Source organism: Cyprinus carpio, chromosome B9, assembly GCF_018340385.1.
Source record: "Cyprinus carpio isolate SPL01 chromosome B9, ASM1834038v1, whole genome shotgun sequence".
Classification (NCBI taxonomy): domain Eukaryota; kingdom Metazoa; phylum Chordata; class Actinopteri; order Cypriniformes; family Cyprinidae; genus Cyprinus; species Cyprinus carpio.
Genome location: NC_056605.1, coordinates 21793473 through 21935646, shown reverse-complemented (window position 1 = coordinate 21935646; position 142174 = coordinate 21793473). Strand labels below are relative to the sequence as shown.

At 37.5% G+C, this 142174-nt stretch overlaps 11 protein-coding genes across 27 annotated transcripts in view; 7 read left to right on the top strand and 4 right to left on the bottom strand.

Moving 5' to 3' along the window:
• gpa33b (glycoprotein A33 (transmembrane), paralog b) overlaps positions 1 to 3860 on the top strand; it is a 4685-nt gene extending 825 nt beyond the window's left edge. Inside the window, exons 2-7 of the mRNA XM_042731571.1 lie at positions 1 to 136; positions 1331 to 1544; positions 1642 to 1806; positions 1894 to 2010; positions 2353 to 2476; positions 2592 to 3860. The exon at positions 1 to 136 is cut by the window's left edge and continues 31 nt beyond it. Of these exons, the coding sequence (XP_042587505.1) occupies positions 1 to 136; positions 1331 to 1544; positions 1642 to 1806; positions 1894 to 2010; positions 2353 to 2476; positions 2592 to 3180 (1345 nt within the window). The 3' untranslated portion in view covers positions 3181 to 3860. The remainder of the gene's footprint in view (positions 137 to 1330; positions 1545 to 1641; positions 1807 to 1893; positions 2011 to 2352; positions 2477 to 2591) is intronic.
• A 245-nt stretch (positions 3861 to 4105) lies between these two features.
• LOC109095470 (immunoglobulin-like domain-containing receptor 2) lies at positions 4106 to 23551 on the top strand. 4 transcript variants are annotated; one of them, XM_042731562.1, is made up of 10 exons: positions 4106 to 4302; positions 7160 to 7489; positions 8965 to 9084; positions 13774 to 13830; positions 16617 to 16763; positions 16852 to 17043; positions 19582 to 19695; positions 20286 to 20484; positions 20936 to 21599; positions 23002 to 23551. In XM_042731562.1, the coding sequence occupies exons 1-10, from the start codon at positions 4257 to 4259 to the stop codon at positions 23035 to 23037; spliced, it is 1905 nt and encodes a 634-aa protein (XP_042587496.1). In that variant the 5' UTR covers positions 4106 to 4256; the 3' UTR covers positions 23038 to 23551. The 4 variants fall into 4 exon arrangements, with proteins under 4 accessions (XP_042587496.1, XP_042587497.1, XP_042587499.1 ...); XM_042731563.1 differs by lacking the exon at positions 13774 to 13830; XM_042731565.1 differs by lacking the exon at positions 19582 to 19695.
• A 969-nt stretch (positions 23552 to 24520) lies between these two features.
• On the top strand, positions 24521 to 28424 carry LOC109095485 (immunoglobulin-like domain-containing receptor 1). 5 transcript variants are annotated; one of them, XM_042731568.1, is made up of 8 exons: positions 24521 to 24616; positions 24728 to 24843; positions 25352 to 25522; positions 25616 to 25765; positions 26088 to 26207; positions 26290 to 26436; positions 27091 to 27216; positions 27307 to 28424. In XM_042731568.1, the coding sequence occupies exons 2-8, from the start codon at positions 24786 to 24788 to the stop codon at positions 28194 to 28196; spliced, it is 1662 nt and encodes a 553-aa protein (XP_042587502.1). In that variant the 5' UTR covers positions 24521 to 24616; positions 24728 to 24785; the 3' UTR covers positions 28197 to 28424. The 5 variants fall into 5 exon arrangements, with proteins under 5 accessions (XP_042587502.1, XP_042587501.1, XP_042587503.1 ...); XM_042731567.1 differs by having other exon boundaries at positions 24522 to 24616; positions 24736 to 24843; XM_042731569.1 differs by having other exon boundaries at positions 24554 to 24586.
• A 1269-nt stretch (positions 28425 to 29693) lies between these two features.
• Positions 29694 to 37904, top strand: LOC109094983 (NADP-dependent malic enzyme-like). Its single transcript, XM_042731561.1, has 15 exons — positions 29694 to 29876; positions 30436 to 30620; positions 31303 to 31436; positions 31564 to 31713; positions 31882 to 31957; positions 32026 to 32187; positions 32541 to 32644; positions 32921 to 33030; positions 33147 to 33244; positions 33380 to 33493; positions 33702 to 33807; positions 34695 to 34837; positions 34963 to 35136; positions 35263 to 35361; positions 36943 to 37904. The coding sequence occupies exons 2-15, from the start codon at positions 30441 to 30443 to the stop codon at positions 37102 to 37104; spliced, it is 1812 nt and encodes a 603-aa protein (XP_042587495.1). The 5' UTR covers positions 29694 to 29876; positions 30436 to 30440; the 3' UTR covers positions 37105 to 37904.
• Positions 37905 to 52156: 14252 nt separating this feature from the next.
• Positions 52157 to 61915, top strand: LOC109095468 (NXPE family member 3). Of its 2 annotated transcripts, XR_006155636.1 has the most exons (7): positions 52157 to 52619; positions 55184 to 55342; positions 56117 to 56886; positions 57087 to 57154; positions 58545 to 58745; positions 59100 to 60957; positions 61013 to 61915. XR_006155636.1 is itself a non-coding variant. In XM_019109194.2 (6 exons), exons 2-6 carry the CDS (start codon positions 55250 to 55252, stop codon positions 59663 to 59665), a joined length of 1698 nt encoding a protein of 565 aa, XP_018964739.2. In that variant the 5' UTR covers positions 52157 to 52619; positions 55184 to 55249; the 3' UTR covers positions 59666 to 61915. The 2 variants fall into 2 exon arrangements, 1 of the variants encoding a protein (XP_018964739.2); XM_019109194.2 differs by having other exon boundaries at positions 59100 to 61915.
• Positions 61916 to 64928: 3013 nt separating this feature from the next.
• On the bottom strand, positions 64929 to 70799 carry mpc2b (mitochondrial pyruvate carrier 2b). The gene is made up of 5 exons (XM_042731559.1): positions 70451 to 70799; positions 68833 to 68873; positions 68585 to 68669; positions 68390 to 68501; positions 64929 to 65382 (listed from the first exon to the last, which is right to left on the bottom strand). Exons 1-5 carry the CDS (start codon positions 70548 to 70550, stop codon positions 65337 to 65339), a joined length of 384 nt encoding a protein of 127 aa, XP_042587493.1. The 5' UTR covers positions 70551 to 70799; the 3' UTR covers positions 64929 to 65336.
• Positions 70800 to 71887: 1088 nt separating this feature from the next.
• Positions 71888 to 100739, top strand: LOC109094982 (DDB1- and CUL4-associated factor 6-like). Of its 7 annotated transcripts, XM_042731556.1 has the most exons (22): positions 71888 to 72346; positions 76807 to 76868; positions 79460 to 79552; positions 80152 to 80337; positions 80463 to 80576; positions 81778 to 81913; positions 82202 to 82413; positions 86359 to 86452; positions 87233 to 87349; positions 90338 to 90430; positions 90536 to 90721; positions 91964 to 92137; positions 93837 to 93896; positions 95327 to 95579; positions 96717 to 96826; positions 96916 to 97252; positions 97417 to 97458; positions 98451 to 98589; positions 98736 to 98892; positions 98983 to 99071; positions 99321 to 99426; positions 100122 to 100739. In XM_042731556.1, exons 1-22 carry the CDS (start codon positions 72259 to 72261, stop codon positions 100178 to 100180), a joined length of 2907 nt encoding a protein of 968 aa, XP_042587490.1. In that variant the 5' UTR covers positions 71888 to 72258; the 3' UTR covers positions 100181 to 100739. The 7 variants fall into 7 exon arrangements, with proteins under 7 accessions (XP_042587490.1, XP_042587487.1, XP_042587486.1 ...); XM_042731553.1 differs by having other exon boundaries at positions 71890 to 72346; positions 90338 to 90721; positions 96916 to 97228; XM_042731552.1 differs by having other exon boundaries at positions 71891 to 72346; positions 90338 to 90721.
• Positions 100740 to 101087: 348 nt separating this feature from the next.
• Positions 101088 to 108422, bottom strand: LOC109095465 (G-protein coupled receptor 161). The gene is made up of 6 exons (XM_019109188.2): positions 107842 to 108422; positions 106538 to 106946; positions 104891 to 105609; positions 104693 to 104800; positions 103193 to 103312; positions 101088 to 102244 (listed from the first exon to the last, which is right to left on the bottom strand). The coding sequence occupies exons 2-6, from the start codon at positions 106897 to 106899 to the stop codon at positions 101961 to 101963; spliced, it is 1593 nt and encodes a 530-aa protein (XP_018964733.2). The 5' UTR covers positions 106900 to 106946; positions 107842 to 108422; the 3' UTR covers positions 101088 to 101960.
• Positions 108423 to 108527: 105 nt separating this feature from the next.
• On the bottom strand, positions 108528 to 121450 carry LOC109095464 (venom prothrombin activator oscutarin-C non-catalytic subunit-like). The gene is made up of 25 exons (XM_042731551.1): positions 121246 to 121450; positions 120222 to 120304; positions 119973 to 120095; positions 119346 to 119558; positions 117995 to 118156; positions 117692 to 117913; positions 117365 to 117530; positions 117102 to 117282; positions 116885 to 116981; positions 115971 to 116176; positions 115246 to 115396; positions 114952 to 115164; positions 112473 to 114831; positions 112183 to 112351; positions 111843 to 112079; positions 111487 to 111703; positions 111088 to 111267; positions 110893 to 111009; positions 110731 to 110802; positions 110570 to 110655; positions 110322 to 110477; positions 109347 to 109491; positions 109095 to 109246; positions 108822 to 109004; positions 108528 to 108715 (listed from the first exon to the last, which is right to left on the bottom strand). The coding sequence occupies exons 1-25, from the start codon at positions 121386 to 121388 to the stop codon at positions 108569 to 108571; spliced, it is 6180 nt and encodes a 2059-aa protein (XP_042587485.1). The 5' UTR covers positions 121389 to 121450; the 3' UTR covers positions 108528 to 108568.
• A 1358-nt stretch (positions 121451 to 122808) lies between these two features.
• slc35a5 (solute carrier family 35 member A5) lies at positions 122809 to 127843 on the top strand. 3 transcript variants are annotated; one of them, XM_019109185.2, is made up of 7 exons: positions 122809 to 122949; positions 123620 to 123794; positions 123913 to 124011; positions 124910 to 125043; positions 125674 to 125741; positions 125810 to 126578; positions 127307 to 127843. In XM_019109185.2, exons 1-7 carry the CDS (start codon positions 122887 to 122889, stop codon positions 127373 to 127375), a joined length of 1377 nt encoding a protein of 458 aa, XP_018964730.1. In that variant the 5' UTR covers positions 122809 to 122886; the 3' UTR covers positions 127376 to 127843. The 3 variants fall into 3 exon arrangements, with proteins under 3 accessions (XP_018964730.1, XP_042587482.1, XP_042587483.1); XM_042731548.1 differs by having other exon boundaries at positions 122917 to 122953; XM_042731549.1 differs by lacking the exon at positions 122809 to 122949 and adding an exon at positions 123085 to 123516.
• A 279-nt stretch (positions 127844 to 128122) lies between these two features.
• LOC109095462 (coiled-coil domain-containing protein 80) lies at positions 128123 to 137954 on the bottom strand. The gene is made up of 7 exons (XM_019109184.2): positions 136168 to 137954; positions 135921 to 136077; positions 132680 to 132816; positions 131772 to 131923; positions 131575 to 131678; positions 130251 to 130334; positions 128123 to 128820 (listed from the first exon to the last, which is right to left on the bottom strand). The coding sequence occupies exons 1-7, from the start codon at positions 137785 to 137787 to the stop codon at positions 128507 to 128509; spliced, it is 2568 nt and encodes an 855-aa protein (XP_018964729.2). The 5' UTR covers positions 137788 to 137954; the 3' UTR covers positions 128123 to 128506.
• Between the last annotated feature and the right edge of the window lie 4220 nt (positions 137955 to 142174).

Below are 142174 nucleotides of genomic sequence, written 5' to 3'. Positions count from 1 at the left end.
GATGAGTCAAGCTTCCATTGAGGCTGCCAGGGGTGATGATGTCACCTTCACATGTAATTTTAAACCTAAATTTCAAAAAAATGAACTTATCCTTATAACATGGACGGGTGATGCTGATGAGACATCTGGGGAGAAGGTAAGTAAAAATAAATTCAACTGTCTACCAAAACACCATTTAAGGGGTCATATGACGTTGCTAAAAAGAACATTATTTTGTGTATTTGGTGTAATGCAATATGTTAATGCGGTTTAAGGTAAAAAAACACATTATTTTCCACATAATGTACATTATTGTTTCTCCTCTATGCTGCACCTTTCTGAAACACGTTGATTTTCACAAAGCTCATCATTCTGAAAAGCGAGGTGTGCTCTGTTTGGCCAGCTATCCAGTGCATTGTGATTGGCCGAATGCCTCAAGCGTGTGACGGAAATGTTACGCCTCTTAACATACTGTGATGCCGTCTCCCGGCACGACGACACAAAACCACTAAAACCCATTACAAATGAGGCATTTGTTGCATCCAGTGGGGACATAATTACTGATTAAAATGACTTATACTGTCTTTTTATGCGTTTCGTTTCGTATCACTCTGCGTAAACATAAAACTATGTCTGCATTTGTGATAAGAGAAACGACAAACAACAAGGGCTACTCTACACTGCTCAAAACTCGTGTTTGAATTATCAGTGGAAAATTCTTTAAATATGTAAACGTACTTACAGGCTGTGAGTCAGAAGCGCCAGACTGTCCTTACAAAGCTGGAACTGCCCCACTTTATAGAAACAGCCTTTGTGCACAGAAGCATTGTAGGCTACTGGTTCAGGAAAACAGTCTTTGTCCTAAAAAGGTTTTAACTGTTCTGGAAAAGTGTTGTAAATACATCTTAACCACTGATTTCTAGTTGTGTCCTCTTTTGGAAGGCCAAATAAAGTAGTTTCGCTTTCACAACGAAACACACAGCGTCTCCACAACATGGCGGCAGCAACAACAAGAATAAAAATTACGGCTTCTTTCTTTGCATTAACATTTGGGCGTCGTTATGCACATTTTCCCACATCATGACGTAGCGATGTCTGGGCGTGTTTTAATGAGCCGTTTTAGGAGTGCGTGGTCGACTCTTAACTTTTATAAAGAATATCTCTTTGGGTTTGAGACTTTACAGATCTTTTTTATGGACCAAGAATTTGTAACACTCCAAAGAGAAAGGAACATTTGTAATCGCATCATATGACCCCTTTAACCATCATTAGTGTAAAAACAAGAACTGTGTAATAATGAATAACCTATCACAATAAAGTGATTAAATGGTTCTTTGTTTTGGCCTCATAGGTCATTTTCGGTAACTATTACTCCTATGGTAAAGTAGACATTGGACCAGACTATCAAGGCAAAGCCGAGATAGAAACTGACCTTAATGCAAAAACATCGAAATTGACTCTAAAACAAGTCACACTTAAAGAAAGCAGAAGAATTCGATGTTTTGTTAATATTCCTGGAGACATTGAAGGCAAAACAGCTGACACTACTTTACTTTTGGTTCAGGGTAAGATCTTTGGCACTTTGTCTCAAAAGAAAAGTCCATATATACAGTACATATATACTTCTCAAATGTTGAATGAATATCTACCTTTTTTTTACAGTTGCACCATCACAACCCATTTGTAAGGTAGTAGGCACAGCAGAATACGGAAATGATATTAGCCTTACCTGTGTCTCTGAAGAGGGCTCACCTACACCAACATACAAATGGGAGAGATATAATGTCAAAAATGTCCCTCAAGCATTTCCTCTCAAAACCACCGAAAGTAAGTTCTGTCTTTCCTTCAATGGGCTAGAGTAATCACATATGTTGTCACTCTAAGATATACTTTAAACATTATTTTGTGCAACAGAGGATGGAGTTTTGTCTTTGGTCAATGTGTCCATGGAGACATCGGGGTATTATATTTGCCTCTCAAGCAATAAGGTTGGATCAGCCAAATGTAACATGACATTGTCCGTAATGCCACGTGAGTATTGCCACATTTGCCTGCTTTCTTTCTTTTTAAAGTGATAATTTATTTTAGTCAGATTACCCGTTATTTTACCATGTATTGATATTAAAGATCTTGATATTATAGCATAATGTCAACATGACAATTGACATGATTTACTGTGTACACGCTTATTAGTTTATGTCACTCCAAAACACAAACAAAAATTTGTTTTGGTGAGGTTCAGGGGTGGACCTGAACCCCTGATTTTGATATGTGCAAGTACCTTTTGATAAAATCAAAATGTTTAATGTGTGAAATATTGACCTCTAAAGACCCTTGACTGATTTTCATTTCCATGTCTTTCTGTTTTTACAGCCTCTATGAATTTTGCTACAATAGGTATTGTGGCTGGTTGTATTGCTGGAGTTACAGTGCTCATAATAATCATCATCTGCTGCTGCCGCAAACGCAAACAGAAACCAAAAGACTATGAAAAAGAGTAGGTCTCCATATACTCTCAAAGTAATAGATGAAGTGATTGTTGGTTTTTGGGTGGTAGGTCCTGGTTGTTAGGATATGTTTTTACCCATCTGTATGTTTGTTTATTGCCTCAGGATTTCAACTGTGGAATACCATGACAAACCACCACTAGAAAATACTGAGGATGGGAATACAGACATCATGGCGATCACTGAAGAGGGAAGTGACAAAGCTTTCAATGATGACCTCAAAAATCACTTTGCTAACCCCAGAGGTAGCCGTGATGACCTCAGTCAAGGAGGCCGTGATGACCTCAGAGACCGCTACGATGACCGCAGAGGAAGCCGTGATGAACTCAGAGACCGCTGCGATGACCGCAGAGGAAGCCGTGATGAACTCAGAGACCGCTGCGATGACCGCAGAGGAAGCCGGGACGAACTCAGAGATCGCTACGACGAACGCAGAGGAAGCCGGGACGAACTCAGAGATCGCTACGACGAACGCAGAGGTAGTCGCGATGACCTCAGAGATCGTTACGACGAACGCAGAGGTAGTCGTGATGACCTCAGAGATCGCTATGACGAACGCAGAGGTAGTCGCGATGACCTCAGAGATCGCTACGATGAACGCAGAGGTAGTCGCGATGACCTCAGAGATCGCTACGATGAACGCAGAGGTAGTCGCGATGACCTCAGAGATCGCTATGATGAGCGCAGAGTATGATGACCAAAGAGATCGCTATAGATAAAATCAGCAAGTATGATGATCGAACCATTTAATTATTATGACCACCACCAAAATTCTTTGCTAAAAGGACAACCATGTCAAGATGGTATCCAGTGTTTATTTTAGCTCTGAATATGTTGTTGTACCTGCTATATTGTTCTATTGTTTTATTTGCCTATATTTTTTCCTGTGTTGATAATCAAGTCAAATTGTGCTGTATACCAATGAATCATCCTTTTTGATTTCCTTTTTTTATTTGATTTTACAGGATTTTAATAGAATTTTATATACAGCAAAAAAAGTTGTTTTGTTATGTCTGTTAGCTAAAGTAATTGACATTTTTATTTGGACTGTTCTTCTGAATCATGAATGGATGTGCTCATTTATTTTTTATAGGTATGGGTTCACATTTAAATACACACTAATGTAAACTGCCCTCTTAAGGACTTTTTATTTTATTTTATTTTTTTATACATTTTCTGTACATTACATGACTGGAACTAATTGATGTTACACACACCTGCTTTTCATAGTCTAATTAGAAGGTGATTCGACCTAGCCTACTTAATTACTTGATTAAAAGTAAACTGTTTCATTTATTTTTTCCCCAATAAAATGTGTATTGGGAACAACAGCAAAGACATTACACATAATAAACACATAATGCTTTCAACTCACACTTGAAGTCACCTTAAATTATCTTTTTATTTCCCTTTAGTCTACGTTTAATGCAATATATTGCTGTATTTGTCTGACGGACGCATCCACTGGGAGAAAATTGGGAGACTGTTTCAGCGGCTGTTATATAAAGTTGTTTCTCATATTTCTTTGACATCCGTTTCACTGGGCACAAAAATGCACTCGGTCTTTGTTTTCAACTCAGCAACAACCGTTTAGCACATTTTTATACATTAGTTTGCCGTTTTTAATTTTCACAGTCGCTTCCCCTTTTAATAAAGTGGTACAGTCCGCTCATTCTGACCAGCGCAGCAGACAGAGATGAACTTAAGCGAATAACAGTCCGGGAGAAGATGGACTACATACCTGTAAACTAAACCGCACTAAACTGGATCATGGTTTTGTTACACGGATTCTGGATTCTATTCATGCTATTTTCACGTGAGTTGATCTGTTTTCTATTTGACCCGATATAGAAATACAGAAAACTGGTACACACAACTAAAGCAACAGGTTGAGAGATTAGAAAACCTTGAGCCCGGCTTTATTTTTAGATTGATCACGGGTCCTTGTGACGGTTTTTACTATAATCCATTTACACCTGACAATGCATTTACAATTTACAAATTTTATTTACTTTTTTTTAATCAAATGAAACCTTCCTTTTACACTTTTTATTGTTAAATGAGTCCGTTACATTCTAACATTTGACAAGTTTCAAGTTAACTTAAACTAGAATAACTAAAATAAATTACCTAAACTAAAATAAATAAAATATATTACTCTGATTTAAATCAGTATGTATCTTTGTTCAACATAATATATGAATCTTTATCACTGATTATTATAAAATGTCTGCATATGTGTAATGTATAAAAGGGATTTCACAACTAAAGTTTTAACTAGCCTTCTTTAATTATACAGCATAGACAAACATTTGAAACCATTTATCATCCCAAAGTTGTTATTGTGGGAGAGAATTGTGGGAAGTGCTGCTGGAATGTGTGTCATGGAGTGCAGCTGCACTGTATCAGTTCTTGAAGGGTGGATGCAACAGAGACAATACAATATATGATGATTTTTTTATGAGCATGTCAGTGGCCAACTTTGAGAACTAAAACTACAATCCATAAAAACCCTCTCAGATGAGGGAATGTGCATAGATTTTTTTAGGGAAAAGTTTTTTTGAGCTGGTATACTATAGCTGAATACTATTTTCAATAGCATGTGATAGTATGTATTATGCCTCCCTGCGATAGTTTGGTTAGCATCAGCATTTCATTAACACATATAATCAAGTAAAGTTGTCTGCTAGTAACGGCTTGGTTTAAATCTCTTTAACCTAATTGGGTGTTCATGGATGACTGAGTCAATGAGTGTGTCTTATTGGTGGGACCTCAACACCCCCCTCCTGCACTGAGTCTTAGTGGTTGGGGGTTCACCATAATGGCAAACAATGAGATAAACAGGCAACAGAGAGGACAAAAGGAGGACCCCATCTACCCTGAACGGAGCATTAATGAATGTATTCCAGAATTCTTGCCTACATTCCCCTCAGCAACACGATCATTCTAAAGTACAGTTAGAAAATTCTCAGGAAGTTGCTCCATTTCCTCTAGGGCAACAATGAATGAGTGAAAATCTCATCCAGACATCTGTGGTGACTGGTTATTGTATATTTTTATGCAATGTGCTCCACCCTTTGACAAGAGTTACAGTATCTCTGTGTTTGTGGGAGAGACCTCCTCCCTACTTGTACTCAACTTGATCTTTTGTAAGAGTTTTCTCAGAATATTTCAGTTTCACCACCCCACCCCAATCAAACAGTCAGAGCCGGTGACGTCTCTCCAAAAAATGATAGCCCCCACCTCTCTACGCCCCCTGCATAGCATGGAATTTAACTTTCTTTACTCACACTTCTTTCTTTCTTTCTCACTCTCTTTGTTTTTCACACCAGCAGATCATCCTCTCAGGCACTTCTCTGATTTTGTCCAGTGTTCTGTTTCATAATCTCCCACACACGGCTGGACAAACACACTCTTTCATGCTTACAAAACACACACACACACACACACACACACACACACACACACACACACACACACACACACACACACACACACACACACACACACACACACACACACACACACACATTCAAATGCTGACTGACTGGATCCAGATGTTTTTAGGCATTTGTTTTCAGGTCATCTCACCTTGTAATCTCTAGCTGATAAAGTGAATTCCCTTTGGAATGGTGTGACTAAACATTCTCGAAAAGAGGCACTGAGCAAATCTGTTTTTGTTTTTTTTTAATTCACTGGTTGGTTAGGCCTAGACTGAGAAAGCGCTTTTGGTAATGATCACATGCCTGTCTCTGACACTATGAAACGTACCATTAGACTCAAACACCATAATACTAATCATGAACAGGTCAGTAGTCATTACAGTTGCTGCTGAAAGCTCACTGTATCTTGGAATTTGCATTACTCTCTTTGCGCATTTGTGTGTTTATTTAATATGGTGATTTTAGTCTGTCTCAGTTCTTACTGTATCCAATAATTTAAATAAAAACTGTCAGAATTTTGACATAAATTGCTGAAATGACATTTAATTAAAAACTTTTTTTTATAACTAATTCTAATGACCAATTCTAATCTACAGCATGAGAATAAGCCAAGTAAATTATTTTAATGAATGAATGAAGTTTTACACGAATTGTAGTGTTGACTTTATTTTTTTCAAGCTCAACCTTTAGTTCTTTCTGTCAAGTGATTGGTCAGAAAAAATATACTCTTTATGTGTATATAAAATATAATTTTTTTCGTTGTTGTGGAGATTTTTTTTTTTTATTTTTTTTATTTTTTTTTTATAGAATATAATATCACAAAACAGGGTTCTACGCTGTATTTGAATGTTTTTAAATATTATTCTACAAAAAACACTAGCGATCATACACTTGCCGACCTTATAAAATGTTACAGAGATAAACTAGCCATCATACACTAACACACAGACTTTTTTTTATACTGTTCCAAACACAACAAAATCATTGAAACACATACCTTGTTACAAGGAGATGCATGACAAATGAAAACAATATGTGATATCCTCCCATTGGCTAGCTAATGAATTAAAGTCTGTGCATATCATATTCTTTTCTGTGAAATCTGCAGACTAGTGTCGACTTGTGTAGTGTATTCCAGCCGTAAGTGTAATTGTGTTACTGTTATTTAGTAACGTTTACTGTTTTTTTTTGTTCTTTCTCACTAAATCTCTTTCTCTCTTTTTGGCACAGTGCAAAATTGTAATGGTGTACAGGTGATTGTGAAAGATGAGAAGTTGTTTGCTATGCTGTTCTCCTCCATCGTTCTTCCGTGTCATTACACCACCCACTCCTCTCAAACCGCCGTGGTGCAGTGGTGGTACAAGTCCTACTGTACAGACCGTACTCGGGATTCCTTCACATTTCCGGAGTACCTGGGAGTCCATGTATCTGATCTGGGAGCCTCGTCTCATCTGGACTGCTCTGACAACAGCCGCACTGTCCGCATAGTGGCCTCAGCACAAGGATCTTCCATGACCTTAGCAGAGCACTACAAAGGAAGAGACATCTCCATCATTAACAGTAATGAGTTTCTGTTGTCTTATAAATGTGTATGTCTTTTTTTAAAGAGATTTAGCTTGATTGAAGGTGAAGTTAAATCAAATATAAAGCAGAATATTTAATTTGATCATAACCTTATAAACCTTTCAGTGTTTACGGATAAATAAATTGCACAAAATGACAATATTAGTCAGCTGTAATGTGAAATTCCAACTTAATGGCTCACTATGGGACTTCCATGATCATCATTATTAACCAGTTGATTCAACAGGTTAGTCTCAAACACAAAACTGTAAAAATGTCAACAAGTTTCCAGCCTAATGATCAATTTATACATCAAGATTAGATAAATTCATGAAGTAACACTGTGCATTAGAAAAAAAAAGATCAAACATAGATCTACTCTACACATAAAAGTATATAATTTAATTGCATAGAAAAAAAAGACCAAAGTGGAATTTATTTTATAAAGGCAGCTCAAGCAATATACTGTAGATATTTGGACACATTTGGGGTGTCAAATTTACAGTACCATTCAGGACTTTGGTTTGGGTAATTGTGCGCACCAAGGCTGCATTAATTTGATCACAAAATGTAATATATTTCAAATATATACGGTTACTCTGCTAGCAATTTACTTCCACAAACACTGGGATTCAGTGCATATTAATTGCAAAATGACATCAATTCTAAAAAAAGGTCTGGCATAATTTGTTTGCAGATGCTACTTATTTAATATTTCTATTTAATACAGTGACATTCATAAAATTACATTTAACTCTAGCTTAATGGTCCAAACACTTGTGGCCACTGTGTAATAAAATCATCTTGTTATGTTATTCAATTTTGAGCCTGCTCTACTCTCAAGTCTGCAGTCTTGTGCGTAATCCATCTCCCCCTTAGGAAACCCAGACGATTGTGCTGTGTTTTCCTGTTCCTTAAATAGGGCTGTTTTTTTTTCTAGGTCGCACAATGGTCAGGGCTCAGGGGGCTGGACCTCATAAAAGTCTCACAAAACACCCCCACGGCTTTCCTTATCAAACGCAAACACCCTCTCCTCTGACTTAGGCATCAAAGCTCTTCCTCCTCCAGTCACCTCTCCAACAAAGACTATGACTGTTCTGACAAAATATTACAGAAAGATAATAAGTATGAATGATGTGTTGTTCCTACTGATTAAAAATGTTCGGTGCTAAAAGTAAATCATGCAACTTACAGCTTAATACTTATTTTTATGTTACTGTGTAAACCAAAAAAAAAAATTATTATTATTTTTTTTTAAATGAAACATTTACTCCACTACAACTGACCCTTCGCAAAGTCTTTTTTTAAGTTTAAGTCCAGCAACATTAATCTGCACTCCTGTCTGGTTTGTTTGTCAGTCAAAAATGGCAGATTTGGCATTATGATTGGTCAGAGTGCCTGTCAATCAAACTCACTGCGAACGGTCAGTTAAACAGCTTGGGTTATAAGCAAATATTTTTTGGCTATTTCAGAAGCAGATCTGCGCATTGGACAGCTGCAGTGGGGTGACAGCGGTGTGTATTTCTGTAAGGTGATCATTTCTGATGACCTGGAAGGGAAAAATGAAGGCCAGGTGGAGCTACTGGTGCAGGGTGAGTTTCATGAGTTCAAATGCTTCTCAAAAACTGAATCAACACTACAAAAAAGCCTGCTGTTGTCAATATAACATGGTTTTAGAAGAGTTTGAATTGCTTGAAAAAGTGCCAGTGAATGCTGTGTTTTAGGAATTCTCAATATTTGTGATTTGTTTTTTCAAAGTTTTCTATAAATAATTAGACCTTGCTCTTTAAAAATGTTTACTTTTGTGTGTGCATGCTTGGTTATTGTGTCTAAATGATTGTTAGTGCCAGTCCCTGTCTGAATTCCTGAGTGCACTTACAACCGCTGCCATGACGACAACCAAACGGGGCATGCCTCTCGACGGGGCTCAGATCCTTAATAAGAGACGCTATTGTTCATTTGTGCCCCGGCAGATCAGGAAAACCTCACATATTTTACACGTCCTGGGCAGGAACACTGCGGAGAGAAACAATTTGTTTGGTGCTGTGGGACTGACCCTAACAGCAGAAGTTATTTCTGTGTCAGCTGGACAAAGCAAAGTCAGATGCCTCATGCCAGACAAAGAGTAAATAACTGACTGTTATCGACGTGAGCAATATAAGCCACTTCTTAAGCCGTTTCCATGGGAACGAAGGGGGTGTCGTTCAGGGGCCAGGGGATGCCAGGGCAGAGCAGTTCTGTGCGGTGAAGAGAAAAAAAACATGAGAGGGTTAGAGCTTACACAGGAGGATCAATGAGAGTGTTATGTAGACGCTAAGAAGTGGAGGAAGTCACTGCTGCCCTCTGAGTAATCAAGATTTAATTGGTTTATGAAGTGGAGAGTATAATCTGGAGTATTGGTGGATAAAGTTTGACTTTGCACCAGACACTCCCTATTTCATGAAACATGCTGTGTAGTCATGTTTTACTTACAGTTTAGCTCTTGATTGTTAGTGGTGGATTCCAAGGAAGCCAACACTATTTTTACTTAGGATGAGGAGATTGCACAGTAAAAATGGACAGTACTATATTCAGAATTCAGTAAAATTAATTAAAACAAGTTTAGTGCAAAGTCAAAACATCAAATGAAACTCAACTCTATAGCAAATTGTTGTCTTACCAAGAAAGTGACCACACTTTTATTAGTTAAGACAAATTAGTGTGGAAAAAAGTAGGTTATTATTCTAAACAGTTAAAGCAACTTATTTTTTTTTTACTTAAAATGTAAGTTCAATTCACTCTGACTTGTAATAAGGTGAATGCCTTCTGTTTATGTTTCATGTTTCCCCTCAAATGTCTGTTCTGGGAGTATGTAGCTTGGTGAGTGGGTACAAAATTCTGCCAAAATGGTGGATTGCTTTACCGCAGCAACAAATGCATGTGTACAGCTATATTTTGTTATTACGACAGTGATATAGGCTATTTACGAACACACAGTTGCTTTAAATTTCATGTGATGTTTTGTTTATCCCCTTCGACTGAAAACTTATACCATATTTAATTTTAAATCATTTTCTCTAAGTAGTCATAATAGTGTTATAGGACACAAACAGCTGCAGTGAATTATATGCAAAAACACATAATTATTTGCTTTTAAAGGTTTTTTTTCTATACACTGAAAGTCATTGGGGTCATTTACTTTTATTTCATGGACAAAAACAGTTCTTCAAAATATCCTGATTTGTGATCCAAAGAAGAAAAAATCATAGAGGTAAAAATTTTGGCCAACTATCCATTAAAGGGACTATCTCAAAAAAAATTAAAAATGAAAATTGAAAATTCTGCAATTAATTAGTCAACCTCATGCCATTCCAAACCTGTAAGAACCTTTGTTCATCTTTGAACACAAATTAAGATCCGAGAGCTTTCTCACCTTGCATAGACAGCAATGCAACTACCATATTCAAGGCCCAGAAAGGTAGTAAGGTCATTGTTAAAATAGTCCATGTGACATCAGTGGATCAACCTTAAGTTTATGAAGGTACAAGAACAGAGAATGACTTTATTCAACAATTGCATTCTGACTCAGAACCCGGATGCACTGTGCATTGTTTACAAGCAGAGGAATGCACACATATGCATCTTGATACTGTTGTGAACATGCATCGAAGACTGACATAGAAGAGAATCCTTTTTTTAAAGATTTAATTTTGGCATTTTAGCCTTTATTTTGATAGAACAGTGTTTAGACAGAAAGCAAGGTGGGAGAGAAAGAGGGGGAGGGGACCAGGAAAGGTCTGCATGCCGGGACTTGAACTCAGGACGCCCCGAAGCGCAATGATGCTATGTATCGGCATGCTGCCCACAAGGCTATTGGTGCTGACAAAGAGAAGAAATTGTCATTATTGAAAGAAAAGTCATTATTTTTGTTTTCTTTCCACACAAAAAGTATTCTTGTAGCTTCTTAATATTATGGTTGAACCACTGCTGTCACATGGACTATTTTAACATTTACGCATTTAGCAGATGCTTTTATCTAAAGCAACTTACAGTGCGTTCTGGCTAACACATTTTTAGACCTAACATGTGTTCCCTGGGAATTGAACCCACAACCTTTTGCACAGTGCTCTACCACTGAGCCACAGGAACACATTTGTTAATTTGTTTTCTAACCTTTTATGTTTTTTGAAATTGTTAGTAGCATTGCTGTCTATACAGGGTCAGAAAGCTCTCGGATTTCATCAAAAATATCTCAGTTTGTGTTCTGAAGATAAACAAAGGTCTTACGGTTTGGAATTAATGGCAGAATTTTCATTTTTGGATGAACTAACCCTTTAAAAAGTTTGATAATGACTTGCAGTCTATACTACACAGCTTGCCTTCCCTATATCTCTGCCTGTTTCTTTTTTCAAGTCTCTACATCTCTTCGTGAGGTCCCCTTTACTCTCAGGTTACGGTTGGTTTAATGACTGTAACAGAGGAGTAGATGACTTGGATATTATTCCTCTTCCTGTCTGCCAGCTCAGCACTTCCTGTCACTCAGGGATAAATCTGCTCTGACAGTGGGGCAGTTATTTTTATGGCACCCTCTCATTGAGTTTGAAGACTTGTGGCATTTTGTGAAGACCCGTAAAATTTGAATGTTTACAAAGTCACAACGAAATGGGAGTAGTGACAAATCTTTTATTCAGTTCATTTCGAAATGTCAAAATTAAAAGATGACATTACATGCATGAATTAATTGTTCAGTTTAGAAAACATATAGGATGACTTTATGCTGATTTTAACAGATAAGATTATGTCTCCTGCACACTTATTGCATTAGGATTTGTATACAGTCAAAATTTTGGGTCTTAGGCTAAACACTGAGACTAGTTTAGGTGGTGAGAATGCTCTTGATTTTTGGCGCTATGCCAGTCATTGACAAAGTACACTCAGTGTAAAATAGACAGTACATCTAAAGCCACTCCTTCATTTCTCTCTCAGGGAAGATGTTTGTTGAAAGGTAATTGGACAGTGCTCTGGGACACCTTTTAATTCCAAACAATGCCTGCACTGTCTCCATGGTGATGACGTACCCGTGCCCCCCTTTCAGGATGGTTAATGAGGCTGTGTGATTAATTAGTCTCCCATATTCTTCCTCTGTCTCTACCGCTGAAGCCCCCTCTACCTCATCTCTTTCTCACTCTCTCCGTTTGTGCATATTAGTGAACCTGATCTGTGCTAGGGCCGGATATAAATACTGAACGAATGCACACATCTACATTAGCATAAGCCCTAGGAACCAGCAACATGTCAACGTATTATTACTGTCAGTTGCTGAGTTTTATAAAGAAATTATGTTTAGACAAGAGCTCTATTTATCTTAACCAATTTTTATAAATCAGTTTTCATTGCTTCCAAATAACTGCTGTTTGCATCTTTTATATTTAAAAATATATTTTATCCAGTACATTTCTATAATTTATATATTTATATATGTAGCTTGATATTTGGACATGGAAGCTTTATTTTAAACTTTTTTTATTTATTTTTTTTTTTTTTAATTACTTTTGACTTTAAATGTGCACGTGTTACTTTGATCATTTGCATACACAAGTTGCATGGTCATACATCATACTTACCAGTAATGTTATGTACCAAAACTTCACAAAAGAACAGCACTGGTCTAAAATCAGTTTCTCATCCAGAGACAAGTTTGACCTTTAACCCTTTTCTTGGTATCTGTCAGTGACTGCAAACACACACATACACACACACACACACCTAAGCACTTACACTACCAATCAAATGTTTGGACACACCTATGTATGCATTCTTTTAATATTTTTACAATGTAGAATAATAGTAAAGCCATCACAGCTATGAAGTAACAAAACTGAAAGAATGGGAATTACGTAGTGACCAATATTGTTATCCACTCATGCCTAAATTTCAAGTATTTAACCATCACCAGAAACATAAAGTAAGTGAAGTGTGTCCAGAGCTTTTGACTGGTACTGTATATATATATATATATATATATATATATATATATATATATATGTGTGTATGCAGACTTTGTTTATACTTTTGCTTTACTGATTTATTTGATTTAGTCTCTGAACCGACAATCATGCTTAAAACCACAAATCAAGCTTTCAAATCAGTTTTCAATTTATACTTAATTAAACAGCCACTAACAGAGTAACGTTTTTCATAATAACACAGAAGCAGTTAAGCATTTACCCACGACCCTAAACTTTGAACTTTCATCTGCTGCCCACTGCTGCTGTTTATGTCTGATCTTCTCCCTTCTCCAGGTAGGACAGGTGTGCTGGATGACATCCTGCCTGAGTTTGATTTGGAGATTATGCCAGGTATGCCTGCCATACCTCTCTCTCTCCTGTCTTTTTCAGTGGGTGCTCTCACACTGGTCCTTTCCAATTCACTTGCTTCATTTTCTGCTGCAATCAGCAAACTCTAAAATGCTCCAATCTGATCTGTTCCCTCTGAAAAAAAAAAAAAAAAAAAAAAAGATAATTTAAAATTACAGGACATATCAATGATTGATGTTGCATATCATTACTGCAGATTATACTATATACTGCATAACTTTAAGTTACTAATCACATAATTGTTACTTTTTATAGTTACTTTTACATCTCACCCTCTGCTGAAGCTTTCTCTCTTTCAGAATGCTAGCAGTATTGCTTGCATTTTTTATTTTTTATTTTAAGCCACTTGTGTTAAAGACAGCTTCACTGATTATGGGAGCAATAGATTTGGTGCATCGCATCACGCAGCTAGCTTGCCATGCAGACACGCTGTCACACTCATTCACTGTGTAGGTTCTTATCCCACCAAATTATAAGGAAATAAAATTAATTTTTACATTTATTGTTTTACATTTGAAAAGTGTATTATGTTAGGTTGGGTAAAAATACAGATTTTTGGATCTCCGTGTCACTTCTTCCAACCCTAGGATTGGCGATGTGCCAGTGTTTCCTGCATTGTGCAGTAAAAGAAGTCATATTTCACCTGTTTACAGTCCAAATCGAACGTGCTAAGAAGACAGTGTACCACAAAATAATAGCAAAAATAAAAGTCTTTGCAGGCTGCAAGCAATAATGTGCAGTGTGACCAGTGTCTGATTCACCAACAAATTACTCTAATGAAGTGGTTTGTTTTACTGAATCAAAAACATGCAGTAGAATTCACAAACAAATGATGCTCATGAGCTGGTCTTTTTTTAAATAAAAGGGTATATACAAATAAAGAAATATATATTAGCTAATATCCTAGTGAAGTGTGTGTGTATAAAGGTGCATCTCAAAAAATTTTAATATCGTGAAAAATTTATTTTTTTGTAACTTATTTAAAAAAAGTAAAACTTTCATATATTCTAGATTCATTACATGTAAAGTAAAACATTTCAAAAGTTTTTTTTGTTTTAATTTGATGATTATCATGAAAGTCAAAAATCCAGTATCTCAAAATATTTGATTATTTACATTTGAGTTTCATGAAATTACCATCCCTACAGTATGTATCTCGGGTATACGGACATCTCTTGTTCTTTGAAACCACAATAATGGGGAAGACTGCTGACTTGGCAATGGTCCACAAGACCATTATTGACACCCTTCACAAAGAGGGTAAGTAACGGAAGGTCATTACTGAAAGGGGTGGCTGTTCACAGAGTGCTGTATCGAAGCATATTACATGCAAAGTTGACTGGAAGGAAGAAAATGGGCAGGAAAAGGTGCACAAGCAGCAGGGATGACCTCAAGCTTGAGAATACTGTCAAGCAAAGCTGATTCAAACACTTGGGAGAACTTCACAAGGAGGGGACTGAAGCTGGAGGTCAGTGCATCAAGAATCACCATGCTCAGACGCCTTCAGGAAAAGGGCTACCAAGCCACTTCTGAAACAGAAACAACGTCAGAAGCAACTAACCTGGGCTAAGGAGAAAAAGAACTGGACTGTTTCTCAGTGGTCCAAAGTCGTCTTTTCAGACAAAAGTAAATTTTGCATTTCATTTGGAAATTAAGGCCTGGAGTCTGGCGGAAGACTGAAGAGGCACAGAATCCAAGCTGCTTGAAGTCCAGTGTGAAGTTTTCGAAGTCGGTGATGATTTGGTGTGCCATGTTGATCCACTGTGTTTTGTCAAGTCCAAAGTCAATGCAGCCATCTACCAGGAGATTTTGAAGCACTTTATGCGTCCATCTGCTGACAAGCTGTATGGAGATGCTGATTTCCTTTCTCAGCAGGACTTTAGCACCTGCTCACAGTGCCAAAACCACTTCCAAGCGGTTTGCTGACCATGATATTACTGTGCTTGATTGGCCAGCCAACATGCCTGACTTGAACCCCATATGGAATCTATGGGATATTTTCAAGAGAAAGATGAGAAACAGTCGATCCAACAACAGAGACGAGCTGAAGACTCAATAATGCCTTAGCAGTTTGTGCTTAAGGAGCCCTGACCAAGTATCAAGTGCATAAATGAACATATTTTAAAGAACATGAAATTTTCTGTTTTGCAAATCCTTTCTTTAGATTATCAAAATTAAAACAAACATAAAAACGTTTGAAATGTTTTACTTTACATGTAATGAATCTAGAATATATGAAAGTTTCACTTTTTGAAATAAATTACAAAAAACTTTTTCATGATATTCTATTTTTTTTTAGATGCACCTGTAAATTAACTGCAAAGTTTAAGATCTGTTGCTATTTTTAACATTATGCAGATGTGCAGATGTAAGCAATCTGAAATCAAACTGGGATTTTTTAAATCCCAGTCCTGCTATTGTGGTCTGCTAACAAACATTTCAAAAAGTAATTTGGTTATGTCCTGTTCATTACCCCAATCTGGCATAAGGGCTCAGAGGCATATAATTTTGAACATTCTTGAGTTGAATAAGAGGTCTGCAATGTATACTGCTGGAATTTTAACACCACACCCAGAGGAAATTCATCATTAGGCCCTTAGAGAGTCCAGATAAGGGGTTGTGCATCATTCAAGCTCTCCCTTGTGGTTGGTCATGATCAGAGACTTCATATCCTGTGGGCAAAAATGATTTCAGGGCAGCTCTTCCTTCAGGATCTGCTTTTGCCACGGAAACCAAGTTTCCTGACGAGTCTTTTTTGTCTCCTTTAGAGTGGGTATTTGTGGGAGTTGTCGTCCTTGGTAGTGTGCTCTTCCTGTTGTTGGTTGGGATCTGCTGGTGCCAGTGTTGCCCTCACTCCTGTTGTTGTTATGTAAGCTGCTGCTGCTGTCCTGATACATGTTGCTGCCCAAAACACTGTGAGTACACCTACACACATACATACTACACACACTTTGCCCGTATTCACAACCTGAAAAAAAAAACCATTCTCATTTGCCTTCAAAGTATATGAAGCAGGGAAGATGGCAAAGAGCAGCCAACCTCCTCAGATTACCATGTATCAACCTTACTACGTTCCTGGCGTTCCTGGTGTTCCTGGTGTTCCTGTGGTTCCTGTGGTCCCTCCAGCCGCACCGTCCATCATTGAACCCAAGTTGACTGTAATGGCTCCTTCAGTAGAAAACAATATAGCTGGAGGTTAGTGACAATACAACATCATATAAAAAATGAAATGCTAAATATTTTAATGTCTTTGCTTGTTCTTTGAACACATCTGTCCAAAGTCTGTCTAGTGAATCTGCATTTGCACTGAACAACTGCATGACTGAAGCAAGTCTGCATCATCTAACTCAAAGCAAACTCAACTAATATCATCTTCAGCTGCACTGTAACTTTAATCTCAGGCTGTCCAGAGTATTTAATATTTTTAAAGGAAATGCGGTCAGATGAGACGAGAGTGTTTGTTGTATTTGTGTATGTGATTTTGTAGGGAATAGAATGTCAGCTGGAGTTTTAAAGATAGTAACATTGCAGAAAGCTTGCTGGCATTGTGAAGGTAGCAGTTGTGTTGTCTGTGAAGATTGTGAGTGGTTTTACAATGTAGAGTATCTCACAAAAGTGAGTACACCCCTCACATTTCAGCAACCATTTTAGTATATCTTCTCATGGGACAATACTATAGAAATGAAACTTCTGAAAATAACTTAACATACAGCCATTATTGTCAAAATATCTGGCAACATAAGTGAGTACACCCTAAATGACAACAAAGCCGCATGTCCTATTCATCATGTTCATGTTTTGTCTGCTTGACAGGACCATACAAATTTGTGTATCTTGTATTAGAGAAGTTAAGATTTGGTACTTCGAGTACACTTCTCTCATACAGACCACTGGATGCTCAACATGGCACCTCATGGCAAAGAACTCTCTGAGGATTTAGGAATTAGAATTGTTGCTCTCCACAAAGATGGCCTAGACTATACGATCAGAAACACCCTGAAACTGAGTTGCACTACAGTGGCCAGGGTCATACATAGGTTTTCCAAGATGGGTTCCACTTGGAACAGGCCTCGCAAGGTTCGATCAAAAAAGTCGAGTCCTCGTGCTGTGCATCAGGTACAGAAGCTGGCTTCAAAAAACACAAGCATGAGTGCTGCTGGCATTGCTTTAGAGGTTGCAGAAGTGGAAGGACAGCTTGTCAGTGCTCAAACCATAGGCCACACACTGCAACAAGTCAGTTTACATTGCCGTCGTACCAGAAGGAAGCCTCTTCTGAAGATGGCTCACATGAAAGCCCGCAAACAATTTGCAGAAGACAACCTGTCCAAAAGCAAGAATTACTGGAACCATGTTCTGTGGTCTGATGAGACTAAGATCAACTTGTTTGGCTCAGATGGTGTCCAGCATGTGCACCGACACTCTGGTGCGGAGTACCAAGACAATTGTGTCTTGCCTACAGTCAAACATGGATTCCAACATGTACTGTGACATTCTGAAGCTGAACATGATGCCCTCCCTTCAGAAACTGGGCAGAATGGCAGTTTTGATGACCCCAAACACCGCCAAGATGACAAGTGCCTTGCTAAGAAAGCTGAAGCTGAAGGTGATGGCGTGGCGTGGCCAAGTATGTTTCCAGATCTGAACCCTATTGAGCGGAAGGTGGAGAAGCGCCATGTGTCTAACATCCAACAGCTCCGTGATGTCATTATGGAGGAGTGGAAGAGGATCCCAGCAACAACCTGTGCAGCTCTGCTGAATTCCATGCCCAGGAGGATTAAGGCAGTGCTAGATTACAATGGTGCTCACACAAAATATTGACACTTTGGACACAGTTTTGACATGTTCATTTAGGGTATACTCACTTTTGTTGCCAGCTATATTGACAATAATGACTGTATGTTAAGTTATTTTCGAGGACAGTAAATCTATACTGCTATACAAGCAGCACATTGACTACTCTAAAATATATCCACGTTTCATTTCTATAATATTGTTCCTTGAAAAGATATACTAAAATGGTTGCAATCTACCAAGAGCATCAACTTATTAAGACAAGCTATTTATTAAATCATAGCTCAAATACCAGTAAAATGACTAGCGCATACCTCTGTGTGCCTGAAAGGGAAACTCGAACAAATGCATATGCAATAAGGCCAACTGCAAAAAATATACCTGCACCTTTTCAGCACTAATTTTTCACTCTGTGTCTTTAGTAAATCCTGACAGTAGTTTTTTTTTTTTTATGATAAAAGAGGGTTTGCATTGGTGCAAGCTGTAAGTAAATCTGGCCCTTAAATATTTATTTATTAGTCAATTTTTAAAGCAATTAATTGATTTATTAGTTTGACATTTAACTCCATTAAAAAATATAAGTATAGCTGTTAATGTGCCAATTTATTCATATTTTTATTTTTAAATTAATATACTGTTTTTTTTGTTTGTTTTTTAAAGTAGCACTCCTTATCCTCCATAGTTACAGTATATTGAATGAGTTGGATTGCAGGTGGTATGTGAATAAGACAGGGTTTTGTGCTATGACAGGCTAAATTTAGTGAATTTGTCCCAGAATGCAAAAATTGCCTAAATCCAGTACATGTGCATGCTTCTCTAAGGGCTTAACTAAGTACTGTGTGAGTGTTACTTGCATGTGGCTTAACCTTAAATGATGCGCTGTATGTGTGGTACAGTAATGTGGACAGTAGAAACACACAGGTCATGTGTGTATGTCCACAGTGCGCAGTGGCTATCGACTCCAGGCCAGTCAGTGTCAGGACGCTATGAAGGTTGTGTACTACGTAGAGAGGGACCTGGCGCAGTTCCACCCTACCAAGGGGGGCAGTCATCCATGTAAGCCTGTATGCAGTCAGCATGTTTCTGTACACAGAATTTGTTTGCTTAAAAAAAGAAAGGCTGAATTTGAGACAAGTTGGGTTAGTGAAAAGCTACCAGTGGTCAGCTAACACACCTTATGGCATGTCTAATGCATCATCATCATCATCAGTATCCTATTAAAGGTCAATTGTTTCCAATCTGAACACTCCCCAGTGGACATGTCTTTTACATTCATCTTAAAGGGATAGTTGATTCTCAAAGAAAAGTCGGTCATCATTTACCTTCCCGTCATTCCAAACCTGTAATTTTTATTTTCCTTGGAACACAAAAGATGATATCTTGAAGGATGTTTCAGTTGTTTTTGTCCATACAATTAAAGTCACATTGATGACAAATTTTTCATTTTTAGATAAACTATCCCTGTCACAGGGTGAGCATCCATCTGCGATTGTGGAATTCAGATAATTCATAACATTCTAACCAAGTTCAGAATTTCTCACAAAGATAGATTTTCTGCTGCATATTACAGATAATGACAACAGATGTGTTACTGCAATAACAAAACATCCAGAAAGTCCATAATGATGATGTCATTGTGTCAGCAGCTGGCAGCCTATCAGAACTGAGCTCTCTGCATGACGGTGACGTAGACTTCAGGCAGACCTATAGGCAGGTCCAGAGGAAGGCGCTACCACCCATCAGTGACCACATGGATGAGCTGCATATTCGAACAGCAACGATCGGCCATGGACTTCGCCCCTCACATTATCAAAGCAATCACTCTCTGGGCGAGCATGACAACAGGTACAATTCAAGTGTGTGTGCGCATGACCTTATAATTTAAGACAGGGGTTTTCAAACTGGAGACACAAGAGAGAAATGTTTCTTGAGCACCATATCAGCATATTAGAATGATTTCTGAAGGATCATGTGACACTGAAGACTGAAGTAATGATGCTGAAAATTTAGCTTTGACGTCACAAGAATAAATAACATTTTAAAATATATTAAAATTATGGTGGCTGAGAGAGCTCAACGCGATGCAAATGAGAAAAAAACACATGCAAATAAAAAAACCACCTGCAAATTAAGAAATCACCTTCATCAGTTTGACAGCACATGTGTTGTCTTAAATTGCAGCATGCTGAGCTCACTTGGCCACCGTATAAAATAGAAAACAGTTATTTTAAATTGTTTATATATGTGTACAAAAGTATATAGGTGTGCACTAATAATATCATGACTGTTTGTGCAGATGGAACTGTCGTTCTGAGCACCTGCCCCGCAAAGCCTTTGACTCTAGGGGGCGCACAGGGTCACTAGATGAGCTGGAAGAGTTTGCTATGTCATATGGCCCACACGGTCGTCGGAGAGGTGACTTTCGTGGACCTCAGCGAGACTTTGAAATGGGTCCAAGGTCACGGGACCATCCCACATCTTACCGAGACGGGCCACGGTATTCTCGAGGTGATGATGACGATGACGACTGGTGCCGTCGAGGCTCACCACCTTCCCCGCCAAAAAGGCGCAACACTGCCAACAGCAAGCGTTACCTCGCTCGTCAGAGGTCTTATGATGATACCTACCTGAACACTCTGCTGGAGCGCAAGGCTAGGGGCCACGGAGAGCGAGGGGGAAGGGTGGATGATGACAGTGACACACCCTCCAAAGGCAGTTCCAAGAAGAGCAGTGACTGTTACAACAGCAGGTCACCAAGCCACCGCCCCGAGGAGGATGATCCTTTACCTCCATACTCTGAGAGGGAGGCGGAGAGGTTCAGGACTGAAGAGCATATAGGAAGGGAACGGTACAGGACTGCTGATCCTGCCATGCGGCCTTTTTCATATACACGTCCGGCCCATGGACTGTCCCATACATTACAGGAGCACAGGGAGGACAGGGACAAATCCAGGAAACTGGTGAGTTACTTATAATCATCTGCCCTGGTTTCTGTACATTGAAGGGTGGAACAAACTTCCTTCAAGCCTAAAAAGAAGAGACAATTGAGATTCCATTTACATTATGAAATGTAAAGTCTCACAAGAGCACAAATAAGTGTTCTATTATTCAAATCAATCTGTGTCTTGTCAAAAAAAAAGAAAAAAGAAAAAAACATCTCAGCTCACCATCTGTGTATATTTACAAAGCCATCAAGTAATTTCAGACATAATGCTCCTCTCAGACCTGTGGTCTTTTGGGTTATGCAAGGTCAAATCCAGCTTGCAACATCTCTCAATCCCATTTCCTGTGATAAATGTGGCATTATTGTTAGGAAACAATCATTTTTAAAAATAAAACTTCTTGTTACAGCTTTAAAATATAGGGAGCTACTAGACTGAGTGATAAAATTATGATGTTTATTTTGAGGTACCCTGAATTTTTATTTTTTCTTCTCAGACTTTCCTTTCAAAAGTTTGGGGTCAGTACTATTTTTTTTTTTAATAAATTAATATATTTATTAAGCAAGTATGCATTAAATTGATGTAAAGTGACAGTAAAAACATATATAATGTTGCAAAAGATTTCCATTTCACATAAATGCTATTCTTTTGAACTATCAAAATAATCAAAAAAAATCCTGAAAAAAATTCATAAATATTAGGCAGCACAACTTTGTTAACCTTACAGACTGGAGTAATGGTTCCTGAAAATTCATCTTTGCCATCACTGGAATTAATTGCATTTTAAAATATATAGAAACTTTTAAAACAATGATTTTAAATTAGTATTTCACAATATTACTGTTTTTACTGTCTTTTTGATCAAATAAATGCAACTTTGGTGGGTATAAGATCTTACTGACCCCAGTGACGGCAGTCTATATAATAATGAAATATAGAAATAACCTCAAAATTGCCCCATTTTCTCTCAAAATTATGATTTTACATCGCATGATTTTTTACGTCTGTTGTTCTTATTTTATCTCAAAATTACATTTTTAAAATATATTTTAACTCTGAGGATCTATTGTCAGCCTATATTTTATTTTATACTTCTTATAATGTCATTTGTTTCCCAAAGAGGGACTCAAAGAAATCTGCATATATGAAATTATTTTAATTGTACAGTATGTCATTTTTTGTATGATGAAATGTATATTGTATTCTTTACAAGAATGTATATAAATGAAAGTCCACTTTGAATGATCAAAACGTTTGATTTCTCAGGCAGGTTTTATGTGTTTTTGTTCTGTTTGCCTGATTGTATCATAAAAGGCATCACTAACTCTAATGGGCTCACAGTACAGCATTACACTGGCACACTAACAACGCATCCTGCTAATGGTTGTCTAATGTGTGGCTCTTGGTGTTTTTTTAACAGACCACTCATCTAAGCAGAGACTCACTAATTGTGTGACATCGTCAGACTGAGCTGACATCATACTAATAACATCACCGTCCAGCTGAAGAGAAATGCCCCAGACACTAAGCATCAATCTGTCAGAAAGACACATTTTATGCAGGATCACACAGACATGAAGAGCTTGGGAACTTTTGCTGGTCAAGGGCAAGAAAGTAGTGTGTGTGTGTTTGTTTTTATTTTCTGTATTGATAATAAAAAAAAAAGAAACCTATTTCCTTAATTAGTCCTCAGACTACCGCTGCACTAAAAATATCTTAGAAAGGACTTTAAATTATTCAAATGATATTCAAGTGCTTTAAACATTCCTTGGTGTTTTGTATATCTTCAGTACTGTAATGGGACGCTGTCTCTGATATTTCAATAGTGCCATTGCCTTTGTTTGCACTGTACTGTACATTTGTGTCAGTGTTAATCAGTTGGCTCTCGAGGGATGCATGAATGATTGTGCTTTTGATAATGTGCCATTTATTTTTATTTCACAGTTTTAAAATAATGACTTTGATATGAACACGGTGTCTGGGTTTTTATTTTTCTGATAACCTCAGTGTATTCATGATAAAATATATCCCTGTTCTTTGTCATCAATATCAGGGCATGAACACTTGCTTCTTTGGTCTTGCTTCAACATAAGAAATCAAATACAGTAAGGCATTTTTAAGCAATGCAGAATCTCGGCCATGCAGGAAACTGGACAGGACACAGAAAAGGAAAGGATGATTCTTTCCAGGATGAGATTACAATAGCAGGAAACAATCTGATACGAGCCCTCACAGGTGTTTAGTGCTTTATGTTTAGACCTCTGTATCTGTCGCTTTCTTTCACACTGTGCTATAGTTGATAGTTATTAGTTAAATTTATTATTAACGATTAATAAAACATAATTTCCCGTCAATAGGATGTTTACTCTGTATAGTAAATAAAAACATAGCAACTCGCCATATGAATATTATATGTGAAGGCAGTTTATAATAGTTTGAAAGAACACAGCTCATTCAGAACTTAGAGCTGGAATTAATTTACTTTTTTTACTTGCAATTTTTTGGGAAGATAGCATGGTTATAATGTAACTTCATCAAACACAGTTCCATTCTGAGAACATTGACCAAAAAGACACAACGGCCACAATCGAGTTTACCTTAAGCTTGTTTGCTGGTCTCCACATCTAGTCATGATTGTCTGTTGGTCAGTTTTACATGGGTTTTAATATTTTTCAGGTGGTGAGACAGTCACTCATTACTGCAAAAATAGAACGATGGAAGACTTTATGCACATTGAGCAGGCAAGGGACGCCCCCTGGTGCTTAAATGTTAATAACTGTACAAATATATTTCTTCATTCCATCGAATTAAGTAAACAACGCAAAAATCCTTTCACTTTGAGCGATGAAACATATTTACAATAAAAAAATGTGAAAAATAATTTCATTTTGAACAATATTCAATGAATAACTTTAAATAAAGTAACATGACCCAATTCGGGTGTTGTGCACCTGTTGGTGGGTGGAGTCTGTGGCGTGGAATGGGGGAGACTTCCAAGAGGAAAGGTGTGTTTACACTGACTCGAGAGAATTTAGGTAAAAATATCTGGATATATTTGCGTCGTGTGTTTTACGATGACATGATGGCCAGCATTCATCGTCTGTATTTGTTTGAGTTCTAATAGAGGATTTTTCTGTGTCTTGGAGAAATACAGTAAAGGAAACAACAACAACAACAACAAAAACTTCCGCGTAACCGAGAAACATGAAAGAAACGCTAAAGCTCAAGGTGCTTGCGCTCGTGCTCTGCATATTTCCAACAGGTAAGTCGGCATTCAAAATAACTCTGACGGTTTAAACTGGAACATTAGGAGTTTAATTTAGTGACATGCCACTTTTAAAGAATTTAAAACATTTCTTGTAATTCTATAAGGTCAGTGGCGAGGTTAATCATCAACAGGTGAAAACATGATAGGCAGATAATCCTGGACACGTGATCTACAAGCTTCATGCCAGCCAAAATGTTAATATCATGTTTTACTGAGACTTAATTTTGTTTGTATGTGTAAGGATTTGTAAAATAGAGAGTTTCAGGCCTGGAACAGGAATGGATATAGTTTTAAAATGTGTTTAGTGAATATAATTATTTTTGTTATGCTCAGCTCTAAAATATTTAATTTGCTGAAAATGGTTCTTTGTGTGTAAAATCCCTATAAAATGACTAAGTAAATTAAATTAACGACTGGAAAAGTAATAACAGCTTGTCGGTCAGAAGGTGTGGTGAAGGTGTGGAACCCTGATGTTAACTGATCCCTCTCCCTCTATTCTCAGAGCTGTTGTCTATCCAGGTTACGGTTCCTCATACAGAGAGACACACAATGTTGTTTGCTTCGGTCACTCTGCGGTGTGACTATTCCACTTCTGCAAACCCTCAAAATGTCCTGGTCACATGGCGATACAAGTCCTTCTGTTTGGATCCAGTGCTGGAATATTACTCTGCTGGTGAGTGGTGTCGGTCAACTGAATATAGGCTTTTTTCTGAATTTATTACGTGTGGTGATTGATGTGACTGTGTACATTTCTTTCTTTCGTCAGCATATCAAGCAGCTCTGGGTCTGAAGCAAGATCCAGCCAATGACTGTCCAGACAGTCAGCGCACTGTCCGCATAGTGATTCAGAAAAGAGGCCTCAGTGAAGCTATTTTGGGATCAGAATATCAAGATCGCAAGATATACGTACAAAACAGTGAGTCTGGACATGCAGGAGCAACGACATAAATAAATGACATGTTTATATTAGTATAGCAGAATGCTCCCATAAACTGCTTAGAAATATCAGTTGTCACTCTTTATCTCCCAATAAAAACACCCAATAAAAAATTAAGTACTTAGTGTAGGATCTTTTTATAATTATCCTAACAGACTTCTGAAAACTGATTATTAAAAAGTATCAGCTATCAATCAGAACAGTTTTTTCAGCTTCAAGTTTTGATCACGTTGATAATTGGAAGCATTAGGAATTCATTTATCAAATGATATAGCAGGATTTTTCTGTATGTGTTTCACAGATGCTGACCTGGTTATCAATGAGGTGATGTGGTGGGACAACGGCATGTATTTCTGCTCCATCGATGCTGCAGGTGATGTTGTGGGAGACTCCGATAAAGAAATCAGACTCATTGTGTATCGTAAGTATCAACACACTGAAGACTTGTTCAACCACAAAACCATTATAGATGCTGATGCTGGTCATACCCCTCTTCCTCTCAGACTGGCTGACTGTGCTGCTCATCGTCCTCGGTGGATTGCTCCTCATCATACTGATTTGTATCTGCTGCTGCCAGTGCTGTCCTCAGAACTGCTGCTGCTATGTCCGTTGTCCCTGCTGTCCTCGCACTTGCTGCTGCCCAGAAGAAGGTATTCACGTGCATTAACTCTTTATTACTTAAGCATCTTTGTCTGTGCATTTATCACATCAGATAATATGTTACAATGTTAATTTTTTAACAATATTCAAAGTGTTCTACTTCTGGTGGATATCAGTTCTTTGAAATAAATGTCTACTGATTACAAAATCACATTCTGGATAACAATTGATTAGTTTGTCAATAATAATAATAATTTGTTTTATAATAATGTATATATGTAATATAACCTGTTTTCTTTTTTTTTTTTGCTTTTTGACAATGAAAACTAAATAAGTAGACTGACAATACAACAAAATATGTATTTATAAATATAAATGTTTTTATTAATAATATAAGTATTATTTTACAATAATATTCAAAATAATTAATTATAATTTAGTATTATAATAATATGTGGAACCCTGTCTTTTTTTAGCATTTTAACAATGAAAACTAATCTGTGCACTATGACAATACAACATATATTCTTTATAAATATTATTATTATTATTATTATTATTAAGTATTATTTCAAATAAAAAATATATTTAAAAAAATTAGTTGTCTTCTAATACCAGGTAACTTTCTTCACAGTCCATCCTATATTAAATATATAAAATAAAACGTAGTGAAATATTTCTTCCATGTTCATTTGTTTATTTAGCGGTGATGCACCACAAGATGATGCGTGACGCTCAAAAAGCAATGGTACCGTGGCTCCATGGCCAGCCTATCTATGCCCCCATTGCCTCAAAGGCATCTTCTCAAGCAAACCCTTTACTATATTCAGGTCAGTATAACTTCCTCTAGTAATCTGCTAACGTATATAGTACTGCTTCCGATCAGTAATGAATTGACACTCATGATTTGTCCTCCACAGGGTCTTTTTCTGAAACTTCATCCAAACACAACATTCCCATGGCCCCGATGGTCATTCCTTCTTCTCAACCTGTCCTGCCATTCGTACCTCCCCATGGATACCATGCCAATGGCAGCATAAATGGAAGTGTACGTGGTAATAACCAGGTGTTAGATTTTCTGGAGAACCAAGTAAGAGGGATGGATATGGCTGCCCCAATGCTTCAGCCTCAACATTACTACGCAGAAGTCCCGTTCCAAAGCCTTCCTCATCAATATGTGGCCCCACAACCCCAATATGCAACATCACCACCTCAACCCATACCCCAAGCTGTGCCTTTATCAGCCAGGCCGCCCAGCATGCTCTCAGCCCTGGACGAGATGGGTGTGCAAGGTGTGGAGCGCAGGGTCATCCAGCTGCCTCCCATCATGGGCCGAGCGAAACAGAGCTCTCGGCGCACCAATGATGGTGGAAGACAACGGCTATCTAATCATTCCAGTGGTAGCTCAAACCGCAACGGTCATCATCGTGATGATTCATGGAGGGAGCCGTCATCTTCACGGAGAGGGACGCAGATACAGCGCAGCTACAGCGACGAGTCAGACTGGGACGACAGGCGTGGAGCCCGAGGTTCATCAGGACGCAGGGGAGTTTCCAGTTCGGATAGGTCTCGCCCACGTGTTCGCAGTAAAGCGGAGCTTCTGGAGGAGCTGGAGCACGCGACAAACCGCAGAGATAGGAGCTATTCGCCTTCTCCACGTAGAGGCTCCTGGAGTTCAGACGAGGAGGACCGTTATAGAAAACGGAAGAGATCTCAAGGGAGATTGTCTGAGAAACCACCAGATTATTCTACCATTGATATTTTGCCTGGCCACAGCAAGAGGAGTGACCACTTCTCGGTAAGAATGTAGATTTATGATTTGTTCATCCCTAAGAAGCTGTGATTATATACCTGGGATAGGCAACTCCGGTCCTGGAGGGCCACTGTCCTGCAGAGTTTAGCTCCAACCCTAATTAAACACACCTGAACAAAGCAATCAGTGTTTTCGGGATTACTAGATAGATACAGGCAGGTCAGTTTTTATGAGGGTTCCGCAGAAGAAAGTCATACAGGGTTGGAATGAAATGAGGGTGAATAAATGACAGAATTGGTAATTTTGTGTTTAAAACTATGCTTTGGGTTTGCTAATGGAGGTTTGACCAAAAAATAAAGCATAGTATTTTTAAGTCACTTTTGATAAGTATCTTCCAAATAAATAAAAATAAATGTAAATAATTGTTATTGGTTTGTCTCATCATATTTTTTTTTTTTTTTTTTTTTTTTTTTTTTTTTACAGGATATTTTTTTTTTTTTTTTTTTTTTTGTTGTGATCTGAGTCCCTTACTTGTCCTTCATTTCTATCTTGATCTTTCATTACTCACCAGTCACCACCTACAAGTGAATGTCTTCTGGACTTCTGTCATTGGGACTAATTGTGCACTTCAGCACAATAATTAAGAAGTAACCGCAAATGGCCTGCAATAGACCCCTGAAAGATAGTTTGCACTGTTCATCTTTTTTTTTACACTTTATTTAATGTGTTTTAATTCTACTTTTAAATGTTATTTTATCACTTAAACACTTTATGTGTGTGTGTGTGTGTTGTGTGTGTGTAACTTTTCACTGTTTTCACTGTACATTTTTTTAATTATTAACCACAGCAAGGTTTTTGGTATTTGATCAGTACAGTTTATAGATGACGATAACATTGATGGCACTTCAGCTGAAGGTTTTACATAAAAGAGCCTCTTTGGTTCATCTAGGTTCTCTGTTTACTTTAATTAACCTTTGTTTGGAGTAGGTTTAATGTTGATTTGGTTGTTTTCTTTGTCTTTTCACAGTGTTATTCAAATACAATCCTTGGGATGATTTAGATTTGTATTTGAGTATGAGGAAATATGTATTCTTATTAGTTGCATTGCAAAAAAATGAAGAAAAGCAGTACTATTCTAACTCATAATCAAAAGCTACGTGAATGGTACCAAATCAAAAAAAAAAAAAAATCTTTGTATTGCTCATGTGCTAAGAATTTAAGTAAACAATGCCTGCAATAAAGTAACTTTTTACAGTCTTTTAGACTAGAGATCTTACTTTTTCAACCATGTTTCATGATTTAATGCAGAAAGAGACGTATACTTTTTGTCTGTAGATTAAAAAATTATTGTTATAATTTCTTTCTAGAGCATATTCGAGCGTGGTATTTTCGTTTCGATTAAGTATCTGTTTTCATCACTCATAATTTAAATGCAAACGTTTGAATAAACAATGAGACTGGGAAGCGCCAGACAGGCCTCCAAAATCTTCCGTTTGTATGAAAACGCCTTCACTCGCATCGCCTCGTTCTATTGGCCGCTTCTGCCCCAAAAGGGGCGGGTCCAGGGCGAGAGCGTTGGGAAGCGAAAGCGTCAAATGTCATACAAACCGGGATCGTCTCTATCAGTAGATTTCAACATCATCTACAGATAACACGAGTCAGAGGAGACAGGCAGCAGCTCAGCGTTTGGATTAAACCGAGTGAAGCAGAAGCTGCAGGTGGACTAGCTGTTCTCAGGTAATTACGCGGCTTTGCTTGTAAACAAATGTCTCATTACAAAACAATGACAATGCTAAACCTCTCCGTAATCTGCATTTGGCCTGAAACATATTCTGTTGTTAAAATGAAGATGCGTAGCGAATACAGATCACAATACAATACATAATGCATTTGCGTTGTGTTTTGTATTCTAAAGGCCTTGTTTACAGTTGGAGAGGACGAACTTGCTGAACTTGCAATAGCTGTATTAGTAATTTTTCCTTTGTTGCACCATGACAGCTCTTTATAATAATACAATTATCATGATAAGCACAGTTTAAGTGCCAGTTTAACTGCAGTGACTGTAAAATCATATTGTTGGAAATCCCTGCTTAAGTTGGTACAGTACGTTGGCTGGACAGGTTAAAAAAAAAACAGCTTGACCATCAGGTTTGTTGCTGGTCTAAGATGGTCTACTGACTGGAAACCAGTCAACAAACCAGCATGAACTGCTATTTTGCCAAACCATGCATTGCATACCAGTATAGTGAGCTTTCAAAAAGAAGCTTCTCTGGACCTGAATGTTCTTATTTTGCAGGAATCATGAACTCTCTCTCGGGTAAGAGTGCGCTGGCGCTGTGCAGGGTTTTCTCCAGTCCCCTTTCGCTCCCTCCTGCTATCGTAGGGGCAGTGAGGGTCTGTCACTCAGGTGTGAACTCCAAGGGCATGGTGTTCACCAAAAAACGAGGCTATGATATCACCAGGAACCCCGACTTGAACAAAGTAAGCAATGCATCTTCATGGTTTAAACTCAGTGCACTTATGGTCTACGTGACTAAGCAGCTATTAGATTGTCAGCAGCCGGTGCTTTAATGTGATTTTATAACGTTTAGTAATGCCAAAGTCCCCACAGATAAGAAAGTATGAAAGTGGCATTGTGAGATCTTGAATCTAAAAGCCAAGTCATCAAAGACTTTGGCCCCTTCCAAACATTAAGAGGAGATGCTCTGGAATATGCCTAGGCTTCTTAAAATCAATGCAGAGTTGCAGCATATGACTCAGGGGTTTCGCTAAACACTTTTTGTGGGGTCAAGAAAAATGTGTCCATTTAAATGTTACTTTGCAATTTGTATCCTGTTTGCAAAGACATTCAGGCCAAGATGAGGACTGGGCATGATTGAGAAGTGTAGAACTTTAAAGCCATGATGGATGGAAACTGTTAGACGTAAACAGTGAGTGGAGAATCCAACAGGGGAGGGTGTCCATGCTTACTTCCCATTGGTCAGAAATAAATAGATCCAACATGTAATGCATCTACCCTAAGCAGGAATGTTGCCCAGTGCAGACCCAGTTGCAGGGTGGTAATTTGTATTTAGACCAGACTGTAGGAGGAGGTCACTTTGTTTTTTTTTTTCATTTGCAGCTGTCACGTGTTGTTAATAAAGCTATTGTGCTGTGTTAACAGGGCATGGCGTTCACCCTGGAGGAGAGGTTACAGCTGGGTATCCATGGCCTGCTGCCTCCCTGTTTCCTCTCTCAGGATGTCCAAGTGCTTCGTGTCATGAAGAGCTACGAGACGCGGAGTAACCCTCTCGACAAGTAACCAAACTTCATCTGAAATGTTCTGTTACATACTCTGTATGATCAAAGCCAATGAAAAGTTTACTGACAATACTTTTCTTGGTCCATTTCCTATTTATACTAAAAAAACATTCTAACTCTGCAGATACATCTTGCTGATGACACTGCAGGACAGAAATGAGAAGCTTTTCTATCGTGTGTTAACCTCTGACATTGAAGAATTCATGCCTATCGTCTACACTCCTACTGTGGGCCTGGCCTGCCAACAGTATGGCCTTGCTTTCAGAAGACCAAGGTGAGGTATATACATACTCCGGACCTGGAACAACTTGTTTAGCCAAACCTATTCTGAATGAAATGCTTTATAAACACTTAGACTAGTCCAACCAGTTTTTCTTAGCCGCATGGTGAACATACAGTAAAAGGCACATATGACTTTGAAGGTTTTTTTTTTTTCTTGTAGAGGGTTATTTATCACTATCCATGACAAGGGGCATATTGCCACCATGCTGAACTCATGGCCGGAGAAGGACATTAAGGTTTGTTTAGAGTGTTAAAGTGTCATTCTGTGCCAGTAGATGGTTGTTTCACTGTATTGCATTAATAGGCCATAGTGGTGACGGATGGAGAACGAATCCTGGGATTAGGAGACCTGGGCAGCTATGGAATGGGGATCCCAGTGGGCAAACTAGCTCTGTATACAGCATGTGGAGGAGTGCCACCTCAGCAGTGCCTGCCTGTACTGCTGGATGTGGGCACTGATAATCAGGTAAAACGAGAATAGCATAGTTACACCATGTTTTGAGTCTGTAATTATTTGTATTTTTTGTTTTTAACTATTTTTAAAAGCCTCTTATGCTCTCCAAGGCTGCATTTATTTGATCAAAAATACAGTGTAAATATTATTACACTTTTATAACAATATAATTGTATTTTTATAACAGTATAAATTTTCACTTTTGATCAATTTAATGCATCTGTGCTAAATAAAAGTATTGGCCCCAGACATTTGATTAATAATACTGTACAACTGGACTCTGTTGTTCATAGTTTTCAACATAGTTGTCCCTATTTGTAACCCTGTTGTCCTTTTTTAACCCATTTTTATTTGTTTTTGCTCAGACCCTCTTAGATGATCCATTGTACATCGGCTTAAAGCACAAAAGAGTGAGGGGCAAAGAATACGATGACCTCATTGATGAGTTCATGCAAGCCGTCACCGACAAGTATGTCTTAAACTAAAATTCTGAAATGAAAGATGATTTACTTAACCTTATGATTGGCTTACAACTTCTGTTGTTCAAGTTGTACTTTGAAGCCAGATCTTTTTAGTGAATCAGCTGATCCTGTTAATAAATCTGTTCTGAATGAACTAACTTAATGATTTGGCTCGGCGGTTCTCAAGTTAACCGTTAACTATAGTCGAAGATTATGTGTGTAATGTACTTACAGACTGTACAGACATGTCGTCTTTTTTTTTCCGTCTTTATCTTTTGTTTTAGGTATGGGATGAATTGTCTAATTCAGTTTGAGGATTTTGCCAACAGCAATGCCTTTCGTATCCTCAATAAATACCGCAATCGTTATTGCACCTTTAATGATGATATCCAGGGTAAGTATGCACCCTGTAATATCAAACTATAAAGATTTTCATTCTTTATAATGGAAAATTATAGTATTAGAGCCATATAATTGTTCATAAAATCATTTCTTTCTCCATCCTTTCAGGCACAGCATCTGTCGCTGTTGCTGGGGTCCTTGCTGCTCTTAAGATTACAAAGAATAAACTCTCTGACCACAAGTTCGTATTTCAGGGAGCAGGAGAGGTAATTCAATTCAACTGAAAGATGCTACAAACTTCTAATGAGAAATAGCAAATAAAAGATCCGTTACAAAACACTTTTAAGCTTACACCAGTTATTCCAAGATCCAGATGTGTCATTTATTTGTCACATCACCAGGCCGCCTTGGGCATTGCTCACTTACTGATAATGGCCATGGCCAAGGAAGGTGTACCTCATGCTGAGGCTGTCAAGAGGATTTGGATGGTGGATTCTAAAGGCTTAATTGTCAAGGTAACAATCAAACCCACAGTAGTTTGCCTTTTCTGGCATTTCTTTCCTACAGGGTATATTTGTCCTCCTACTCAACATCTGAATATATAAATGTATGTAGGCTTAATGCAAATGTCAAAACATAAATTAAAGCAATATACTGCATTTGAACACCTCCAAAATGAAACGTTATACCAAAACTGTTATTTTGTGTCATTTGGCCCATTAGGGCAGAAGTCACCTGAACCATGAGAAGGAAGAATTTGCCCATGAGCATCCACACATAAAGACACTAGAGGAAGTGGTGGAAACCATCAAGCCCACAGCTATCATTGGTAAGGAGGGATTGATCCCATTCTATATATAGTGTTATTATAATATTATTTAAATAGGTACTATTATAGTATTAGCTTTTATTTTTCGGTTTTCATTTTAATTTGAGTAATTCCATTGTGCATTTGTCATTTATTTTAGTGTTTTTTTTAGTAAAGTGATTAAATCACAATATTACTAAAACCTAAACTAAACTTAAAATGAACAAAAACAAAAATAAAAGCCAATCCAAAACCTTATAAAGTACTATAATAGTAACTATATGAAAATACTAAAATAACAATTTTTGCTTTTTAAAAATATTCTCATTAAGCTTTATTTTTATTTTAGTTTTGGTCATTTTAGTACTTCAACATTAGCATATTTCATTTAGTTACCAAGGTTTTTTAAGTATGAAGGTATTTAAGTATTAAGTCTATTCAGTGTGATTCTGAAGTTTGAATTATGACCTCACAGGCTGGGTTATTTAGACATGTGACCTTAAAAACACTGGCAAATTATTTTTTTATTTTTTTTTTTTCAGCTTTTAGTTACTTCAAATGATTTTTAATAGTTTATTTAACAATAACAACACTGCTCTTATATGTACACACACATTTTATTTACAAGTTTTTTACAGGATTGACAATGAGAACTGACTGTAGATACTCCACCCCAGTCTCATGTGTTTTTATTGCTGGGAATGATTCTTTGTGCATCTTAATATTTTTTTATTCATCCTGTATGAATTGCAATGGCATATTGAAGCCACTAGTGGGCATAATTACAGAAAACATTTAGATTTGAACAAAAGGCAGTATATTTCTGTTCATTATGCTAAATGCATCAAAATTTTACCATTTAAAAAATTGTTTGAGATTATAAACACCGAACTTCAAACCATCTACAGGTGTGGCTGCCATAGGTGGAGCTTTCACTGAGAAGATCATCAAGAACATGGCCACTTACAATGAACGTCCAATTATTTTTGCCCTCAGCAATCCCACAAGCAAAGCTGAGTGCACAGCAGAGCAGTGTTACACACTTACTGAGGTAATACTCACTAAAATCTAATGGATGAAACTGGTCAAAGGGGCTCTTTACTAAAACAATCATATAAAGCAACCCATAGAGCAAATTTTTCACATCAGTTAAAATGGCATGTATGTTTATCACAGGGAAGGGGCATATTTGCCAGTGGAAGCCCCTTTAAAAAGGTCACTTTGGCAGATGGGCGGAGCTTCTACCCTGGCCAGGGAAACAACGCTTATGTGTTCCCCGGAGTAGCACTGGGAGTCATCGCCTGTGGTGTTCGTCACATCTCAGATGACATTTTCCTTACTACAGCAGAGGTAAACGAGCATGAAGAGTCAAGGGCCAAAAATATTAAAAATAAATGCGTGTTCCGTGCAAAAACCCTTGATTGCAAATTTATTTACAGTGCGAAAGCTAAATTTAGGGCATTGATTTCACTCTAGGCGATTTCTGACATGGTTACTGAGGAGAATCTGGCTGAGGGCAGACTGTACCCTCCTCTGAAGACCATCAGAGAAGTGTCCTTCAAAATTGCTGTTAAGGTCAGTAACCATTCTCATATGTAGAGGATGATTACCACAAGAAAAGGTCTTACTAGCCAACTCTACATTTTGGCACTCATAAGCGATATGGAATGAGATCATGCTAAATTAAGAGATTTATTAAAATAGCAAAGTAGGTTATAAGAGCTGTCAGGTCAGATTTGACAGGGCTGTACAGTTACTTTTTCATGATCGGACTAGTGCTAGTGTGCTAAAAATCATTAGTACAAAATCAAAATTTGTTAGCTGACAGAACAACATGGTTGAAATTGTTTTATTAAAGGGGTCATATGATGTTGAACATGAAGAAAAATTCAACTGTCTACCAAAACACCATTTAAGGGGTCATATGACGTTGCTAAAAAGAACATTATTTTGTGTATTTGGTGTAATGCAATGTTTATGTGGTTTAAGGTTCAAAAAACATTATTTACCACATAATGTACATTATTTTGCTCCTCTATGCCACGCCTTTCTGAAACGCATTGATTTTTACAAAGCTCATTGTTGTGAAAAGCGAGATGTATGCCGATTGGCCAGCTATCCAGTGCTTTGTGATTGGCTGGATTCCTCAAGCGTGTGACCGAAATGTTACACCCCTTAACCATGCTGCGATGCTGTGTCCCAGCGCGACGGGACAAAAACAATGAAACCCATTACAAATGAGGCATTTTTTGCATCCAGTGGGGACATAATTACTGATTATAATGACTTATACTGTCTTTTTATGCATTGCATATCGCGCTGTGTATCGGAGAAACAACAAACAACAAGCGCTACTCTACACTGCTTAAAACTCGCGTTTGAATCATCAGTGGCAAATTCTTTAAATAGGAAAACGTACTTACAGGCTGTGAGTCGGAAGCGCCAGACTGTCCTTGCAAAGTTGGAATTGCCCCACTTTATAAAAACAGACACTGGCATTGTAGGCTACTGGTTCAGGAAACAGTCCTCGTTCCCCATAAAATGCATTGCACACATCTGAATATTTCGGTTGAACTGTTGTAAATACAACTTAACCACTGATTTCTAGTTGTGTCCTCTTTTGTATTACTGCAGTATTACTGCATTTGTAATCAAATAAACACAGACTTGCTGTGTTAGTGAGCAAAAATCAGCAAAGAATCAAACATAGTGTGTGTATATATATATATATATATATATATATATATATATATATATATATATATATATATATATATATATATATATATATATATATATATATATATATATATATATATATATATATATATATATATATATATATATATAAAAAATACACCAGCATGCCACAAAGTATCTCATCTGAAATTCCTCTCAAAAATAATCAGCTTCAAGAAAAACTACTGAATGTCTACCAAAGATTACATGTCATTAAGTTCGTAAACTTCATGGCATACTGTAAATTATATTCCCTGTAATACCATTAAAAGTTATCACAAATGAATGAAACTTATCACAAATGGATAAAAAACGTTGCATAAGTTTTAAACAGTAAACAGTAATAAATCTGTCACACTGTACTCTGTTCACTCACTATGTTTCATTCTTTCTTCCCAAACCCCTCTTTTTCTTCAGATTGTGGATCATGCCTACAAACAGGGCATTGCCTCCTGGTACCCTGAACCCAAAGATAAAGAGGCCTTTGTTTTATCCCAAGTCTATAACTCTGACTACGACTCCTTCACTCTGGATTCATATAGCTGGCCCAAGGATGCCATGAAAGTTCAGAATGTGTAGATTATTCATCCACAGCCCACTAAAAGGATATGCTCATATCAGTCACATGTCTTATTTCTCAGTTCATAATCATCTGACAATATACACTCCAGGCCACCCAATCATTAAACAGTAGCTGCTCCCACTGATTTGACGCAAGATAAGCTGTATCCGCTGAGGGCTAACAGCGATAAAAGTATGCCATGTTCATTCAAGCTCAAATTGTCTTCAGAACAGTGGTTCAGTTCAAAAGGAAAAATGCAGCTATGTTTAAAGCAGTAACAAGCACTTTCCCAGTTAACCAGGCTACTGAATTAGTGATCTTCTCCGGTTTATTAGTTCTAAGTTAGCATTCTGTCAGTAATTTATTTTATCTCTAACTAGTTATCTACTCCAAATATTTAGCTTTTCTACAAATTCAAATAACGATGTAGGGAGAAACTATTTTTGTACAGCGACTCCCACTTGGAAATAAATTGGACTGCCTGGGTTGAATGTTTGTATGAAAAGGGATTTTTGTTAAGTAGGTAGGTAAAGTAGTTATCCAGTTGACTGAAGTGTGAATTGACTCCTTTTGCAACTTACTTTTTTTTTTTTTTTTTTTTTTTACAAGTTGTCTATGCCAAAGTTTATCTAATTTTAAATGTATTATTGTCATGTATCAATGAATACTGGAAATTGTTAGCTTGAGTATATCAGTTTATTTAAGTGTCCACCTGAAAGCAAGCTATATATATGTGTTCATTGCAGTGTGTGGAATTGTTTTTAACATTTCTCCTCATTTAGAAATATGCTTTGCTTATTAGTCACGCACAACTATGGAATTATATTTTCAAATATTCAAGGAGATTTTGAAGGGACAGTGACTTTTAAATAAACATTTAAAAAAATAAATGGGCTTTGTTTATTTAATGAGAGTGAGCTGCTATCTTGGCCTATAGTTTTTCTTTTCATGTACATGTATATACATTTTCAGTTACTCTAATACTAAATTAATTTGTATCATTTTCATTATAATCATTATCAATATTTAAACTGATATATTTTTGAGTGTGACCCATGATGACTAATCTTGTGCAAAGGGGGTGTTTGCAAACACCCTTCTAAAAGCTAAAATGACAAATGGGACACATACGGTCTTAACGGACAGGCAAACAAGTTGAACACTGTAAGGCCACAAGACTGCGAGTGTACATTAAGGGTGCCATTTGGGACAGGGCTTTAGAGTGTAATTGGACTTTCAAGTTCCACTCATTAGTCCAGAGAGGGGGAGCTGTAGTGGGTGGAACTTGCAACTATGTCAAGCTCTGCAGTGAGCACCTTTTCACTTTTGATGAAGTCTACATGGTGACATCGGTGGAATCGACCAATCAGAGCCATCTATAAGAAAAGATGATGCATGCTTGAGTTTGTTTTAAAGTCCGCGTGAACCGGGAATTGCTGCCGATTTTGTGACATATTTCCAACTGAAACAGAATATTGAATAGAGGGTGGGGTTTTATTTCAGCAGACCTCCCCAGGATCTCAGGCTCGCGGCAAACTAATGGTTGAGGGGCAGGCCCGGCTTAAGAACACATTGGGCCCTAGGGCTATAGCAAACCTAAGGGCCCCCCTTCAGAGTAGCCTATCTTGGTGCCACAATGTTTTCTACCATAATTTATTTATTTATTTTTTTTTTTTAAATCAAATCTCCAACACGGAGCTACAGTGAGTATGCATAATAAATATTCCAGGCTACAACAGATTAAAAGAATAAATACATTAACACCAGATATGAACTCAGAGCAAACAGATTTCCAGGAACAGCAATAACTTTTAAGCATATACAGCTCCCTTACGGAGTTTACTTTAAATAGTTTTATTATTATGAGGTCTTCTTTCTGGCCCTAGAATAGGAGAATTATTAGGGCCCCCCATAAATGTTTCGCTGAGGTTAGAGCAATTGGAATAAATAAATAATTTATTCATAAATAAAGGATGGAAACAAATAGTAATACATATTTTTGAATATACTTCAAATGCATTTAACAATATTAATATTTCATTATAATGCAGGGTCTTAATTACTGAATTCATATTTTTATGCAGTTTATAAGAACTATTAAATTCTCCTTTGTTTTTACCCTAATGAAAAGCTGCTGTAATTCTTTAATCCAGAGTTAATGGTATATTATTAGTAAACTTCTATAGTAGTGACTCCTTGCCCTTATTTTACCCAGTATTTAATACAAGTAGCCTATAATAACTTTCGTGAAATTAATAATAAATATCATAATTCAATATTTCTAAAGTGTAAGTAACTGCATGGTAGTATGGTGCTTGGGATTAAATTGCTTATATACAGTTTTGTACAGTTTACATGGTTGGAGCTGTTCATACCTCTGGTTTCCACAAGCTTCACCACAGAGACTTTGCTTTTGACATATAATAATTAAAATGGGTAAAGCGCTGGTTATCACTTCAACACAGCGGTGAAAGTAGCGACCTACAGTTGTTTTCAGCGCTGTGCAGCTGTGTGGTCCAGCTGTTCTCTCTCAGGCAGGGCTGTTTCATCACTTGGCTTTTGATGTTGGTTTCCCATGTGCTACAGTAAAGCCGATATGAGTAAAAGATAGCCTACTCACAACTCTAGTTTAAACGAGTTCAAAGACATAAATATTGCACGGTATCTGGGTGCCTGGCTAGCGCTACCTAGTCCATCTCGCTGGCTTCTGCGGATCATCAGCCTCGGCTATGCAATTCAGTTCACCCGGCATCCCCCCAAGTTCAGTGGCATTCGCTTCACGACAGTGAAGGCGGCCAATGCTCCTGTCTTGCATGCGGAGATCGCAGTCCTACTGGCGAAGGATGCGAAGGATCGCTTTCCTCGGTATGGTGTTGGATTCGTTCGAACAGACAACAAGTGGTCGGTGCTGAGCTGCTTAAATTCATTCAAGGGCAGGACAGCGGTCCCACTGAAAATATTTCAGAGGCTCCTGGGGCAGCAGTTACGCCACTGGGGCTGCTTCATATGAGACCGCTTCAGCACTGGCTTCATGGTTGAGTCCCGAGGTGGGCGTGGCAGCACGGCACTCACTGGGTCCAAGTTAAACCGGCCTGTCGCTAAATCTTCACCCCGTGGTCAGACATTACATTCCTCCTTGCAGGAGTGCCCTTAGAACATGTCTCCAGGCATGCTGTGGTTGACACGGATGCCTCCACCACCGGCTGGGGGACCACGTACAATGGGCATGCAGTGTCGGGGTTGTGGATGGGCCCCCAACTGCACTGGCATATCAATTGCAAAGAGTTTTTAGCAGTGCACCTTGCCTTGAACTGTCTCAAAGGGTGCTTACGAGGCAAGCACGTACTGGTCCGAATGGACAACATGGCGACCATTGCGTACATCAACAGACAAGGTGGTCTACACTCCCGTCGCATGTCAGAACTCACCCGCCATGAAGGTTCTGAGGTCACTTCGTGCCATTTACATTCCGGGTCTGCTCAACCGTACAGCCAACGAGCTGTCACAAGCCACGCTCCTGGGGGAATGGAGACTTCATCCCCAGATGGTCCAGCTGATTTGGAGACATTTTGGACCTGTTTGCCACTCAAGAAACCTCTCACTGCCAGTTGTTCTACTCCCTGACTGAGGGAATACTCAGCACAGATGCACTGACACACAGCTGACCCGCGCAGGTATGCGTTTCCCCCAGTGAGCCTTCTTGCACAGATGCAGTACAAGGTCAGGTAGGATGAGGAGCAGGTCCTGCTTGTGGCATCATATTGGCCCACTCGTACCTGGTTCCCCGAACTAATGCTCCTCGTGACAGCCCCTCCCTGGCAGATTCCTCTGAGGAAGGATCTACTGACTCAGAGACAGGGAACCCTGTGGCACCTGCATCCAGACCTATGGAAACTTCATGTCTGGTACCTGGACGGGAGACGGAGGTTCTTGGTGACCTACCCCAAAAGGGTAGTTGACACCATCTACGAGACATGCTTACGCCTTGAAGTTGAACCTATTTGCCGAGTGGTGTTCTTCTTGTCGAGAAGACCCCCGGAGATGCCCGATCAGGGTTATGCTTTCCTCTTTGCAGCAAGGGTTGGAGCGAAGGCTGTCTTCCTCCACCCTTCAAGTCTATGTCGCTGCGATTGCTGCTAACCATTACCCTATTGAGGGGAAGTCAGTAGGGAAGCATGACCTGGTCATCAGGTTCCTTAAGGGGGTGAGAAGGTTAAATCCTCCCCGGCCCCTCTCCATACCCTCTTGGGACCTGTTTCTGGTGCTTAAAACACTACAGCAGGGCCCATTTGAGCCTTTGCAGTCAGTTGAGCTAAATTTTCTTTAAATTGTTGTGGAAAAAGTTATTTCAGAGTCACTCAGATGAGGAATGCACAAGAGTCAGAGAGATGTTTCTTTGGTCTATGTTTATTATAACATGCGCATGGAACTCTCCTTGTGTCACCACAGCAGAGAGTTAAGTTCAGCATCATTTCACAACATTATATTCCATCCTCTATATGGCATCCCCACCCCTCTGCACGTACATTCGTGTCCAGAAATAATCTCTTTTCGCAGAATCGTGGCCATTTTATGTTTAATGTTCCCTAATTCGTAGAATCAGTGATTGACTCTATTGGTCTTCTGAGTAGAGTGTCCTATTGGGGCTGTCTGTCACTCTCAAAGAAGGTGAGGAAACCACAAGAGGATAAACATTCATAGTCATAGGTACAGACAACATGAGTAAATATAATGCTGTTAGTGAAACACATGTCATTTGTACTAAGACAAGTGACTCATTTTGCCATGGCTTGCTAAGCAGGGTTTTAATCATTCTCTCACTTGTCGTGATCTTTCAATTTACTCATGGTTAGAACAAAACAGCTATTGTGAATTACTGTAAGTGAGGGCTGTCTGCCTTAAAGCGTCTCTTGCGAATAGAAAACATTTGATTATATTGTACACATACTGCACACAGAAATGATTATATTTTATTTTCCCTAACAAAATGAAAACTCTGCTCCTGCTTGCACTGGCCTCCATCAAGAGCACACATTTTTGGTCGACGATTCATGCTTAGAGTTTGGGCCAGGTGACTCCCAGGTAATCCTGAGGCCCCGGCCCAGCTATGTGCCCAAGGTTCCCACTGCTCCCTTCAGGGATCAGGTGGTGAGCCTGCAAGTGCTGCTCTAGGGCAAGATTTGAATAACCCTGTTCTATAGCCTTTGTGTGGAACCGGTATCCTCCTGTGTTCTCACCTCAAATGGGTAGAGGCACTGAGAGGCCCCGGTTTAGTGTCGGCTTGCTAAAACTTGCTAAAACCAATCCATAGTATCCAAGTGGTTCCGATATGTGTAAAGTCCACAGTATAGCCTCAGAGCCAGTGTTTCCCGGCAAAGTTCTGCCATTTCCAAGAGGGTTACAATCGCCTCTAATCTTCTATATGAACCTAAATCAATGTTCATATGTGTAAGTGCTTCCGAAACCTCCTTTGGCCTACACCAAAAAGCATAGGACACTGGAAGGGGCAGCATCCATGGCGCTTTGATAGGGATCCCAATTCGTTGGTCAACGACGTGATGTCAAGAGTGCCTGACTGAAAGGGAATGTCTCGGTTACGTATGTAACCCTCATTCCGTGAAGGAGGGAATGAGGACATCACGTCCCATCGCCAAGGCTGCTGTACCACCGCTGAGCGGCCGGGTCACCGGCTCCGCTCCTCAGCGAAAACTGGTATGCGTTGCACTGGCTGCATTTTTATGCTCATGCTGTGATCAGTGGCAGCTGGACGCAATCATCGCATGCCAATGTGCATTGGCTCGTTTAGTTTACACTCTAAGTGGATTGGTCTCTCTAATTCGTTGGTCACTGACTTGACGTCTATGGTCCCTCCTTCAGGGAACGAGGGTTACATATGTAACCGAGACGTTACCTCCTATGACTATGATTTTATTAATACAGTTGTCTGATTGATTTAATAGTCTCAAGCATTGAGAAATCACAAAAAATAAAATTATGATATATATGATAAAACCATGGTTAATTTTTGAAATTATAGAGGCTGTAGCATTTCTATCATGAAAAAGTGGCCAAAAATGTAAGATTAAGAGGATATTTGAATTAAATGTTTGGTCAATATTAAACAAGGATTCGATTGCCTTGCAGGTGTAACAACAGCAATTATCAGGCCTTTGGCGCCCTTTGCAGGCATTTATGTATAATGTACATAAATTGTTTATTTTGCATTACATTACGTATTTTTAACAGTGTCATACAATGAAACCATATGATTATTATTAATTAACCAATCATTATTGCCTCATTGTTTGTAATGAATTTCAAGTCGTTTTAAAGGCTGTTGTTCACTTAGGTCTGTTTTACCACAAAAAAAAAATATATATATATACACTGGGGGAAGTCGTGGCCTAGTGGTTAGAGAGTTTGACTACTAACCCTAAGGTTGTGGGTTTGAGTCTTGGGCCGGCAATACCATGACTGAGGTGCCCTTGAGCAAGGCACTGAACCCCCACCTGCTCCCCGGGCACCGCAGAATAAATGGCTGCCCACTGCTCCGGGTGTGTGTTCATGGTGTATGTGTGTTCACTGCTGTGTGTGTGCACTTTGGATATGGCTTACCATACTTGGCTGTATGTCATGTCACTTTCACTTTGTCACTTTTTTTTCACTTAAGTACAAATTAAAAATCAGTTTGAATGGGTCAGTGTCATTAGCTGCTGAGGACTTGGGTCAAACCACTTCTGTGAGCTTAGGGGGTGTGCCATTTATAGACTAGGCAACCACCATTTAACCTGCTATAGATCAGCTTGTTCAGCCTAATTTTTTTTTGTTTTTTGGTATAGCCTATAGAAATAATATATTTAAATTGCAGTTTTATGAAAAATTAGATATTATATTAGAAATAAAATTGCCTCGTTTTTCTCCACGTATGCCTTTTTTTAGTAAATAAACTTATTAGTGGACATTATAGTTTTAACAGTGATCAAACTTAAGTTAGCATTAAAGCTTTAACATTTATGTAGGGAAATCAGTTACAGTGATACTCCCAAGATACTCCCATTTAATTTTCTTTTCTTTTTTTTGTAATTTTCTTCCTTTCTTCCTTCCTATATATATATGTGTGTGTGTGTATATATATATATATATATATATATAATCTATATATATATATATATATATATGTTTATGTATATATATATATATATATGTATATGTATATGTATGTATATATATATGTTTATATATATATATATATATATATATATATATATATATATATATATTATATATATATATATATATATATATATAATGTATATGTGTGTATGAATATGAAAATTTTTATATTTAGGCTCAAATATAGGCTATAGCCCGGCCCATGTCCGACAGCTTATCAGAATTATTAGCCCAAGCCCGTCTTTTTTTCCCTTCTCCCAGGGGTGTGTTTCCCATATACTGACGTAACTCGCTGATTAACCACCATAGCACTATGCACTGTTGTTGAAACGAACTAGCTAGTTACGACTGTTTCCCAAACAAGGTCGCATCTCTGTCATTTGAACCACATTAGTTCAACAACATAGGGCCATTGTTGATGACGTCACATGCATGTGGTGGAGGAATAATTTCTACTATTTAACCAATTAGACATCTCTAAGATACTGTTGTATTGAACATGGCACCTGATGACTAATTTACATTTTTTTTTTTCCTGTCATTTTGCTTTATTTGATGTTTGATTCATCGCGGGTTCCCTCTTATGTCATACTCCGGGGTTCCCTAAGGTATTTGTGCACATGCGCACTCTTCAAAAACTATGCTTTTAGAGGATGCGCAAACATATATAGATTAAAATGCATTTAAATTTAGATAGAATAGAATATATAGATTGTACTGCATGTTAGCTGGCTTATTGTGCCCGAGAGCATATTTACAGGTGCTGGTCATATAATTAGAATATCATCAAAAAGTTGATTTATTTCACTAATTCCATTCAAAAAGTGAAACTTGTATATTATATTCATTCATTACACACAGGCTGATATATTTCAAATGTTTATTTCTTTTAATTTTGATGCTTATAATTGACAACTAAGGAAAATCCCAAATTCAGTATTTCAGAAAATTAGAATATTGTGAAAAGGTTCAATATTGAAGACACCTGGTGCCACACTCTAATCAGTTAATTAACTCAAAACACCTGCAAAGCCTTTAAATGGTCTCGCAATCTAGTTTTGTAGGCTACACAATCATGGGGAAGACTGCTGAATTGACAGTTGTCCAAACGACGACCACTGACACCTTGCACAAGGAGGACAAGACACAAAAGGTCATTGCAAAAGAGGCTGGCTGTTCACAGAGCTCTGTGTCCAAGCACATAAATAGAGAGGCGAAGGGAAGGAAAATATGTGATAGAAAAAAGTGTACAAGCAATAGGGATAACCACACCCTGGAGAGGATTGTGAAACAAAACTCATTCAAAAATGTGGGGGAGATTTACAAAAAGTGGACTGCAGCTGGAGACAGTGCTTCAAGAACCACTACGCACAGATGTATGCAAGACATGGGTTTCAGCTGTCGCATTCCGTGTGTCAAGCCACTCTTGAACATCAGACAGCATCAGAAGCGTCTCGCTTCAAAAAGGACTGGACTGCTGCTGAGTAGTCCAAAGTTATGTGCACTGATGAAAGTAAATTTTGCATTTCCTTTGGATATCAGGGTCCCAGAGTCTGGAGGAAGAGAGGAAAGGCACACAATCCACATTTCTTGAGGTCCAGTGTAAAGTTTCCACAGTCAGTGGTGGTTTGCGGTGCTATGTCATCTGCTGGTGTTGGTCCACTGTGTTTTCTGAGGTCCAAGGTCAACACAGCCGTATACCAGGAAGTTTAAGAGCACTTCATGCTTCCTGCTGCTGACCAACTTTATGGAGATGCAGATTGATAGTACCTCGATGGCGCCTCGATGGCGCCGCTTCAGTGCTTGGCTTTCCAGTGTTTGTACTGTTTTTGTTCTTTTTTCCTGTTTTTTGTTTGTCAAACACGATCAGTTTCACCAGGGATGAACTGCTGAACATTCGGCAGAACACACCACAAAATCTTTTACCGGATTTCAATTATTCAGACGTTTTACTGAACGTTGTTGTCGGTTTCATGGAAACCTGGCTCAATGACGCCATACCGGACAGCGCGCTCCATCTGCCGGGCTTTCAGCTGTTCAGAGCGGACCGCGACGCAGAATCAACGGGGAAATCGCACGGCGGCGGGACATGCTTTTATATCAATGAACGGTGGTGCACAGATGTAACTGTGTTAAAGAAGATGTGCTGTTCAGATCTAGAAGTGCTTTTTGTCAACTGCAAGCCGTTCTATTCGCTGCGGGAGTTTCACTCGTTCATTCTGGTGAGTGTTTACATCCCTCCGCAAGCGCATGTAAGCCTGGCTTTACAGAAACTCGCTGATCAGATCACAGAGACAGAACAACAACACCTGGACTCTGTTTTAATCATTCTTGGGGACTTTAATAAAGCCAATCTCTCCCGTGAACTGCCAAAATACAGACAGCATGTTACATGTCCCACAGGAGACAGTAATATATTGGATCAATGTTACACCACAATAAAGGATGCATATCACTTTGTTCCACGAGCAGCTTTGGGGCTGTCTGATCACTGCCTGGTTCATCTTATATCAACCAACAGGCAGAAATTTAAATCTGCTAAACCTGTAGTAAAGACTGTAAAGAGATGGACCAACGAAACAGAGCAGGAGTGTTTTTGAAGCTGCTACCACCGATCTGGATGAACTCACAGAGACCGTAACATCCTATATTAGTTTTTGTGAGGATATATGTATTCCTACCAGGACTTATTTAACATTCAACAACGATAAGCCATGGTTTACATCAAAACTCAGACATCTTTGTCAGGCCAAAGAGGATGCCTACAGAAATGGGGACAGAGTCTTGTATAATCAGGCCAGAAACACACTGAACAAAGAGATTAGAGCGGCTAAAAGGACCTACTCTAAAAAGTTGGAAGACCAGTTTACTTCCAACGACTCAACTTCAGTATGGAAAGGACTGAGAGCCATTACCAACTACAAGACACCATCCCCCTGCACTGAGGCTAATTAACGACTTGCTAATGACCTGAATGAGTTTTATTGTAGATTTGAAACACCCCACATCCATTCTGATCCTTTCTCTACACAACCGTTAACACCTCCATCAATACCCCTCTCCCCCCTCCTGCTCTTCAAATCAGTGAAAACAATGTGCGCCAGGTCTTCAGGAAGAACAAAAGAAGAAAAGCACAAGGCCCAGATGGTGTTACACCAGCCTGTCTGAGAACCTGTGCTGACCAATTGGCCCCCATCTTTTCACAGATCTTCAACAGATCTCTGGATTTGTGTGAAGTGCCGTCCTGCTTCAAACACTCCACCATCATCCCCGTTCCAAAGAAACGCAAGATAACAGGACTTAACGACTACAGACCTGTGGCTCTAACGTCTGTCGTCATGAAGTCATTTGAAAAACTGGTTCTGGCTTATCTGAAGGACATCACTGGACCCTTACTGAACCCCCTGAAGTTTGCTTACCGAGCAAACAGGTCCGTGGATGATGCAATCAACTTGGGATTGCACTTCATCATGCAACATCTGGACAAAACATTGACTTATGTGAGGATCCTGTTTGTGGACTTTAGTTCGGCTTTCAACACCATTATCCCAACAGCCCTCCAGACCAAACTGACCCAGCTCTCTGTTCCTAGCTCTATCTGTCAGTGGATCACCAGCTTTCTGACAGATAGGCAACAGCTAGTGAGACTGGGGAAATTCATGTCAAACAGCCACTCCACCAACACTGGTGCCCCTCAGGGATGTGTTCTCTCCCCACTGCTATTCTCCCTCTACACCAACGACTGCACCTCCAAAGACCCATCTGTCAAGCTCCTGAAGTTTGCAGACGACACTATAGTCATCGGCCTCATCCAGGACAGTGACGAGTCTGCTTACAGACAAGAGGTTGAGCAGCTGGCTGTCTGGTGCAGTCTTAACAACCTGGAGCTGAACACTCTCAAAACAGTGGAGATGATTGTGGACTTCAGGAGAAACCCCCCTGCACTCCCCCCACTCACCATCATGAACAGCACTGTGGCTGCAGTGGAGTCATTCAGATTCCTGGGAACCACCATCTCTCAGGACCTGCAGTGGGACAATCACATTGACTCAATTGTTAAAAAGGCCAAACAAAGGTTGTACTTCCTTCGCCAGCTGAGGAAGTTTAACCTGCCACAGGAGCTGCTGAAACAGTTCTACTCAGCCGTCATTGAGTCTGTCCTGTGCACTTCAATAACTGTCTGGTTTGGTTCAGCTACAAAATCAGACATCAGAAGACTACAGAGAACGGTTCGGACTGCTGAAAGAATTATTGGTGCTCCCCTGCCTACCCTTCAAGAACTGTATACATCCAGAGTGAGGAAAAGGACTCAGAAAATCACTCTGGATCCCTCTCATCCAAGTTACCCCCTTTTTGAACTTTTGCCATCTGGCCGGCGCTTCAGAGCCGCAAATACCAGGACAGTCAGGCACAAGAACAGTTTGATTCCCCCAGGCAATCTACCTCACGAACAGATAAATGTTCCCCACTTATGCAAAAATGTGCAATATTCTTATATTTATTTGTTACCCCTCCATCCAAGTACATCTCTGCATCTTACTCTATTCTATTCCAATGTCATCTATAGCACAACTGGTCATACAATTTATTTATTTGCAATTTTTTTTTTTTGTTGTTGTCTCTTTGTACTGGAAGCTTATGTCACTAAAACAAATTCCTTGTATGTGTAAGCATACTTGGCAATAAAGCTCTTTCTGATTCTGATTCTGATTTCATTTTCCAACAGGACTTGGCACCTGCACACAGTGCCAAAGCTACCAGTACCTGGTTTAAGGACCATGGTATCCCTGTTCTTAATCGTCCAGCAAACTCGCCTGACCTTAACCCCATAGAAAATCTATGGGGTATTGGGAAGAGGAAGATGCGATATGCCAGAGCCAACAATGCAGAAGAGCAGAAGGCCACTATCAGAGCAACCTGGGCTCTCATAACACCTGAGCAGTGCCACAGACTGATCGACTCCATGCCACGCCGCATTGCTGCAGTAATTCAGGCAAAAGGAGCCCCAGTTAAGTATTGAGTGCTGTACATGCTCATACTTTTCATTTTTTATACTTTTTAGTTGGCCAAGATACCTAAAAATCCTTTCTTTGTATTGGTCTTAAGTTATATTCTAATTTTCTGGGATTCTGAATTTGGGATTTTCCTTAGTTGTCAGTTATAATCATCAAAATTAAAAGAAATAAACATTTGAAATATATCAGTCTGTGTGTAATGAATGAATATAATATACAAGTTTCACTTTTTGAATGGAATTAATGAAATAAATCAACTTTTTGATGATATTCTAATTATATGACCAGCACCTGTATTTAAGCCCATATCCCTTGCTAACAAGATACTATGCTTCTCACCACATGTCGAGAGCTGTAGTTACAGCTACGTGAGTTTGTGACACTGTTTGCAAGTGTTTGTTTGAACTATGGTTTCGGGAAACACCGAATCATTGAACTATGTCGGTAATGACGGAACTTGCAACCATAGTTGGCTAACGATGCTATTGGGAAATGCACCCCTTAACAGCTTATAATACTTTTTCAGCTATTGAAGTAGTTCAGTTTTCTATGTAATGCCGAAGTGATTATTTCATTTTGTTTTTTATAGTTAATTTAGAAAAAACGTTTGGAGCATTTTTGTTGTTGCATTTGACGAGTTGTTGCAGGGGTTTGGTTCATATAGCTTTAAGATCAAAGTTGACAGAGAAAGTTCATGAGCTGCTTCATGGCATCAACAAAGCCTGATTTGCATTGTTTTGGTTTTGTCAACTCAAAACTAATCCTGTGACCCTGAGTTTGTTCAATTACCTTCATGTTACAGGTCCTTCACTCTCAGAAATAAAGGTACATTTTGGTACCTTAAGTGTACCTTTTGAAAAGGTACTGCCCCAGTGACAGCTTTTGTTTTGTCCCATTTCTGAGAGTGTTGAGCAGTTTGCAGTACAATTAGTCTTCTGTCCTAGCCTTTTAATACTTTCAGTAAGCCAATCAAGTCTGTTACATTGCTAAACCAGTATATAAACTGTCACAAAAAAGCAATCATAAAATTAATTCTTATCTCATTAACAATCCAGATTACGTGCAGATATAAACTATATGTGTGGTTCTAAAAAAAAATTAAATAAAAAATGAGCTACTTAGTATTTTTATGTTTAAATGTTTACTTAAATGTTATGAAGTGCTTTAACAAATCACATCATTTCACGGATAAATTGCTTTAATACCAATTTTCAGGGTGGCCTATGACTTTAGTACAGTAGAATACTTCTGCTGTCAGGAAAGCCAAATCAAGTTCTTTTAACTGACCTGAAAGTCTTATGGCATTTTATAATGTCACGTTTTGATGTAAACCATGGCTTATCGTTGTTGAATGTTAAATAAGTCCTGGAAGGAATACATATATCCTCACAAAAACTAATATAGGATGTTACGGTCTCTGTGAGTTCGTCCAGATCGGTGGTAGCAGCTTCAAAAACACTCCTGCTCTGTTTCGTTGGTCCATCTTTAAATTCATTTAAATGGATAATATCACTTGCATGTTTGTCTAAGTGCATAATAAGCGCAAGTGATATTATCCATTTAAATGTAAGCACAAGAAAAAAGCTCACGTTGATTTCCAAAGACACATATTGATTACAATGGTCTGTCTTCAACCTGCATTTATTGCTTACCTCCACTGTAACTGATTTCCTCACATAAATGTTAAAGCTTTAATGCTAACTTAAGTTTGATCACTGTTAAAATAATGTCCACTAATACGTTTATTTACTAAAAAAAAAGGCAAACGTGGAGAAAAACAAGGCAATTTTATTTCTAATATAATATCTAATTTTTCATAAAACTGCAATTTAATTCTATAGGCTATATAAAAAAAAGGAAAAAAGAAAGAAAAGAATAAGCTGATCTGTAGCATGTTAAATGGTGGTTGCCTAGTTTATGAATGGTACACCCCCCAAAGCTCACAGAAGTTGTTTGATCCAAGTCCTCAGCAGCCAATGACACTGACCCGTTCAAAATGATTTTTAATGCATACTTCAAGTGTATTTAACACGCTTATTTTTCACGCGGAAACGACACGTATTTAACGCATTAAATACGTGTTGTTTACGTGTGAAATACGCGTGTTTAACGCGTTGTTGACACGTTAAAATTCACGTGTTTTTGACCCTTTTGGCCTTCAATATGGGGTCTGCCCTGCAAATATTTCAGCAGTTATAATGTAACTAGCAATGTGTAATAATGCCACTAATTATGAATTAATCAATATTTTGAGTCATATGAATCATATGACGCATTCCTCCTTCAGTAAAACAAATAGTATCGAGATTACTTAAGAACACATATAACAAATAACGCTGGATGAAGTAGATTCAACTCTAAACGCTATCCCTTTTACGCTATCTAGAGCGCAAGCACAAATACGCACTGGGTTTGCCAGATATGTTTCGCCAATGTTAGTATTACAGCTTCATCTGAAGCACCTCCGTAAAACCAGACCTGAAGGGATTTATTATATTTGCGGGTTCTTGGCATTAAGTTTTAAAAACCACTGATCAGTGGACATGGCGTTCTCTCTCACACACAAAACATTTAGGCTACACGCAAGCGACTAAAATAAAAAAAACATGCTGTTTCTCTTCCTCTCTATCTCTTTAATAGCTGTATTTATAATTTTGTTGATTCTTGCTGTTTTCGTGCCGTATTTAAAAGGTTTAAAACGCGTGACACCTTCGTTCTGCTCGGCGTTGATGTCACTGATCGTTTGGTCCTCAAGTCTTAAAGACATGTGTAATAGTTACATACTCAAGATATTGAATTGAATTTAACTTTAAAGTGCTGTTTTTGACCAAAAAAAAAAAAAAAAAAAAAAATTTGTGCGCATCCTCAGATGAAATCATGCAGACGCCCCTGCTAGCACCAACAATTCATCTGTGCACTGGCGTGTGCATGTTTGCAAATCAAAAAAGGCTCTCATATTTGGAATCTTTTAAATCATTGTAATGCGAGGCTTGTGTTAAAACCGCGTGACCATCATTATCTGTAGATGCAACGTGTAACCATTTTTGTAAACGGAACGAAACAAAAATGCGATATTTTTAATAAATAATTTATAATTATTTCATATTGAAGCCCAATATGTGATCACATGAAATCATCATTATCGTTTTTTCCCCTCCTGTTTTCACAGCTGGGGCGGAAACGATGGTGATGCGTCAGCTCGACGTGGTTTTCCTCTATCTGCTTCTGTCTTTTTCGTTATTTTTTAGACTGACTCATGGTTATGATGCTGGCGTCATGACGGATAATAACAACAAAGCGGTCGGCGGCAGCAGCACGTCGGGACTGGAGCATCAGTACAGAAGGTGAGTGAATGATGCTGCTTTCTTTCGAGATTATACAAATACATGAGTTACATTTTCAGTCGTTGCGTCATTGTGTACATGCGGCATCTAAACAGCATCCGATTTGGTCTTACACCAAAATAAAGCTGACCTGACGTTTAACGTTTCGGCCACTAAAACAAGTTGTTTGGCATAGAGATAAAATGGGTATGCTTTGAAATGCGCTAGAATGTAGAAGGACACATATCCTATATCGCCTTGATTGCAACACATGATGGTAGGTTCTGCACAGTGGGCGAAGCAAGACAGACAAAGTAGCCTATATATATATATATATATTCTATAATTGCTGGTACATTTGCTGTCCGAAGTCATTATTTTTGTGCTTTTTTTCAAATGTTTCTAGTTTTAATTATTTTAATAATTTGTTACTTATTGTTATGAATTACAAGATGTTACAGTCAATAACAATATAATAATTTGTGTAAAAAGTGTCTTAAATAGCTGAAAATCATGATTTCTTGTTGACCAAATTAGTCAGTAAACTTATTGTACTTTTCTTTTTGTAGTATTTCATTCATTTTATTTATAAAAGCCTTAAATACAGTAGTAATTTACTTAATTCTACAACATTAAATTGTTTAAAAAAAATAAATAAAAAAATAAGTGTGTGTGTGTCCATTAATCTTGCATCAACGTTTGTTACCTTACCATACTTTGTAAGATACAGGAAATGATGTCACTTTCCCTCAGTGATAACATCTGAAGCACTGAAAAATCTGTGTGCTCTCTCTGAGAAAATATTTTAATCTAAAAAGTTCTTATACCAAGAGTTATTTTGAAGAAACCGAATTTATTACTGATCACACATTGGGTTATTTAAAAGTCTTTTAATCATGATTTCATTAGTGCCATCTGCTCTTAGCATTTATGCTAGCAAGTGGAGTTTTTGGCAAAAATAAAATTGTCAGTTCTGTTACTGTCAAACTCTGTTACCAAAGTAGAGTAACAGAATTGACAGTCCACTGGATAATTTTGTCAATTCTGTTACTTAAAGGGTCAACTCTGTTTGTGAACTATTTAAAAAAACAAACAAACAAAAAAACAATACAATTGTTGTTTAAAACCTCATAAAACATTATTGAGATATTTTGCACCCTTATAATATTTCAACAACATTTCTTTCTTTCTTTCTTTCTTTCTTTCTTTCTTTCTTTCTTTCTTTCTTTCTTTCTTTCTTTCTTTCTTTCTTTTTACAGGATATTGTATTTAATACATTATCAAATGAAAAAAAAAATTTTTTCCAAGTGGATGGTTCTATGAAGGCATAAGTATTTTTTATTTTTATTTTTAAGGTATGCATAGGTAAAATATTATCTCAGTTTCAAGTGTTGGAATATAACACAGAAATCTTATATTATTTAAAATAATTTATTTTAAAAATGTCTGGCAGCAACAATAATAATAACAACCATGCAATGAAGTCAAAAATGTAAAATTGAACTTAATAAAGATAGCAAAATAATTTAATAAACAATTTTTTAAAAAGATGTAAAATTTGGAACATAGAATGCCTTTGAAACTGTTATTAAACTTCTATAAACTTATAATATTAAACTTCTTTTTTCAAAAGCTGGTGTTAAAGGGATACTCCACCACAAAATGAAAATTTTGTCATTAAGTACTTACCCCCATGTTGTTCCAAACCCATAAAAGCTCTGTTCGTCTTCGGAACACTATTGAAGATATCTTGGATGAAAACCGGGAGGCCTGTGACTGTCCCATTGACTTCCAAGTAAATAACAGTGTCAAAGTCCATAAAAGGTATGAAAGTCATCGTCAGAATACTCCATCTGCCATCAGATGTGAAATCTGCGTTATATGAAGCGACGGGAACACTTTTCATAAGCGAAGAAAACAAAAATAATGACTTTATTCAATAATTCCTTTGTCAACAGTCTCCTCTGTGTCCCTCCATATCACCGTATGCTGCGTATGCTCTTCTGTATCATCCGCGCCACAAGGATCCAAAACCTTGGTTCATCCTAGTTAATTTATTTACCTAAAGTGTTCGGTATTATGGCCAATCACGGAGAGGCAGTTTTAACATAAAGTGACATGACATCTGACCAATGATGCCATTGGCACATGCTCTGGTTCCGGTTTTCAGTGCCATGTGTCAGTAAAACATGGGATTATTTTAACAGTAGTAGTCTGCAACAAAGGGCTGACTGAAAATGTAGATCCTCTCTCTGAAAGTAGATGAACAGAAATAGAACTGGGTCCACGTCATTCTGTCAAATCAACCAAATTTCAGGAACTTCCCCAGCTCAACTTTTTGATTTTGTCAATATCTTTTTCTGAAGAAAGATTAATATCTGATAATATTAGTGCTGAAAGCCAAAATATTAAATTGTCAAAATGACAATTTTCACCTGTGATTTGGAGCCAGGTTACAGGGGGTAAAAATTACTTTAATTTAATTTGTATTTATGTTTAAATGGGAGCCTGATTTGACATAAAGCCATCATAAATGTGTTTGGATACTGCTGTTAACGTCATTTTGGTCTGATCTATTTGATTAGCATGCAATAATGGCCAGCCATGATCCACTGTAGTGCTGGTCAGGAAGATGACAGAGAGAGGAAACCATGGAGAAATACCTTCCCAAATATGTCCCATTCTTCACTCTGCTGGCTCTGTCAGGACTCTTATTCCTGCTGTGGAATATCACCTCATTGGAAGTGAGTAAAAGTCAAGTCACCTTTTTTTTATAGTGCTGTGTACAATATAGATGGTGTTACAGCAGCTTTACAGTGATAAACAGGATTATTTTAATTGTGTTCATGATTTCTGCTTCTATCGATTTCTAAAGAAAAATCATCTTCAGTATTTGTCTGCTGGTTATTTATACAGAAAAGTGTTTAATTTTCATTTTCATTTTGCATTTGCGTCATCTTGCAGTGGTAGCAAGTATCCACATGCTTTCATGGTTGCGGTTGCCATATGTTAAGTGCTTAAATCCCCCAATCAGAGCTTTTCTCTTAAATTGATACATTTTCTAATAAAAAAAAGTCCCATCTTGTTTTTTGTATTGTTGTAAAGTTTTGTGGACACACTAGATACAGTACAGCCATGATCCACTATATTGTATGAATTGTTCTAGTTAGTGAACAATAAAGTAAGTAGATTTCATTTATATGCTAGCTTACTACTTTGAAGTAGATAATACTACAATGAAGTGGTTTTGTGGACACAAAACAACATACTGTAGGCAACATAATTAGTTTGTTTGTGGATAATTTTCTAATTATTAGATTTAACACACAGCAGATCATTGCCATGTTACAATTTTGTTTGTGAGGTTCTTATTGTAAGAAAAAGGTTACTTTTAACGTCAGGGTAAAAACCATGTTTTGTAATATTTTAATATCTCATGATCATGCATTTGTTTTCGAAGGTTGCCCTCTGAACGCTTCTCATGTTCTCTGTAATGAAATGTGTTTTGTCTTCTGCAGAGCTGGAACTGTCAGACAGCATCTACCTTCTATCAGCTTCAGAACAGCATCCAGTCAGTCTTGAAGACCTCTGAATTTCTTCTACCGGTGGAGTTTAACTACTCCTTCTGTGCCCACCTCGGCCAGGAGCCCACTGCAGAGGAAGCCAGGGAGGAGAGCTATCTTCTCAAATCCATCGCCTGGCCAGAGCCGTTGGTCCTGGGACTGCCGTTACGTCAAAGTAGTGATCCTGCACAGAGCTATTATATAATTGAAGACCCTGGAGACCTGCAGGTGGGTGGGCAACTGATAGTGAAGGTGCAGATGCACAACTTTTTGGGTCAGCCCAAAAAACACGGAGGAGACTTTCTAGTTGCGCGACTTCACACGCCAGAACTGGCGGCAGGTGTGGCTGGCCAGGTACATGACCACAACAATGGAAACTACACAGTATTTTTCCCGCTGCTTTGGGCAGGTGTTGCCCAGGTGGAACTGACCATGATTCACTCCAGCGAAGCCGTGATGGTCCTCAGGCGATTGAGAGCGGAACAGTCGGACCGAGTGTTCTTCAAGAGCCTCTTCCGTTCAAGGTACCTCTCTGAGACCACTCTGTGTAATCTGTGTTTGCCGCACAAACAGCAGCCGCTTTGCAACTACACAGACCCCCAGACCGGAGAACCCTGGTTCTGTTATAAGCCCAAGATGTTGGACTGTGATACACGGATTAACCACTCAAAAGGGGGGTATAAGAAACACCTTCTCACTGTTTATGAGTCACAGTTCTTCCAAAGGTGAGTGAGAAGTGAAACCTATTTCTGCATTTAGAATAGTGGTTTAGTGATGTTGTTTATTTCTGTATCTATTTCATGCATCTATTGTGCATAAGATGCAGATTATACGATATATATTATAAATATTTCAGTTTAATGATGAACATACACGTTTTATCTACTTTCTTCAAAAATGACACTTTCATTTTGTTTTGTTCTAGTGGAGTAAATATCAAAATTCCAATACATTCTGCAGGGGTGGACAATGTGACTGTTCAACCTGCTAAAGGTATTGTGGCACATGAAATATTAAATTTACACTGCCATTCAAAAATTTGGGGTCGGTAAGATTTTTTGAAGGAAATCTCTCACTAAAGCTGTACTATTTTGATCAAAACACAGTTCAGTAAAGACCACTCTGTACGTATACTGCTGGCTCAGATGGGAATCACGTTGTTTGGAAAAAGTGGAATAGCTGATAAAGAACTGATAGGAGAGATATGTCTGAATTAACACTTGCAATTGATTGAAAGGGCTTTATTTTGAGATAACAACCAGCTGGATGCATATTATCCCACTTATTACATGGCTGCTTGCCACAAAAGTAAAGAATTATACACAAAACATTGATCAGTGACAGCGGAGTGATACATGGTCAAGATGACTCAGTACGTGAATGAGCCCGTGTTATTAGTTTTACCGGTTGTTATCGGGGAGTAACACACCTTGGAATGTCATGATTGACCAATCAGAATCCAATATTTCAGAGAGCTGTTTAATAATGTGCAATATTATTACAATTTAAAACGTTTTCTATTTTAGTATATTTTTAAATGTACCTTATTCCTAAAATGGCCATTACTCCTGTCTTCATTGTCACACGATCCTTCAGAAATCATTCTAATATGCTGATTTGGTGCTCAAGAAACATTTCATATCATTATCAGTGTTGAAAATGTTGTGCTGCTTAATATTTTTGTGGAAACCACGATACACTTTTGTAACAATTTAAGTGTTTATTCAATAGTGTGATCAGTTTAATGCATTTTTGCTGAACAAAAGTGTTAAATGGTAAGTTAACTCAAAAAATGAAAATGTCATTAATTTCTCACCCTCATGTCGTTCCAAACCCATAAGATCTTTGTTCATCTTCGCAACACAAATTAAGATATTTCTAAAATCCAAGAGCTTTCTGACCCTGTATAGACAGCAACTATGAAAAATGTTTTTGTTTTCTTTGCACACAAAAAGTATTCTCGTAGTGTCATAAAATTACGGTTGAACCACTGATGTCACATGGACTATTTTAACAATGTCCTTACTACCTTTCTTAGCCTTGAATGTGGTAGTGGTAGTTGGGTTGCTGTTTATGCAGGGTCAGAAAGCTCTCGGATTTCATAAATATCTTAATTTGTGTTCTGAAGGTAAATACATGAGGGTGAATGACAGAATTTTCATTTTTTGGTAACTATCCCTTTCCTTTCCTTTTTTTATTATTTTTTATTATAACTTACTGACCCCAAACTTTTAAAAAGGTGGTATCATTTTAAATATAAAAGAACAGTATTAACCGTTTTAAATTCTAAGTTGTCATCATAATTTTTCTTTCTTTCTTTCTTTCATCATCATCATCATCATCATCATCATCATTTTTTCTTCTGTTTCCTCTTTCCTTCCAGTACAAACCAAAGGGATGCACCTTGAATTCACTCCTTCTGGGTACTACTACCAGGGATCATGGAGACCTTTGAGTGGTGTCGTCATGCGTCAGTTTAATGGCTCTTCAGTCATAACACAGTGTCTTCGAGGGAAAATGGTATACATGTATGGAGACTCGACTGTGCGACAGTGGTATGAGTATCTCACTTCCCATGTTCCAGGTCAGTAATATTTTTTAAACTCTTTTTAAAGGTGCTGTATTGATTTGTACTCATTTTTGTTGGCTTTGACCACATCTCCAAAAACATTCATCCAATGTCAAAAAACAAAGCATGAAAAAAATAACAATATATAGTATATACTACGTTTACTATGTACTATATTGAATAGCTTCCAGAAAAAGTACAGTGTGAATGTAGCCTGAGACAACTGAAGTACAGATATTTGTTTGTAGTCCAGGGTGAGTTTTTCATATATCTTCATGCCAATTAAGTGTTTTACACATTTTATTCCTGAGTGGGCATGAATCTATTGTCTTATCTAAATCTCACCCTCTGTTTTATCACACAATACAGAGTTTAAGGAATTCAACTTTCATAGCCCGAAGAATGTTGGCCCGTACATGGCAGTGGAAAGCAATCACAACATATTATTAAGATACCACTGCCACGGGCCACCAATCCGCTTCACAACCGTGTCCTCGGCTGAGATGCACTACATCTCAAATGAGCTGGATGGCTTACGAGGGGGCTTGGACACGGTGGTCCTGATTAGCATCTGGTCGCATTTCAGCACTTTCCCAGTGCAAGTGTACATACGGCGCCTGCGCCACATCCGCAGGGCGGTGATCCGACTGCTGAACCGAGAACCAGCAACTTTGGTGCTGATCCGCACAGCCAATCTCCAGAAACTGGACCCAGAGTCCAGCTTGTTCAACAGCGACTGGTTCTCCCAACAGCTTGACAGAGTGCTCCGAGCTATGTTTAAAGGTCTGAATGTCCAGCTGGTGGACGCCTGGGAGATGACACTCGCCCACCATCACCCTCATCAGCTACACCCTCCACCTGAAATTATATCAAACATGGTTAACTTCATCCTATCACACATCTGTCCAGTGAGGAGAAAGAGAAGGCGGGGCTAAACTTCTCAAGCAGTATCTTAAAGGGATAGTTCACCCAAATAGGAAAATTTGATGTTTATCTACTTATCCCAAGGGCATCCAAGGCTGCATTTACACTTGGCATTAACATGCGACCTGTATCCGGATGTTGTCCACATACGCATTGAAAAGACAAGTGTAAACGCACTTCTGATTGGAATGTTATCCGATCAGCGTGTCCTGTTCCAGAGGTAGTCGAGGACACACTGTGATCGGATCTCAGTGTAATGTAAACACAATCCAGCCATCGTGTCTGCATTCGCAGGTTGACATCATGCAAAACGCTGCCCCTCTCTCGTGAACTGTCAGAAAAAAAGACAGAGAACACCCGTGTGGAGACTACTACACTTATCTTTGATTTGTAAAATGTCCCGCAACTGAAAATGCTTTTCAAAAGAAAACCCACCACTTCAGGTTGTCTTTGCAACCGGCCATTCTCTGCAGACTTAAATATTGTGCCGGAAAGACAGATTCGATCGGTTATAGAAAAGTCAGTTGATGTTGCCAAGTATAAACGCGCCGTGTTCTGATTGACTGATCTGCTTGATCGGATCACGGTGATCACATGTTAATACCAAGTGTAAACGCAGCCCAAGATGTAGGTGACTTTGTTTCTTCAGTAGAACACAAATCAAGATTTTTAACTCAAACCGTTGCAGTCTATCTGTCATGACTCCTGACCCGGTGTTTCTCCCTCTCATCACCAGAGATATTTGTGTCGTATCCCTGTTTCTGTTCCGTTTTCAGGATTTACATTACTCTATTTTTTTCTCCTTCGGGGTGGTTTCAGTTGTGTTTTTTGTCTACTTTTGTGACTTGTAATTAAAGACCTGCATTTGGACCCAGACCCTTGTTTACATGGTGTGTTCACTTACAGAATAATCCTGCCACACATGGGTCCAGCAGGGAAGTTCCTCAGTGTCCGCCAGGGAGACCGGTGCATTGAGGATTACGCCAGGGACTTCGTGGGAGTGGCTCGCCAGTCGGCTACGGAAAAGACCTGATTAATGGGGAGGCCTAGCCGAGCCCTTTAAATCCCTTATGCCATACTGGCACCCAGAGGAGGTGCTGGATGACTATATTAACCTGGCTCTGCAGTTGAGCAGCTCAGCCGTCAGAGTGGAGTTAGAACTCACAGTTCTCCTGAAGCGGCAATCCAAGTGTCAGCAATCAGAGGCCTCGTCTGCCGCACCCAGTACCTCACGCCCGTTCCTGGAGCGTCACAGGCTGATACGCAGCGTGCAGGAACCCCCGCTGATGTTGGTGCGAGCAACGTGGTCTGCTCGCAAAGGCCCCGAGGTAACGGTGCCCACTCATCATTCCCCCAAGGTGGGGGTGCCTACTAGTAATGCTCCAAAAGTGTTGGGGCTTGCTTCCGGCCTTCCTGAAGCAGCGGGGCTTGCTTCCGGCCTTCACAAAGCAGCGGAGCCCGCTGATGATCCCTCCGAGGCGGCAGGGCTTACTTCAGGCTTTCACGAAGTGGTGGACCCCGCTGATGATCCCTCCGAGGCGGCAGGGCTTACTTCAGGCCTTCACGAAGTGGTGGAGCCCGCTGATGATCCTTTCAAGGTGGCGGGGCTCACTTCTGGCCTTCACGAAGTGGCGGAGCCCACTGATGATCCCTCCGAGGTGGCGGGGCTCGCTCCCGGCCTTCATGAAGCGGCGGAGCCCACTGATGTTCCCTCTGAAGCGGTGGGCCTCGCTTCAGGCCTTCCCGAAGTGGCGGATTCCACTCACAGTTCCCCGAGGCGGCGGTGTCCGTTCACAAAGCTCCAGAAGCGCCGGCGCCCACTCACGGTTCCCCCGACGTGGTGGTGTCTGCTCACAGTCCCCCTGAGGCGGCGGTGCCCGCTCATAAAGCTCCATAAGCACCAGCGCCTGCTCACAGTCCCCCCGAGGCAGTGGTGTCCGCTCACGATCTTTCCAAGGCGGCGGAGTCCACTCACCAGGCTCCCGAGGCTGCGGGGTACACCATTGCCCGTTCCAAGGTGGCAGCTCCACACACACCGCTGTGGTGGCTGCTGGTTCTGCCCGGGGTCCCCATCCCGCCGGCTCTGCCTCAGTCCCCCTCCAGCACACGGACCTTAGTTGTTGAATGTTGACTGATGCAAGCACTAAGTGGTGGTATTTGTGTCGCATCCCTGTTTCTGTTCCGTTTTCAGGATTTGGTTTCAGTTGTGTTTTTTGTTTACTTTTGTGACTTCTAAATAAAGACCTGCATTTGGACCCAGACCCTTGTTTACACGGTGTGTTCACTTACTGTGCCATGACACTATCAGTCTTATGATGTAAGTGGATGGGAATCACGGCTAAAACATACAATAAAAAAAAAAACACACACAAACAAAACCAAATTAAACCCTGCGGCTCGTGACGATAAATTGATGTGTCAAGACACAAAGTGATTGGTCTATGCAAGAAACTGAACAGTATTTATATCGGTTTTTTTTGCCTCTGTTTCACGCAATGTCCGAACTATTAGAACTCTCCTGAGCGTGTCCTCCTGTGCGCGTTCTCAGCAGCAGGTGCATGAGGCGTCATCTTCTTCTTGCTTTATGGCAGATTGCAGACTTAAGGCTGATTTATACTTCTACGTCGAAACCTTGCGTAGCATAGCCTGACGTGCACCTCTCCAAAAATGTCACAGCACGTCAAATCTACGCGGGCCGCAAGGGCTGTGATTGGTCTGCTAGTACCCCTCCCTCTGTATGTATTTGAGTTTTGTGTGTTTTTTGCACTTTAATATATTTTAATGTTCCACCTTCTTATTTAAAATAAAACAAAGCAAAGAACAAGCGTCTTATCATTTATTATAAAATGTAGCATTACATCACATTGTTGTTCACGACAAACAGTTGTTCTTTCATGGTACGTTACAAGTCCTTGTGGAGATTGAAAGAATGCCATCTTCTGCTGTTCCGTTGCTGTCTCTTTTTTTGTAGTTTTAAATAAATGATCTGTTCTTTGATATTTATTTTCCGCAGTCACGACTGATGCTTTTCCGACAAGCTCCTTCTTCTTCGGCTTTTGTCGTGGTACTGTGTGAATCAGAGGTAAAAAACTATATAAATACTGTTCAGTTTCTTGCACAGATGATCGTTTTGTGCCGTGATTCCCATCCACTTACATTATAAGACTGATTGACTGCATTGATTTGAGTTAAAAATCTTGGTTTGTGTTCTACTGAAGAAACAAAGTCACCTACATCTTGGATGCCCTGGGGGTAAGTAGATAAACATCAAATTTACATTTTTGGGTGAACTATCCCTTTAAGAAACTGGTGAGACCTAGCGCTAATCTTCCATACCTCTGTCTTTGAGATCAGCTCTTTTGCTATCTATTCAGCTATTATTTGCTATCTGTTTGGCTTTCAAATGTTTAGAATGATTTTGCTGGCCGTATTAAAATGCAAAAGCACCTTAACAGTTAATGTATACATTTGTCATACCATATGTTTGTTCTACTTTATGTATCCAAAAGCAATGTAAAAGACATTTATACTCCAAAAATGGTTATTCAGATTTTTTGGAATAGTTCTTTATGATCAGTTCATGTGCCTTATTTAACACTATCTGTTTTTGAATTAATTTGTTATATTTCATTTTTATGTGGTTAACAGCTATGAAATTGGGTCTCTGTACCAGAGTTTCTAATGCATTTTTTTTTTTTTTTGTTCTTAAAATTCTTCATCCGTCCAGTGTTTCTGAATCACCAAAATAAATTAATTCTTAAGCATCCATTCTGCTCTTGTCTTAACATCTTTTGAATGATCTCTGGCACTGCAGATTGGTATATTATTTTTTGATGCAGTAAGATCCACTCAGATGAGAAAATGATATCAAATATTAAATTATTGTAGAAGGAATACAAATGTTTTAATATTAATATAAAAATATTAAAAATGTATAATATTAATACTTTATATAAAAATTCATAATGAAAGATTAATTTAAAAAAGGGGCAAAAGCAGGACATCCTGGACAAAGGTAAGAATAATAAACTGTGAATTTGAAAATATTATTAATCATAAAATAAATGTATATAAAACTGTACTTCTTTTAATAGGTGACATTCACAGGTGTTAAAAAAAGAAGTCACAAGCTGGATGAAGGTTGATTTGGCCTTGTGTTCCAAGGGACTCTTTTACATACATAACTTTGCTAAATATATCATACCACAGTGCCCTCAGCATTAGAAATTAAGCATGTTTCTTCAGAATATCTTGTTATGCATGTGTTCCATGTTTTGTTAAGATTGGACACTGCATTCAGAAAATTAATCATTGTGGGTCTGACTCAAAAATGTATCAGCATACATCTCCACGTGAGACCTACAGACTTGGTGCCAATCCAGACATCAGTCTTTTGTTTGCATGAGTAATGTATAATTATTTTATTACAGTCCTCTAGCTGCTTATAAGTTATGTTTACCACAGGGATTCAAACTGGTGAGAAATATAGTCAATCATTATTTAACCAATGTTATATGTGTAAACAACCTGTAGGCGAGGCATTGTATCACCACAAGGGGACATTACTGTACTGTCATAAAAACATACAGTAGGCCAAGCAGGAAAGTAGTATACTGGCGCTTAGTACATACTATTTTAGTTTACAAATAATATTTGGAGCATCATAATACAACACTAAAAATTTCAAACAACATTGTTACATTGTTGTCAAATGCGACCTCACAGTATAAATTAGGAGCGATTTTTAGTTGTCATCTAAAAGTGCTTTATTATAATAATTTTGGCTGTCTGATAATGAGTCAAAAACAATGAGGTGTTAAAAATCACAGCTGATAACACCACCTCATATGTCTCACTGGAAACAGGTCAAGTTGTGTGCATTGCATTGTGGGATACATGTGCTTGGGTTGTACACTGCACATTCTGGTGCCATGTACAAAAAATGCATACTATGAACAGAATAAATAGTAGAAATTGTATGAGTAATATGGTAGTATGATACTCCTTAATTGTTTCATATAATAAGTACTTTAAAGTATGTGATTTATTTATAATGCTGGATGAAGATGAATAACTAGACAGATTAATGCACAGACGAACAGTACACTTGATTATAAGGGCAAGACGCTTATAATAAATTTGATTTTAATATTACTTCATTTCGATGTTAATCAAAAATTTCCAGTATTACAGTACAGTTCAGTGCGTATTTTGTAATGTATGGGTTTGACAAACAATTAGTTTCTCTTATAAATATTTCCTAAGAAATGCATGTAATGAAAGAGACTTTTCTCAAATTTATTTGGAGACATTCTGATAAGTATGACAGAAGCAAAGTGAAGAAATTCACTCAGTGGTAAGAATTATGACAGTAACTCAAGTATATTGGATGGAAAACACCTTTATCAAGATGCATTTGAAACACAATCCTTTAAAAGAATGTACAGTCATACTAATATGAATATGTAACATTTTGTGCGTTAATAACCATATTAATAGTTGCTATAGGTACTAGTGGCACGGGACAATGACCTGAACTCTAAAAGAATCAGATGATCTCTGATCATGAAGAAAGTATGTGGAGGCTCTACTGGATGACTGCTGATGGAGGGCAAGTTACTGGGGTACCAGTCGAGGAGAGGCCCTTTCGGTCCTCTGGATGCCCTTTACACAGCACTGCTATCAAGCCTGAGCTTCCTTCTCCTTTGCCTTCTGTTCCCGGTTATACCTGAGGGGAATAAGAGCTCATATATTGAACATCCCCCAACTTGGTCACACACCTAAATTACACAATATGCTGGAAGGTCCGGTCTGCTTTATTGCTACCAGTCTTGTTAAAGCAACCTGAGTTCACAGCAGATAAAATGTGAAAAAAGGTTGTTCTTTAATGGCACAACAGCAATAAAGCATACCGTTTTATTTAGAGAGAGGGTGGAAAATGGTCATGAGAAATAAAATTATGAGTGGTTTGGGTGCAAAAAATCTTCAATAATAATAAAAAAATAAGTACACTTCAAGTGGGAAAACAATATATAAATATATCATTTTAGGTAACATAGTATTAGACAATGCAGCTGTTTCCTTTTAATAAGCTATTTTATTATATACATCTACATAGCTGGCGCCCCTGTGTCCTTCTCGGTAGGGCTGGGCGATATATCGAACGATATGATCATGCGCATCTAGTCAGTAAAGCCGGTTCCCTGATTAGCGCTAAATCGCCATCACCTGCTTTCAAATGGAGCGGCATTTAATAGACAGAGCCGTAGTTCACTGACAAGGTACGCAATATCGCGTTCATTTTCGCAGATGAATCGCCTTCGATAATGAACGTGATATTGCATAGCTTGTCAGTGAACTACGGCTCTGTCTATTAAATGCCGCTCCATTTGAAAGCAGGTGATGGCGATTTAGCGCTAATCAGGGAACCGGCTTTACTGACTAGATACGCACAGGGCAGGACTTAGGCAGGCGGGCTTGAGGTTATGTTTGGGCCCTATACCTACAATACAAATGCCCTCAAATAGAAAATCATTATGGAGTAACACAAAATGAACAAACATGCTTTAAGGCTTATAAACAGTACAATTAATATGCAACATGTCTAGGCTATAGTCATAATTTAAATGTAATATTAAATATTCATTATAATATAATAAACAGGATGTGTTCTCTCAGTTGAGAATCAAAACACTGAAATAACTTTGAGCAAAAAAAAACAACAAAAAAAAAAAACAGATGTTGGCTTATTAGTATTATAAAAGTTATTGTTATATCTGTGTCCTCTTATGTCAGGTTCTTATTTAATAAATAAATTCAATCAAATAAAAAGACATGCTGGCTATTAAAAATCAAATTAAGTCACTATCAACAAAATTTATAGATGGATTGTGCATAAATGTTAAGTTTTAAATATTACATTTTAATGTAGAAATATTAAAAATATAAAATAAGCTACTTTTATTTAAATATGAAACTACAACCGCCAGTAGGTGGCAGCAAGTGACTGTCTTAATGATTGAGTTGAATCAACCAATTCTTTTTAAAAAGCTGATTCATTTAACTTTGCAAACGACTACTTTGAATCATTTACTGGTCCGTGTAACCCTGAGGAACAAAACACTTTGGAGATGCAGCGGTTCTGCTGTTTGTTCTATTTTCTTTCTGACATAGCAAAACGGAATTCTGTAAGTTGTTGTTTACTATACATTTGCGATCTTGCAGATATATATATATATATATAAAAAACGGACTTGTTTGTGTGATAGGCTAAGTCCTACATCATAGGCATAGCTATGTTATAAAAGCAGAAACTCATTAAATAGTCATTTTTTATTTAAAATCATTTTAATGACATATCTTCCCCACTATGTGTAATGGCAGTAAGATAAGAAAGAGCGCTCAAAACTCATCAGATGATCGCATAATTTAGTGCAACATTAATATATTAATATAAAATCATCCTCTGTAAAAAAAATGAGGTGTGAACATTTGAGAATTTATGATTATCTTTATAAATGTGCGCTCTTCTGGGCTAAAAGCTTAATGGAGCTGAAGTAGCCATGTGATAACAAACCAATTGATGCAAACGCGATTCAGTGTCCTTCTATGTGAAATGTCAGTTTATGAATACCAGTTTATGCTGTTTGATTGTGAACTTGAAGGTCTAGTTGTAGTTGTAAGCTGTAGTAGCCTCAGCTTGCCCGTTTAGATCTTGCGCTGCATGGTTGCCAGGTTTTCACGACAAAACCTGCCCAATTGGTACTCAAAACTAGCCTAAAGTAACCCAATCGCATTTCGAGGGGTCCCCTGGTAAAAATCGCATTTTAGGGAATAAATATCACGTTCTTGTGGTCGCTTAAACCCGCGGACATGAAAATCAACCCGCCGCAGAAACAGTGTTAAAGTAGCCAAATTCCGCGGGGAAAGCGCTGGCTTGGCAACACTGCTCGCCTGCGCAGTGGAAATGCGGTTAATAATGAATGAATTCTGAATAGCGTATAATAATGAACAAATCAAACAAACATAAATGGGCAAAGGCGGGGCCCCCTCCAAGGTGGGGCCCATGGGCTGCAGCCCACTCAAGCCCAATGGTAAGTCCGGCCCAGGATACGCATGATCATATCGTTAGATATATCGCCCAGCCCTACTTCTCGGCATGAAATGGAAGTTACGTTCCTCTTTTCTACCCTATTGTGATGTATATCCAAGCGAAACCGCTGCTTGAACGAGATAAAAATGAATGTAGGGCAGGATTTAATTTGGTCCAGCAGGAATTGATTGGATCATTGTTATTTGCTATTGCTGAAGGGGAGATGTTATTGTCCCGCCCTCGCAACAGTGAACACATCGTCAGAGAAGAGAAGAGGTGTCAGTGCAAGGGGGAGGAAAGGATGTTTGGATTTAATATTACGAGGGCATGTGAATAAAATAAACAAATATGTGCACAGATATCATTTCTAATAATAATTTTAAAAAAAATAATGTTGACTTGAAGTTTCACTTTTTTTGTCACAGCCATTGACAGATCCAGAAATGAATCACATGCAGCTGTTGTGAATGACGTGATATCAGATGGCTTTTACGCAAGACTTGATGCACTTCACTGCCAGACTGTTTGCGTCAGCTGAAGGTTTGTTTGGAAACTGGACAAAAGTCTAAAATCAAGAACATTCACCTTTTACCTGTTTCCCCATTAACATGATTTTAGTGTGTAGATGAATGAGAGTACTCACTTCCATATTCTGTAGAGCTGTGATCCTCCTGCACCTCCAACAAAGAAGTTTACAGCAAAGAGATTCCAGTTCTTGGGTATAATAACCAAGGAATACCGGGACCAAATAAGACCTGAATAACAGAGAGTGAGGGAGACTGGGATGTTTGAATTGTTCAGGTATTTTTTTAAGAATTGGTTACTGTGTGAGATATACCCGTGGCTGTCAACACAGCAGACTGGGAGGTACTGAGTTTCTCTGCTGGACGTGTCATGTCTGCAAAGCCAGCTATGACCAGACCCTGTGTGAAATCAGAAATGTAACAGTTATTTATATATATATATATATATATATATATATATATATATATATATATATATATATATATATATATATATATATATATATATATATATATCAATTAATCCAAAGAACATCCAGATCCTGTGTGTTATTAATCTTACCCATTTAAACATTGGTGCCCAGAAGAAAACCGTCTTTGGACCTAAGAAATAAAGCAAATCAGTACAGTTAAACTTATGTTTCACAGGTCAAATATTCTCAAAGAATGTGTGTAATTGTGACAGCAATCAGGTGTTTCAACATACAAAACAGTACAAAAAAACGTACTGACACAGAAGAGAATTTTGGGTGATTTTTACATTAAATGCTTGTTTTTGCCAGTACATTTTGTGGCTGTGTTTTCATAGCAAATATGTATAATATCTTTCTAAAATATGAAGGTAAATGTAAAATTTACACAGTACACAGACTTGAACCTGCATGCCTGTGAGCTGATGGCACTGATGACTTTAAGTGATTTTCAATAAGAAATACAATATACAATGGCTGATGGTACAAATGTTAAACCCGTTATGGATTATTATTTGCTAACAATCAATGTTTAAATATTCAACAAGACTAACTGTACTGATCAGCTTAGTGGAGTTCCAGCCATCAGTGATCTTCATAATACAAGAAGTTTGTATTAGATCATCTAAAAAAAACAATCTGCATTAAAAAGACAACTTTTAATATCATTTAATAAAAGATCAGTCATCTCTAGTGCTTAATATGACCCCTCCCTCTGCCAAACGTGAAGCTGAGGTCAAAATCTGTTCTTTTGTTTAAATCTTTTTTTTAGATTCCTGTCAGTCAATCTCTGCTTATCATCAACACACATGTAATTTGATCTATATTTATTCTATCACCAGTGACTAGAACTATAAACACTTTAACTCCCTTTAGAGAACTCATGTGAGATTATTAGAACAGGAAATATTTTCAGTAATTCAGCAACAGAGATTATTACATAGAACGATTTTCTGTTTCTTCAAGGGCACTTTCCACAAATACAGTACAGTACAGAATACAGTTTTTTACTTTTTCATTAAATGTACACTTAAAATCTTACATGTACAATGGATTATTGTTTAAAATCATAAATATATAATACTAATTGGAAAATTACAATCACATAAATCAAGACTTTAAAGGCATTAGTAGTGTCCCAAAATTTGAAAATACATTAAAAATGAGTTTAAACATATTCAATTTAACAGGTTTAGGCACATTCTTTCACTGACCAATTGATCAAAATGAAAAGACAGTGTTAATTCTCACTTATAATATTTGTAAATACGTTTTTAAAACGATTTGTAAGCCCTGGTTTGCACTCAAAATCACTGAAAATGGCAAAAACACAAAAGCAAGTATGGCAAGACCAGAACTGCAGACCAGTGTCAACAACACATCAAAAAATAAATAAAACAAATAATAATAATAATAAAATGTAATATTATACAGTGACTATAATTTATTAATATAATAAACCTCAATTCCATTCTAAGTTATGCATCGAAGGAGACTAATTCTGATCTATTCGTGCACCAAGTTCATTAGTACCTTTATTTTAAAGCACTGGAGTCGCTTTGATTTTTGACCTTGATGAGACAAAAACACCTGATCAGGTAGCAGTCTCTCTGGCTGCACCGTCACTTCAGGGTGTGCGGTCACCTCAAGAGGTTAACAGGATCAGTATCAGTGACAAATAAGCTGTCACGCTAACAGCATTTGTGTTACCTGCAGGGTGGTTATAAATGGGTCTCAGTTTAGCCGGCAGCACATGCTCGATCCTGTCGAGGATTCTGTGGTAAGAAGCTCTCAGCCCCATCATAGCCATGACTGCTAAACAAGCTAAATGCTACCACTGCACTCACGAAAATAACCTCTGAGGACGTGCAGAGCACTCTGCTGCTATTGACCCGTGATGTTACCAAAAGGCAAGAGCCCGTCGTCAGGAAAACAAGACCTTTGGACGAGCATAAAGTACAAAGTCTACGTTATTGTCCGACTTTCGACCTTGCTAATGTAGTTTACTGCTATGTTGTCTTTCGAAGTGTCAATGGGAACGCGTCGCAAAACTAATTGCGTCATGACGTAGATGAGCCGCTGAGGTAAAGGATTGGTTAATGTGGCCACGCCTCTTTGTCTGATTGGCTGGAAGGAGCTCGCACGCTCTTAAAAGGCGGGGCCTCGTCAGAAAAATAAGTTCTTTTCGCGGTCACGTGGAGAGTTTTATAAAATCCAGGAAGATTATTGTGAAAGGCTGGGCGTAAAAGTTAAAAGTCTCCATGCATGTCCATTCACTTAAATAAATAAATAAATCGTCCTTCACAGTGTCCTTTTTGAGCGAAGAGAGTAGTATGACAATTGCATGTTCGGAACAAACATTTATTGATGAATTGGTTGATTTTTTTTCTTGTTTAATACAATACTATGTGTTAATTAAATGTGACCCTGGACCACAAAACCAGTCACAAGGGTCAATTTTTTGAAAGTGAGATTCATACATCATCTGAAAGTTGAATAAATAAGCTTTCCACTGATGTATAGTTTGTTAGGATAGGACCATATTTGATACCACTATTTGAAAATCTGCAATCTAAGGGTGCACAAAAATCTAATTATTGAGAAAATCGCCTTTAGAATTGTCCAAATGAAGTTCTTAGCAATGCATATTACTAATAAAAATGTTTTGATATATTTGCGGTAGTAAATTTACAAAATATCTTCGTGGAACATGATCTTTACTTAATATCCTAATGATTTTTGGCATAAAGGAAAAATCAATAATTTTGACTCGTACAGTGTATTTTTGGCTATTGGTGGTCAAGGGTCACAAATATACTGCATTGCTTTTATATTTGCAAAACGTTTTTTTGTCTAAATATTTTTTATATTTTTAAACTGTATTTTTATTTCTTTTTTTCCTGTATGGGACATGCATCTTTCCCATCGCTTTTAATCAGGGACCAATCACTTTCCTTTTTTTTTAAATAAAGACATTCTTTCGCACGTCAGTTACACAATCTTCTCAAATAATAAGTTTTAAACTATTGTTTTTAATATTTTAGTGTACAAATACTGTAGGTGAAAAAAAATTGTGTTGAGATTTGAACGCAGTCGGTGATTGGCGAATCTGCGTAACTCGTACGCACACTTGACGCGCTCCAGCTCGACCCACACATTACAGTCAACATACTGCGCGTCTCTGCCTTCCATTGGCTTTGGGCTCGAGATAGATTTGACGTACCAGAGCAGCAGAAGCTAAAGCGGATAGCCAAACAAGAAGCGCAATATTTTTACTACAGCTCAATGCAATCATGCACAAAGTGTCTGAAACGGATCGCCGTGGGGGTGTCGATATCGAGGAGTAATATTTTCTCATTCATCCAGTATCAGTTGTTGATGAACTTATAGCGACTATTAGGCGCTGTAAAGGGAAACAATAATAATCAGACGCCACTGAAGGAAGACAAACAAACAAGAAAAGCGTCTGCTCTCCCCTTCTCATCCATGAATGTCTCAACATTAGAGGTTTAAACACCATGTCCTGCTCTGGCAACCTCATTTGGGATGTACGAAAACGCGCCATTGGATGCACAGATCCATATGCGGTCAGGACAAATTATTTAGGTAAGGAACTACGACTAATATCACACCGTTGCACTTGAACATCAGAGACTTGTTGACCAAGACTTTCTAGGTGACAGCTGTCATTTGAGCTGGTAAACAGGACAGGGACACTGGTTAAAGATCATCTGATCTGTTACTCTAATGCTGATCTGTTTTCAGAACGACATGTTATCGGTGTCATTGGTTACTTTTTCACGGTGTTTAATTGGTTTACTTATTTTAATACAAAAAAATAAAAATAAACAGAAATGTTCAGCTGATTTGTCTGGGAAGAGCTCTGAGTTAAATTGCATTGTGTTTATTTTTAGATTTACAGGGGTCATATTCTGCTAAAAGAACATTATGTTGTGTATTTTGTGTAATGCAATGTGTTTATGCGGTTTAAGGTTCAAAAAGCACATTATTTCCCACATAATGTACATTATTGTTGCTCCTCTATGCCACGCCTTTCTGAAACGTGTCGATTTTTACAAAGTTCATCGTTCTGAAAAGCGAGGTGTGAGCTGATTGGCCAGCTATCCAGTGCGTTGTGATTGGCTGAATGCCTCAAGCGTGTGACGGAATGTTACGCCCCTTGCCATACTGTGATGCTGTCTCCCAGCGCGACAAGACAAAAACAATAAAACCCATTACAAACGAGGCATTTGTTGCATCCAGTGGGGACATAATCACTGATTATAATGACTTATACTGTCTTTTTACGCGTTCCACAGCGCGAAGTTGATGTATTTCCTCAGCGACCAGCACAGAGCAGCTCTAGGCATGACAAAGCGGCTTTTGGAAGGCCAAACAAAGTAGTTTCACTTTCAAAATGAAACACACTGCATCTCCACAACATGGCGTCAGCGAAAACAACAACACTACAACGAGAATAAAAGTTACGCCCTCTTTCTTTGCGTGAACATTTGGGCGGTGTTATGCAAATCTTCCCACACCGTGACGTAGATCTTGTGGGGGCGTGTTTAAATGAGGCGTTTTAGGAGGGCGTGGACAAGTCTTAACTTTTATAAAGAATATCTCTTTGGGTTTGAGACTTTAGTCTTTGCAGCTGTACAGATTTTCTTTATGCACCAAGAGCTTGTAACACCCTAAAGAGAAAATTGAAATTGCATCATATGACCCCTTTAAGGGGAAGTACTACAGTTAAATTGGCAATAGTATTCTCCTTCCTTTTCTGCCTTGTGATTTTACCTGTTTGAATTCTTAAAATATGCAAATGATGCACATCTTATTAAATGTTCACAGTTGGATATTATTTTAAAAGTGAAATAGACCCCACAGATAACTTAACAAATGTTACTATTGTTTAATGCTATCAGTCCTTCACGAGTCCTTTGTTCAAAAGGTTATTTTCCAAAATATAGAAGCAAACATTATGTGGCATATAAAAATGAACCATTTCTAAGTTATAATGAACTGTAAATTGCCAAGAAAAAAGATTTAAAAAAAAAAACCTCTGACAATTAAGACCAATATAATTTAAGTAGCAATATCTTAAAAGAAGGATCTAGCTGTCATGAGATATTAATAGGTTTGTGTTTTCACATTTTACAGTATGTATGCAAATTGGTGTATGCATTCATTGAATGTCAGCACAGATCTTAAGGCCCGTTCACACCAAGGACGATAACTATAAAGAAAACGATAAAGATATAGTTCTAAAAATCGTTTTCAGTATTAAAGAACAGCAGAGTCCACACCACAACTATAACGATAAAGACAAAGAAAAACGATATCTTTGGAATCACTTTCAAAACGATTTTTTTCCAGCTGATGAATGATAAAAAATTGACAGCCAATCAGAATCCATCCTGCTGTAACGCGCTCGAGAATTTAAAGCGGCAGAAGAGCGTGCGCTTAGAATAAACAGAAGATATCGTTCGCTGGTGTGGACGCTAATATCGTTATCTTTATAGTTATCTTTATAGTTATCGTTCTTGGTGTGAACGGGCCTTTAAGGGCAACAAAGTGAAAAAAGATTGATTTATGACACTAAATTTACTTGATTTATCACACAAAACATGTTCTGTTGTTTCTAGAATGATTTTCAGTATTAAGTACAGATATGGCTTGCAGATATCTTTGATTTATTGCTGTGTAGGACCGGGACTGCCGATGAAATTTAGCTACCTGGCTAAATCTGGCACATTTTGCGTAGATATTTCTGTATTATTAATGTGTATTGTCTCTGAGAAAATAAATAATTAAATAAATTAAATATATATTTTAGCTCTTATTTATTTTTTGATAGAGATCCTCAGTATATTACCATATCGGGATTGTAAAATGTTTCCAAAAAAGTTCATAGTACACACAAACACACACACAAAATAAATAAATAAATAATTACTGACTCTTACATTGTTCAAAACCTGGATTTCTTTTCTGCAGTATAGAACACAAAATGAGTTATTTAGTGGAATGTCCATGCTGTTCTTTTCTGTACAATGATAATGAAAAGAGACAGAAGCTGCTAGGCTCTAAAAAACATCATAAAAGTACCTGTGAGGGTTTGAAATAGAATAGCGATGACAGAATATTCACTTTATCTAGGAGAGGAGATGCATTTTCACTCAGTATTACTACGTGACAGTGAAGAGAATCTGACATAATCTAATCTTTAAAAGTCATTTTCACGCAAATCACCATATTTTACCCTCCTGGTGAATTTGTAGCTCTGTTATGTAGCCCTCTGCAACATAACACTTGAGCTAAGAGACCTGAGAGAAGTGTCAGCCAGTCTTAGCAGACTTCAAAGCACGCTTATGTAATAGAATCCACCTAGTCTGACCCAAAAGTAATACAGATAATACAAATTTAGCTAATTTCTTCTCTGTAGCCTAATAATTAAATGTGGAATTCTATGTGATCAATGGATTGTGCCAATATGTTGAATATTTGGTGTCTGTGAGCTGTTTTACCCTGGATCTCACATTCAGATAGTGATGATAGCATATCGTTCAGAGAATTCCGTATTTAGCTCGGCTCTCGTTCATGTTATACAGCCTGCCAATGCCAACGGTTAGAAACGCATACGATATCAGCCAAAAAAACAACACAGAGTATCTCTGTTTTATGCATTTGTGAATGGACAAATGTTAACAAATGTTAACAACTGCTTGTTTACCAATTCTAACCTAGTCAAAAATCCTGAGTTTGTGCATGAATTTCAGCTTTTGTTTTCTGTTGGCAGACCATTCTCTGTGAGGTTGTACCATCAATGCATAGAGCAGTGTCATCTCAGGCTACTGCTGTTCTCCAGGCTCGCACCATTGAAAATGGTTGACCTAAGTTTGGCACTTGCTATTTGTAGCTCCTTATTACACAGCTGAAAATACTGTCATGGAAAGATCTGTCTTTTACCAACCACACACAGATATCTGCTTGTCAGGAACAGAAACATAAATGCTATTAATGTTTCTTAATGCAAACAGCATTGAATGTGACTTGGTATTGTAATTGTAAAGCACCAGTATTGTTGGGTTCTAAACCACAGTATTTGCATGTCAAATAAATCTGAGGTAATTTATAAGTGGTTAGACAAGCAAAAAACAAAACAAGAACCAAATCAGGGTAGTTGACATTATTACAACAGTGTACGGGTACAGGGTGTTTTCCGTCTATGTACAGCGATTCAGCAAATGCAGGAGGTAATGTAATAGTGTTGTGAGAGTTCTCCAAAGCAATGAAGATACCAGCAGCCATTAACAATCATTCCTGCCTTCTCAGCCACATAATATAGTTTTATGGTTTCTTCATTTACACCATAAATGAGCTTTCAAACTTAGATTTGTGCCTATTATTTATATAAACTTGTTCATATATTGTATAACTAAGCTCAGCTTTTTATTTGATCGAAAATACAATGAAAACATAAATATTGTGAAATTTGATCAGAAATTAAAATATTAATTTATGAATTTAATATTATATTTAATTTAATATATAAATATATTTTAAAATTTAATTTATTCCTGTAATGCAAAGCTGAATTTTCGGCATCCATTATTCCAGTCTTCAGTGTCACATGATCCTTCAGAAATCATTCTAATATCCTGATTTGGTGCTTATAATTATCAATGTTGGAAACAGTTGTGCTGCTTAAAATTTATTTAGAAGCTGTGATACCTTTTTTAAAAGAATTTTATGATATCTATTTGTAATTGTTTTTTTTTTTTGTTTTTGGTTTTTTTGTAAGAATTATAAGAATTGTTTACGTTCAGTAGCCATTAACAATCATTCCATTTCTTTAAAAAACATCCTGCTAGAAGATGGGGAGAAACCTGTTTGGAAACAGTCAGTTGTGGTATATATTCGGTGATGCCAATGGCACAGAGAACTGAATTGAACGTGGGAGAGGTTAAATACTGTTCTTATTCTATGTAAATTAACAGACAATGCAAATGACCTTGGACGTGAAAACTGCCACAGTAAAATGTATAATTTTTTTTTCTCTACAGGCAGAAGAGAGTTTGTGCAACGACTGAAACTCGAAGCTGTTCTCAATGTGCACGATGGATGCGTAAGTCTTTCAAGTTTTTGTTTCACCTGTAATGAAGTCTCTAGTTGATTTCTGATGCTCTTGCCCCCCAGCAGTCTTTTTTTGTTGGTTAATTTTTTTCCTTGATAAATGTGCCTGTAGGAGAATGTGCCTGTCTGGGTTATATCATCTCACGGGAATCACTGTGCTTCTATTTTGTGTGAGTGTTGTGTGTGCGTCCCTTTCTACCCACTTATCAGCGGCTCCTGTTCTTTATCTGTCAGTGATTTTAAACTCAAAGGCTGATAGGTGCCAGGCAGCCTTTGGGGACGTCATTTTGTCAGTGCTTTACTGCTGGGACATCAGAGAAAGCCATGTACTCTACTTTAATTGCAAGCCTCCCAAATAAACACTCCAATATAACCGTTAACAGACTTTAACAGACTGGAACAGGTTTCACTTTGTTTGCGTCAGTGAAAATGATTTGGTGTTTTGCTATTATCTGGTAACGTCCTTCATACTGAGTATGGTAGTAATAGTTAAGTGACCTTTGTGAGCTTTGTGACCTAAAGATGGGTAGAAACACAGCAGGAAAAAAATTGCAGCACTTTAATATGGTCTACCAAGGGCTGATCACAATATGCAGATACAACACATGACCTTTGTAAAGCCCCCGCTGGTAGATGCCATTTATTAAACATCCTAACCTACACAGTAGCCAATAACAAATGTAGAAATTCTTCAATTTATAACTTCAGTTTATTTATTTGTATTATCTGTATTCTGATTAATGAAATAATTTTGTTTGTACATGTCTTCTTATATCCCATATTAAGCTAAAACACATCATTTAAAAAATTTGCATTGCACCCCTAAATTTTTTTAACATGCTCCTAAGTCAACTTAGGAGCACATGTGCTCCTTGGGAAAAAGTTAAGCATCAAGACCTGCAATTGTAATTGGGTTGCAAGTAAAAGGTTGCAGATATAGCATCTAGATATTGTTAGCTAGTGGTCTCTAAATCTAGCTTTCACTTTGTAGGTTGATTTATATTCCCATAAATTAAAGAAAAATATGTGTTTGACCATAAACTGCCCTTACAAACATATCTAATTCTATCCTTAAAAAAAACATGGAATTTGTGCCTTTTTTGCTTTAAATAAAACAGTTTCCTTATTCCGTTTGATCAGATGACCTTCCTCATTCATTCTTTATGAACTCTTGTCAGTTCACAATCAGGACTAATGCACAAAAAACATGCTATGCATTTTTAACTGCAAGAAGACTTTGGGGTAACGTTTCAGGTTCCATTTTAGCACACTCCCCACGTACACTAATGACACAGTTGAGGCTGCTTTCAACGCTTGTTATTTTTATATGCAATGCATCTTACTACATCTAACACAATCTAAATCCATCTCCCCACTACACAAAGCAGAGCCATAGAGTGAAAAGCGGAAGAGCAGAATGAGGGATAAATGCTTAATCCCTCCCAGTGATGTTATTTTAGAAAGGCGGAGATCAAAGGAAATGGACCCTCTGTGATGAGGTTTGAGCTGCTCTAGAAAGAGGAGGAAAAGCATGTATCAGCCTGGAGTTAATGAAATATTGATCGCTTGCTCTTAAAGGCACCGGCAGCACACACTACCTCATTCCATTTCAGTTCTAAAACCTTAAAGCAGGATTTTATGTGATAGTTAAAATAATGATGATATAAGTAGTAAGGGCTGGGCAAAAAATATTGATTTCTCGATTTTAATCGATTCTCATTTTTACGAAACACTATCGATTCTTAAATCCTAAGATAAAAGAAAGACTAAAATATACTGAAATTCGTATCCTGTATCAGGTAATTGCTCAATTAGTGTTTCAACCATGGAAAGATGTCAGTTTAAAAGCTTGTAAACTTGAAATCACATAACGTCACATTTACCTCATAAACTCGATAGTCAGGTAGAGAAATGTACTCTAGAGAGGAGCATTATGCTAAATATATGCACCATATAATATATTAATGACAGTTTTTACTGCTATGCAATGTTGAATTTATGTTTTAATAAATCCATCATGTTTTTATGACAGCCACCATTCAAATGTTTAAACGAACATTTGGAGTAGAAATATAATTATGTAATTTATAATAACTTTATTATTATAAAAACTTATTTGAGTGTAATTTAGGTGTTTGTATATAAATCAGATAATTTTAACCTTCAATATTATAGTAATGTAGAACCAACTGATTTTATGTATATTTTACAGTATTCGTTTTTTTAGTATATAGATATCTGATATATATCCAGAATAATCGATATTGAATTGAATTGAATAGAATTGAATCGTGAAATTTTTGTCAAAAACCAAGCCTTATCAATGGTGCTCTGTTAATGATGTCAACAAATGGAAATGACTTCTGTGGAACATCTTCATCTTTGTGTTCCAAGAAAGAAATTTTATGGGTTTTTGAATCTATGATGACAGAGTGTTACATTCTGGTGAGCTATTTCTTCAAAGAAATTGATGGAGATATACTAAATTATGGCACAGTTTATTAAACAGAAGAAATTAGCATTTTGTTTTAGGGGTAATCAACATTGTTGTTTCTATTAGCTGGTATTTATGTTTCTTTAAAGGTCAACACCATATCCTGGAATGAGACCGGAGAATACATCTTATCAGGTTCCGATGACACTAACTTGGTTATCACAAACCCTTACAACAGAAAGGTAAGATAACGATACAAATGCTATAATTAAAACTGTATTTCACTTTAGTACTGTGTGCTAATGTAGGCATGGTCTTAAAATATTGGATTATTTTTCATCTCTGGCGTACATATTGTTATTGGAATATATTTGAATTTATAAATGATCGTATCGTGGATATTGGATATTATTTAGTCTAATTTACATACATGTATAGATGACCTTTTCTGTTGTCTAATACTCACTTAAAGTTCATCTTTAAGAACTAAGTCATAATTAAATAACTGTTAACTATTTTTTTCATGCTGTCCTTTTTTAAATATCGATTTTAAGTTTATAGTCCTTTTTAAAATTTATTTAGATAAAATACCGTTTAAAATAATATAATTTTTAATACAATCCATTTATTAGTTATAGGCCATAAAATGAAAATGATTGTCATCTGTATCCATCAATATCTGCCAGAAATTTCTAGAAAAGTATCTAAAAATGTTGATGCATTGAATTCTGATCATTCTAAAATTTTAAAGCTTGATTAAACCAACCCTGTGCAAATCAGTGGCCTGTTGTTGTTTTTTGTTCAGTATGTTAAAATTAATATGCTGTACTTCTGTCTTTAGGTCAAGACGACTATTCGTTCAGGACACCGGGCTAACGTCTTCAGCGCAAAGTTCATGCCCCACACTAATGATCAACAGATTGTGTCCTGCTCAGGAGATGGCATAATTTTCTACACACACACAGAGAAGAGCCAAGAAATCAACAGGCAGTGCCAGTTCACCTGCCACTATGGCACTGCTTATGAGGTACGATGTTATGTGAATAGTGCTGTGAGAAGGAAATGAAAGCCACAAAGTGGGATAGGTAACGTTTGACATGTGGTGAGATGGAGGTTGATGTCTTACATTTTTCTCTTTCTGTTTTTTCTCAGATAATGACGGTGCCAAATGACCCATATACCTTCTTGTCCTGTGGAGAAGACGGTACAGTGAGGTGGTTTGACTTGCGGATGAAGACGAGCTGCACAAAAGAGGACTGTAAAGATGTAAGAAGGTTTTGAATGCGTAATAGATGCATACATCATCAAACACTGTATACCCAAAATCTCAGCATGTTTCTTTTTGGTAGTGCTCTGGGGAGGAGCTGCTGGCTCCCCTCCCACACCCTTCAGTCTCACCATTACAGCTGGTGAATAACACATTTTAGAGGAAGCTGCATCCAACCTTGATTTTTCAACCCACAGAGTGTGTGCGGTGAGGACGCTGTTAGCCTGAGGGCACAATTGCTTTCTGTTGCTATCAGAAGGCATGTTTGTGTGAGGCAGAGACAACAAGCACACTGCTTGTAAGTGCTGTTTGGATCTCTGCTTGGGCTCTGCCAGTGGGAGGGCTTCGGCTGTTGGATAGGTTTAAAATATGCAATAGATGTGAAGCAGGATTTTGAACCTATTCATAATAAATAAATAATAAAATAAATGTATTTTATAATCTTTTATAATCATAACGGTATATACTTATACCATTACTGATCTGATGCAGTAACAGTAACATTTATATATATATGTTTTGAAAGAAAAATGAATACTTTCATTTATCAAGGATGCATTCAGTTGATCGAAAGTCATAGTATAAACTATTTATTATGTTACAAAGATGTATGTTTCAAATAATTGCTGTTCTTTTGAACTTTCATCAGAAATCCTGAGAAAATACATCACAGTTCCCACAAAATTATTGAGCAGCACAACCGTTTTCAACAGTGATAATAATAAATGTTTCTTGAGCACCTAAAAAGAGCATATCATATTAGATTGATTTCTGAAGAATAGCATAACTCAGAAACCAGGAGTAATGGCTGATGAAAATTCAGCTTTACCAACAAAGAAATTAATTAAATTTGAATATTTATTAAAACAGAAAACCGTTATTTTAAATTATTATATTTAAATAGTTTTTACTACATTTTAGATCAAACAAATGCAGCCTTGGCAAGCACAAGAGACTTCTTAAAAAATGATTACCCTTTTGAACATTAATGTACATTATTGATTATATTCCAAATGATACTCTTAATCAATCATGTATCTAAAAAAACAGCACTGTTCTTTCTATTGTACTTTTGTGTTTGATTCAGCAATGTTTATTTAAAGATTTCCTGTTTCATAAGTTCCTATTCACATGTTTATTCCTCTTTTACTCTCCATGTCATTCCCCACTTTCTCTTTTTCTCTGCTGTCCCTTTTTCAGGACATTTTGATTAATTGCCGGAGAGCCGCTACCTCAATATCCATTTGCCCCCTGGTCCCCTACTATCTTGCTGTGGGCTGTTCAGATAGCTCAGTGAGGATCTATGACAGAAGAATGCTGGGAACAAGAGCTACGGGTGAATTTAATGAAAATTATTCATGTTCATCGTTTCAGCCTTTTGTTCTTCTGTGTATCAGGTTCATGGTGGATGAAATGTATGTCACCTGATTTAATGATCTTTTATATTTAGCATTTGGAGTCAGATATGGATCTGTGTCCTTTCTGTTTCGATAACTGCAATGAGAGTACTTAAACTCTCAGAACTCTATGAAGCATTCTATTCCTCCTTTAAAATAGAAAGAAGCTCAAATTTTTAAATGACTTTTTTAAAATTTTTCCTAAAAAGGTTTTTCTGACTCACTAGGTAACTATACGGGCAGAGGGACGACCGGCATGTGTGTACGTTTTGCCCCAGCCCACCTGTCCACCAAATCCTGCCGCGTCACCTCTCTGTGTTACAGTGAAGATGGACAAGAAGTGCTGGTCAGTTACTCCTCTGACTACATCTACCTGTTTAACCCCAAAGATGACCAGGCCAGGGAGCTCAAGGGCCCTTCTGAAGAGCGGCGAGAGGAGGTAAGTAGATAATCAGGAGGATGTTCACTGGCCATTTTTACAGTAGAGCTTATAGTGTGTAACTGAGGTAATTTGTTGTCAGAGCAGAGGTTGCATTGACGAAATTATAATTTTTTTTAAAACACTGAGTATTTGCTTTACATCATTTAGATAAAAATAGTTAAAAAGATTTACAGTGCCATTATGCTACAAGTGTCCCGAGTTCGAATCCTGACTTGAGGACCTGTCTGATCTTTCCTATCATAATAAAGGCAAAAATGGCAAAAATAAATATTAAAAAAAATATATATATATTATCTGGTTTATTGCATTTCCCTACTTCAGAAACATTCCGTTAGTACAGGATGCTAATAACAATTAGAAGTGAGGAATGGTGGAGAAAATAAAGATTTAAGATTTAAAGCACCTTGTGAAAATATAGACAAAAAGAAAGATTCATGGGAAATTCATTAAATCAGATGACCAGATCACAAGAATACAGTATCTCTTGTCATTTTCACATGGTGAGAGCAGAACAAAAAGGAAAAAATCTGCAACACAGCACTTGACAAGATTGAAAAAGCTCTTGCCACAGAAATTCTTGTGATACCAGTTTCACGTTAAAAATACCAAGCATTCAATATTTAACCATAACATGGGTAACCTGAGGTTTGTTACAGATGCATTGACTTTTAATTTTGCAAATCAAATGTTTTCATGCTGAATTAAAGGAACAGTTCACCCAAAAATGACAATTTGCTGAAAATCTACTCTCCTTCAGCCATTCATGATGTAGTTGAATTTGTTTCTTCATTGAATCAACAGAAGGATAAATTTAGCATTACATCACTTGCTCACCAATGGATCGTCTGCAGTGGATGGGCGCCATCAGATGATAAAAACATCACAATAATCCACAAGTAATTCAAATGACTCCGGTCCATCAATATGGTCTTGTGAGGCAAAAAGCTGTGGGTTTGTAATAAACAAATCCATCATTAAGGTGTTTAATCCATTGCTTTAGTTTAAAATGCCAGTCCATGATTCATAATAATAATCATTTGTTTAGAGCTGTTTTTACTTTTAAACGTCTGTGCCTTTTTACTCTCTTGATTCAGACGAGACAGCGTTTTCACTGGAGAATAGAATATTATGGATAGAGGACTCATTTTAAGTTTAAAAATGTATAAATGATAGATTTCACTTCACAAGATGTTAATTGATGGACTAGAGTCATGTGGATTGCTTGTGGATTATTGTGATGTTTTATCAGCTGTTTGAACTCTCATTCTGACGGCACCCATTCACTGCACAAGATCCGTAAGTGATTGAGTTATGTAATGTTAAATTTCTCCAGATCTGTTCTGATGAAGAAACAACTCATCTACATCTTGGATGGCCTGAGGGCTGATGTGAATCTTCATAGTAAACGAGCGCTATTTTAAAGTGAACTGTACTAGTATGTGAAAGCATGAGACCCATGCATCCTCTGAGTGCATGTACTTGATTACAGACACCAGAGTGCTGCTTGTTCACTCTGAAGCATTCAGACTATGTATCATGTAATGAAATTGCAACCTTTTGTGGTTCATTAATCGCATAAGACCATATCCTGCCTTCGATTTGAATTCCATAATTTGTGCAGCCCTAATGGAAATGGAGCCAGACATCTGAAAGTCAAGAGCGACTGGTCTGGGGGCAAGTGTGTGCTGTTAGTCTGTTCGTGCCTAAAGCAAAATCTAAATAAAGGACTTTTGAAGTTCCCTGCACTCTTGTCTCATGCACTCTGTATAATCCTTAGCAGTACTGTGCTTCAGTGGTGCAGTTTGAAAATAGTTTTGTAGAGGATGTCAGAGAGGATGGATCAAATTACATTGATGCTATGTTTTAGGATGTGGATCATTGCTTGCTGCACTGCTGAGAGATATTTTCATGTTAAGACTGACTCTAGCCAGGGAATAAAAATATGCAATAGGGAATTTTATGTCTTAATACCATATTGATGTTCATTAAGTGAAATTGTACAGTAACACGGCATGATTACATGAACCTAAATACATTTTCAAAGTACAATTCATTTATTTTAATGTGTAAAACTTTTAATGAGGAAATGTATGACTGACTGCAACTTTAAGGGAAAGAAAAAGCAAAGGAAGTTAGGCTTTGTGATTTTTACATCGTGTACTAACCAGGCGTGATGCAACACGTTTCCAGCAACAATTATCTGTCACAATGTGTCACATTTTTGATACCAGTGAAGACAATGACAGCCAATCCACCAGAAGCATAACGTCCATGCAGATTCTTTTTAAAAATATGTTTCTTTCTCTTATGCTCATTTATTTGGTCAAACAACAAAATATGTATATTTTTGTTTTGCATACTTAGACAGTAGGCTTCTTAAACTAAACTGCCAGTCTATATCTTCCTTCTGTATTGGGACTATAGTGGTGAAATTTGCTGGGTCACCGCTTCAGTCCCTTCAGCTGTTGTACGGTGTGATCAGCTGTGTCCGGATCCCCCGCGATCAGATTCCTTTCCAAATAGAGGTGCAGACACACGCAGAGCTCCACAGCTGAGACAGAAATAGGCACCCAGTGCACAATGACTGCCAGCGAGAGTGAAGGAGCTCCTGTTGACTTCAATAAATCTTTGCTACAACACCAGTGTATTTCTCAACTCTTTTGCAATCAGTGAACGTGGAGCTAGAGCAATGTGAAATTGTTGAGGACTTTTACTTGTATGTATGTCATTCAAACTCATTGTAGGCAGCAGAGATATAAGAGAGGAGCCCTCTTAGGACCTCTATAGTATAGCCTATTCATTAGAATGAGGCCCATACATTTGTTCCTTTGGAACAAAAAAATGTCCCAAAGACCCTGCTGAGAAGATATTGTGAAATAATGTGCTACAACTACTGGTTAAATCAATCAAGAATTCAAATTTACATTTTAATTATTTTTTTCTTTTTCTAAAGATCCAACCTGAGTACTGCAGGTTTTACTTAAAATAAATGGCACTTTGATTTAAACCACAAGCACCTTAACAGGCATGTGTCCTTTTCATCCTCTTCACCAAGTAAAAAAAGAATAGCTCATTTTATCCCTCCATGTGAAGTGGAGAGAAGCTGCAGTGCTCATTATTAGATTATTTATAGAATGAAGGCATTGGTCTCTGATGTGCTTTGTTTGGTCTAATGTGGCTATGTTAGAGCCGGTGCTTGTCTTGTTAATGCACCCTAGCACCAAAAATAGAGTGTCCTGACTGACTGAGATGGTAAAAGTGTGAGAGCGAGGCACGTGGCAAAGTGGCCTCAATAGTTTATCCCATCAACATCCCAAGGTCTTTCCCTTTTTTTCAGACCAATGACCCCTCATTGGATACGGGAACCACTTGATACATATTATGTCAAACTGAGTTTTGCTTTTTAAAGGGATAGTTCAGCCCAAAATAAAAACTAAACTCATTATTTACTTGCCTTCTTTTTTTTTGTATACACAAGGAAAATCAGTGGGGTGCAATGACTCCACTGACTTTAAAAAGACATTCATTACATTACATTATTTTATGAAGTTAAAGCCATTTTAATTTGGGCGGCACAAAGAGATAGATACATTTACTTGAACTTTAGCTTCTTATTGTAAGCTTTTTTTGAAGTGAACTTAATTTTTGTCTAATGCTTATTTTAATTGTTCAAAAATAATGTAATAATTGGTGAACCCTCTGTAACACACCTCTGGTTTCAATCCATGATGGCAATTCTGTTTCACTTTGCATTGTACAGTAGCCTCTTTTACCATTATGAGGTCTGCCCTGATTAAAATGTTTGTTGGGTATACTTCCTGTAAACGATCCGGACTAGATGATTCTAAAGTGATGTCAAGTCTCTGGGTGCAGAGTGTTATTTTTAGGGTGTGTGAGAGGTTTTGACTGTGACTGACAGCTTGTTGATGTGTCTTCCCACAGCTGAGGCAGCCCCCGGTCAAGCGCTTGCGTCTGAGAGGCGACTGGTCGGACACAGGACCGCGCGCTCGGCCTGAGAGCGAGAGGGAGCGTGATGGTAAGATGAGAACGTGCAGGTCCAAATACTGGTGTCACAAATACTGAACACACAGCAGCACGGATGGTACATATACAGAGGCGAATAAACACTGAGGGCTCTGTTTACAAACATGCTTATTGGGTGACTTCAGATTAATGCACCAGGAATAGATCCACAGATATTCTGCCAGAAATCACAAAACTCCATCACTAATGAATTCTGTAAGACCTGAAAAGTGTAACCCCTCCCACACTGTTTATTATACCTATTAGCAGCATTTCATAGTAAATCCCAAATTTTTGTTTTATTTTATTTTATTTATAAGCATTTTCTACTTAGCCACACTCTGTCAAAAAGGTCAGTTATACTTTAAAACTGTATTAAAATGTTAAAGCATCAAGGCATTGTCTACCATAGTTGTTTACCACAACTCATTTGCACATCCACTTCAGCTCCAGCTGTCTCCTCCATGAACAGAGCTGTTGTCCGCACTGGCATTCTCCTCCATGTTTTTAACGAGCTGAGGCCTGCAGTCTCTAGTGTCTCTCAATACATCTTTAATCTCCCTCAGTACCTCTGACTTTGAATATCAACAGCTTAGTTTGTCTAAGGGGAACTTGTTAGCTTTTCACAGGGATTTAGTCCAAAGCCTGCTTTACTTCACTACTTCCTGGCATATTGCAGCTTGCTCTTGATGTAAACAGCAGGCTTCCAGTGCTTCTGCTTTTTGTGAGTGGAATGATTTAGGTTCTGATTATTTTTGTATATTGATCATGAAGAAGTTTGTTGTCTTTGCAGGAGAACAGAGTCCAAATGTATCGCTCATGCAGAGGATGTCGGACATGTTGTCACGCTGGTTTGAAGAGGCCAGTGAGGCCCAGAGCAGCAGAGCACGTCCTCAAACTCGACCCAGAGGTAAAACAGCCTTGGTCCACACTGAATATACAAACTATGAATATACTGATATATTCTTCAGTTCTTTTCAAAGTTCTTTTTTGTTCTTTGATTTGGGATAGCAAGAATTTCCATATATGTAAGCAGCAGTATATTATGGAAGCCTATTAGCACCACTGAATAAAAATAAAAAAAGGTAATTGTGACTTTATCTTATTATGAGATATAAATTTGCAATTGTGAGTTATAAACTGAGAATTGAGAGATTTAAACTCGCAATTCTGACTTTCTCAGAATTTAGATTTATATATCTTTTTCAGAGTTTATATCTCACAATTCTGAGAAAATGTTCTTCATCTATGGTAAACAAACTGTTCAGAATTGTGCACATCAGTCTTTTTATATCTTGCAATTCTGACTTTGTAACTTGCAATTGTAAATTTATTATTGTCCCACAATTCTGAGTCAGAATTGCAAGTTTGTATTAGGACAGTTCTGAGAAAAAAGTCAAACTTTTAGATTCAAACTTGCAATTGCAAGGAAAAAAGTCAGAATTGGCAATTACCATTTTTTTTTTTTTTTTTTCAGTGGCAGAAACGGGCTTCCATAGTATGCTGTTTGCGAACATACTGACAAACATGACATACAATACCGACTTCTCAATAACAAAATAGCATCTGGTCATAGTGATATGGATATGTTTGCACAAGCTCTGTAATTCAGCATTCCAGTCAAGTCAAGTAAAGTCACGTTTATTTCTGTAACTTTTTATAGATTGCTTTAAAGCATGCCGTTTTTACTGCATTAAATATGAAAAACTGTGCCAGTGTTGCTTTCAGTTAGAATTACAACTTCAGTATTTTACCATACTTTACAATAAAGCAGCTCTCCATTGTGTACAAGTTTTGACTTGCGTCTGACTTTGACGTGGAAATGTTCTCTGGTTGATTTCTTCTGTTCAGTCTATCAAAGAAGGCAGAACTCCAGAGCACACCTACATATTGTTATAATATAAAAAACGGCTCTGAACCGGTTAAAGGAACGAAAACGAATATCGGAAACAAACTAAATTTTGACAGGAACAGAACCAGAAACGAAATCAAATTTTATAGTTCCGAACAGAATCTAAAATTTGAAATGGCCATTAACCATTTAATAACGTTATTTTATCGTTCCATTTAATATTTGAAATTTGCTGTCAACCAATCGCGAATTCCAGTAGTAAGGCCTATGCAAATGTGATGCTGAAGCCAAGGAGTGAAATGTCCGCTCAGCTGTGAACTCATCATAGGTAAGTCTCAATGGCAATGCACTGCCCTTAGAGTTTATCTGAGGATAGTGTAAGATGAATTCAACAGATCACACGCACCTGCAGCGCTTCTGTGAATGGAGAAAACAGAAAAACTATAGGCTTACATAAAAAACAATATATTGACATATACACTAAATATATTTCACTTAAATCATATTGACAGATTAACGAAACAAACGAAAAAATTTTGCTAAATTACGGTTCATTGTGACACTTTCCAAAGTTTTCCAAGAAAACAAAACAGCAGAGAGTAGTTTTCTTTATTTTACAAAAGCTTTACAGTTTTAATTATTTTGCAAAAGCTTGACAGCTTTGAATAATGTCTTGCTTCTGTATAACCAACCAGCGTTGGTATGACCATTGCGCTGACGCCTTAGGCGCACACACAATATAATTTTGCTATATTGAAGCCTTTTCATTATCAAAATAAAATACAGTTAAAGAAACAAATAAAAAGTTACACTGCTCCGTTGCCCAATTTTTTTGTGTTCAGCGTGATCGCACCTCACTGTGCTGATATAGCCGATGTGAAGGATGAAGTTTTATGTCTATGAAAGTACAAACACTATATAATAAATAATATTTTAGCATCCAGATATGTCAGGAATATGGAAACATTTGGATTTGTGCCGAATGAGAGAGGTAGGCATCAGCTTCACCTTAAATTAATTTGGTTTTGGATTGACATTTTTATAGCCTAAACTTTAGAGGATTTGTTTTGGAGAGAAACTAATAACTGTTTTTATAATGTTTGTAAACATTTTGCTTTAGCCTACAGACATTTTAGCCTTCATTATTTCGGAAAGTAGTAGGGCTAATAAAATGTGATGTGTGCCGTGACTTTTTTTTTTTTCACTCTCAAAATGCAATCTTATACAAGTGTTTTTTTTTTTAACAATGCAGCAAACATTTTTAAATATCTTAAAAATACTTTGATGTCTTTAAAGTGTTGAGTTTTTTTTTTAGTAACCTACATTTGGCCAAAATCTAGAAAAGATGTTTCTGTATTGGCTGACTAAGCGCAGCGAGTTATTGGCTAACGTTACCAGATCTCTCTTTTTTTCCTTTTCTTTTTGATTAAAGAAAACTTTATTATTATTATTATTATTATTATTATTATTATTATTATTATTATTAGGCAAATTATAGGCAAAGAAAATTGTTTTAAAAAAATAACGTTATTAACCGGTATTTCTTCCACCTGAACCGGTTTCGGAATGTTAAAATATCGATTCTGCTCGGAGTGAACCGATTGAATTTTTTTTTTTTTTCGTTTTCAAGCCCTGATAAAAAATCTTCATGGACCAATGGTAGTTTGAAGATGTTAACAAACTTTTCTGGAAACTTTGCTTTGGCAAGCTGAAATCCAAACAAACTTTCTTTGGACCTGATTTTGTTTTGCAATGACATCACACCAGATCGTTCTTCTATTTAGCTTGAAGTATATAGGGGCCTTAGAAGCTCTTCCATGTTACTTACATTGGCATTGCACAATGCATTGAACTCTATGGAGGCAAGGCAAGGCAAGGCAAGTTTATTTATATAGCACATTTCATACACAATGGTAATTTAAAGTGCTTTACATAAAAGAAAGTACAATAATCATGAAAAAAATCACAAAAGTAAAACAAGGAATTTAAAAACTTTGAAAATGATTTAAACGTTGATTTAAAATGAATTTAAAACTTTACTCTTAGGGTCTCCAGGTACGGCCGTTCGACCAGAGGGAACATCTGCGACCTCAGAAACAATCACTCAGGCACAGGAGCCCACTGAGGTCTCAGCTGAAGGTGCGATGGAGGTGGAGACACCCTCCTCTGATCCTCCACCGACACCTGCTGCTCCTCCTGCACCTACAGAGCCTCTCCCCAAGTCTGTCTCCTCCTCCTCCTCAGGCTCCTCCTCCACTGTGACAGCTTCTGCCCCCTCCAGCTCGTCCTCCGTGGAGAGCGCTGCTTCCTCCTCTCTCCTCTCATCCCCAGACACAGAGCAGAAGAGCCAGGATGAAGTTACGCCCACTTCCTCGGCCACACCCACTCCTTCAGCCACACCCACCCCATCTAGAGAGGCAGCTTTATCTGGTAAGTCTGTCACAATTGGCAAAACACTGAAGAGTGTATTCATCTTTAATATGAGAAAATGGCCATGTTTACATGCACATAATGTTCCATTTAAAGTCCATATATTATGTTTAATCTATTTTTAAAATAGATATTTACATGCTATTATAAAAAGGGTTTTTGTCCACATATACTACTGTTCAAAAGTTTGAGGTCAGTAAGATTTTGTTTAAAAGAAATTAATACTTTTATTCAGCAAGGATCCAATCAGTTGATTAAAAGTGACAGTGAAAATATTTATAATGTTACAGAGGTTTATATGTAAAATAAATACTTTTCTTTTGAACTTTCTGTTCATCAGATTATCTTGAAAAATATGTATCTCAGTTTCCAGAAGAATATTAAACAGCACAGCTGTTTTCAACAATTATAAGACAATAATAAAAAGAAATGTTTCCTGATCACCAGATCAGCATATTAGAATGATTTCTGAAGGATCATGTGACACTGAAGACTGAAGCAATGGCTGTTTTGCCATCATAGGAATAAATTACATTTCCAATTATATTTAAATATAAAACAATTATTTAATTTTAAATATTATTTTACAATTTAATTGTTTGTAAAAACCAAAGTAGTGGCTTAATTCAGATCATATGATCATATTCCAGTAGTAATCAGAATTGTCTTGTGCATGTAAATGCAGTCATTGTGTCTCATCTCCATAAAGATGATGTGCTTATAATGAACTTTCAAATCAAATTAATTTCATTCCATTTATATAATTGGTCCATTTATCATGTCTGCTTGCTATACATCTCCCAACCCTCCAACTGTATGTATTTTCTTTTTTTAAGACCTATGTGTTGACTGATTTGTTGTCTTTAGGTGGGGTTTATTTTTTGAACATTGTGTGCTGTTAGGGCCTGCATCAACAATCACATAAACAGAGGCAGGATGTTACATGTAGTGTCTTTTGTCTTCTTTTTTATTGAATTATAAATCCCTCCTTTTTGCTCATCATGCCATTGCAGGCATTTCTGTTCATGCCCCTAGAACATGTGTGGACGTGTGAGTGTAATGCACGCTTTTTTTTTCATGGGTGATGAAACCCTTCAGTCTTGTCTGACATCACTCAGCCTACAGCTTCAATCTTTAATTTGCTCTTTTACCCAGCATTCCTCCTTATCTATGATTTGCCTCTCTTCCTTTCCCCCATCCCATCAATCCTGCTCTTCTCTCCGTCTGACCCCACACTGTCAGAATATGGTCCTCGCAGGCTGCCGGTAAGTTTAGTGTGTAGACGTCTGCAGAGGCTGCTTCTCCTGTCTGACCCCCCAGGACAGGGCAGACGGTCAGTCCCTTCTGTACCCGCGACCTCCAGCACAGAGAGTTCAGCCCAGCAGACTGCTGCTGCTGACACAGGGCCCCCTGCAGGTTACCATCTCTTCCCAGCCTGCATCCCCGCTCTCCTTTAACCTCCTGACCCCTGTGGCTGCCTGTCTCATGGCTGTCCTGGTTTGCTGCTGCACCTCTGGCTATGGAGTGTGTTCCTCTTCCCCTCTGTCACACAGACGCGCACACATCTAACCGCTGGTCATTCATGCTCACATTCACCAACAGCAGAGCTCTCCAAAACCTAGTGAGCTGCCCACCTAGGTGACATTTTTAGACATCACAGATAAACACCTGACTCAAAAGCTGCCCAAAGTCATGATTTCGTGTAATGTACTTTGCTTTGGTCAAAATATTAGACAGTAGTACACATATATTATTATGAAATATTATCGCTATTTAACAGTTTTTTTTTTCCATTTTAATGTATTAAAATGTAATTTATTCCTGTATTGAATTTTCAGCAGCCATTACTCTAGTCTTCAGTGTCACATGATACTTTAGAAACCATTCTAATATGCAGATTTTGGTCAAGAAACATTATTATCAGTGTTGAAAACAAATTTATTTATTTTTTTTGTGGAAAACGTGATGCATTTATTTAAAAGAACAGCATTGATTTGAAGTAGAATTTTGGTAACAATGCAAAAATCTTTACTGTCACTTCACTTTTTATCAATTTAATGTGTGCTTAAAGGTTTTAAGAAAAAATCTTCTCAATCATACACTGACTATTTGGATAAATTGACTTTATGGACAAGCGTCCACATCAAATGCACCTTGATTTAGGACAGGGCTTTAGAAGGCAGCTGCCTGTGTAGTCAGTACTAAGTGAGGCAGCTTACTAGAGCTTGGAAAAGAGCTCAGAAGTCAAACATGTGCAAATACTGCCATCTGTTGATTGATTCACCTGAAATACAATCACACATATAAAGTTGGTTTGTACTGTTGGCAGTTTTTTAGTCTCCAATTTAAACCTTGAATATTGATCCATGTTTAACTTGTTCCTTTCATACCTTCTCTTGTTGCTCCTCACTTACACAATATTCCACAAAATACTTCATAATGCTATCAGCAAGTGGGATCAGTTCACTTATTTTAGACATATATGAAATGGTTAGAGGAATTTGTTGTATATGAAGCAGGCACTTCAGTAAAAGTTCATTTTATTCCATAGCCCAAGTGTACGCAGTGTATTTTCTGTGCTTAAGGCATTGCACTATTAGTTCAGCAACATCCTGACATCACATCTTGCTGGTTATTCGCAACTCTTTCCAGAAATTAATGACTTCTGGTTGCTTTGTCGCTGCAAGGCACTGTCAGTGTAGGTCTGGCATCTGAATAAACTTTTTTATCACCTTCAGTTTGAACTCCTGAACTACAGATTGCTGTATGACTTTATTCTGCCTGATCGTGAATGCTGCATTAAAGAAGGCTATGCATCAGTTTGTTCCTGATAAATGGTTCTCTTGTATTTGCTCACCTCCTGGATGTCATTTCACATTTTTTAAGGAACCGCTTACTCAATCTGTAACCCTTGGCTTTGTGTTTTTAACTCAGAATTAAGCATCCTAGACTCACATTTACAGAGTTGTGGCTTTTCAGTTTGTTGTGGGAAGGTTTAGTTTTTTTCCCCTGCCTGTGCTGCAGTGTGTTTCCTGAGGATTTATTTCTGCACTTGAATGTTTGTACTGGCTCTGTTGTTGTTTCAGTTGTTCAGTACATCTTATTTTTGTTTCAGATTCTCCCTCATCTGTGGTAAACAAACAGCTTGGATCCATGACTCTGGATGAGGAGCAGGGTGCGTCCATTCCTCTTTTTTTCTTCTCCTTTTGCTCATTTTCGTACAATCTTTTGCGTCTGAGCTCTGTACATTTCTGATTGAAGCGGCTCTCGCCTCAGTCACCTTAAGAAGACTCTGCAGATGTGCCTCTGGGTAAACAGAGAAACTTCAGAAAGATACACAGGCTTTCTGTCAATCATTTTCAGTCATTGGACATACTTTTTCTCCCCTCCTGTGGGGCCGAGTTCATATCAAGCTCATCTTTCAAATAATGTCTTGAACTAAGGGACACATGTTTATTTCCCCTCACTCTCTACTTAATGAGTTCACCCTCTGTGAGACTGATGTGGGCTTGCAACATCAACATTTAGCTTAAAGGGGTCATATCACATTTTTTTTTATTGACCTTTTTAAATAATCATTTATTATGTTATAAAAACTTATGCTCCGTAAAGTCTCTTATGCTCACCAAGGCCAAAACAGTAATATTGTGAAATATTATTACAACTCAAAAATAACTTTTCTGTTTTAATATACTCTAAAATGTCATTTATTTTTGTGGTGACAGCTGAATTTTCAGCAGTCATAACTCCAGTGTCACATGATCCTTCAGAAATCATTCTAATATGCTGATTTAAAACACAAACTTTTAGTTTTTGCATTTGTTGTTGTTATTGTTGTTGTTTTATAATTATAAATTAAATTGTTTATAACAAAATGTTTTATGGTCCTTGATTAACATTTATAAAAAAAGAGTATGATATGACTCCTTTAAAATGACTTTGCTATTCTGCTTTGGAATATGGAATGTTTTCTCAAAACCAAGGAAACACCAATTTTGGAGATATTTCTTCTTTATGGCTGTCATCTTTTCTCCATGTCCATACTGGTGCCTGTACTTTTCCCCCTTCAGAACAAGAAACCTTAACTCTTCTTATTACTTTCACTTGCATTGTGCTAATTCTTTTTGCTTTGGGTTAACTGCTTGCAATTGTTGAACTTACTATAACAAAACTATAATCTAGTTTTTTGTAGCCTGACATCTGTCTGCGCAGCTCACTTTGCCACATATTCTTTTTTTCTCCTTTTTTTGTCTACAATAGGCACTATTTGCCACAATATAAATAACAGTGAAAGTGCATGATTCTCAGTTGCACAGAAAAATGTATATGCCGTTATGCTCCTTTATTTAAAATATTATTGTAAACATTAAAAAAAAAAATTCTCAGTGAAATCTGAGCATCTGAAGCTGCCATCTGTGCCATTCTGAAACAAGGTATTTCTCAGTACTACCGATAATGCAATACTGCTGCATAATTACATTCTAATATTTCAGAAAAGCTGCTTCTATGATTAACTGCAGTTGTGACAAATGTAATGTTCCCAAGGAAAACACTCTTTCTAAAAGCTCAGTTTTACATCCCACGTTTCCTCTGTCTTCCCTCCAGGAGGTGCAGAAGCAGCAGGACATGTAATCAGTGATCAGAGTTCAGGTGTCAGTGAAGCTTCCCCAGACACTACAGAAACTGTGCCATCCACATCAGCGCCTTCACTTGGCACCAGCTCTGGCAACAGCGGCGGGAGCAGCAGCACTCCTCCAGGACCTGGGCGGACTGGCACAGCAGAACCTGTCCTTAGTCTGCATTACAGCACTGAAGGCACCACCACTAGCACCATCAAACTGGACTTCACCGATGAGTGGTGAGTGACCAGAGAATCAGCCTTGACCTCAGCACACAAATCACTCCCACAAGCCTCTAAACTAAGCATTGGTCTCAAACTCAATTCCTGGAGGGCCTCAGCTCTGCACAGTTTAGCTCCAACCCTAATCAAACACACCTGATCCAGCTAATCAAGGTCTTCAGGATTACTAGAATCTTCCAAGCAGTTGTGATTTGGAGCTGGTTGGAGCTAAACTCTGCAGAGTTTAGTATATTATTTTGAATCCATGAATAAAAAACAAAATGAAATTATTTTTAGTCATGTTTAACACAAAATGCAGTTTTGTGTACATAAGTTTCTGCATTTGAAGTATAAATTTTTATGTTTTCTCTGAGAAATAAACAGTGTTGTTGTTGACAAAAAACTATAATTAAAAGCCATTTTTGTTAATTGAAAGAAAGCAGAAATAAAACAAATATTAGTTGAAATTAATTTTAAATTCATTTTTTAATTTGCTTAAGAATTGCATTTTTTTTTTTTTGGATTTTGCCTTGGCAATTAAATTAAATAAAATAAGTTGAAGTTGAAGTATTAATTTTAAAACTGAAAAATAAACGGTAAATGGAAATAATGTTAATGTTAACTAAAAGGAAAAAAAGCTAAATTAATTTGCATTTATTGAAATAAAGCTGAAACAAAATAAAAATAAATACTAGATGAAAAAATAAATAAATAAAAATAAGATATATTGCATTTGCAACTAATACTAAATTTACCGAAACTAAAGTAAAAAAAAAAAGCTAAAAAGAAATATCAAAACAAAAATGAATAAAAAATGACAAAAGCACATTACAAAATGACTAAAACTTAAGCTGAAAATATAAACACTATAATATATTATGTTATTGTAATTATTATAATATAGTAATAACATCATTATAATTATAATATTATAATACAAAATATTAATAAATACTATATTAGTATATAAATAATACTTGGACATGTCAGACGTCAAGTTTGTGGATGTAAAAACAAGACCCATTCCTGTGAATTGCAAACGATTGTCTGAAATTCTCTTCGGCTTCCTTTATTTAATTGTGAGTTATTATTCTTAAGACTGCATTTTTTTTGCAAGAACAAATCACTAACCTTTTTTTTTTGGACTATGTACAGGAGCAGTCCAACATCCAGTGCCAAATGCAGCAGTGGAGGACATAAGCCTGGGGAGGTGGGTGAGAGCCAGACCAGAGAGGAGGAGCCCACAGGACAAACCTCAGGGCAAAGTGAGTCGACAGCCACATGCCCATTGCTACAGAATTTGCGTTGTGTGACTTATTATTGGAGGTTATCTTAAATTTTCTCTCATAAACAGGTTCAAGCTCACCCTCAGAGAGTCAACCCAGACCCAATGGGGGCAAAATTGCAGACAGTGGCACGGAAAAGGCCTCCATCAGCTCTCAAAACAGCACGCCACCGGCAGCACCACCAGAGGGGCTGTCAACCGAAGACACGGCTCGTCCCAGCGCTCCATCAGAGGAGCTCCAGGCTGCTGGTTCGGCGGAGCCAAGCGAGCAGTGCAGGAGGAGTGAGACCGCTGGAATGGGCGGCCAGGGTTCGACTCAACCATCCCGCAGTCAGGACTCTGATGACAGTGACGACGACCCCATCCTTATCCCTTCTGCCAGGTACAGAGGAGGGCAGGGACAGAGGTATGGACTCTCGTCATGTCAAGATGTTTAATGATGCAAATCATCACAATGTGTGGGCAAATTAAATGACTGACGTGAAGTCCCATAAAACATGACAACATGTTTATGCTAAACAGTGTTTATCTTTTGGACAGTCATAAGTAAAATGCTACCCTTCTCATTAGATTAAGTTACAGAGGATCAGCTGTAGGTGATAGGATGATAAGGTACTGTAATGTTTCTGTGGTAGCCACTTATATAATCTAATTGCAAGGGGTGCAGATTTGATTAACTTTCATTAACCTGGTATTCATTTTGTGTGGCTGAATAAAATATGCTATTACTTAAATAATGTGTGATTTAGTAGTTCATATTAACTTTTTTCCGCTTGAGAGTGTGCAAAATGTCTGCATAATGAACGTTTGGTTAGTTACTAACCAAGTAAACTAATTTGAATTTACATAATCTAACATGAATTTACAAGTTACCTGAGGTATAATTGTTTGGAGTTCAAAAACCGTATTCAGATTTTCATAAAAAATAAAAATAAAAAAAAATGTTGAAAATATTTGTGCTGCTTGGTATTTTTGTGTAACTCATGATGCTTTTTTTTTTTTATATTCTTTGAATATAGTTTAAAATAACAGCATTTATTTGAAATAAAAATCTTTTATAACATTATAAATGTCTTTAATGTCTGTTTTGATCAATTTAATGCATCCTTAAAGAACAAAAAGTATCAATTTCTTTAAAAGAAATTCTTACAGATAATGTAAAAAACTGAGCTTCCACGGCTCTCTACAGACCACAGTGATTCATCAGATTCACTCAATAAACATTTTGTTTTCTTAAAGAGACTGTTACCAAATACAGCTATAAGTCACAATGTAATTCCATGAATTATCAGCTATTGACTATTATCAGCTATTTAATGAAATATCAAAAACACATCATTGTATGAATTTAACATGCACATAAAAGTTAATGCTGTTACTCTTATGTCATGATAGGTGAAGCCCCATCTATATTATCTGCAAAAAATATATATTCAGATCAAATATTATCTTTGCACAATGCTGTAAGACTTTGTAAAACGGTTTAAGCTTGTAAAAATGTTATCATCCTGGACTAATATTATGTTGAGCTGTAATGTGTTTTAAAGTTGTAGTGCATAAATTAGTTTTCATGAGCACTGCTCTGCATGCTCTGTTTTTCATAGACGCTCCGCCGCGGCTCGGATCCAGGAGCTGTTCCGCAGGAGAAAAGAGCGGAGAGAGATGGAAGAGAGTGAGACTCAGAATATCAGGAGACCCTCTGTCAAGATGATGTACAAGGGCCACCGCAACTCCAGGACCATGGTACGCTGTCTGTTTATTGTCTCATGCATATTTTACACAAAAAACACCTTTCTGTCACTTCTAATTAGTTCTAGTATAACATATAAACAATTGTGTAAAAAAACATAAACAGATGTTTCACTTTAATGACCTGACTGTGCGTGTAGATTAAAGAGTCGTGTTTCTGGGGGAATAACTTTGTGATGAGCGGCTCGGATTGTGGCCATATCTTCATCTGGGACAGACACACAGGAGAGCACCTGATGCTGCTGGAGGCCGACAACCATGTGGTCAACTGCCTACAGCCTCACCCTTATGACCCCAGTGAGCAAAAAGATAGCTGAAAATAACAGATAGAGACCCATCTGGATCACATCGTTTGGTCTGATGTTGTGTTATATTTTTTTTGAACAGTTCTTGCTTCATCTGGAATTGACTATAACATCAAGCTGTGGTCGCCTTTAGAACAGTCACCGTCATTTAACAGAGTCCTTGCTGAAGAGGTATGGACAGTGTTTTCTGTTTAATTCTGTGAAGAATGTCCTGTTTTAAGATGTAATTAAATCCCCACTAGATGGCTCTAGAGCTCCAAGTACTGTGTCTAAGGAACTGTGTCTGCTTTTATACATAAAAATACATAAAATAGAGGCATTTTGAGGCAGGCAGTTGTATTGGTATATCTATGCCGTTGCTACAGGAGTAAAGTGTTGGCAAACATGGATTTAATTTCCTGAGTTGTTTGTGTGCTGTAGGTGATTGCTCGTAATGAGTTAATGCTGGAAGAGACGAGGAACACCATCACCGTCCCTGCTTCCTTCATGCTCCGAATGCTGGCATCATTAAATCACATCAGAACAGGTGAACTTCCTCATGTCCCTTTTTGAACTCACTGACTGTATATGTACAGTAAGATCCAAAATTGAAGTCCAAACTGAAATAAAATTTTGTTTAATTATCTTTTAAGTCTGATATGTATTTGTTCGTGATAGGTGTTTTTTTTTGGTTTAGTGGTGATGTATGTAGGATTGACACCGAGTGTGGAGAGGGTTTTTTTTCACCAGGCCCCTCCTCCTCAGATTTGAGGCTCACTCAGGTTGCTAGATTGACGACACCAACAGGAACGAGCGCACTTGACAATGAATGAAATGAAATACGCTGTGCTTTCTGCCAACTGGCAACCCAAAATACAATTGGGTACAATTGGGTAAACTGGCAGTGGGCGTGTTTCACAAATAAAAACAGAGACCGAAATTCCGGCCCTGAGGCACATTTTCAAAGAAGAATAATTGACTGTAGCATTGTTTTTCATATAAACAAGTATGTTAACTTAACATGTTTCTTAAATATCTGCAAACATATTATGGTATTTTTATGCTTTAGTAGAGTCAAAAACATACAGCACCTTTAAGATAAATAATATTTGGCAATGATATTTACACTTATTTTTTTTTAACTGACCAGCATTTGTCACTGGATACTTAATCTAGCATTTGTTTTTACTACCTTGAACAGGTGTCTAAATCTTTCTTCCTCTTCCCTTCTTTTATCTTCAGACCGAGTGGAGGGTGATCGTTCAGAAGGCTCTGGACAAGAGAACGAGGATGAACAGTAGCTCTTCTGCTACAAACGAATGGTTTTTTGCTACAGTGCACTTGAGCATTTGAGATTTGTACAAGTTACAAAATAGAGTATTTCCTTGTTAGTTCTGTTTTTGGCATTATTTTTTTAATGAGACTTTTCGTACTAATTACTCTATATGAGAGTAAACAGCATCTGGGGAGTTCATGCAAACAAGATGATACGCAAGAAATTGAAAGATGTGACTAAACGGCTGGTGTTTGAGAGTATTTAAGTGCAATATTAATTTGTTAAACGGTTGAGCTTGGAACGGTGTTAAGTGTGAAACTTTATTGTAGCCTCAAATGAAGAACTCTGATGTTTGTATACCAGGAATTATGCATGTCAAACATGAGTTTGCAGAAAACGTGTTCTCTTAGTCTTTACCAGTGTTGGCTCTTTTTTTGTCATTACTAAATTTTGCATTGCACAGGGATCTTCTGCCTAACCCCAATTACAGGTACTAGCAATATTTCATTATCCAAACCAGCCATTATACATTGTTACACTGCAGAATGTTTATAAAAGTTTATTAAAATGAGAACCATTTTTGACTCGGTCTATACATAAAACCCACTGCTGTCTAGCCAAATGGCTCTAGCATTAGTTGGCAGGTCGTGTTTTTCTCTCTCCTATCAGCACAGATGGCCTTTGTTGTGGCAGCTGTTGGCTTGAGCGTTCTGCTAAGTGACTAGTGATCGCTGGGAAAAGCTAAGATGAAATATCTCCTCGTCTAATAGCGTGCCATTCTATGCTAACCTCATTCAGCACAGTTAAGGAATGTAAGCCATCTTTAAGTGGTTTTCCACAGATTTTCAGATTAAGTTCCGGTTCCTTTTCAATCCATGTACCAGAGACATTAAATGTGTTTGTGATTCAAACAAAACATGACTGAAAGCTTGTTGAGTACCCATAAAGAATTTAATAACACAGTACAAATAAAAAAAAACATTATGTGCTGTGGTTTACAAACAAATAGTGCAGCCAGAAGCAGCGCTGCAAATGACAAAGAGGCCTATTAATATTGGTATATAACTGACTGACATAATGCAAAAAAAAAGAAGATTCCACAGGAATGATTAATCCTTATTGAGTACATTTTCAAAGTATACTAAAACTAGTAGGAACAAAAACAGATGTGAGAAGTCACTGATCAAGCGTAACAAAATCTTCAAGTGCAATTGTACCAGTGTCTTTTTCACACCATTACATTCAGTCAAAACATTTTAATCAGATTTTCCACCACAAAGTATGGATAAAACAGCATTTTAAGAGGTATTCTACCTTTCATCATGCCCGGTATCTCTCTCTCATTTACATGTTAATTCAATGTCTGATAAAAATATTTTTTTTGGCCACATCAATATAACCCCAAAGACATTTGGTATATTTTCTATAAACCTGGTGGCACTTATAATAATAGAATATATTAATAGACCTGAACTTAAAACCGTGGAGAGGAGCTGTAGGATAATCATTCTTCCAAACAGTCAGGACGTATAAAACGGAGTGGTTATAGTTTCCTTAAAAGAAAAGAGTAAACATAATACACACAGTACCCAACACAGGCAAAATACCTGACAATATATGAGGGCTGTACATGATTTTACAATAACTTTTATGTTACAAAAACATAACTTATTCTGGTGAGTGACAGATCTAGTACATAAATGACACATAAATCACTGTATATATGTAAACATGTATCTTATGTGTTCCTTGTACCTTTAAAAGCTACAGATTACACAATCTGGTCTATTTACAGAGTCAAAGAACTACATGGAAGTGTCACCAATTTTTTCCTCATGTTCTTCATTATCATCATCTTCATCATCTTTTACTATTCCTTCATCGATGCTTTCCATCCTGAGTCTCTGTCCATCCAGGTAACGGGGAGCTCTCTGTGTGTTTCGTACCGTGAACAGACTTGTTGGAATTTGACTCCATTCCCCAAAGAGTTGAAGCTTGGCATCATTCTCTATAGCCTTAGCCAGAGAAGACGCAAAGCTGTCCAAAGACTTATGGATGTCTGCCATGACTTGGACTACCGAGGGGTCACCTGAGAAAAAGAAATTTTAAGATGCTTTTCTGTCAAAGCTCTATAACATGCTGATGATCAACACAAAAAATGACTCATTTTGCAAAACTGCCATTTATAAGTGAAGCAAGATCATTATTATAAAGTTTCTTCTGTATAAAACTTAAAGGTGGGACTACTGTTCTAGACATAAACTAGTATGAACAAATGTTAATTTGTAAGTCTACATTTCTTTAAATGTATCATTACATGGCCATAACAGTTAAAGACTAAGTGCTCTTCACATTAATCTCAAGTTAACACTCATAGACTTCTGTGACTATAACTTTTTAGTTTTTACTTTTGAATAGTATTGTTTATGTAAGATTTATTTTCATTAAAGAAATAAATACTTTTATTCCGCAAGGATGCAGTAAATGGATCGAAAGTGACTTTTACACTGATTTGAAACAGAATACTTTTTGTAACATCTTTGTTCTTTTTAACTTTCTTTTTATCAAAGATCCCTAAAAAATGTATCTGTTTTTAATTTTTTGAAGTATCAAGCAGAACAGCCATTTTCAACATTTATAATAATAAGAAATGTTTCTTGAGCACCAAATCAGCATATTAGAATGATTTCTGAAGGATCATGTGACAATGAGTAATGGCTGCTGAAAAATCATCTTTGCCATCACAGGGCTGAATTATATTTTAACATATTAAAATATAAAACAGTTATTTTAAATTGTAATAATAATACAAAAATTACTGTATTTTTTATCAAATAAATTCAGGCTTCTTAAGCATAGAATTCTGTAAAAAAAAAAAAAAAAAAAACTTTTGATTAGTAGTGCACTTATTATATTAAACCTAATGGAACTGGTGCCAAATAAAATTTCGTAGAGCCACTTTCTATTTGCTTGGTTTTGTACTGCAACTAACAAAGACATTTTTGCATTAGATGTAAAATAAGAACATGTTAAATACCTTTAGGAATCTGATCCACTTGGTCTTCGAAAGTGACAGAACTTCTCCTCTTATTGGCAGCACAGTGGGCAGAGTGGGAGGGATCTGAGGTGTAGCTGTCCAACAGCATGACGTCTGTAGCTAGAGGGTAAATCACAGCAGGCATCTTTCAATCAAATATCAGTTTTAACACTGCTCAACACCACCCACCCACACCAGTCTGGACACTGTGGGAGAGCCGCTGAGCAGTGCCGTCTGTCTGTTACGCGATACTCATAGGCTCTGTGTTTCCTCAAATGGCACACCCTGATAACAACAGTCTGCAAGCCAATAAACCACCTCTGCTGACTGCTAAGAGCTGTGGGGGTCGATTCGGTTTGCTTTCCTTGTATTCAAAGAGGTGAGGATGCAGCAGTATTAAAACCATGGCCTATACTGATAAACAATGATATTAAAATTAAATGTAGTTTTGTCAATGCAAATTAAAACAACAAAAAGAAATCAGTCATTTTAAACACAAGTGAATTTAGCCACCACACCATTACAATGTATAGTATGAAACATTGATGTTTATATTGAGGTTTGCAAAAAATTACATTTAACTGTTACTAAATTAATAGTGTTTTTAGAAAGCAACTTTAAGTAAGCATTAGATTACGGTAAATTCAAATGTAAAAATGAGAGAAGAGAGCATATGCAGTTAAATATCCAATAACATCTGATAATGATAACTAGTATATTGTGCATTCCTGCGAGAAAAGATATTATTACAAAACCAAAAGGGTTTTTAATAATTCTTTTAAAGGCAAAGTTCAGTCAAAAATGAAAAATTGCCTCCATTTATTCAGCCTCACCGAAATACATTTTAATGTTTTTCAAGAAAAAGAAAAAAGGAGATTTTTATTTAGATAAAATGTTTGTGCAGTTCTCTTCCAGAAAACAAAACTTGGAGGCAATGGATGATATTGAGATTCAAAAATGATTGAAAAAAAATAAAAATACCAAAAAACCTGTATCACAAAAGTATGTTTTTACCGTTCATTTATTATACGAGTCTTCTAAAGCCATTTGATTTTGTGTGAGGAACAGACTTTAAGTTATTTAGGTTGTTATTGACTGAAGGCCTTGGATGATATTTGCATGACTTACAACCGAACGCAACACATCAGTTCATGCAGAAGTGACAGTGATATTTAAGAACTACAACGAAAGAAGATTTTCAGTGAATAGCGACATGAATTTTGGCCTGTTCCTCATACAAAATTGATCTAGTATGGCTTCAGAAGTGGCATGGACTATTTTTGTGGTACTTACATGGTGCTTTTTTAAAACTGACAGGAATAGTCCATTAAAGACATTATGCTAAAATACCTCCTTTTTTTGTTTCACAGAAGAAACTAGGAAGTCATCAGGTTTGGGACAATGTGATGGTAAGTAAAGGATGACAACTTTCATTGTTGGATGAATTATTTCCTTAAATTGTTTTAAATTGACATGTGTTATAAAAAGCAGAAGGTCTACCTGAGTCCTGGGTGTAGCTGAAGCCAGTGTCTCCCGTGCTGCTTCCACGGCCCAGGATCTGCCCACCACCCACTAACATGGCCGTCAGGTGAGGAGACATTCCCAAATCTGTCAAACAACAAAGATCCTCAGACATCTCAGACAAACATTAGATTACAAAGAATCACAGGATAAAAAGGACAGCAGCAGCAGCCTCACCCGTTATCCGGTTAGAGATGCTAAAGAGACGAGAGGTCCGGTGCCGTATAACAAAAGACTCTCTGTAGTAGCGGTCGCCAAAGCACATGCCCAACAGCTCCTTACGTACAGTCTTATTCCACAGCCCATAAATAAGTGGATGACACACGGCACTGGTGAAAGACAGCCAGGAGACCAGTGTCTCCATCTGTGAAGAAACACTGTCTTTACCCCACAGTGCTTCAGTGCTGATAACTACCACATATGGACCCCAAGTGGTCAGAAACGTCCCCAGAACCACCAGAATGGTGACCAAGGCCTTGCATTGGCTCCCAGAGTAGACCAGGCTCTTGCGACTTCCGCTAGAAGATGTGGAAGTATTGGAGTTCTTGCGACCATTCTTCTGAGAACTGGACTCCTCTTGAGGCACCACCACACTTCCGCAGTAAACCTTGCGAGCTTTGATGCGGGCCACGCGGAAGATGACGCCATAGCAGATCAGCATGGCCGCCAGTGGCAGAAGACAGCACCACGTAACCCAGAAGGCAGTATAGCTGATCTCCTTGTGCCAAGCCACTGTACAGGTCCACTTGAAGCGGTCAAACTCAAAGGTGGACCAACCGAAAAGTGGCGGCAGGCATCCAACCAGGGAGTGGAGCCACACATAAACGATGACGACCACAGCTCGATTTCCCGTGATTTTCATGGGATAGATCATGGGATATAAAACAGCGTAGTACCTAGAATTAGAAAGACATTTATATAAAACAGATACACTTCAATCATTCCCTCATGAGAGACACATGAGTAGCCAATGGAAAGACAAGGGGGTCTCTAAGACTCTCAAGCTGCCAGAAATAAAGTAGTGTGTGGATTCTAGGTTTGTGTATTGATAAAGCTAAATAGGTCTGGTATTTTTCAGTGTGCATCTTGTTCATAAAAACAGTGGATCTGTTCAAGCAAGACTGGACATAAATGTCATGGTGAACTACAGTGTGGCCATTGATTACAGCAGTCAAAAACAGTTTTGCCAAAAATTGTTCTTAAATTAACTTAAATTTGAGATTTCATAATAATTCAAAAATTGACTGACATGACACTAACTTTTTGTATCTGTCTGTCTATGAATTTATTTAAAAACACATAAAATGCAATTCATAGATACATTCTTTTTAATTTCTGTATTGGATTTTCTATTAATGTTTAAAGTAAAGTTTGTCCATCAATTCAGACTCACACAGTCCAACCCAAATACTGAAAAAATTAAAACAAGAAATTATGACAGAGAGGACCAGTGCAAACCTTTATGACCTTGTCAAGGTCAGTTACTCTTTTAAAATATCTAGCTAATATTGTAAAAAAAAATATATCGACAAGGCAAGGTTAGACCAGGCTGTAAAATGTCATGTGGTGTGACTTTCATAAATTATATTTATTACTTATTACATTATGAATAAATTATTCATATTTGTAAAAAAATTTAAAACAATATTACGATCTATACACTTGCATGTATAAGTTGTAAGGAAAATGTAATCACTTTTTAGACTCATTAAATTTAAACTTTGACACTATACGTTTGTTCCTTTTCTTTATCATAAACACTCCTATGAACCCTTATTTACAAGGATTCCTCAAACTGTAGGATATGCTTACATAACGACTGACCTGTCAATGGCAATGGCTCCCAGTGTAAGCATGCTGGATGAGCTGACAAGTAGATGGAGCAGTGCTGTGAAGTTACACCAGACCACTCCGAACATCCAATCCCGACGCACCGAGCTGGCCGCAACAAAGGGCAGCGTTAGGACAGACAGCAGCAAATTGGAGAAAGTCAGGCTGAAGACAAACTTGTTACTGGGTGTCAGTAAGTAGGGCTTCTTATATAGGGTCACCACAATAACCAGATTCCCCAGACATGCCAGTATGGCTATGATGATGATAGAGACAGACTCCAGGACCACGAGCCCGTCATCGTCCAGGCCATGAGTGGAGTTGGCCACCGTTGTCCCATTCTTAGAGCTGTTCATTATGGGAGGCTGCTGGGTACCCAGGACTGGACAGACATGTTGACAAACTAAAAGATATGAGAGGAAATGCAGTCTGATAAAAGCTGTCTGGGACATCTGAATGCTACAAGATGAAGAAATGATCTGGTGTGGTGGGTTCATTCAAGGGTGTCCTGTAAAGCACTACAAAGCTGTAAAGCTGATTTTGTTTGTACAATACATTGTGCAAATGTGGATTACGCACATTCTTACAATACGCTGTTTGTTAATAACTGGTCTGTAGTCTGAAGAGACTGTGCTTATATTTTAAGTAAGACTTCTAAAAATTTAGCATCACAGGATGTAAAATTAAACATGATTCACAACTATGTGCACACAAAATATGCGAGCTTTACTGCAGACAACATTGCGTTTACAATACAATCATAAGTCATCATACAAAATATAAAAACAATGACAATAACAATAAAAAACAAAACAAATCAGAGCAAATGTTCAGACACTTAAGCCACACTTAATATGCATCACCGCATCAGACAAATACATAAGAAAAAATTATACTCTTAGCATTATTATAACAATACTCAAAATAGCACTCTTTAGGCAAATATAGCACATAAGTAAAAACTTACTGTAGACGCATTTAAGTTAAAATCGAATGCAATGAATTTCATATAGTTTATGTGCAGTTTAAGCATCCAAATGCGTTTTGGGCCACTGGATGTGGATCATCTGTCATGCCTCTTCAATAAATCGTTCACCATGATGCACGTCCAAAGAAAAACCACAGCACAGCAATGTTAAAACCCACAGCTAGCGGAGAGTGCGAAGCGCACGCAGATTCTTTCTCTATTCTTCCAACAACAGCGATATTTTGCATTGCACAAAAATGTGTTTCCGTCCATTTCGATTCAAAATTGCATAGTTTATCATATTGCAATACTAGATGCAAGGATAACGTACCAGTTTTCCAGGCCAGGCGAGATCCCTCTGTAGTCCAGCACTAGTAACTTTCTCCGGCTGGCTTTGTTAGTCTGCGACGACTAACTTTAATCCAAAAACTTTCTCACCTCCTGCAAGATGCTGAGTTTGTTTTCTCACGCTTTCGCCGAACAAAAACGCATTCCGGAGACGCATGCTCAAAGTTTCAACGCAGTTACAAAGTATTAAATGATCCAGGGATGTTCATTTGTTGCGGCTGCTGCGGCGGCGGTGAATAAAGAGGAGCTGCTGACGTCACAATGGCGTCGGAAATCCTTTTGAAAACTTCCCTCCATCTCGACTGCAGACAGTCCAGAGGGTCTCACTCTCTCCGACTACTAGTCTACTCTGCAATGTTCTCATGGGGAATAATATTTGCAAAAAATCGTTTTGTAAGTTTTTTTTAATGTCTGTGTTCCACCAAAAATATCTACACATGTTAAAATTAATAGTTAGATTTAGCTATGCTTAAAACAACAGCAAAACTATTTGACGAAAACTATTTATCTGTCTGTCTGTCTGTCTGTCTATCTAATATTACCTAAGCACATAAAAAAATTTCTGCATTCATCCACCTCATATTTTGGGAAATATTGAATTAAGTTATTTAGATGCGCTTAAAAAAAAAGATTCAGCATTTATTTGTTAAATATATTTAATTACAACACATAAAGTAAAAACTATTGTCATATGATTTAAAGCACAGTGTTTATTCAAAATCACAACCAAGCAGCTCAATCCTCATAGTGATGGACTTCTGCCATTGTTTGGGGATAATCCGGATGAATTTGGAAAATATTGGCGGGTAGATGTAGTTCTTTACTTGGCCATTGTTATCTGTGTTGCCTCGAAATGTCTGTGAAAATAAAAGAAAACACTTTTTTCTAAATCTTAAGACATAAAACACTGTGGTTAGATGTGTTCAGAAACTTGTTCTAATCACGAAAAGTGAGACCACTTACCTTTTGTTCATAGTCCTCATCTTCCGTGTACTTTGTCCATCTCTTGCTGTCTTCACTATACTCCAGAGTATATGCTGTCACAAACATCTCATTGCCAAATGACTTGGCCCCCTGTGTTATAATTCCAGTTATCTTCTTTATGTCCTTGAGTTCCACCTGGATCCATGGCTGCATGTCATTGTTCTGTAAATTGCAAACAGTTTATTGAGGTTTGAGGTTTGAAGTGTAGTAAATACCTTTAAGGGTTTCATTTATGAGGTATATCTTAGTTACCTTGGCTTGCCATGCATTGACGGTCCCTAATTTATTTAAGCGTGCATACCAAGGATGCCACTGGCCAGAGTACCAATTGGAGGCCACAGAACTGGCAGTGATTTGAGCATCTTTAATGAGGCCACTTTCCATTCCCAATGGCACAGAGCAACCTGCCAGCACAATGAGGAGAATTAGTGCAATGGAACTGAACTTTATTGTGTCTTATAAGGCAGTATGAGAAAACAAGATCTGTACAATTTTTGTCCATACCATCAAGTTCACAACCATAGTACTCCAAACGGACAGTTGGGTAGTTGTAAGAATGTAAAGGATACAGCCTCACATATCGACCAATCAGAGGTGGGAAAAATATATTCTCCTTCGTGTCATAAGCTTCGCTGTTTCCTTCAAAAGTCTGTTGGGCATTGGAAAACACAGTGCAGATCTTATGGGCTGTTCACACAGAATGTTTTGCTTTTGTTTAAAAAGAATAAAAAATCCCTAGGCACATTTAATCAATTAATTTAATGCAGTGTCTTGGTACATAAAGACGTCAGTCTAGCAGTGCAGTGCTTCTCAACCAATGTCCACACCAATGTTCAAATGCCCCCCAGCCATAGTTTTGGATTCAAAACCTATTTTAATCAATGGTCACTTCCCGATTCTGTAAATTAAACTAAAATAAGTATAATTAAAATAATACAATTTCAGGATATCGTACATTTTAGTAGATGCATGTTTTTCTTGACTCTTAAGGTTGTTTGTGATTTACTGAATAAGGATTAAGAATATTTTTATTTGCAATCTGTTCCCCCAATTTTTTTTCAGATCTTGATATAACTAGTAAATGTAATGTATATTCATCATACAAATGCCCATGGTGTTAGATTTTATGAGTTTACATTACTTTGTACCAGGTCTAGAAATAACACTACATTAAACAGGCAGTCTGGGTTTTATTAAGACTGTGGGAATACTGGTTCGTCAAAGGAAGCAAACTGTTGTTGAGGAGGTAAATTAAAATGATAAATATCTTGGTTTTTAGTTGTTTTATTTATTATTTTAAATAATTTGAAGTTGTCTTAAGGCAAGTTTGCTGAAGCCCCCTGTTTGAGAACCATTGCATTGGTCTTTGCATGTTTACAAAAGAAAAACAACTAAAATGCGGTGCAGTGGAACGTTGTGAACAGATCCTTATGCTGAAATGTACATTCACTTTATAACCACACAGAAATAGTCACTTGCCTTTCTGACGGTATCGCTGTCTCCCTTGTAGAAAGTCCACTTCTTTTTGTCAGTGCTGTAGGAAATGGTGTAGTTCAGCACAAAATTATGTGATAAGAATTGCTTGGCTCCCTGTGTGGCAACTTTACTAATCACTACCGGCCTCTGGAAGTCCACCTGGAATACAGGATACAGCCTCTTCAAGTAACTAGTCATTAGTATTTCTTTATTTATGGGCTAATTGTCTGCACACCATTATGAGTGGTTACCTGAATGTGCTGTCCTCTCTTTGTTGTACTCCATGCATTGTATTTCCCTGTATTATGTAGTCTGGCCAAATGAGGATACCATTGTCCTAAAAACAGTTTTAAATGTGTTAATAATGTAACCCTGACTATACAACATGAAAAGTTATACTTTCAAATCTTACCTCTAGAGTCAGATGCTGACATGTGTTCATCTTTCACAGTTCCAGAGATGACACCAAGAGGATGATCACAGACTGCAACAGACCAGGTAAGATTTTAAGACCTGGCAGAATCAATTGTTTTCTTGTAATAAGATCAGCATGATAAATTACTGTATATGATACCGTTATCTAACACAAGGAATAACGTCTGCATTCCCCTCTGCTGTGAGAGTCCAACTTCAGACTCCAGCTGCCAGAGACCAGGCTTTGAAGGCAACATTTCCAGTGTGGCAAATCCACCTAAATGATGGGATCTGAGTGTGAATGGCCTTTCTAGATCATCTAGGTAAGTAAATATCTTCTAACACCCCTACACACCTGGTAAAAGTGGGTAAACACCCTGACGGTGGTCCTTTAACTCCTTATTTATGAATGTTTGACCATGGAAATGGACACTGTGGAGGTCTTTAGGAGAGCCCATGTTGATCAGATGCCACTTCGCTAGCTGGTTTGTGTACATTCGCAATCCTTTGAGACTGTAGATAATACCATTGATAGCTGACAAAAAAAAAAAAAAAAAAAAAAAAAAAAAAATATATATATATATATATATAAAAATTTGTCAAGTAAGTTTATGTAAAGCAATATTTTTAATTATCTCAATACTTGCTTCAATTTATTTAGTAGTAATCCAGTGATAAAGACTGTAGTATAAATACCCCATTACAATTAAAATAATGGAGATAAAAAAAAGCTGAAGATAAACAGTTTTCTTACCGTCAAACTTTAAATTATTTTTAAAATTTGGATCCATGACTGCTCTTTTGTTTTTCCTTTCAATCCTCTCCCGATTCTCCTCGTAGTACCAGCTCTTACTCTCATCAAACGTCATAAAGAGCAGGACAAACTCTCTTCTGCCCAGAGGCTTTTGATCCAGTGTACCCTTCCTGCACACCAGAAGCGGTCCAATCAGCCCAGAGTTTATATCTCTCTCCTATGTAAGAAAAGAATTTCATTGTAAGTCAAAATTAATAATAGTTATTTGGCACCTGTTTGTATTCAAATTGAGTTATGGACAGCCCTCATGCAGCAATCTTTAGTTAAGTGGAAAATTAAGAAGCATTCGTGCTTACCGGATTCACTGCGGAGTAGTAAGTCCACGTTCGACAGTCAGATTCGTTATTTTGAGGCCCAGATTTGGAATTTATAGTCCACATGTAGATGAAGGTGCTGTTGGGTTGTACGGCATCGTCCTGTTTGTACCAGTACGGTGACTGATCATCGTAACTCAGGCCTTCCATTTGTTTTAAATACTTTACTCCATTTGCATGCAAAGAGTATGGACGGCTGGCAAGATTCCTGAAAAATACCTAGCACGGAAAACAGGAATGTAATTCTTTATGTTTTTGTTTATGTTGATTTGCTTCTAATTTTCATTTGTGCAAAAGTATGTTCACATATTCAGTGGTCTACCATAACAGTCTGATCAACTTCAGCTTTAATGACCGGACCCAGAATTCCCAGGTGTTCATCCATTTCCCCTCGGATGTCTCGGATACTAAAGGTGCTGTCCAGGTACTTTCTGAACACCGCTTTTTTGAATGACGTGGTCCTCTCGTTTTGAGATGATTTATCAACCCTCCTTTGCAAACATAAAAGTGATTTCACAAATGGGTTATACTCTTTTAGATTCATATATTCATGCTTTTTGTTTCTAGAAATGCAAAATGTGGATTATTTGAAATACATGATGCCAACAGTACCTCTGCCCATAGCCAGCATAATCCCATTCTTCCTCTTCAACTGAGATGAAAAAAGTTCTAGTATTCTTGTCTCCAGCCATTTTTAAGAAATGCTGGGATGTTACATCAAGCGCTGGGCTTTGAACATCTGCTGTTCTGCTATAAGGGTCTTTGTACTCTACATATTCATATTCTTCTGTGTGAGCAACCATACCATCAAGATCTTCACTCTGCTCATTTTTGGGAACATATAACTCATAATCATTGAAATCGCGTCTTGGCACTCCTATGACAATGGATTTCCCCATTAGTTCGTCCTCGCTAGAGATAGGTCTGCTTCCCCTTGGGGTCAACCCAGAAGGTCCAAAACCTCTTGGAGAAAAACCCTTTGGAGAAACATCAGAACGTGGCTGTGGCTTATACTCTTTCCTTTTCTTCGTCTTCATGCCATATCCCTTTCTCGGCTTTACCCTCTGGTGAACTACTTTTTTTTTCTTTTCAGTCTTTGGTTTATTTGAATTTGCTGCAGACTTGTCTGAGATGTATTTGTTCATGTGATCTGGGATTTCCATATGAACCAGTTCATGGTTGCCATCATAACCCCAGTGCTCTTCTTTTGGATCGAGATGAGATGTGAGTATGGCCTCGCTGTGATTGTTCTTCAGATAGATGACTACTTCCTCTTCGCTTTCACTTTCTAAACCGTTTTTCGTGGATGAAACATTGAAAGGGCCAAGAGAGAAGGACATATTCTCTGTACTGTCTGAAGAAAAGAGCTCTGATGCATTTCTCAAAATTTCACTGTGAGATTTTGTAGTAACATTAGTGGGTGATGTTCTGTTCTCTGTTATTTCAGATTCAAGGTCGAGACTGAAATCAGACAAAGTTGCATTTGAAGATTCAGACTCGTTGCTTTGCAAAGTGCCGTTTCTCAAAGGTGAAGACAAACTGAGATTAAAAATGCTCTCAGTTTCAGAATTTATCTGTGAAAACATCTCACCGGTGTAATTCACCTTTGTGCTGTTGAGTTCTTGAATCCTTGTTGTGTTTTCAGTTAATTCACCAATCTCCTCAGACATGTCCATTGGTGAGACATTATATTCTTCTACAGTCTTATAATCTGTTAAAACTTCAGAGGGAAGACCACCATTCAGAAGCACAAAATCCTCCTCAGTTTGTGTCTCTGAGCTGTTGGAGAGAGAATCAGGAATAGGCACATGGTATATGAAGACGTGACCCGAACTATCACGGTCACCATCCGCTAAGTCAGTGTTATTTTTAGTGTTTGCCTCTTCTTGAATTACTGTTTTGTTGACTAAGGTTTGGTTTGAAAGCATTATGTTTGATTCAGAAGAATTTAGAGATGGACTGTCACCTTCCATGGTAATGTTTCTGTCACCAACTGGAGCATCAGATGAAGTGATACTGGTATTAGTGGGGAAAATGTGTGTTTCATTCATTGTATGGGTGATGTTGGTTTCAATTACTGGAGAATGAGTAGTATTCACAGAGACACTGTCTGCCTCTAATGATGAACTGACATTTTCTTCATGAGTAGTATTCACAGAGACACTGTCTGTCTCCAATGATGAACTGACATTTTCTTCTTGAGTAGTATTCACAGAGACACTGGCTGTCTCCAATGATGAACTGACATTTTCTTCATGAGTAGTATAAGCAGAGACACTGTCTGTCTCCAATGATGAACTGTCGTTTTCTACTGTGTTGGTATTTATTTCAATATCCAGAGTAACATTTGTGGAGACACTTTCCATTTCATTCACTGACTTTGTCGATGCACTGCCGACCTTTCTTTCTACAACTGGAAAATGTGAACTAATACTGTCCGTGTCATTGTTTGACACGACCTCTGGTTTGGAATCAAAAATGCTTGTCATGTCTAGCAATGGCTCTTCTGTGCTTTCATTCAAGACTTTATTTGAAGATTTTCTCTTCTCCAAACCAGCCTCCTTAGCTGATAAACCATGAATCTGATTTAAAGATCCAAATATAGCATTGTGTGATTTGTCCAACTCATCACTTGGGGCCGGGGCTTTTGCCTCAATAGTCGGCAAAAAACCATCGTCAAAATCTAGTATCGAAAGGTCAATATGCTCAAAGTCATCGCTAACGTTTTTGAACGTCCTCAAGCCAAATTGTTCTGCATAGTTATCGGTGTCCTCGTCAACCATGGTAGGGTTTGTTTGTTTTGGTTCCTCTTTCTTAATATCACTGATGGACGCAGGTTTCCATACAGTGAATTTTTCTGATTCATAATCATACTCCATTACGTAATCTCTGAAGCATTCAAGGTCCTTGAATTTCACTCTCATCCCTTTAGTGGAATCATGAGAGTTCAGTGATGCTAAAAGCCAAATACCTATAAGGTGAAGAATGCTGAGTTTAAATTCATAGATTTTGTTAGATATATTGCTTTGTATAGTCAGTAACCATGTCTTAAAATGAAATTAAATCCATTATAAATCATTTGGATACTCACCTATATTAAGCATGTTCATAGTGATAGTTTCACCAGTCATGGGAAATAGACTGAGCATATCCTCTTCTCTGTTTTTTAGCTCAAATGTATGGCCATAAAAAGTGGCAGTCTGGATGTAATCTTGTTCACCAACACTTGATACATGCCAGGTCACGATTTCACCATTACAAAATCCCAATTCTTGGCCACTTTCATATACATAACCATTGATTGCTGCAAAAGTTGATGCAATAAATACATGTACCAAATATGAATCAACAACACTAATATGATAAATATCAGAAAATCACTCACTGTGCATAACGTTGGATTTGTAAAACTCTGGATCATCTCTTTTAACTCTTCTGGGGTCACTGCAGTATGTGTTAATGTTCTCATCATGGTACCAGCTCTTGTTCTCATCAAAAACAGTAAACATGGCATGCTGTTCTTTGTCTGCTTTCAGCTAAAAAAGAGAAATGCTTTCAGTATCCAAAACTAAGTGAGCTGCTTTTCTATTTACTGTAGGCAGCATGTTAACCATCATACAGTCACACTTCATGGTTAAGTTATTCAAAACACTGTACAAAAATGGCAACTCCATTAAGTGTTGCTCACATTTTGATGTTGGCTTGTCACTAAGATAATATTGTGAAACTTTAAGCACATAAAATGCATTTACCACTCAAATATTGGTTAAAATAGCATGTACAGTTGTGTGAAATAACATTAATAGATGCATTTTTGATTCAGTAATGCAATCCATGTAGTTGTATTTATCATTTCTGCTGTGCTGGATTTAATTTTTCTCAGTTTTGCCTTATCTGTGAAGGATACATACAATGCTGCCCTATATTTTGTGCAAAAAGGTAGCATATAGGGCACAATTACTTTGCTGCCTACTGTTTGAAACGGCCTTCCAGGAAAGGGTGTTTCAGTGCTTTAAACAGTGATATTGTATTGAAATGATTCATTAGATTCATTTCAATCACTCTCACTCAGTGGCCTAATACTGTATTTTCCAAATAGAAAGCAGTTACCTGGACATTCTTTTTGTTGAGGGACTGGCTCTTACAGATGAGAAGAGGACCCACAAGACCAGAAGCAATGTCTCGAGGAGTGTCCACTGCACTGTGGTACATCCTGGTCAGACATCTGGGGTCACTGTCCGTTGGTGTATCTTCCTCAGACACACTCCATGTATATGTGTAATTCTCACCTGGTTGAATCCCATGTGTCTGGTTCCCTTTCAAATGAACAGCAATTTTATTTAAACACATGTTCTCGTATCAGTCATGCTTACTTTTGGGATTTTATGATTTTACAGGTATCTTTTCATTGATAAAGAATTTTAGAGATTAGGGCTGCATGACATTGGAAAAAACTGAGATTGTGTTATTTTGTATTTTACTGGGATCTATATTGTACATTCAGTTTTTCACCAGATGCATTGAATAGCTATATTTAAAAAAATATTTAATGCATTTGTATAGCAAATAAAAATAATTGAAAAAGCTCATCATTAAATAATCATTAAACCATCTAGCATTTATTTTTGTGGTTTGCAATTATCAAATCACAGAGGCTTTGATTTCAATAAATACGCATTTTCTAACTGTTTGTTTTTAGCGTATCAGAGCAGCTTGGGTCACCGTAAACGAAACAAACCGCTTTGAGATGCTGAAACAAATACCAGATCATGAGCACAGTGTGCTTCATACTGAAGCATGCAACATGTATATTGCAGCCTTCGTGATTTGTTAATCACACTAAGCCATTTAAGTGTCTTCAGTTTTATTCCAATACATTGTGCAGCCCTATTAGAGATGTCATCAGCACATACTGGATATCTTCTCATAATTTTCTCTGCTGATTTAAATAAAGATGCATATATACATTTTATGCATGTATAGTGTAGAATTGATGACTATAAATTCATAGATATCAAACAAACCTTCTGCAGGATAACTGGCTCCTTCTGCTGCTTTATCAATGGTCAGTCCATGAGGATAGATACTGTACGGACGTGTTGCTTTGTTTTTAAAGACAATCTATAGAAACAACATCACAATCATCATGTATCCTGACCAGAAACATTAAATATATTCTTAACCCAAAAATAAAATAAAATAGTAATGATTAGAGTGGTGATCATGTGAGAAGCTTTATACCTTTATGACATCTCTGATTTGAGCTCTTATCACTGGCCCCAGAATCCCAAGCTCTTTCTTTCTCTGCTTATCTTCTGCTCTCTCTTTAAACGTGCCATCTTTATACTGAGTAAATACTGCTTTTTTATATTTTTTACCTATTCGCTGAGGCCCCTGCTTTAAATATTTTGAACGGAAATCCCTGAGTGGATAAAAGTGAGATAAACCATTAGAATGGATCTCACACAAAGGCATGTCCTATTGATGAATCACAGTACACTTACCCATCCATGTTTTCTGGCATATTTGGAGCATAATCCCAGATGACCTCTTCTGCTGCTATGTAGTAGGTCCACACTTGGCTTTCTTGTTTCTGTTGGATGGTAAGCCGCCTTTTTGGTGCTGTGTACTCATCACACGTCTTGATATTAAAGTATCCATGCAAACCAGCTGCAAATATGACATCAACATATGGCACTGTAATCACTTTTATAAAGTACAAACTGTCAGCATTAATAGTGATTCTACAAAGCTATGAAGTAGAGACTGTATATACTGATGTTTTAAATAAATAATTCATGAAATCTTGTGGTTTCTCTGGCAGTTTTTACCTTCCAAGTGCCTGCTAATGTGAGAAGAAATAAGCCAGCGGCCGGGGTGGATACCATTCATACTGGCACTGGTGGCAGTTCCACTAATGATGCCAACAGATGAGGTTTTGTGGCCATCATGCACCAGGGCTTGCCCATTGAAGTGTACAGAGAAGAGCTCTGGCTCAGAGCTCATTCCCAGCAGGTGCCAGCTGACTTTGGAGTGGGCACAGATGTCCAAATCTGGAGGATGACAATGATGAGTTTTACACCTCAGTAGATTTGCAGAAATGATATGTTATGTGTGAAAAATATCAAACCGACCTGGTACAGAGCCATTTGTGTAGCCATTTATAGTGTATTTCACTTTGTGTGCCTGTTCAGGGCCCCCGGTGCTGTACCAGCTCTTGTTCTCATCAAACACTCCAAACAACAGCACAGCCTCCTGATGGAAATGAAGCTGATTTCCGGAGTCGTCTAGGGAGCCTGTGGGATAAAGACACATTAATTGTCTGGACAAACAGAGCTGTTTATTGTTGCGTAATTTCTGGGAAACTCAAACTGTATAGGGTAAGCTGGGGAAAGAAGTCCCATAAGAATGGTGTAAATTAACAGTACTACACTGTAACATGAGTTCAGCATGTACATGATAATGATGCGTCATTCAGTGTATTATTTTATAAAGGTAAATAAATAAACACATCTGCATTTTTTATTGAATAATTAGTTTTTAGGTCCACTTTAAATCCACTTTTTTTCATTTTAAAGCCTATATTTAAAAAATGTTCATACCCACATACTGGCAGCCTTTTAGCCAAATTCACTTAAATAATGTTAAATATGTTACTGTAGAAATCTACTGTAAATAAATTATATCTACAAATCCCCCAGTAACAAATAATGCTGGGTAGTAACTAGTATAATCTGGATTACAATCAGATTCCAAAAAGTACTTTTACTTAGAATATCACATTTGCATGTTTAAGGCTCTCTGACATTAGTTAATGGTCGCATGACATGCAGGTAAAAAAAAAAATATATATAAAAATTTTTTAGTAAGTGTTTTATTTTGATTTATGTTATTTTTAAATGCTTTATTTCATAATTTTATTCATTATTAGCTTTTCATTAAACTCACAAACACCCTGCAGTTCCTTTATGAACCCCAGTTTGGGAAACATTGACATACAGTAATGTAATATTCAATGCACTTCATGTTATTAATTAACAAAATGAATATATTTTCTTACTCTTTGTATTTTTATATCGATATGGTACAAGATTATCCTATTTAAATCAATATGAAAATTGAGTTCATTGAGATGAGGTCAAAAGTAATCTAAAAGTAATCAAAAAGTAGTCAGATTATATTACCTAAAATGTGTAATGTAATGGATTACTTTACTCACTACAATTTTTGTCATGTGATTTGGAATCAGTAACAGACAACAATTTGTAAGTAATCTACCCAGCAGCATTAAAAATAAATTAAAAGATTAGTATAATCCAATGTAAATAACTAAATAATAAAAAATAAAGATCTCATATGTTGGTGTTCACATGAAGTGTCATAATAAATAAGAGCATATCCATTCAGTAAATGTGTTGAGATGAGATTTAGTGGTCAAGAGGAAAATTAAAGGTGGGCATCTTAACCCATCTAAGCTTCACATACCTTTCTTGCAGATCAACATTGGGCCTATTAACCCTGTATTGTAGTCCTTGACAATGTCAAAGTGGGAAAGGTATGTGTAGGTGATGCATGGGGGGTCCGCAGCCGTAGGGGTCACCTCAGACGTCACCTCCCATTGGTATGTGTGCTCTTTGCCGGGTAAAATTACATCATCTTCTTTCTCACAGAGTGACGTGTTGTCAAAGTATAAAGATCCTAAATGGGAATGTTAGCAGTGTGAGAAGGATGCAGCTTCAGATGGTGTTTATTAGAATAAAACCAACATCCATAGGGTTTTGCGTTTAGAAAAAATGAGGATAGTGTATCTGTAAATATTTATCAGAGACTCACTGCTTTGGACTTAGGTACAGCCTGTGGTTAATTTGTATCTTGGGTTAATATTTCCAAAGAAATCAAACACAGATGTTTGTGTTACGCAAAGTGTTTACTCAGCTAAATGATGAGCACTAAAATAATCCATAATGTCCTCTAAACAACATTCCTCTAGAAATGTATCTGTCTGTTATTTCATAGCACACTGGCTATTTTTTACTTTTTTACTAGTGTGCTGTATGTTACAATTCTCTTGCGTCACTCATACTGTTACCGCAACCACATCAGCACACACACCCTCTGACTGCTTCCCGTAAGCAATGCCATGTGGGTGGAGGCTGCAGGGATGATCTGCCATGTTCTTGAACGTGACAATGATTGTGTCGCCCTCTTGTCCCCGCAGTGTCGGTCCAAGTAACCCTAGAACATTAGTTTCAAATAATCATGATTTAAAAGTTAATGTAACTGTAATGTAAATGACTTATGCATAATGACGTATGGATTTTAATGTTGAAACAAAGACATCATCTTTAGAATTCAAAATACCTGAGGACAAGGGATGTGTTTTAGCCTGTGTGAATCCCTCATTATACTCCCTGTAAACAACCTTTTTATATGACGGTCCAGTCCTGGAATACAACCATCAATAAATACATCTCTTAGATGAGCAAAAAAATTAATGAATAAAAAAATATAAAACACATACAGCAACTCCCAAAATAAAAATAAGTTTAAGTTTTGAAATATTTTGTTTCAGTTAATTTTATTTTATTTCAAGAAAAAAAAAAATGTTTTTGTTGTTGTTTTGGTTTTAATTTACTACAATTACCATGGTGAAATATTTATACATTGCGAATAAAGTCTTGACATAATTAGTCTTAGATACTGTATACTATATATTATTTTAACAAACTTTACAGTAGTTTCTTGGTGCTGGTTTAAAATTTTGTTTTATTTGGGGTTGCTTGTATTTCATATAAAATAACTTTGTCACATAACTTTGGGGGAGTCGTGGCCTAATGGTTAGAGAGTCGGACTCCCAATCGAAGGGTTGTGAGTTCGAGTCTCGGGCCGGCAGGAATTGTGGGTGGGGGGAGTGCATGTACAGTTCTCTCTCCACCTTCAATACCACGACTTAGGTGCCCTTGAGCAAGGCATCGAACCCCCAACTGCTCCCCGGGCGCCGCAGCATAAAATGGCTGCCCACTGCTCCGGGTGTGTGTTCACAGTGTGTGTGTGTGTTCACTGCTCTGTGTGTGTGCACTTCGGATGGGTTAAATGCAGAGCACTAATTCTGAGTATGGGTCACCATACTTGGCTGAATGTCACGTCACTTTTTTCACATGTCCTCATGTTTCCTTACTCATGAAATTGATTACATTTAAAATATTTTCTTTGAATGGTATTGCTTGTCAGTTGATAAACTGTTTTAGTACAGATAAGTAATTATTTGTTACATTTTTACAATAGTGAATGACTTTATCTGTGATATACAAGAACCAAACAAGTGAAAGGCAAACAATCAAACTGAATCAATTTAAATTCTAAGAAATAATGATTTTTTTCATACCTTTGCTGTCCGGCAGATGTGTAGTCCCAGTTAATATTAACAGCTGCAATGTAATAGCGTCTCTCCACAGCTGTGGCACAATTACACAGGAATGCCAGAATGGCCAAACCGTAAGGGGCCCCTGGCCAGGAGCAGAGTTTCATATCTGACAATGATACTGCAGGTAGAACTGTCTGTTCTGAAGTGAACTTTCAGAGAAATGGCAGTGAGCTTTATCTCCCCCCACCTCGCTATTGCACACATGTTTAAACACTGTGTTCGAGGGAAGTGGCCTATCATTATCAAAAAAACTGAAACTTTTTTAGTCATTAGTACTCTGAGGCTTTTTGAACATTTTCAAAACACTTTTTCATTATTGTGAGCAAATATTTTGTTTGCAAGAACTGAAAACACCAAGTTACCATATTTACATATTTGCCAGTTCAGTCCTTTCCACTGAAACACATGCTAGTCAGTATCATACGAGGATCTGCATGTTTCACCAACATTAATGTAGCCTAAGTGTTATTCTATTACTTTAAATGTGATTATCATGAAATGTGAAATAAATGGGTTTCAGTTTGTAAGAAATGTCTTCATTACACTTTTCTGCTCCAGACAGAAATGTCATTATAAGGATTTACTGATAATCCCAATGATTTCCTTTGAATAGTTTCTTCATACATTGCTTGTTTACAGTGTACAAGTTTATGCGAGTAAATATCTGTGCATTTGAAGAATAAAAAGGTACAGTCTGGACCTTGTTTAACACTTGGCTACCTCTACCATAGCTATAGACCATCCGTCATATAATTATATAAAAAAAACAAAAACAACATTTGTTATTACAAACTGAGATTTATGTAATATTGCACATGCGTGACTCATGACCACATTTCCCTTAGAAGTGTCTGTTGGGCAAAGACTTCTACTTAGAATTTCCTAACAAACCTTCCTCATTACATTTTCCAGACAGATGCTGAGAAACAAACTCCAGACAAGTAAGGAAAACACCTTTTAAACAATATAATTAGCATTAAACATCACATACTCTACAACATTAAACACACTTTAAAATGTAAAACAGCATGCATTTAACAGAATGTTAAAAGTGACTGGAAAATGTTTACAACAGCTCATTTTAGGCATTGTTATTTGTAAAGAAAGCATTTAATTATTCAGTCATACATAAGCATATACTTAAAAATACTATATTTACAACCCTAAATTATGTGTGTCTATGTATATGTATATATATATATATATATATATATATATATATATATATATATATATATATATATATATATATATATATATATATATATATTAAAAATATATATGCTTAAACTTTTTTTAATGTAGGCTAACTTTACACAGCTTGTTCTTCTGCCCACATTCAAACAGTTTATTCCTTATCCAGCAAACAGTTTTTTTTACATTCAGTTTTGCATTCATTCCTACATGTAGGCTAGTTTTGCGTGGAAATTTACTATTCCAACTGTGACTAGGGATTATTTTAATATCCATTAGCCAGCCACGCCTTCACCTTTGGAATACTACCAATTAACGGCAGCATAAACTAGTTAATATTTATGAGCAAAGCGTGTTGCCCTGCAACGTTAAACCAATGGTTAAACCAAACGATGACGTAGCTTCATTATGCGCATGCGCAAAAAATGCGGAAGCCGTGGGCAGGTTGTTAGTTCAAGTGAGAACATATGGGTAGGTAAATAAAGCACAGAATATGAATCTATTTGTGATTACATTGTGAATATCCTGCCGTTTTAATTTGCGTCGGGAGTATCATAACAATCGCGCTGAATTCCACAATTACTGTGACCACTGTAAATTTTAGAATAATTTGTTACCCAGTGGTGGCACATTATTTAGCATCAGTGTTTCTTTTACATTCAGAATGTATTTAGTCTATTTCTATGTCATTTCTAAGATAATCTCATAATCATCTAACGCTATAGTTTTCATCTATGCTATGCATTTTGTAGATTGATGTTTAAACAGTGCTGTACTTAAAGATGTGATATTTAATACAATGCCACTGCCGTCACAAAATACAGAATGTTCATGTTCCTTCCATTCTGAACTGTCTGTAAACACTGAAACACAACAGTCATCCCTCGTTCCATGACTTCATGTCTGCATGTTTTGTTGGTTGGCTCATCATTTGTGCTTGTGAATCATGCTGAAAACAAAGCGCGAGATACAGAAGGTGACATGTCTTGACAAAGTGGTATTTGAGTTGTGAAAGTGCTGGGGAGACCAATTTATTTGGTTTGTTATTTCATAAAAACATTTTTTATTGGTGCTTCAGTGTTGTGATTGATATGAATGTCTGATGTTTTCTCAATGATCCTGTTTGTTCTCCTTTGAACAGCCTTGGCATACATTGTCCATAATGGCCCCGTCCTCATCCTCTTCTTTATGCCGTTGCTGCTGTCCTTGTTCATGGCTGTGCACAAGATCTTCAGCCTACACTTTGGTTCTGGGTCTAGGTTTTGTCACCTTGGGAACCAGTCGCATCCTATTACTAAAATTCTCTGCCAATGGAGGTAACATAATATTACACCACCATAGAGCAACTTGATGTATGATTCCTTGCCACCAATAGTTTACTTTCTGCAGTGTGCATTTTAAATATTGTTGCAACCAACTTTTTCTTACCTACAGAAAACAAATATGACTTTCTTCCTGCATCTGTGAATTTAATGGCAGAGGCCATCAAACTAGTATTTTGTTTAGTGATGTCAGTACGGGTGGTCATTCGTGGTGAGTCAGATTCAATGTCCCAAAATTACTTTCTCAAACCATACTCAATAGTAAACATACTAAGCAAGTGTATATACAGTGTTGGGGAGTAATTAGTTACATGTAACGGAATTACGTAATCTGTTACAGTTACTGGAAAAAACAAAGTGTAATTAAATTACAGTTACTTATGAAAATGTTAATGATTACAAAGGGGGTAACATCTGAATATTTTCACAAACATACAGATCTTATTGATTTATTTCCAAAATTGCTTTGACTGCTCTAGAAATACGAGACACCAATGTATCAGGAGTTTATTTTGTTTTGCTTCCTATTTGGGTTTATGTATATGCTTTATGTTTTAAGATTTACTTTTTTCCAAGGCATTGTTGGATGCCAGTGTTTCCTGTTGTAGCTTTGCAAAGATTTAATTTTAAAAACAGCATCATAGCTATTCAACTATTTCTTATGATTTTAAATCTGTATTTAACCTCGGAATGATCTCAAAGTAAAAAGAGGTGCTAAAGTCTGATTTTGTGTTAGCTGTGCATTAAATGTAATTTTTTTTTTAATAATCTTAATTCAAGTGATGAAGGATTTTGAGAAGTCTGACAGAAATCAGTGTTGAGTTCTATACTGTAAGGTTAACCCTGCCTGCTTTAAATGTTTCAAAATGATTAACCACCCCAATTAACCGTTGACATTTTGAAAAGTAATCAAATGTAACAAGTTAGATTACTTTAATAAAGTAATTGAAATAGTTACACTACTTATTACATTTTAAATAGGGTAACCTGTAATCTATAACCCATTTCATTTCCAAATTAACCTTCCCAACACTGGATATATGTTGTTATTTAAGCTTACTGTACATGTTATTTGTTATGGGTCTACAAGAATTGCTTTTGTTTTCCAGAGGGCCGCTCTTATAAAGATTTGGGGTGTTCATCTGGTGCCTCTTTTCTCAGCTACCTGAAATGGTCCGTTCCTGCATTCCTCTACTTCCTTGATAACCTCATAATCTTCTATGTGATGACCTATCTGCAACCAGTATGTTGAATTATTAAAAGTTTATAGTTATGGATAAATATAAGTTGGAAAGTAACTCTTTGCATTTACTACTTTATACAAAAATATTTTAGCAATTAAATTAATGCATTAAATTAAATGCATGTGTGTATGTATATATTAATAATAATATGTAAATGTGTATATTAAATAGATGTATTTATTACTTTAAATCAATTGGGATCTGCAAGACTGTATTTTGCATTTGTTTGATTGAAAATACAGTAAAGCAGTTACACTGTGAAATATTATTACAATTTAAAAGAACAGGTTTATTTATTTCTGTGATAGCAAAGCTGAATTTTCAGCAACCATTGGAGTCTTCAGTGTCACATGATCCTTCACAAATCATTCTAATATGCTGATTTGGTGCTCACTGTTAATAATAGAGTTAAAAACAGTTGTGCAGCTTAATATTTTTGTGGAAATCATTAAAGTTAATTCATAAAGTTAATTTATTTGAAATAGATGTCTTTTGTAACATTACAAATGCATTTATCACTTTTGATTAACTTTCAGAGTAAAATTGTTAATTTCTTTTAAAGAAAAAATTGTATTGACCCCAAACTTATGAACGATAACAACATTCATATTTTTCTCATGTTTTAATAGGCCATGGCAGTTATGTTTTCCAACATTGTCATTTTTACAACAGCCATTCTCTTCCGTGTTGTTCTGAAGTAAGTACCATCATTTCTTGATATCTGTTTAATATCCTGTTACTGACTTTCCATCTTTTGACCTGCAGGAGGCGCCTGTCTTGGGTGCAGTGGGCATCTTTGATCATTTTGTTCCTGTCGATTGTGTCGTTGACCACTGGCAGTGGTGACCAGCATGCCATTGCTGTACACGGCGTCCACCCAGCCCACATTTCCACCCCTTCCAACAGCTGCCTAAAATACGCCCATCCCGAGCCAGAGCATCAGAACTATAATGAAACATACTGGAAACGTGAGCTGTGGGACAGCCAGCTCATCCACAAGCTGAACAGCTTCGGCCTGGGTTATGTCCTGCTGCTGCTGCAATGCTTCATCTCCGCACTGGCCAACATCTACAATGAGAAGATCCTCAAGGAAGGGGAGCAGCTAGTGGAGAGCATCTTCATCCAGAACAGCAAGCTGTACATGTTCGGTTTGATCTTCAACAGCCTCACGCTGCTCCTGCACTCTGACTACCGTGACCTGACGCTACACTGCGGCCTCCTCTATGGACACAACATCTTCTCCATCGCTCTAGTCTTCGTCACAGCCGCCCTAGGCCTGTCGGTGGCCTTCATTCTCAAGTTCCGTGATAACATGTTCCACGTGCTTACAGGCCAGATTACCACAGTCATCGTCACCGCGCTCTCTCTCTTTCTGTTTGACTTTCATCCATCGATGGATTTCTTCCTGCAGGCGCCTGTAGTACTGCTAGCCATCTTTATCTACCACAGCAGCAAACTGAAGGATCCAGAGTACGCACTACAGCAGGAGAGGCTCAGGGTCATCAATGGCGAGGTGTTTGAGAGGTCAAGAGGGGTAAGAGTCATTTTGAAAGATTCTTAAAGATTTAAAAAGGTCCCTTTGTATCTCAGCTGATCATTTATTCCATACGAGTTATTCGTTTCCACCTTCATTTCTGAAGTGCACTCTGACAGTTTAAACAAGGAGCTCTTTGTAGAGGAGGTCTGGCAAACTATGATCCAATTAAGTAAGGAACCTGAATTCTCAATAATGAAAACACAATTTGGAGTAGCAAAGCCCTACCTTAGATTATTGCATTATTTAGATCAAATATATTATACAGCAGGAAATTCCATTAATGGCATGTTGGCACCTTTTATAGAACTATTATAGAACCCTTGTGAGACACAGCAGAATGGGAAAATAGTTACTTTACAACTACCTCAACTAACTATTAAGCAGCAAATTAGGAGTGTATTGAGGCAAAAGTTTTAGTTAATGTTTTGTTAATAGCGAGAATTGGACCTTAAATAAAAAAATCATGTTTTGATGGCCTGCATTCTTTTCCATTCTGCTGCCTCTCACTTTTTAAAATGCAATGCTATCTTCTATATGAATGATTCCCTACAAAAAATTCCAGAACCTATACAAACCTTCTTCACTGAATAGTACCACTGATTATCTATCTATAGAGATATATCTACAGTATAGTCACTGAAAGCTGTCATGTTTGTCAGTGCTGTCAGTGGTCTGAAAAGAATGTATGTGGTAGTTCATGATTGTGCTTTATGTTTTTATTTTAGGATGGGGAGGAGTTGGAGAGACTAACCAAGGCTAACACAGAGAGCGAATCTGAAGAAGAATCTTTCTGAGTTGTTTTGAACCCATCTCTCTAATTATCATGTAAATATTCTGGAATCAGCCTGTATATGTATTATGTAAATGTATTATAATGAATGATAATTGTTTCAGTCACATGGAATGTCTACGTGACATGCAAAGGGATCAAAGAGTTGTTTATTTTCTCCTCTTACAAACTGTGTAAACATTAAGAGCATGTATCAAACTCATGGGGGTTTGTGAAAGTGTTACTTTCATATTTATTGTTTGGACTATATTCTTGGTTCCTTCATATAGTAGTTGACTGAAAGACAGAGTGACTGTGCAGGTATTAAGGTACTTTAAGAGTAGCTTGTTTAAATTTTAATGTACTTCTGTAATGGGAATATAATTGTTTCAAAGCATGTGCCATATTGTGTATGATGTTGTATTTGTTGACATATGACCTTTAAAAAAAATCTTGGATTTTTGCAATAATAAACATCTGTATTTTAATCCTACATGCTAAAATATTTGTACAATTTTTATTTAAATTCTTAATAATACTGCTATTTTGTGGCAACTGCTGATATATTACTGACCAGCAGAGGGAGCAAAGAAAAGTCAAACTACATCATTTGACATAGTGCTTTAGCAGATATTTGAGTGCCTTCATAAAATAAGGGAGGAAGAAACTCAAAGATCACATAATGTAAGCACTTAAAATTAAATCTCAGCTAAAAATAGAGTTGATGTGTGATGTTTGGAACATATATCAAAAGGCAATAGAATATACAAGATATGATAGCAATACAATATATTTTTATTGAAATTAAAGTACAATTTATTCGTTTATAAATAAGACACACAGCGACAGTGCTCTTTAAAAATAGAGTAACAATATCAAAACAGTTTAACAAGAAAAAGCAGGTTGTGACCTTTAAAAACGATCACTTCTTATAGAGAAGACATCCAATAAATACAAATGTTTTGTTAACGTCTTTATCTACAAAAGATTTTGTCCATAGATGTGAAACGATATACCCCAACATTAAGAGACAGATTTATAGCAGAGGAGATGCATCTTTAAAAATGAACAGCTCTATACGGTAAATGTAAATCCAGTTAAAAGGGAAGTTTTTAGTTATCTCCTACCCTGACACTGTCTTATGAAAGCGTTAACCCTAATAACCCTGATGATAACCATCCTGGTACCCCTCATGATAGCCATGGTGGTAGCCATAGCCACCGTACTCATCCTCCGGGCAGCGCATGCCTAGAGACTGCTGGATAGCCATTTCCTGTCTGCGGAGCTGCATGGAGTCGATCAAGTCATAGATGATGGCCATGGACCACATGGGGGACGGGTACCAGGACTTGACATTTCCATCTTTTCCCACCAGCAGCATGGAGAAGTACTCGGGGCTGATCTGGAAATAGTTTCTAATGTCCCTCACTAGAGTGGCAGATATGCCCTCACGCTCCACCGTTGCACTTCCTGAAACACATAAACGTGGGTGTCAGAAAACAGGTTCGCAGCTGCACATAAACAGCATATACAGAAAATTGTGCAGAAAATCAGCATGTAATGTAAAACAATTTTATTTTGAAAGGTTTGTTTTAGCTGAGCCAATGTGCATTTCACCATTTATCATCACTGCAATTGAATGGGTTATATAAAACATAATTATACATAAATCTTGCTTTTACTGGCCACAGTTTTCTTTTTCTAAAGTGCTTTATGCACTTTCTAAGAGAATACTGAATTCGTTTTTTGTCCTCTTTTCAACCCTGTTGAATCATCTGCCAACTTTAAGGGTTTTTTTAAGCATTTCATTTTGTTTCCACTTACACTGACCTTGTCAAGCTTGGTAGTATACAGTATAGTTAGTATATAGTTAAATAGTTACTGTTCAAAAGTTAGGGGTCAGTGAGATTGTTTTACGTTAAAAGTACAGTAATAAACCGTAATATTACCATGGAAAAATTCTTGGATTTTTAGGAAACTTTTGAACTGTCAAAATAAATAAATCAATACATAATTAAATAGAAATTCTAGAAGTTCTATCTCTCCACCATCTTTCCATCCTTTAGCAAAACTCATATATACGCATCAGACTTTAAATAAAGGGCTTTTCAACATGCATAATATTACAAAAATCTCTGACAGAACATTTTAATAGAAACCAGATTTTTTATAAAACCAACATGTTTTTCTCAGATATTGACTTTGCTTTTATCTTACATATGGGTCCTGCCTAGAAGACTTCAATGTCAGCACTCTAAATACAGCTTAGAGAATCACTTTTTGATCTAAATGCATCAGACAGACTGCTGATGCAGCCTTTCAAAACACACAGGAGCCTCGGTGCCAGTGAACGCAATGCTGTCTTAAGTTTCAACAATGATGGAAAATATGTAAACACCTGAGTCCTTCTTTATTTCTGTCCTGCAAAATATTATTCCTGTGAGAACTGTCTGGTCATTTCTGAGCCTGGACGGAGCTGGAGAGGCTGACTCATGCAGGGAGGGGCCTGAAACCAGAGGCTATTGGCTGCTTTTGACTGACACCTAAAAAAGCAGCCAGTGTCAACACAACACCACCGCATCTAACATAACGTGCTGATTAACCCTTAACTCACTAACTAAACACCTTGCTGTTCTGAGGTATATTTTCATCTAGACTTTAAGAATTTGCTTACTACTACTGCAAAACAATATGCTTTTTATGTTTACTAAGACCACAATAAGTAAGCATCTGATTTCTCAGCTGCTTTTTAAACCATTGCTACAAGTATTTACATACCTGTTAAAAGGTCTTCTCGCACCTCAAAGTCTAAACCACATTTTAGGAGTTTACTGGTAAGTCTCACTTCCCAAAAGTGTTTTTTTTTTTTTTTTCTAGTGTTTCAACATCAGTGGTCTTACCATTGATGGGATAAAGCTCCAACACTCCTCCCATGTCTATCAGCTCTGTCCCCACCAGCTTCAGTACTGATACATGGCGAAGACCTGCAAATTGAACAAGACAGAAAGATTTTTTCTCAAATCTGAACACCACACTGAGTTTTTAAATGTTCTCCTGCTGACATTTAGGCCATTTAAGGGCATGTTTGTAGCTTACAGATAGTTGGTAATGGAATATATGTGGGATGTATTAATAAACAAAGCTGTTTCTCAAGACATTTAAGTCTGACTTGACAGTCATATTCAAATCTGATGTCAGTTTAAATGGAGGAGAAAGCCTTTTTTTGGGGTTCATGCCTGTCAAACACTGAAATTGTTCTAAGATCTTTTCCTGGTCACATTCTGCCACATAATTATTATTTTTATAGAGCTGAGTAAAGATGTGACGTCAGTTTGTAAGCAAATTTTCTAAGAGCTCCCTCTGGTAATTTCTGAATGTTTTTTGGAATAGCAGTTTAGAATTTATGAGTAAATTAAGCCATGTGGTTAACATTATTTCAGAAGACTTTCACATTTTGTTCCACAACATAAATTACTCACAGTCATACATCAAATTCGAATCCTGTAGCCTCAGTTTTTTAAACCTAAACTGTTAATTGCTATTAACTAGTTTATTCACAACTAGGAACATCTCTTTATGAATAAAATTAGGATACTGTTGACTATTAGCTGCTCCAGGTGTGGTGACTGGATGGGTTCAACACTTAGACCAACAGGTATGAAACTGGCTAGAAAACCATCACTAATAAATATACTATATGAATGTCAATAAAGATCACCTACTCTATGAAGAGCTATATAATATAAAAATAAAGGAGCCATTAAAAAGCTTGCTGCGATGCTGAATAATTAGTTAATTACATAAGTTATGTGTTTGTCAGGATGCCTGAGAAAGAGAATTCACTGCGGTTGTGTCAAGCTTATTTTCTGGGAAAAATTTCTGAATGTAAGTATCATCGCAAATACACATTGTTCTTGGAAATAATATCATGAAAAATTCCAGATCCATTACTCAATGGAGTTTTTGAGAGTTGGCTTAGTCTGAGCTACAGTAAAAATGATCTGGTTTCAATCTTCACTGAGTGACAAGAGAAAATCAATGCAAGATATTATCTTGGCATACTTGAGACACGAGAAAGAAACATATGCAAAACCCTCTAGATTCTAGAATAAAAAGGTCCTCCCCAGTAATGCAATGTGTATTTATGTGCAATAATGTTATCTGGCATTTTTATCGAAATTCTCCTTCAGTGACATCTGAAGGTTTAGTGATTGTTATTCTTACCCAGGTTGCACGCCTGGCTGTTTAGTGCATAGAGCTGTTGCTGATAGGCCCATTCCTCATCATTTGGTGCAGATATGACAAACAACCTGCGTCTCCAGCGGAACCTAAAATCGAGTAGCCCAAAATCATTAGAACAGTACATTACTTGTAAGATTCCCAGTAATTAATCTTTTCAATAGAAAATGCTTATGAACTACCTGGAAAGAAAGTTTTCCAATGATCTTGGCTTGTCTTCTTTTTTACACGTCACCCCATCACGTTTCTGTTGCTCCATCTCTCTGATGCGTGATGAAAACGTGTCGAGGTAATCAAACACAGCCTTCATCGCAATTGGCACCTCATAATATTGCTGAGAATAAAAAGATACACGAAACAAGCTTCATAGAGGGTTAGAAACCAAGTATCTTCACTAGTAAGGGGATTTTCTCAATAGGTTTTGAGCAGCCAAGAATGCCAAACCCAAAATTATGTGTCAAATCAACAGAGCTGTGAAGAATTCTTGACATTTTCTGCAAACCACAAGAAATATGCTGTTCAAGCAAGAATGCAATCCAAAATGCAATGTCCAATATCACATTTCGTTTGACTTTGCAATTGTATTTTTTTATTATTATTCTTTTGAATTAATTGTTAACATTACATTTGCATTGAATTTTATTTTTTTCATAGTGACCATTACTTTGAACCCAGTTAATGAAGGCATACATAATTAAATTAATATGGATGTTAAAACATGTTCTTAAAACAAAGACTAAGTCTCATTTACAGGGACGGTGATGATTCATGTTTATTTGTGGGCAGTTTATTTATTAACATAGTCAGTTACGTCAACATTCAGCTCTCAGAATTCAGTTCAAACACTACATGCCCAGAATTAACTCAGTATTTGTGGGTGTCTGACTGGCTACGGTTCTGAGGATTTTCAATAGATTTTACTGTCTATCTGCTGCCTGAGTGCACAGTGGCTTCTTTGTTTATTCCAGCTGTCTGCAAACAGGACTCGGCTTTGCGCTGGCACACCTCACATACCCCTGAAAAGTACTGTGGAAGAAGAGAGCTTTAAAGTGGTGAAAATGTAATATGTGCCAAGTTACGTGTCTTTTACCTTGGCTTTCATGTCCAGATCTGTGAGGACCATGTAGAAATCACTGTAGGTCATTCCGTACTCTTTCCTCAGCTCTGTGATGAGATCCTGGTTCTCCAAATCCTCCTGTTTCAGACCTTTCATGGGCTTGTCATTCTCTGAAAAGACGCCACACAAAATCCCACAGACTGATCAACCGACCAGAGAGATAAATACAGAAGATTACAGATGGCTCCACAGTCTGCTAGTTTTGTTTTGACTGCAGTTCAAAGAGACATGCGTGTCTTTCATAACATGCAGAACACAGGGCGACCCCTCCGGTGGGGTCAATGCTGGTAGAACTCGGGACAATGAGGCACTCAGCTTTTCGAGGAGCTCAGTGGTGTTCTGCTGTTTGTCTAAATGGAAAATCACCAGACATGCTGTCTTTTAATGAAGTGCTACAGGGCCTTAGGGATGGCAGCTCAGTGTGTTTATTCTGGGAACATGGCTTCCTTTGCTATACAAGAGACAGATAAAAACAGAGCAACTCATGTGAAAGACCCTGTTTGCTCTGTGGAAACTCTGTGGGTGCGTGAGACAGCACGGGAAGACGCGGCCAACCCAAAGTATTTGTTTTCCTTTCCGCAAAATCCAAAGAATTTCTCGCTCTGATTTCCAGTGGACAACAAAACAGACAGTTTAAGGCACTCCACTTTCAGCACGGGAGGTGAACTACAATTAAAAACCAATCAAAGCGGAGGCAAAATGCTTTTTCTCCTTCTAAACATGTGGTTTTCTTTAAATAAGATCTTTATTTATCTCTCAAGGCCAGAATATATAATAAGGAGGCTTTAGGCACATGTACTACTTGCCTAGCACTATATAAACAACAACTAGGAATCTGAATATAAAACAAATAAATACAATTTCTAAATAATAATGATAAAATGAAATCCCCTCTCTGCGGAGTTACATCATAAGCATTACAAACGGAAAATGAGAGATTAGGTTTAGCCTAAGCAACGCTCCTAATTATATATGCCTACCATAGCCACAGCACAGGACCTTTAATTGTGGTTTAGGAACCGCTGATCATACAGTCAGTCATGTTTCCTTTTCTAGTACCTCTGATGCTGCACTAGAACCAGTCACAGTGAGCTGGCAGGCTATAAATGCTCAGAACGTGCCAGGCTGATATATGCCTTCATAGAGAGCCTTATGTGTTCACTTAGCTGCCTTTAAGAGTGAGATGTTTATGAGCACCTGTTTTGCTTCCATTTTTCCATCCTGCGGCAGTGAAAGGGACCCCTCACAGATAGCTATGTGACGCAGACCAGATTGATGAGTATATGGAATAAAAGTCAAAGCACTGACTCATTCAGAGGTAGTCTGGATGATGATGATGTCATTGTTAAACCCTTTCACAGCATTTTGTCTTAACGCTTCTAGAATCTAACTGTGTGACATCTGGTAAATTAACAACAAGGGTTGCACAAATTTTTGAATTAAAGAATTAGCTTGCATTCAACTGATGAGTTGAGTTGGCTACACTATATGGACAAAGTATTGGGACACCCCCTTCTAATGAATATGTTTAACTGCTTTGATTTCCATAAGTACAAATCTAAATGTTTAAGCATATAATGATATTCTAGGGAATTGTGTGCTTCTAATTATATAGCAGCAGTTTGCACTCAACCCTTTTCTATCCTGACATGACAATGCCTCTGTGTATAGGGTTCAAAAAGAAGTAATTGATTCAGTCAGTGCATGTGTATGTAAATGCAGGCCTTGAGCCAAAAATCACCAAACATCAATGACTTTTACATAAACTATATGGACAAAAGTATTGGGACACCCCCCTTCTTTTATTTCCATGTCTGTTCCAACAGTTTTGGAAGTGTCTAAAAGTTTTTGGCTTAAGTTCTGCATTTAAAGTCACAATAGAGGTATACAGATGGGATTTGGCTTTCTGCAGACCAGTCAAGTTCTTCCACACTGACTTAATCTATCATTTCTTTTTGAACCTTGTCTTATACACAGAGGCATTGTCATGTTAAAAAAAGAAAAGGGTCCTGTCCAAACTATTGCTATAAAATTAGAAGCACACAATTCCCTAGAATATCATTATATGCTTTAACATTTGTACTCATGGAAATTACTAAAGTAGTCAAACATGTTCGTTAGAAGGGGGTGTCCCAATACTTTTGTCCATATAGTGTATCTGTAAGGCCTTTAAACCTCTTTAAATGGCATTCTTAAAACCAGATAGATAGGAAGCATTCTAAGCTAAATTTCAGGTAAAAATCTGGTCTTAATTATCTTAGCATGTCTGAGGGAGTGAGCTATTTGAATGACTCCAACAATACTCAATGTTTTTGAATTCAAGTCACAGGCGTCCCTGCTTTTGAAGCAGTTCCACAACAACACTAACAAAGAAGACATTATAAGAATGCGGATTATTGTATGCTTTACCAATCTATCCACCCTGCAAAACTGTCTGATCTGTCAAGAACTGACTGCTGTTTCTGAGCTAAAACTCTCCAGTCAGAATATCAGCTACAAAGGAAACAGACATTTTCCCCATGTCTTGGATAATGAGCTAGAGAGAATAACGTGCCAGGGCAGACTCTCTGCACTCTTCCATTTGATTCATCTAGCAGCATTCCGTGACACTTGAACAAGTACCATTCACTCCATTCCCAGACCAAACTTCAAGTTCCTTTGCTGTGAGGTTCTGTGTCATATGAGGTCATAATCTGGAAAAGTGCTTCCCTGGCTTACAAGTGAGTGCCAACTGTTGGATAAAAGGCGCTTTTTGTTTGGCACATTAAAAGCCCTTAATCTCCAGCATAGGAAAATGGCTTGTGTTTATCATATCCATCTTCAGCCTAATCATTCATAGTTCCATGTCACAACTAGTAAAGCTCTCAAAGAACAGGAAACAGTTGTTCTTTTTCATGAACGTTGCAGGATTTTATGATGGGTGGCCTGAGTTCAATTTGGCTCATTGGGAATGGATGGAATGCTTTGACCGGAACTTCCATAACCTGGGTTTAAATGTCCATACATCAAAACATGACATGGATTCTCAGCAGTGGTTGTTTAAGAATTAGGAAAGCAAAACAATAGGAAAAGATTACAGGAAAAAAGCAGGCAGTGACGAACACATTCTCCTATCATTTTTAAAGTTTTTTAATGCTTTTTGGTGATTATTATATAGTATATATTTGATATACTGCACATATATATTGTTTCCAACAAGACGAATGTGGCTTACCAAGTTGGTAATGATCTATTTTCATGGTGCTGTTTGTAAGCATGCCGAAGATGGTGATGATGGAGACCTTCCTGATGGCCATCTCACACACATGTTCCAAGTATTCATCCCTTTGCTGAACATACATGGTGTTCTCCTCTGTTGGAGAGGTGATCAACTGAAGTAAAGAGTTTGAAACGGAAGAACAGTAAATAAAACATAACAGAAATCCACATTTCTTAATCAGACTACTTACAAAGCTACTCACAATGAGTCTCCTTTTGCTTTCAAAATAGTCCAGAAACGTTGCCAGAGTTCCTTTGGGTGGCGGAGGGGGTGGTGGTGGTCTTTTTGTTGGTTTCTGATACTCTTCTTTCTCATGGATCTTTGATTCTTTCTTTCCATTTTTCTTACCACCCTTTCCATCCTTTCCCCTCCTCTCTGTCTTGTCCTTCTTGTCCTTTTTCTTCTTTTTGTCCGCCCTGCCCTTGCCTTTTTTGGCAGGCACAATTTCTTCCTCCTTCTCTTCAGGATAGATGTCGGTGGGCACACCTACATCATATTTCTCTTCATATGCATTGCTAATTTCCTTATCACCATTTTTTTTCCTTGTAGACTTAACTTTAGGCGGTTTGTGTTGTGTAGGTATAATGCTGGTATGTTTGTGGTTGTATTCTTTTTTATCTGTGTGGTTGTCCCTGTATTTTGCTGTGTCAGCTTTGGTGTAGACGGGAAGAGTTGTGGGTGAGGTTGTCTGGTGTCTGTCTCTACGGTTGTAATAGTAAGACTCAGTGGTGGTCTTCTGCGCTGGGATCCATTGAGGGGTAGTATGAGCTCTCGTCGTCCTTGGAGTGGTGGTGGTCCGTGTTGTGGTTGTGGTCGGCCGCGTTGTTGTCGTCGTTGTAGTGGTGGATCGGGTTGTAGTTGGGGGACGTGTGGTGGTGGTGGTGGTAGTTGCTTTGGTAGTGGTGGTAGTGGTCGTTGGTTTTGTTGTAGTTGGAGTAGTTGTTGTAGCCGGTCTTCGAATGGGTTTCCGCACCTCTTTTCTCCTCTCCATTGGTGGGTCCACTTGGGGGTCAGTACTGGGGACACCCTCGACCACCTGCCCCTCCACCCCAGCCCCTTTACACTTCTGGACAAAGCCTTTCTGCCTGACTTTCTCCATTTTGCGAATGGGCGACTGGTCGATAACTTCGTACATTGCTTCTAGTCTGACAGGGTATGGGTAGCGTTCTTCTACCTGAAGTGTCTTCTTAAGAAGGACCATCCCGAACTTTCCTTTTTCTAATTTAAGAAAGTTTATGAGCCTGGGAATAATAGTCGTATCTAACGGCTCTTCCATCACCTTGCCTTCGTTAGTAATGCGTCGGATTTTCCCACCCAATTCCCCTTCCTGGTGAAATATGACAATTTGATGGACGTGCCGCTCTGCCAGTTCGCAGTAAACATCAGGTTTAAGAAGACTCATCATCAATCTGTAGTAACCATCAGAGTCGTGAGGTGCGGAAATAACCAGCAGGCGGTTTTTCCCTGCAAATGACGCCAGTAAGTTTGGAGAACCAGCGCTGCTTGGCATGCGGGATAATCTGGCCCTGGCTCCAGGTGTTCCATCATCTTGCTGGATTGGGTTCCTAGACTCACCTTGTGCTGGTCTCCTTTTTGCCAAGACCTTTCTGGATTGGACGTTCCTAGTAACGTTTATACCTTCATCTCCCTGCATCTGCTGGCGTCTATCATTGATCCATGAAGGAGAATGTGTTTGTTTTGCTGGTCTTATGGAAAGCAGTCTGAATCTGGATTGTTTATCGGTTGGACTGCTCTCTGACACGTAAACAGCCCATGTCAACAGACACAAAACACCTAAACCATGCATGTACCTTCCCCTCATGTTTGAAAACTTTAGTAACACTTAAGTCAGTAGAGAGATACAATCCGGTAAAGCTTCATAAGATCCAATTTATTTTCTACAAGTGTTTATAATTCTGATGCTTAGTGCAAAACAAGGCAAAAGTTTAAAACCATCTTGGGTTCTTAACAAACCAAGAAAATAATTTTCTTTAATTTTATTTTAAAAATGACAAAATAGGTAATGTTTAATGTTTATTGGTTTTTGGTTTTAGTTGTTTTTGGGTTTATTTATTGTTTATTGAGCGAGCGGTGTGGGTTGTTGATTGATCAATGCAAATAGGTATTTACTGCTACACAGCGACAGATTTTCTCATCTCATCATTCCTGTATGCATATAATCCCTTAATCAGATGAAAATAGATGCCAAGAAATAAAGCTCCGGTCCTCAGTAAGTCTCGAGAAGTTTGACACGCGCCACTTCAACACAACGCACGTCGCAAAAAATGAGAAAAAAGTCAGAAATACTTCCAAAAGTTTGGTAAACTCTCTGTGCTGCTTCTTATCACTGGAATCTTTCCCAGACATGTCAGAAAGTAACAGCGCAGCAGCCTCCGTATCCTCTGACGAGCGTACAGGACCAACCCATGCAGCTGAGGGGTGCCAGTGCGCAGAGATTTACTCCTGCAATCAGAGTGAACCGTAAATTTAAAACAGGCAAATCCTTTCAAGACCCGTTTCATAAATATAAAGGTAGCAATATTTATAAATAATAAATATAGCGAGTGTGATATTATTAAGACAACATGTTGTTTCTAAAACGATCAAAATTGTCTTTTCCTTTTTCAGTATTCTAAAGCCAAAGAAAATTCTTTAAATATTATCTGGAAAATAGTTTGTATTAAATGTTGGCTGTATATATTTTCCCCTACCTGAAGAGAAACATTTTCAGTAAATATTGTTTCTAAGTAGTTTTAAAGAAAATAGTGCCTGAAAAACAAGCTAAAGGCAACAATGGCAAAAAGAAACTAAATAGAATGGCACAAAAAAACACTGAAAATATCCTTTGATGGATATATACATTTGGCAGTCGCTTAAATTGCAGAACATAAGAAGTTTTAATTTTTAAAATCGTTTTTATGGATTAATAGATTACACAAATAGACAACGACTGGCAACCCACAGAAACATCATTAAAAGCACTAACGCTGGTGATCTGTGAAGGGGTCATATTTCATTCAGAAAAAAATAAAATAGATTTAATCCAAATCTAAACAGAATTAGGATCAATTCATCATCTATATATTTCAGAATATTTTATAACATACAGATTTTAGTATCATTATTTTTGTTCAGCCTGTTCAGACTAATACAAGATATTTTTGTCATTACATTTGAATAAAACAACATACATTTCTGACTAACCAGTCACAGAACTTAATTAGTTAATAATAACTTAATTAGTAACATAATGTTTAATCTTAAGCATTAAGGATAATAGATAAAACACTTGAAGTAAACAGTCTTAACAATTGAGATGGACTTCAACAATGGAGCTGTGTAATGCGAAATCAAAATCACACGTAGGCCCCTGACGTGTATACTCAGCACATGTTTGACTGTCCCTTAAAACAGCCCCAAACTCGGATGATGTAACTGGATAACAGCTGCTGAGCAGAATCCAGGGGGTATGTGATTGTTGAATAGCTCACCCTGAAAGATAATATACCGTACCATTACCATTATATACCCGATACAGGTTAAAATATTAAACCCACAAATTCTTCTCAGCAGTTGTTTATCTAGTTACATTACGTCTCTGATAATTATGCTTCTCGTAACAGTGAAACTCAATTATTTTAGTTTATCAGTTGGTTTAAAAGTAGGTCTAGTGCACACATTCCATTCCAAAAGCAAAGTTACTTTCTAGTCTTAACTGATTTGATAACATCTGAATGTATGGAATGATCCACATCTGGATCTTTTTACTGCAATTTTCTGCTTAAAAGCCCAGGGTCTTTCTTACCTGTTACTTTTGTGTTTTACTTTATTAACAGATGCCTCAATGTGAGCAGCACATGCTTAAGGCTTTCCCCAGCCCACAATCCTCTGTTCCTCTTCATGCTCGCATCCTGACACATGTGGGTCTTAATACAGTACATCAGTCTGTAATTAACCCCATTTGCTTAAACAGCTACAAAAGATCATCACATCATATAAACAAACCCCTTGAAATGATGAGAATCTCGGAAACATGTAATTAAATTTAGAAACCATAACACTTGACATCTTTATGCCAGTATTAGACATATACCAGGCTCAGATGGAATCAGCAGACTTTACACATTTTCTGGACTGATGTGGGGGAAATCTGTGGAACTCTGAGAAATGGCTTTCAAAATCTAAACCTGAATATACAAAAGGATTAAATAACAAACATGCAAGGGGGTGGAGGATGTGTGCAACTTTGTAAATGATGACCATACAATTTTGTTTTTTTTGAATATTTTGAGGAGTTCTACAGACACAGATTGAGCTGGGGCATAAATTAAAACAATTAAACCAGACATTGGAGAATCATATTTCTTTTACGGCAACATATTCAAAATAACTAAAAAGCAGGCAACAAAAATGAAGGATATGAGGATTGGAAGTTAAAATTCATCCAACATCCAGATTCCGATACAAGGAGACACTGGCAATGTTCCTTCAGTTCTTCAGAACTGTAATTGGAAATTGCAGTAATGGTGTCCAGAACCCACAGTCCCCTGTTATTAGGTTTGATAGAAGAGAGTAGATGCAGCTAAGTTGAAAATAGAATGGACAGAAGCCATTAAATTAACCCTGTGAAGAGTGGTGTCCACTACCGTTTGCAGATGTTTTAAACTTATTTTTTAAGATTGAGATTTTATTGTATTATTATTTCTGGTCATCGAATCTGATTGGTCTAGCAGCATTTAGCAGTTCAACAGAATTGTCTTGATGACTTGTCTGAATGAATCATTGAATCTTTTATTCCACCGATTTGATCAATCACAGAAACATTCAGGGACAAAACAACACACCTACTTAAAGCTGAATCACATATAGCGGTGCATACATAGCCATCAAGCACTCTGCCATATTGGAAGGTTAAGAAGGTTAAAATGACCCTTTTCATTGGTGTATTACACTGCATACTGAGCTCAGTATAGTTCAAGACACCAACTGCTCAGTAACATATAAAGTACAATATTAACGTCACAGAATTAAGATATATGCTCTCAGTCTATATATGCCAACAATGAAAGTGTATGTGTGGACACAGACCTCTACAGAATGCCTAATGCGTTTTGCACAAACCTCACCCATGAACTCACAGTCCTCTTTCAGTCTAATACACAGCCACTCTTGTTCCCGAATGTGAAGTCTTTATGGTAAACTTGAAGGGCAAAGGTAATATATGTCATCAAATTTAAATTTAAGGACAGAAGCATTAAACAAGCATTAAAAATGACCCAGACTAGATCCAAATATAGACTGCTTTGATTAGCAATCTCCTCTACTTTCCACAAGGAGCCATATTTTCATTCTTAATAATGTTAGGAGCATTTAATACATGACACTGCAAGCTTTATTTTTATGGAACCACTGGCTAGTAAAAGGCTTGATAATATGATTGGCCCTGCTACCAAGTAAAGAGCAAAAGCTACTGGTAAATGAGCCATGAAACAGCCCAGTGTCTTGGCATGTGTTGAATAGCTGAGAACAGCATTAAAACTAGCCATTTAGTTTGTCTTTATAAAAATAAATGGCCTGAGCAATGCTTCAGATCAAATGTGCCATAGTTCTTTGGTACACTACTGCATCACTTACACAAAGCATGAGTAGCTACCTGTATATTTAAAAAGAATGTCTGAAATCTTACCACACTAAGACAACACACCATAAAAAGTAAAAAAAAGTGTATTATTTAAGTTTAAACGCCACTGTACCAGAGCAAAATATTTACTTATGATCAAATGAATTGAAGTTATACATGCTCCTGTTTTCATAGGCTGTTGCTTAGCCTGTTAGCAATGATTTGTGTTAATATTTTCACAATGAATCAACTGTTGTTCCTGTTTGTTTTACACAGATCATATGAAGGCATCTCAAGCATTTGTTGTTCCATCCTGTCTCCAGTTGCAGTGACCTCAACAGCCCTTAAAATCTAGGTAAAACCTGTAATCTCTCCGAGGATTGCTCTACTATAGCTCAGAGTTCTGTCAAACAGACTGTACGGGAAAAGCAAAGAACGGGAAGAGCAGAGTGTAATCTGTTCTCCATGTGAAATTAAACCCTTAGGACAAGCCATTAATTTCCCTCGCACTGTTTGTGTACCTGGAGCGCTTGCAACAGTGTGTACATTCAACCTTGCAAACATTACAGCAGAGTGTCATCACTCTTTG

Excerpts from the sequence above, each read along its gene's own strand:
- LOC109095470 (XM_042731562.1), top strand. The coding sequence starts at position 4,257 with ATGGTTTTGTTACACGGATTCTGGATTCTATTCATGCTATTTTCAC. Across the intron at positions 19,696-20,285 it reads CAAGGGGGGCAGTCATCCAT|CTGGCAGCCTATCAGAACTG; the intron begins GTAAGCCTGTAT and ends TTGTGTCAGCAG. Across the intron at positions 21,600-23,001 it reads GGGACAAATCCAGGAAACTG|ACCACTCATCTAAGCAGAGA; the intron begins GTGAGTTACTTA and ends TTTTTTTAACAG.
- LOC109095464 (XM_042731551.1), bottom strand. The coding sequence starts at position 121,388 with ATGAAACTCTGCTCCTGGCCAGGGGCCCCTTACGGTTTGGCCATTCTG. Across the intron at positions 117,283-117,364 it reads ATGCCAGAAAACATGGATGG|GGATTTCCGTTCAAAATATT; the intron begins GTAAGTGTACTG and ends TTATCCACTCAG. Across the intron at positions 111,268-111,486 it reads AAATAATTTAAAGTTTGACG|CTATCAATGGTATTATCTAC; the intron begins GTAAGAAAACTG and ends TTTTTTTGTCAG.
- LOC109095485 (XM_042731568.1), top strand. The coding sequence starts at position 24,786 with ATGAAAGAAACGCTAAAGCTCAAGGTGCTTGCGCTCGTGCTCTGCATA. Across the intron at positions 25,766-26,087 it reads CAAGATATACGTACAAAACA|ATGCTGACCTGGTTATCAAT; the intron begins GTGAGTCTGGAC and ends TGTGTTTCACAG. Across the intron at positions 27,217-27,306 it reads AAACCCTTTACTATATTCAG|GGTCTTTTTCTGAAACTTCA; the intron begins GTCAGTATAACT and ends TGTCCTCCACAG.
- LOC109095465 (XM_019109188.2), bottom strand. The coding sequence starts at position 106,899 with ATGAACAGCTCTAAGAATGGGACAACGGTGGCCAACTCCACTCATGGC. Across the intron at positions 105,610-106,537 it reads GGAGCCATTGCCATTGACAG|GTACTACGCTGTTTTATATC; the intron begins GTCAGTCGTTAT and ends TTCTAATTCTAG. Across the intron at positions 104,801-104,890 it reads CATCTCTAACCGGATAACGG|ATTTGGGAATGTCTCCTCAC; the intron begins GTGAGGCTGCTG and ends GTTGTTTGACAG.
- LOC109095462 (XM_019109184.2), bottom strand. The coding sequence starts at position 137,787 with ATGAGGGGAAGGTACATGCATGGTTTAGGTGTTTTGTGTCTGTTGACA. Across the intron at positions 130,335-131,574 it reads CAGCCAGGCGTGCAACCTGG|GTCTTCGCCATGTATCAGTA; the intron begins GTAAGAATAACA and ends TTCAATTTGCAG. Across the intron at positions 128,821-130,250 it reads GGAGCTTTATCCCATCAATG|GAAGTGCAACGGTGGAGCGT; the intron begins GTAAGACCACTG and ends TATGTGTTTCAG.
- slc35a5 (XM_019109185.2), top strand. The coding sequence starts at position 122,887 with ATGCGCATGCGCAAAAAATGCGGAAGCCGTGGGCAGGTTGTTAGTTCA. Across the intron at positions 123,795-123,912 it reads AAAATTCTCTGCCAATGGAG|AAAACAAATATGACTTTCTT; the intron begins GTAACATAATAT and ends TCTTACCTACAG. Across the intron at positions 124,012-124,909 it reads AGTACGGGTGGTCATTCGTG|AGGGCCGCTCTTATAAAGAT; the intron begins GTGAGTCAGATT and ends TTTGTTTTCCAG.
- mpc2b (XM_042731559.1), bottom strand. The coding sequence starts at position 70,550 with ATGGCTATGATGGGGCTGAGAGCTTCTTACCACAGAATCCTCGACAGG. Across the intron at positions 68,874-70,450 it reads CATTTATAACCACCCTGCAG|GTCCAAAGACGGTTTTCTTC; the intron begins GTAACACAAATG and ends TTTATTTCTTAG. Across the intron at positions 65,383-68,389 it reads CAGCTCTACAGAATATGGAA|GTATAACCGGGAACAGAAGG; the intron begins GTGAGTACTCTC and ends TATTCCCCTCAG.
- LOC109094983 (XM_042731561.1), top strand. The coding sequence starts at position 30,441 with ATGAACTCTCTCTCGGGTAAGAGTGCGCTGGCGCTGTGCAGGGTTTTC. Across the intron at positions 33,245-33,379 it reads TATTTCAGGGAGCAGGAGAG|GCCGCCTTGGGCATTGCTCA; the intron begins GTAATTCAATTC and ends TCACATCACCAG. Across the intron at positions 33,494-33,701 it reads CTAAAGGCTTAATTGTCAAG|GGCAGAAGTCACCTGAACCA; the intron begins GTAACAATCAAA and ends TTGGCCCATTAG.
- LOC109094982 (XM_042731552.1), top strand. The coding sequence starts at position 72,259 with ATGTCCTGCTCTGGCAACCTCATTTGGGATGTACGAAAACGCGCCATT. Across the intron at positions 76,869-79,459 it reads TCAATGTGCACGATGGATGC|GTCAACACCATATCCTGGAA; the intron begins GTAAGTCTTTCA and ends GTTTCTTTAAAG. Across the intron at positions 99,072-99,320 it reads ACAGAGTCCTTGCTGAAGAG|GTGATTGCTCGTAATGAGTT; the intron begins GTATGGACAGTG and ends TGTGTGCTGTAG.
- LOC109095468 (XM_019109194.2), top strand. The coding sequence starts at position 55,250 with ATGGAGAAATACCTTCCCAAATATGTCCCATTCTTCACTCTGCTGGCT. Across the intron at positions 57,155-58,544 it reads GACTGTTCAACCTGCTAAAG|TACAAACCAAAGGGATGCAC; the intron begins GTATTGTGGCAC and ends CTTTCCTTCCAG. Across the intron at positions 58,746-59,099 it reads TCTCACTTCCCATGTTCCAG|AGTTTAAGGAATTCAACTTT; the intron begins GTCAGTAATATT and ends CACACAATACAG.